The sequence below is a fragment of the Musa acuminata genome, chromosome BXJ2-9 (genome assembly GCF_036884655.1).
Source record: "Musa acuminata AAA Group cultivar baxijiao chromosome BXJ2-9, Cavendish_Baxijiao_AAA, whole genome shotgun sequence".
NCBI lineage: Eukaryota > Viridiplantae > Streptophyta > Magnoliopsida > Zingiberales > Musaceae > Musa > Musa acuminata.
The window spans coordinates 9,931,593-10,046,364 of record NC_088346.1 but is presented as its reverse complement, the minus strand read 5'-3'; the positions used below and the strand labels follow the sequence as shown (position 1 = coordinate 10,046,364).

General features: G+C 36.9%; 9 protein-coding genes, 1 long non-coding RNA gene, 6 other non-coding genes and 2 pseudogenes across 24 annotated transcripts; 11 read left to right on the top strand and 7 right to left on the bottom strand.

The window, feature by feature from the left end:
- Positions 1–6,696: 6,696 nt before the first annotated feature.
- LOC135622188 (transcription factor MYB93-like) lies at positions 6,697–7,793 on the top strand. The gene is made up of 3 exons (XM_065123830.1): positions 6,697–6,857; positions 6,926–7,055; positions 7,140–7,793. Exons 1-3 carry the CDS (start codon positions 6,725–6,727, stop codon positions 7,747–7,749), a joined length of 873 nt encoding a protein of 290 aa, XP_064979902.1. The 5' UTR covers positions 6,697–6,724; the 3' UTR covers positions 7,750–7,793.
- Positions 7,794–12,254: 4,461 nt separating this feature from the next.
- LOC108951225 (sugar transport protein MST1-like) lies at positions 12,255–14,719 on the bottom strand (annotated as a pseudogene).
- LOC135586663 (synaptonemal complex protein ZEP1-like) lies at positions 14,498–29,293 on the bottom strand. 2 transcript variants are annotated; one of them, XM_065126415.1, is made up of 19 exons: positions 28,931–29,293; positions 28,782–28,831; positions 27,123–27,330; positions 26,914–27,039; positions 25,599–25,697; positions 24,645–25,321; positions 24,317–24,565; positions 24,121–24,249; positions 23,985–24,053; positions 23,794–23,904; positions 19,157–19,264; positions 18,964–19,074; positions 18,809–18,895; positions 18,338–18,427; positions 18,153–18,251; positions 17,328–17,411; positions 17,162–17,233; positions 16,486–16,587; positions 14,498–14,745 (listed from the first exon to the last, which is right to left on the bottom strand). In XM_065126415.1, exons 1-18 carry the CDS (start codon positions 29,070–29,072, stop codon positions 16,489–16,491), a joined length of 2,610 nt encoding a protein of 869 aa, XP_064982487.1. In that variant the 5' UTR covers positions 29,073–29,293; the 3' UTR covers positions 14,498–14,745; positions 16,486–16,488. The 2 variants fall into 2 exon arrangements, with proteins under 2 accessions (XP_064982487.1, XP_064982488.1); XM_065126416.1 differs by lacking the exon at positions 18,338–18,427.
- Positions 29,294–30,623: 1,330 nt separating this feature from the next.
- LOC135623066 (UDP-N-acetylglucosamine transporter ROCK1-like) lies at positions 30,624–35,966 on the top strand. 5 transcript variants are annotated; one of them, XM_065125571.1, is made up of 7 exons: positions 30,624–30,867; positions 31,418–31,466; positions 31,582–31,808; positions 33,557–33,755; positions 33,838–33,981; positions 35,330–35,420; positions 35,513–35,966. In XM_065125571.1, exons 1-7 carry the CDS (start codon positions 30,731–30,733, stop codon positions 35,725–35,727), a joined length of 1,062 nt encoding a protein of 353 aa, XP_064981643.1. In that variant the 5' UTR covers positions 30,624–30,730; the 3' UTR covers positions 35,728–35,966. The 5 variants fall into 5 exon arrangements, with proteins under 5 accessions (XP_064981643.1, XP_064981644.1, XP_064981646.1 ...); XM_065125572.1 differs by having other exon boundaries at positions 30,626–30,867; positions 35,566–35,966; XM_065125574.1 differs by having other exon boundaries at positions 30,627–30,867; positions 35,346–35,420; positions 35,513–35,726.
- Positions 35,967–36,843: 877 nt separating this feature from the next.
- On the top strand, positions 36,844–39,018 carry LOC135623305 (annexin Gh1-like). 2 transcript variants are annotated; one of them, XM_065126116.1, is made up of 5 exons: positions 36,844–36,934; positions 37,050–37,195; positions 37,293–37,511; positions 38,291–38,503; positions 38,686–39,018. In XM_065126116.1, the coding sequence occupies exons 1-5, from the start codon at positions 36,859–36,861 to the stop codon at positions 38,977–38,979; spliced, it is 948 nt and encodes a 315-aa protein (XP_064982188.1). In that variant the 5' UTR covers positions 36,844–36,858; the 3' UTR covers positions 38,980–39,018. The 2 variants fall into 2 exon arrangements, with proteins under 2 accessions (XP_064982188.1, XP_064982189.1); XM_065126117.1 differs by having other exon boundaries at positions 38,849–38,934.
- Positions 39,019–40,739: 1,721 nt separating this feature from the next.
- LOC135624045 (uncharacterized) lies at positions 40,740–43,443 on the bottom strand (annotated as a pseudogene).
- A 2,646-nt stretch (positions 43,444–46,089) lies between these two features.
- Positions 46,090–47,970, top strand: LOC135621914 (uncharacterized). Its single transcript, XR_010490957.1, has 3 exons — positions 46,090–46,304; positions 46,387–46,530; positions 47,895–47,970. It is a non-coding gene; the product is annotated as an uncharacterized LOC135621914 (long non-coding RNA).
- Positions 47,971–49,556: 1,586 nt separating this feature from the next.
- Positions 49,557–49,629, top strand: TRNAR-ACG (transfer RNA arginine (anticodon ACG)). Its single transcript has one exon. It is a non-coding gene; the product is annotated as a tRNA-Arg (tRNA).
- A 250-nt stretch (positions 49,630–49,879) lies between these two features.
- LOC135623304 (annexin Gh1-like) lies at positions 49,880–52,909 on the top strand. The gene is made up of 5 exons (XM_065126115.1): positions 49,880–50,062; positions 50,177–50,322; positions 50,420–50,638; positions 51,447–51,659; positions 52,496–52,909. Exons 1-5 carry the CDS (start codon positions 49,921–49,923, stop codon positions 52,790–52,792), a joined length of 1,017 nt encoding a protein of 338 aa, XP_064982187.1. The 5' UTR covers positions 49,880–49,920; the 3' UTR covers positions 52,793–52,909.
- Positions 52,910–71,048: 18,139 nt separating this feature from the next.
- On the bottom strand, positions 71,049–78,516 carry LOC103997952 (uncharacterized). 3 transcript variants are annotated; one of them, XM_009419297.3, is made up of 5 exons: positions 78,335–78,516; positions 78,124–78,242; positions 75,274–76,302; positions 73,603–74,458; positions 71,049–71,547 (listed from the first exon to the last, which is right to left on the bottom strand). In XM_009419297.3, the coding sequence occupies exons 3-5, from the start codon at positions 76,240–76,242 to the stop codon at positions 71,501–71,503; spliced, it is 1,872 nt and encodes a 623-aa protein (XP_009417572.2). In that variant the 5' UTR covers positions 76,243–76,302; positions 78,124–78,242; positions 78,335–78,516; the 3' UTR covers positions 71,049–71,500. The 3 variants fall into 3 exon arrangements, with proteins under 3 accessions (XP_009417572.2, XP_009417571.2, XP_064981642.1); XM_009419296.3 differs by having other exon boundaries at positions 75,274–76,270; positions 78,335–78,513; XM_065125570.1 differs by lacking the exons at positions 78,124–78,242; positions 78,335–78,516 and adding an exon at positions 77,844–78,050 and having other exon boundaries at positions 75,274–76,270.
- A 1,047-nt stretch (positions 78,517–79,563) lies between these two features.
- On the top strand, positions 79,564–79,635 carry TRNAP-CGG (transfer RNA proline (anticodon CGG)). Its single transcript has one exon. It is a non-coding gene; the product is annotated as a tRNA-Pro (tRNA).
- A 2,492-nt stretch (positions 79,636–82,127) lies between these two features.
- On the bottom strand, positions 82,128–84,046 carry LOC135623064 (uncharacterized). The gene has a single exon (XM_065125569.1). It carries the CDS (start codon positions 83,845–83,847, stop codon positions 82,492–82,494), a length of 1,356 nt encoding a protein of 451 aa, XP_064981641.1. The 5' UTR covers positions 83,848–84,046; the 3' UTR covers positions 82,128–82,491.
- A 5,126-nt stretch (positions 84,047–89,172) lies between these two features.
- LOC135624089 (U11 spliceosomal RNA) lies at positions 89,173–89,303 on the bottom strand. Its single transcript, XR_010491591.1, has one exon. It is a non-coding gene; the product is annotated as a U11 spliceosomal RNA (small nuclear RNA).
- Positions 89,304–91,590: 2,287 nt separating this feature from the next.
- Positions 91,591–93,065, bottom strand: LOC135623063 (UDP-glycosyltransferase 89B2-like). Its single transcript, XM_065125568.1, has one exon. The coding sequence runs from the start codon at positions 93,017–93,019 to the stop codon at positions 91,670–91,672; it is 1,350 nt and encodes a 449-aa protein (XP_064981640.1). The 5' UTR covers positions 93,020–93,065; the 3' UTR covers positions 91,591–91,669.
- Positions 93,066–99,164: 6,099 nt separating this feature from the next.
- TRNAD-GUC (transfer RNA aspartic acid (anticodon GUC)) lies at positions 99,165–99,236 on the top strand. Its single transcript has one exon. It is a non-coding gene; the product is annotated as a tRNA-Asp (tRNA).
- A 3,095-nt stretch (positions 99,237–102,331) lies between these two features.
- On the top strand, positions 102,332–102,403 carry TRNAD-GUC (transfer RNA aspartic acid (anticodon GUC)). Its single transcript has one exon. It is a non-coding gene; the product is annotated as a tRNA-Asp (tRNA).
- A 1,898-nt stretch (positions 102,404–104,301) lies between these two features.
- On the top strand, positions 104,302–104,373 carry TRNAD-GUC (transfer RNA aspartic acid (anticodon GUC)). The gene has a single exon. It is a non-coding gene; the product is annotated as a tRNA-Asp (tRNA).
- A 7,760-nt stretch (positions 104,374–112,133) lies between these two features.
- LOC103997950 (E3 ubiquitin ligase BIG BROTHER-related) lies at positions 112,134–113,853 on the top strand. Its single transcript, XM_009419294.3, has one exon. It carries the CDS (start codon positions 112,221–112,223, stop codon positions 113,619–113,621), a length of 1,401 nt encoding a protein of 466 aa, XP_009417569.2. The 5' UTR covers positions 112,134–112,220; the 3' UTR covers positions 113,622–113,853.
- The last annotated feature ends 919 nt before the right edge of the window (positions 113,854–114,772 follow it).

Genomic DNA, 114,772 nt, shown 5'->3' with positions numbered 1-114,772 from the left:
TATAAGAATAATCAAATATGTATGTTGTTTGTTCGGAGAAATTTACATGTGGAGGATAGAAATGAGCTCAGATTTAACTTATATCTTAATAAATTATTAAAGAGTCGGATTATAAATATTAAGTATCATATATGAGTAAATAATTTCCATCTAATGGATTGTAAGAATGAGTTAAGAGTTAAAAGCAATTTTGAAAAAAAAACAAAAAAACACTGAATCAGGTGATTAATGTTGGATTAAATCAACTCGAATTATCGGAGTAAAGTGGATGAACAAAAATGATGAGATTAAATTATGATTTGATTAAACGAAGAAAATTAATATTTCGGGTTTATACGCTACAAAATGTATTCTCCCCTTTACAAAAACAAAAAATAAAAAACACATAAAATTTTCATTAATTAAAGAAGAAAATAATAATGTGTCAATTGAACTTACAACATTAACAACAATATGTATGAGAATAATATTCTCTCATTAATAAAAAAAATTAACACTATGTAAAATCAGGTATGTTTCATTTTGAATTCATTGAATTAGATTTAAACATTCGAACCTTCTTCATCACAATAAATCAAAACATGTAACTATGTGACTTTTTGGTCAAAATCATTTTCACTCGGATGGATATAAGAGCATAACATTACTACTAATATATGGTACTCACTGATTGCCTTAATCACGAACAAAGGCACCGCACCCCTTAGCGAGCACTATTTTGCAGAATCGGATTCAGATAAAACACAAATAGATAGAATTTTCTTATACTTTCAACATAAATTCTTCTTTGATCGAGTCATGACTTCATGACTGTGTTCTTTCGTGACATTATTTTCTCTCTCAAAAACCAAACGATAAAATAAAATAAAATTATTAGATGAATTTCATCATATTAGATTGACTACCAAACCATATTTAATCATAACCAAATAATGTGAAACAAAAAATAGAGAAAAACAGAGGGTGAGAAAAGATGTGAGATGTGAGAGGACAAAAAAAACTTTCTCCATCTAAAAAGATACTAAGAGCTGATAACTCAAAATATAAAAGCTTGATAGTGTTTTAAAAATTAGAATCCTCTTCAATATTCCTTCCTTCCCTTATTATATATGAGTCATAATTTACTAAAATTGAAATATAAATTATAATACATATTAAATTATGATGCATTTTACTTTAACGATTTTGAATTTTCATAATTATCTCATGATATGAATCATGTTCTTGAAATTTAATAGAGTTGGAGCTTTGATTTATTGTGTTACAACTTAGGAACATTCAATACTCACCATGAATTGTATCATCCTCTCAGAAAGAACTTATCCATAAATTATTATTATTACCATGGGAAAACTGGTTATCTTGAATATTAATCCCTTAAGGCTAGACCAATTTTCCTGTCCTTGAGTTTATTATAAATTTCTATTGGAAAATAATTTTTTTTAAACGATCCAAACAAGGTCCCCTTCTTCAAAGATCTTCGCATGACGATACTTATTGGTATTTTATTTATAAACTTAGTTGCTAGATTCATGCTTTTTCTTCTTCAAGAATTTTTATCATGGTAATAGAAAAATCTTCTCCCTTTCAACTTAATAAAACTGATTTAGGTATTTTAAGTAAGATTTAGAGTTATAAGCAAATTCAACATGAGATCTAATTCTTTTGGTCTTTTTACAGTAAAATATCGTAGTAGATTATTCAATATTCTATTAGCAATCTCAGTTTATCGATTTGGTTGATGATGATAAGCATTACTATACAATAGGTAGGTTGTATCTCTTTGAGTTTTTATTATATCAATCAAAAAATCTATACATCTTCCCGGTGGGCATTAGAAATTAGTAAAGGAGTTTATGCATCAAAATTTTGAGTTTACCCTTTACAGGTTTGGCATTTTCTACATCTTTTCACATAACGTGTAGTATTCCAATAGATTGTAAACTAAATATATTTTGCTTTGATGAGAATAACTATTTTTTCTCTTCTAAAATGACCTTATAATTCACGAGAGTTTGGTTCTAGGATAATATGCTTATAATATGCTTATTTATAAAATATTTAGGAATATAAGGTTGAATTCCACAAAAGAGAAGACCCATGTTTTTCACAAAATATTCATCATTATAGTAAATATTTCTTATTACATCAAATCTTTTTTGTTGGTCACATATAATATTAAGAAGCGCTAATTGTCAATTGAGTGCATCTATAACCTTATTACATATTTTATTCTTATGCTTTAAGATAAAAGTATACTCTTGTAAAAATATTACCTATTTTGAATATCGCCTATTGAGATTTGTTTAAGACTTTTTATCTTTAAGAGTTTTATGATCAAAATTTAAGATAAATTCTTTTTGAATTAAATAAGGTCTACAATGAACAATAGCTATAAAATTTAATATCATAAGTTGAATATTTTTTTTATGTATTATTAAGTTTTTCATTGAAGAATACAAATGAATGTCGTTCTTGGCGTCCTCCAATACCCACACAAGAGATACCATAATCAACTTCAAATAGTTTAGAAAAATCTAATAATATAATATTAGGACTAGTGGATAATTTCACCCTTAGTAGTTCAAAACTATTGTTTGCACCAAGTGTCCATTGAAACATTCTTTTCTTTATACAGAGAAGCTATAATAGTGTTGAAATTCTAAATAAATTGATAATAAAAGGATGAGAACTCCAAACATCTTGTAAGGATGTTGGTGTTGGCCAAGTCTAGGTAACTTCAATCTTCTTAGAATCAATTTGGATGATTGTAGGGGTTAAGATGAAGCCCAAGAAAGCTAAGCTAAATATTATGGAGTACTTGTTAAGATTTATATATAGCTTTTCTACCATAAATAGGATAGTTCTCAAATGTTTAATATGATAAGTTTGATGCAACTATAAATAAGAATATCACCAAAGTAATTAACAATAAACTTTCTAATATAAGGACATAGAATTTGATTCATTACTCATTTGAAATGTTTATAATATTTGAAAGTCCAATTATATAATTAGTTGTTCATATAAACATTTCCGAAAGTAGTCTTTTATTATCTCCTGATTTAGTATCGATTTGATGATAGTCATTTAGAAAAGAGTATCAACAAGTATATCAAACATACTCTCCACACGTAAAATAAAAAATCTGTACTTGATAAAAATATGATTTATATCTCGATTATCGACATATATTTATCAAGTTTCATCGAGTCAAAAGAGTTAAAATGATACCAGCTTAAACTTTTTCAAATATAATTCATGTACAGTAGATACGTAACATGTCTATTCACCTTTTTATGTTCTTTTGAACTCATCCTGAGATTTGTTTGATAAAATTACTCTTAGAATTAGATCGATTTAATGTTAAAAAAATTTTATAGGCCACATGCATTCTTTAGCAACTAATATAAATGCAACTTTAGTTTTTTTGTTTTCTCTTATAAACTTATTTAAAGTAAGTTCATTATTTTCTACTCTACATTGTATAACAAACTCTACATTGTATAGCAAAAACATAATTTTAGTTTCATTAAATTTAAATATATAGTTATTCTTTCTACTGTCATGGATAGTACATATCATATTATCATATCTTTCCAAAAGTATATAGCAAACATCCATTAATACTATATCACACCACATATCATCTTTATAATTTTTGTTCATCGGAAAAGAAACTAGTACTAATTAATAATATGCATCTCATTATCTTTTTAAACAATATAATTTGATATGATTTAGAATATGGTTTATCTTGAGCACTAATCGATAAGCATCAAATAGCCTCTTGCATCTCTACTTCATCTCGAATCATAACTCAAGCCACCGACATATCTTACAATAAATTATTTTTTTATTTCTTGAGTATTATTTTGGATCATGAACTTATAGAATTCTTTAGTATAGTTGATGATGATTTTAGTATCTTATTAAAGATCATTAAATTGTGCGAAAGCGAATTTGAATATAATCAAATGGAAGAAAATTCTTGCAAAGCTCATCTTTCCTTTGTGAATGTGCATCTCTTAGCATCTTATCCCACTGTATCGAAGCATAACCTCGAAGTCTTGTAGTAATTAATTTTATATCTCGATCTTCGAGCATCTCTTTATATTCAAAGAATTTCTCAATAACACTAAACCAATCAAGAAACTCTTCAACAAGTCAATCCTGATATTATTATTTGTACCAAAAAAATCTCTCCATGAATGAGTCTTCTACAAGCTTTTTGGATATAAAAGGATTCATGTCTTCAAAGATATCATTTGCATAATGATAATTTGAGCCACTAGATCCCTTTTACATTGAACCATTCAATCACCTAATTACTGAGTCATAATTTATTAAAAATTAATCATAAATTTATAATACATATTAAAATTATAATGTATTATACTTTGATGATTTTAATTTTTATAATTATCTCAAGATATGAAAAATCTTTCATAGGATCAAACTTCTAATTTATTATCTTAAAACATGAGAGCATTGGATACGCTGCATCACCAAATGCATCAGAACATGTCAAAAGCATTCCTTGCTCTCAATTTTTACTTCCCATCATTAGTTGTCTCTGATATTAATCCTTATTCCTGCCTTCTCTTTGTAACTGTTCTCATTACAATTACTACACTTATCTTACTATTCCTTCTAAGGTCATAATCCTTGTTGTCTTCATCATGATGCATTGGCAATTAGGAGCCAACTACTGACATGGACAGTGCTAGGCTCCAGTCATAACCACTTGGTTGCGAACGTTCAACTCCTCATGAAATCGAACTCAGGAGCTTTTGCCTGTTATTTTCATTGAAATGGAAAAGATATGATGAAGTTAGCATTAGATTTGCGGATCCCTGCATCTGCTCATCCCAAAGTTTAACTCGAATACCATTCACGGGTGTATAGGATATTAGCACGGATCCTTTTGGTATATGTAATATTTTAATACATACATATATATATATATATATATATATATATATATATATATAATTACATGTTATGTTAAAATTATAACATATATATTGTAGAAAAATAATAATACAGTGAAAGAAAATGACTGAGATAAAGCAAACATGTCGAATAAGAGAACAATGAACAAAACAAAATTTTCTTCCCTCTTATTTCTCATGTAAAAAAAAATTAAATATTTTTTATGATAAATAAAATAATTAAGGGTATTTGAGGCTTTCTAAAGTTCAATGGTCTAATTTGTAAACTGCTTGGCATTATTTGTGTTCTTAGTAAATCCTGTATCTGTCTCAGCTTTGCTTCATGTGTTGTGTTCAGAAACTGAGAGAGGCATTATTAAAGACCATTATGATCTAAAGGCAGATCAGCTGATTGATGTCTGTATCCCTCAATCACTATACAGGTGACTGAATGAATCCAGCTTAGATTCATAGATCAATGTTTTCTAGTATTTTGTTACCTCAGGATGGTTCCTTGCACAAGGAACCTTGATGGAGGAAGAAACCCTAGAAAATATCAGACACACAAGCTTAGCTGAATGAGAGAGTTAGTAGGCTTTAATTCCTCTGGTAATGGGTTTTTACATATTGCTGATTTGCTTGTTGTTGGCACCAAATGATGCGACAGAGAGGGAAGAGAGAGAGAGAGAGAGAGAGAGAGAGAGAGAGGACTGCATTTCTTCTCATGTCCTCTTGAATTTGTTCTTTGTAGCTATTGATGCTACCTCCGTTCGATGCATTCTTTACGTAGGTTTATAGGGACTTGCAGTGGAAATAGTCTACAAACTCTGACGACACAATTGGCCTTCAAGAAAGCATTAAATTGTTCTTCGGAATCTTCTACACAGGAGACTTTGCACGAGTCTCGATGGGTGCAGAAGATTGTCGGATGGGAGGAAGTGCGTCAGCCATGAAGACTGTCGTCTTCGATTGTTGAAGCTGAAGGAGATGGTGGAGATTTTGGGTGTTGGCTGCACCAACTCTTTGCTAACTCAACCACATCGTCAAAGGAAGTGGCATCATCCTCTTGTCCTCATCGATGTTTTCGCACAGTGAGTTAGCTTGATCTTACGTTATACACATCACCTTTCTCTCCTCTTTCTCTGCCCTCAGTCTTCCGTTTAGTCCTCACACCACTCCTATTGCATGCATGTACGTTCTGCAAGGATCCCATTCTCTGCCCAATCTTATAAATATTCATCTTGTTTTTTGGAGCAGCAGCAGTAGCACAACTATTTGGTATGGAAAAGATGATAGTTAGTGTTAGGACTGGTCAATAATTTTTATTTGATAAAATTTTAATTAAATTAAAACTCTGTAGTAAAAATAGAATTTTATTGATAACGAGAGGTGAAACATTTTGGATACTCTTGAGGGGGGTTTCCAAAGAGGATTAAGGAAAAAGCTTTTTCAGATTTATGTAAGAGGTATATAAGAAGAATTATATTTAAATAGAGATAACTTAGGAATTTTATAATAATCTCATATATTAATTAATAATGTACTCTTCGAATTACTTAAGATTACTATATGAGCAGGTGATGATGGCTTTTTGCTGTTGATGACTGAAACCCTCCATCTGATCTGATGATTACTGCCCATTCCGAGAAGAAAGAAAGGTAAAGAGGAAGGGCGTGTTAGTCTTTTTGGATGAAATGAACCAAAATTTAGTGTATATAAGGGAGAATCCATGCATCAGGTGTGGCATAGTGGAAGAAGCTTAGAGAGAAGGAAGGCAGTTGTAGTCTTCAATGGGGAGATCCCCCTGCTGTGATGAGAATGGCCTCAAGAAGGGTCCCTGGACTCCTGAGGAAGACCACAAGCTGGTCCGGTACATCCAGAAGCATGGCCGTGGCAGCTGGAGATCCCTCCCAAAGCTTGCTGGTTCTCTCTCTCTCTCTCTCTCTCTCTCTCTCTCTCTCTCTCATGTTCATGTGTGTGTTCTGGTGTAGGACTAAATAGATGTGGCAAGAGCTGCAGGCTAAGATGGACTAACTACTTGAGGCCAGATATCAAGCGAGGCAGGTTCTCCCCAGAGGAAGAGCAGACCATCCTCAACCTCCACTCCATCCTCGGCAACAAGTAATTAGCAAGCATTTCCGGCACTGGTTAACTGATAATAATCTTCGAGCTTCTGAGTGTGTAAGCTGCCTTCCAAAAATTTAGGTGGTCGTCGATTGCTTCCCACCTCCCGGGCCGGACTGACAACGAGATCAAGAACTTCTGGAACACCCACCTCAAGAAGAAGCTGATCCAGATGGGTTTCGACCCGATGACGCACCGCCCGAGGACCGACTTCTTCGCCACCCTTCAACAGCTCATCGCCGTCACTAACCTCCGCGAGCTTATCGACGGCCGCCCTTGGGACGACCACGCTGCGCGGCTCCAGGCCGAATCTGCCCAGGTTGCAAAGCTGCAGTACTTATATCACCTCCAACAGTTAGCCACCACCATGGAGACCCCTTCGGTCCCTTCTCCGACTCGTTATCGAGATATCGATGGCCAGAAACGGGATGACGACCCATTGCCAGAGCTTCAGGTACCGTGCTTCTTCTTCGATCAGCCTACAAGCAACGAGGCCAAGCAATCTTCCAATCTAATTGGACTCAGCCTGGGAGACACCTCACCGGGATCGCCATTCATGCCACCTCTTCCTCCTCTCGCTGATGTCTCGATCGGCAACCTGCAGGGGGGTGCTCGTAGTGGGAACCCTCCTCCCTCCTGGCCGGAGATATTGTTCGACGACCCATTCCTTGTAGCTTCTGTCAATCTTTGAGAGTGCTTAAAGCGATGCATATGCATCATATATGTATTCCTGTATGTACGCACACATAATGTCTATGTAGATCTATACTTCGATTAGGTTTTGGTGATCGTTCATTCATCTGCCTCCTCCTTCCTTGTTTGTTTTCTCTCTGTGATACAGTGGCTTTAACCATACGAAACACCATATCTGTCACATCTTGTTAACGAGAATAAGATCGAGTCTCTTAGGCACTACCATTTCCACACAGAAAAAGAAATCAATAGATAATGATAAGCGTAATTCATTGTCAATTATTTGCATTATTCTGTAGCATGTGCACCATGTTCAAAGCATCTTCTTGCGCTCAAGAACATAGTTGATGCATTAGTTAAGCTACAAACAGTACGTGTTGAGACCCACCTCCACCTGCAAAGAAAACAACGTCTGCAAATAAAGATGTGATGTTGCCACTGCCATATCCTTCCAGATAAAATTGAAGAGGGTGTTTCAGATAAGTTGAGAAGAAACATGGCATCTCAGGCAGTTGAGCGTTGACTTGGCTGTCAGGGCAACAAGATGTGACAGAACAATGGAGGATATGATAGGAAGATTACAAATTGCAGCTGAAAGGTAGAATCATGCAGCTCTCTCCTTTTCCAATTTCCTAACGATGATATTGACAAGTTAGAATTGTAACGATCAAAACTCATAAAATAGTTGAGTACAATGTTTTATTTATATATTTAGGAAGAGAGAATTTTTTTTAATTGTCTAGTGAGATTGAGCTTATATCAAAGATGTCAATTTTGGACTGACATAACGAAAATAGTTTACGGGTGAGAGGCTTCGTGAGTGAATTAGTTGATCAGCAGTATGTACATGAGAAACACATAATTGATGTCTGATATCTTGATCTCGCATGAAGTGAAAGTCGATGACAATATGTTTCATGCATAATTGGAAAATCGGATTGATACATAGGTAGTAGCTCCAATATTATTACAATATATTATAGGAGGAAAGGTAGAGTTGATGTTGAGTTCCTTGAGTAGATTTATGACCAAATTGATCTCACCAGTAGTAGTGGCGATGACACGGTATTCACCTTCAATTGTAGATCGTGTGACTGTCTTTTGGTTCTTAGAACTCAACTAATTGGATTAGCTCAAAGGAAAATAATATACCCCGATGTGGATATTTTATCATCAAAATTTTCTACCTAATCAAAATTAATAAAGGCATGGAGATGAAGCAAGGTGTGTTTGCGAAAAAAGAGGCCATGATTGAGGGTTCCCTTAAGATACTGTAAAATTCGTTTGATCACAGACCAATGCGTAGTAGATTGTTGATGTATGAATTGTGATAGTTTATTGACTGCAAATAAGATATCTAGACGGGTGAGAGCCAAGTACTATAAGGAGCCAAGTATTTGTCGGTATTGAGTAGAGTCTGTAGTAGGACTTCCATCACATAATTTAAGTGAGTCACTAATAGAGAGAGGAATTATAACCTCTTTTACATCTTTATTTTTAATAACAAGTCTTGAATATATTTTCTCTGTGATAGGAGGAGATATAAGGATGTGAATGTTACTTCTACTCCCAAAAAATAACTCAATGTGTCCAGATCTTTAAGGAAGAATCGATCAGCTAGTTGCTTTAGAAATGCCTGAATCTCCAAAGGATCATTGTCTATGACAATAATATCATCCACATATTTTAGAAGATATATTGTATTTTCATTTCGTTATTGTAGGAATAACGAGGTATCAGACTTGGAGTTGATGAAGCCTATTGATGTAAAAAACGAGCGAAGTTCAGTATATCAAGCTCTTAGAGCTTGATGAAGTCCATAAATAGCTTTTTACAATTTGCAGATATGCCTCGGATATTGTGGATGAACGAAAACAAGAGGTTACTGCATAAAGACATCTTTAGTTATAGTCCCATATAAAAAGACATTATTAACATCGTATGTGCTAGCCTTTTGAGGTGGTCAAACTCAGGATAAGTCAGATTATTGTGGGTTTAACAACGAGACTAAATGTCTTTGTAAAGTCAGTTGCTGAAACTCTTTGGCTACTAGACATGCTTTATATCTAGCAACGGATCCGTTTAGGTTCTGCTTAATTTGAAAGATTCATTTACACCCAATGATGTTTTGTGTGTGATGAAAAGATACTAGGGTCAATGTAGAGTTATGGAGAAGAGCATCATATTCTTCACACATGACTTTACGCCAATGAAGAGATTTTTAAGCTTGAGTAATTATGGTAGGTTCACTAGCCTTACGAGAAGAGTTCGCTATAGTATGTAGGTCAAGGACTTGACGTTGTTTAAAAATATCACTTTTGGAGCGTGTTGTCATTGGATGACTAAGGGCTATGGAAGTGGTAGGTTATGTATTTGGTATAGCTGGTGGTGAGTCATTGACACCGGCCGCAGCACTTCAATATCATGAGGTCTAGGAGAAGATGAAGCCAATAGCGATGTTGCCGAGGGTATTGCTTCATCAATAGGAGAAACCTATGAAGCAGGGAGTGAGGAGTTGTTGAACTAGATGAGTGTGTGGATCTTGAGGGTAAGGACTAGATGGTGATGTGAGAGGTTCGTGAGATGGGACCGGAGAGATATTCCAGTTATGTATGTTTGTCGGAGTAGCTTGCATGGTAGGATACTCATGATTTTGAAAAGAAAAATAAGATTCCACAAAAATAACATGACACGATATAAAGACTTTTTTAGTTTAGGACTCGTAGCAATGTAAAGCGTTATGTTCAAGAGAATATCCTATAAAAATGCAAGGCTTAGATCATGATGTTAGCTTATGTAAGGTGTAAGGACGTAGCTAATGAAATATTTTTTCAAATGGTGATTAGTAGTGGAGGACCGGAGTGAGCATACGATTAATGAGATAGATTGTAGTTTGAAAGACTACTGACCAAAAAGTTGATGGCATGAATACCTGATGTAGAAGTGTGAGACTGGTTTCAACTATATATCGATGCTTGCGTTCAGCAGAACCAACTAATTGGGGAGTACGAGGGGGGTGACTTGAGGTGTTGTATATCATAAGCTGTGAGACAAGATATGAGGGTTTGATATTCGTCTCCGCCATTAGAGTAGATTGTTTTAACGAAAGACAAAAAAATTTTTGACCAACTTTCTAAAGTTGGTAAAGATTATTAAAATTTTAGATTTATGAATAGTCGTCAAGCTTCACAAATAATCTAGCCCACTATTCACTCTTCAGTTATCACTCCAATTAACACGTGACATTGATATCTTGATCACCCCTCGTCCTTTATCCAACGATGGTGATCCCACTCAAGCAACAATAGGGAGGAGTTTTAAGACCACGTGACATACTCTCCTTCTTGAGGAGCAAACCCTAATAATGGTTTTAGATCGCTTAGTGAGCAGGTGGAGTCGATGCCTTCGAGTCCCACGCATGTACTTAAGGCTTCACTGAAAGCAGTCATGTCTTGCAGAAAGGAAGGTGGTTCATGGTGGCTGCATGCGGATGGCAGTCACGGAAGGGATCGATATCTTTCCACTACCTTATCCCGCCATACACGATGTGTGGGATGCCATATACGTCAGTAGATGGGGAAGAAGAAGAAGACTTATGTGGATTCTGTCTGATGCCTCATCAGATACTGCTCGAATCTTAGAAATGAAATGGGATCTGCCGGTAGGCAGGGACAGCAACATCAGAAAGAGATCCATGGTAGTTTAATTTCACTACTCCTTAAAAAGGATGATTCTCTAGTATGCAAGACAAGTCCAATAATACCATAAGAGGATCAAAAATAAAATTTTGGATTCAAAACCATGAGAGACTTCTATTTATAGAACAGTAGAAGAAAAATTCCTCAAACAAGAACTATTTATAAAAATATTCTATCATGTTGACGTAGTAATTTTGGTTTATTAGGGTCTCCTTATTGAGTTCTGATTGACCCAATCATGTGGCACAAGAAAAAAAAAGAAGCTTGTATTTCTTTACCCAAGAAATAAGTTTCTTTATTCTCTCCCTATTTCTTCCCCTTTTTCTAAAAACGATTTACAAGCTTTTTTTTGGGAAAAAAAAACCTCAAGGCTTAGTTTAATTTCGCCCTTGAAAGTAATTTAATTTTACTTTCTTTGGACAAAATAATAAATCCAAGCATGCATGGAAACAAAATACTTGCTTGTTTTTATTCAAATTATTTCATCCCAACACTGAAAAATTCTCTCTCACATCAATATCAACAAATATCATTCTCCTTCACATATATTAACTTTTTTTCTTGTCTCATTTTAAGCTACATATTTCTTTATTTTATTTTCCAATTCATTATCTTATAAATTTGTGATAAATGGATAAAATGACATATTTCCAAAAAAAAAACTTATTCTCATGCAAATTTTTTATATTTAAAATATTAACTTGATGATATTGTAGTTGACTCACTTATATTTTGTGTCAAAGATAAGAGTAAAAAGTTCTAATGAGTGGTCATAATCAATTAATTGGGAAAATACGGGACCTATATATAAATAAAGATAAAAAATTTCAGGCATCTCTTCACCAAGAAAAATAATTATTTTACTTCTCTTCTTATTTCTTTTCTGCCTAATATTTCTCCTACTGTACAAGCTTTTGTTTGGCGATTGGGAGGGAACGTAATACGAGACTCCCAAAGGCTGCGACACAACATGGAGCTCATGGTTGAGGTGGCTTCATATCTTGCTTGCTCCCGTCGACGAGGAACCGCCGCCAGTACCAGTGGCAACGCCAGAGGTCGTCTATCGACTCCAGGGGAACCCCTTTGGTCTCTGACAGGAAGACGACGATGAAGGCCGTCATGATGGCGACCCAGGCGGAGAAGTAGGCGAAGGTGCCGTGCTTGAAGCGGCACAGCATGGCGAGGAAGGACCGTCTCTGGACGAAGGTGACGCAGAGGTTGGCGGCCACGTCGATGCTCTGTCCCGCCGACCGGATCTCCACGGGCAAGACCTCCGTGGGGATGATCCAGTTCAGCGGCCCCCATGAGAAGCCTTAGGCAGCGGACAACAAGCACATCGGCATCAGGACCGCCACCGCGTAGCCCCTCGGCAAGGCCGCCTGTCCGTCGGAGCCTGTCTAGGTTCCCAGAATCCAGGCCATGGCCACCTCCAGTCACCAAGCAACAAGGGATACAACAGAGTAAGCAGCGAGAGAGAGAGAGAGAGAGAGAGAGAGAGAGAGGGTGACGCGTAGTATAGCTGACAGAGGATCATGAGGGCTCCGCCCACGATGAACAGGAGTTTACGGCCGCAGCGGTCGACCAGGAAGGTGGAGACGAGGACCGACGTGACGCTGACGACCCCAACGCGCCCTCCTCCTGGTTGGTGAAGCCGATGGCAACACCCAGCAGCAGACGGCCTACGATGAGAATCTCAACGTTCACGGCGGCGGCGGCGTCGACGGCTGCGCCGACGAGGAAAAAATCTCCATCAACAGCATGACCGCTCGGCGTCCGACGACCCTGGTGAGGCGGCCGGCGACAAGTGATGCGGCCAACCGGCAGACGTACAAGGACGAAGTGAAGGCCGTGAGGATTTGGCTGTCATATACGCAGTACTCGTCCCGCTTGGCGTCGGCCATCTTCCTCATTATGTCGGGGAAGAAGGGTTGAAGAAACGACTCCATAGCCGTAATGCCACCTTCATATAACAGCATAATTAGCAATTCGTGGCATCATGTGCCACGAAAAGCCTGCTTCCGTGCCCTGAATCAGTTGATGCAGAGGAAGTTGGATGAAACCCACCTGAAATCCCCAAGTCATAGCCAAAGATTACATCTCCAAATGCCGCCATAATGGATGTGATTATCACAGGTGCTCTCAACCTTGCACCGTGATCCTGTCTCGGGCTGTGGCAGATGAAACCTCCTCCGGCCATTGTCTTCTTCTCTCCTCAAGATTACAACTGACATGAACGAAGCAGACGACGCCGTAGGATCGAGTGATCGCTTCGGCTCTCACTTTGAAATACTACTACTGCGGCCGATGCGAAGCAAACAATCTATCTTCGAGACGGAGAGCGAAGAGAGACGGGGGCGATTGAGGGGCCAACGAGCCAGCTTTTCTCTCGGAACCCTAACCGCTTTCGTCGTCTGTCCCTCACTTCCTGCCGAATCTGTTAATGAATTCTGTGGGCATCCAATTCTTTCGGGAAGGTTCTTTGATCGGAGAGCAACGACTCGAATGATTTGACGTCGACTTGGGGTCCGGGCGCTGACTTGATTTCGATGGCTCGTATGGTTTTGTGTTTTTCTCTGTATTATTTATTGTTTCATTTCTTTTTACAAAAGTGACCCTGTACAAGCATTTTTGTAGTCAGTATAAAATATGTGAAAACATTTCCTATATATATATATACCATTCGCAGTCAGTATAAAAACTGACAAGCAACCTTTTTGTAGTCTTATCTGGCTAATGAAAATATGTGAGTATAACATAATTATAATATACTTTATTTATATTAAAAGATAAGCGGAAATTTCAATTTCAATTTTTCACAGACCCGAGTAACATGGGAAAGGTAATGTAATCGGAAAACTCAACATATAAACTCTTCCCTTTTCTGCTGCAGGTAACTTTTCTATGTTGTCTAAAGTGATCAAAGAAGGGTGATACACCATATCATCTTGTGGTGTTTGAGATGGTAATGGGCGCTTACTAGGTATTCCAGTTTAGTTCTGAGTGAAGGAGACAGTATTAAGCTCGAGGCTTAGCTACGATGGTAGCATGTGAATTCAGCTTGCAGTCATTTGGCATGTATAGAATTCTTGAGCAGAGAAGGTCTAAATGAAGAGACTGGTGAAGATCAAACGTACCGAATACAAGGAAGCAGTCGTAGGATGGAGCCAGCAATCTGTGTATTTGGTAGCACTCTTGTGAAGTGCATTGACATATTGTTAACACTTCATCCAAACCCCCAATTCAATGATTTTGGCATCATAAGCATCAGAGCAAGGTAAAAATGTCTTGGATGTGAACTGCAAAATCGGGACATAAATTTAGTACCAAGTAAGTTGACCGAAAAGGGTGGTCCAAAATATCAGATTGGGTAGGAATAATTGAGTTCTCATTTGTATAAACAACAGGATGATACATGTTTAAATTTCCCAAGCCATTAATCAGTAAATGTCTTTCCTGCCCTTGTTTGAAAGGAAAAACACATTAGAAGAAAGAAATATCTTTTCTGACAAGATAAACGTGGTCTCATACTAGAATGCAAATATCATAAAGCTTTTACATAATACCAGGCTACAAAACAAACTGTACTTTCAGAAAAAAAAGAAAGGTAAAGACAAAAGGGAGGAGGAGGTAACAAGAAGGAATATGAATCTGCCATGCAAGTCATTCAGTACCACCATCCAAATAACATTGATAGCATAAACTAGACTGTTTCATCATTCTTGTAAGGTCAAAATAACATTATTCTTATTTACTGTTATTTTTCCACTTTCTGCTATTTTAAAGGTTCCCCGTTTGTAATTACCATCATCATCAGCTATTGCTACTGTTGACCTATGTGATAGAGGCTGAACTAAGGATGTAGTCTAATATAGCCATTTATGAAGATGACATTAAACTTGTGATAGCCAATCTAACATGTTATATAGTCTGGCCAATACCAAACTAAGTTTAAGGAATTTGACCAAGATGCATAAAACCATCTGTCAATAACCAACAAAACAGTTACTCTTAGAGGGGAAGGAGAAGAGATTAAATGCAGCTTACAGCCAAAAAGTATTAAGAATATTTCAAAAAAAGAAATGAGATAGATAAAACAAAAAAAATCTACTGTAATTAATATAAGCATACTACTATAGTTTGCTCTTGCAATTATGTAATAAGTTTGATTCTAGGAGGATAGTGAAGCTCCATGTTAAAGTTTAATATTGACTAGAAAACATGACATTAGATTAATGCTCAATCTTTTTTCATTCAGCCTCATGCTGCCCTGACTTTGTTGGAGTTCAATTTCAAATGTTTTAGAAATAAGGCAACTCGAGCATGGTACCAGAAACTAAAATTCTTTGGAGTTAATTGAAGCTAGTTATTACTACTTGAGAAATTTGAAATATCTAAATTTACTATCCAAGATTATGCTATCTGAGAACCAATCTTAATGATGACATGACTAATTTTTCGGCCAGCACATAACACAAGGTCATTGCTAGAAATAAAGAATCAATTAAAAGTACACACTCCCTGTCTCATATACATCCACATTTTTTTAAAGAATGGAGATAGGTAGCTTGACAAGTTGTGATTAATGTCCTACTTATTCAACATCTACTTATATAGCTGTGCTCTTTTGGTTTATTTTTTTAAAATTTCTTGCCTCTATAGAATATTTGTTACTTATTATGTACTAGAATTACATCTTTATTATTTGTCTTTAGCATTAAAAAAAAAACTATTGCCAGCCTTGAAAATTTTCTTACATCCACACATTCTAGTCTTTTTCTTGAAGGTATGTGTCCTCCCGAGGGAAAAGGAAAGTCATAGCATTATCAGAAAATGTAGTACATATAAGTAGAGCTAACAACTGGTCCTACTGAAATTATGGTTCTTACCTCAATCATCTATTGCATTTATTAATTAAGATGATAAGAAATGTGCAGATGCAGTAACCTTTTACTCGGTAATAAATTTCAATGCAATATAAGAATTTCAAATAGCATTGATGCAGTGATAAATTAGAATCATCAATGGAACAGATATACCTTTTAGTCAAATGCATAAGGATCATCAGCGTAAGGATTCAAAGAACCCTCTGAGAACAAATCACCGATATTTGCTGGATGTGGATGGTTTCCTCCACTTACCTATGCAAGAAAAGATTACATTATCACCAGAGTAATACTGAACAGCAGCATTAGAAAGTGATAACATTTATGGCACCAAATTCATCAGCTTGCCATTATAGTGAGTATCAAGTTAAGGAAAAATCACGACTAAATAAGCCCTTCCTTGCTACTTGCAATATGCACCTAAGACCTAGCAGATAATTGGTATTTGAATGTTTGATTGCAACAAAAGGCATAGAACACAGGTACAAGCCGAGTTGTAAGAGCTCATAGACACTTCAAAACCTCAGACTGATCCACATGTCTACAGGATGATATCATTTACCATAATCAAAATTTAGAGGCAGCTAGAACTGCTAGATAATAGAACTTTGGATACATCACTCACATGAACTAATGCAGCATGAAAACAGAGGTGTTCCTTATAAAATGATAGAAATCAACATTCCAATGAGTAAAGAACTGTTCAATTATATATATGAGAGGTAATAGTAAATTTCATAATCTATTAGCCAATAGACCAGAAAAAACTAATTTATGTACATTTTTAGGAGGAGACAAATGGTCAAAGTTTTAGGAAGAGAAACAGTACCTTCCTGATATTTGTCACATCATTGCTGGTAATAGGGGTCTGGGTATGTAATGTTTTCTGAGTATTTGGCTCCTGAATGCAGCAGAAAAAAAGATGGATTTCTTTAGCATAATCCATTTAGACATTGTGATCTTCAAAATAAGTTGTCAGGTGAGTTTATATTTACACCAAACATGACAGTGCTCTTTGTCTTTCTGCGCTTTGTAATAGTTCCATTTGAAGTCTCAATTTCATATTCATGGCGTGTTACCTTCATAAGTAGACACATCTACCCGCAGTCAGCTCAATGCATGATTAACAAAACTAACAAGTAAAATGCCATAAAAATTTGTCTCAGGAAAAGCCAAAATTGAAGTGAAATGTTGTACTACTGACAACATCATTCTTTCAGATACTAATAAAAAAAGTAATTGGCAAGAATAATGTCTTAGAAAACTGAAGGTGGCAGATGGTGGAGAAGATGTTACCTACTGTTTAGGCGCCAAGCCACACAAGACTGCTTTTGCAGTACAGACTCAATTGCATGATAACAAAAGTAGAGAAAAGAAAGCATAGCAGGGAAAGGGAAAAAGAAGAAAAGATGGAAAGGGAAAGGTGAAAATGCCAACATTTACTTCTCTTTCCACCATCCACTCTTTTCACTTTTTCGAGAGGAAACTAGGGCTTGATTGCCTTGAGGTGAAGAGTGCAGATCATAAAACCAATATATTTGTCATAATATAACAGTGAATTTAGAAGAACATGCTAGACATTTTTGGCCAAACAGCCATATTAAACTGCTTGCCTTGGAGGTAGGTGCTGCCCAGCTGCTTAGGCATCTGCCTAGATGTTAAATGGCAGCCCCATCTAAAGCAGCCATACAAGTGGTCTATGTGGCAGTTTTTTTCAAGTGATGGACATGAGGACAAGGCCCCCTCAATGATTGTTGGAAGAACAAGTTCATCAAGAGAATGCTTAAGATTAGAGGCCTAGAATAGGAAAGATACACTACCTTCTTTCTGTGATTGGGAATATTTTGTGGACTTCCATCCTCTACTTTTTTCATTATGCTCACCATGGGTGTCCGCATAATTCCTGACAAACTCAAATTCTGCATAACATCCAAAAAAAAAAAAAAAATCAACATTAAGAAAGACCAACAACTCTTCGTCAAACAGCAACATCATGGTGGACTACCTTCCTTCTGCTTTCAGGACTCGTTAATGTAAGTTTGTGTTTTCTTCTACTATACGGTTCCCTCATCTTTATTGATGAAACAGAGAATTCCTGAAACAATTTTTCCAAATGCTACTATGGGAATATGAAGTACATATAATCATTAACCAATGGTAATTTGAGTCACATTTTAAAATATTAATATCATTTATTTCAGAAAGGCATGATCTAAGACACCTAAGGAAGCATGTAGAATGATATTCATACATAAGTAAAGAGATATCCTAGATAAAAAAGCTGTAGAATGAAACATAAATCTCACCTTATTTGGATGAATGCCTATGATTCTCAAAAAGAGAAAATCCATTGAAAGATAAACCAATAATAAAAGAAGAGTATGGACTAAGCAATTATGACTAATTTTCATAGCATAGAATAAACCGATATGACAAGCAATATGATTGCAAGCAAATCACTTCTGATATAGAAAACCTTCTTAGAGTTCACTTCTTGGTCAACTTGTTGATTTTCGCCCATTACTTTCCACTGCAATTGCAACAGAGCTTTCTGCTTTTCCTCCTGAATGAGATAAAAAAGTGAGATATTAGAACCAGTCATTGATTACCAAATTCTGGAATCCTTAATACCTTTGTCTTCTGCAGCTCCAATTCCTCCTGTAGTTTTCTACACTCATCTTCATGCTGAAGTGTCAATGATTTAACTTGAATTTCATGTTCTTTCCTCAATGAAGATGTTTTCTACATCAATTAAGATTTCAGGCTGTTACAATCTAGACATGGTTCTTTGATACCAAGTAAATTAAGCCTAACTTGTAAATACCTCTCTCATTTCATTTTCGGCCTGAAGCTGAACCCTTTTCAGCTCTTCCTTATGATGGAGCAAGAGACTTGATTCCTTCTCCTCGTAATTTTGCTTGATTTGTATAATCTGATAATGCATCCAAAGGCCGAACAAAATTAATTAACAGGAAAAGATGCAGTATTTTTGCAAAAATTAAAATCAGAAAAGATTTATGGAAGTTATAAAAATCATAGTGAAATACTTCAAAAAGCTTTATGTGCATTATTAAGTTTAATATGGATCAATGTGGTTAAACTTGTTGATGTATCTTATTTTAGATCATAAAAAACCACATATCTTGAGATGATTTAAATGGATTGTTGGAAAGCATAATATAAAGCAATAATAGGACGGCCAGTAACTTCCAACAGTTATAATATTAAGCAGTTAATGCGACCACATCTATGATAACATGTTAAAGATGCAGCAGGTAGTCCTAGGTTGTTAGCTAGCATATGCAGTTCATGCATCTTCTTGTATCATCTAATAATATCCATGAATTTTTTTATCTCTTCCACTTTATTTTACTACTTAAGTTATCACTATAACATTTTTAAATAACTACAGAATCAGTTCCTTACTGACAAACTATCAATTGAATATTTCTAAAATTATATACTATCTTAAACCAAATTTTTTATATTTCAAATGAAACCACAGTATGAGATGTTGCTGCATAGACAAATCACACATGCAATGTGACACCTTGCTGACTACTATTGGTCCCACTTGTTAAAATATTGCAAACATCTGCTAGAGCTGAACGGTAAAAATGCAACTTCCAAAGAGAATAAGAAAATAAACAACTCCATCTAAATTCATATCAAAATAGTCTTGAAAGTCCTCAGTGCTATTGATGACAAGAAGCCATTGGCTTCCTGACAGATGAGAGTTAAAACTACCCATTCCCGTTGAAAACCAAATAAGATTTCAGAAGCTACATCTAAAAAAAATGCACTAGTAGAAGCTTTGCTTGACAACAAAACTTAAAAAATCACCATCACAATCTTAACATTGCATGCTTGTGAAGATTAGTTAAGTAAATTAAAATGAACATTACATAGGTGAACTGACATTTTGTTGTATCTTTTGAACTGCCATTTTGTTATTTCTATTTTCATATCATTAATAGATTTCAGAATCCACATCTTTAGAACGATTACATTAATAGAAACTTTGCTTGGCAAAAGAATCTATTCAATCAGCATCACAATCTTAATGTTACAAGCTTGTGAAGTAAAAAATTAAAATTACAACATCAAAGAAGAATGAAAAAAAGAAACAACTATATCTATTTTCATATCAAAACAGTCTTCAAAGTCCTGAATGCTATAGATGATCAGAAGACACTAATTTCCTGACTGACGTAAATTAAGAACTATCTTTCCCACAGGTTTGAAGAAGATTTCAGAAACCATGTCTAGAACAACTACATCATCAGAAACTTTGCTTGACAACATAACTTGATTACTCAACATCAAAATCTTAACATTCCATACTCGTGAAGATTAAGCAAATTAAAAATGAACATGGGTGAACTGCCATTTTGTGTATTAAATATTCTTCTTCCTTGAGAAATAGCAACAAAATGTAAAAACAAAACTCAAGCAACTCAATTAAGGTACTAGGCTGACTTGACCAATGATAGTAAATTACATTCCAATTCCTTAAGGGGAGAGAGAGATGAGATAATAGATGTGGAGAGAAGGGACATTCTTGTGTCAGATCAAGTACTAAACATCTAATAAATAATGTGATTTACAGGGTTCTCCATACTGTAGTATACCACCTAGTACAGGCAGTACATACCGAACCAATAGGGGACCGGTACGTAGATCACCCTGTACCGGGTGGTATATACTAAAAGGCTCTGTATCGCTCAATACGAGCATGTACCGCTCAGTAACAATCAAAATTCGATTATTACCTATAGACGACTCAAATCTAACCCTTTCCAATGGTTAGATCCATTTGAAAGGGTTTTAAACCCTTTCCTCCCCCTCTTTTACACTCTTTTACTCTCTTAAACTCTTATACTCTTTCAATCTTGTTTTCACTCACTTCTTTCTCACATTCTCACATTTGCACTCTCTTAAAACTTCACAAAGCTACGATTTGTAAATTGGATCAAACTTGGGAGGCTAATTATGGAGGATTAACACCTAAATTAGAGGAATAACTTTGATCAATGGTATGTAGGCAACTTCTCAATTGCATTCAACAACCTGCTTAGTCTAAAGACATGATAGTGATGTGGACAACAAAACTTCAACCGACGATGGCAATGACGTCGAGGAGTCAATGGTCCCGTCTAAACGATTTAAGGGTGGTGCATGGATCGAGGAGTGGTATTTTACGCATGCCACCCAAGATTCATATCATGGAACTCGACGTGATAATTGGTCATTCTTCTCTGAGTAGCAGTATGGTGATCGATCTTATGATATATAACAGCAAATCAATGGCGAAAGTAGAAGTTCCAACATTCTCCATGCTTCACACTGATATATGCCACAATCGTACTTACCTCAGGAGCTACCTCGGACACGTGTGGTTCACGATGATCAAACTACAACGATCATCACATTGATGCATCGATGACATACAGTATATCAATATACTATGTCGCGAGATCAATTCAAGATTGGGTCTGATAAACATATCAAATTAACATACAGATACATAGAATCAAGAACCCTGATCCATCACCCATGAAGTCTCGTCGTTCGTTTTAGTGGTAGAACCAGGTACATCCATCGATCGATTACTTGATTCATTTGAATCTTAAAGTTTAAGTTATTTAACAAATAATCTAATAATTTAAATTATTTATTTATAGATAATTCAATATCAACGAAATAACATATGGAATGTACCACAAAGCTACTCCTCAAAGTCTGAAAAAGATGTGTCACTATTCTTTCCTAATTTAGATTTTTTTGTTAAAATTATACTAAATTATATTATTTCTAACTTAAAAACCCTAATCTAACTTTTTGTAATTCTTCAAAAAATTTTAGAATTATTTTCGATCATTTTTTTGTGCTGTCAATATGCCCCGCCTTACCGACACACAATATGTCGGTACATAGTGGTACATATCTTACCGTTGATTGGCCAAAATACTGGTTCGGACTGGTAAGACGAACCTTGGTAATTCATATCATAGCTCACTGAATTGACCATAACTAGCATGTTGATAACCATAGCAAAAGTGGTCATACAATCACAAGCATTCTTAAATAAGACAAACCAAGGAAATATAAGACATTAACAAACCATAGAGCAACAGTGCCTCCATGACAAGGATTTCCAATTAAGATCTCAAGAATATTGTTCTATCAATATTTGTCTCTTTAAGTTTCCCGAGGGTGCAAAATCAGAAGTATTGTATTGTTCTATCAATTTACAAGTTCTTCCAACAAGTTCTTCCAAAATCATAATGACCAAAGTGAAGCATATTCCAACCATTGACTTATCCTGTGAACCTCTCATAATTCCAATCACTATCTCCACTTAATTGGTGCTCTTTCTGCTTGACCCAGATTTCCAAAATACAATTAATAAACACCAAGATGCTTGGGATGATGCTCTGGATGCTAAATGTAATACATAGACTTAAATATTTGACATTGTCTTTCAAGAATCCTCAATAAGAATAACTATTTAAAGGCTACTACTCAGTTAACTAATTGCCTAAATCTTAACTTATATACAAAACTTCCATGAATTCTCAGCAGCACCAACCAATCATAATTCTGGGTTTAATTCTGTTTTCTCACTTTAAATTTTCATCTCCAATGACCTCCATTTGGTATGTTGTTTCAAGAATTCAGGTAATTTTTATTAATACTAAGTTTTGGTACACAATTAAAATACTAAAGAACCCCAAGGACTAATGTCCAAGATCAAGAAGGTTGTTGTTACCCTAATCCTAAATTTATTAATTATAGCTTAATTATGCAGATCATATTTATAATCCTGAAACATACAGCAATTTGTAAAGCTAGTAGGTTTTTTACTTATAAGTTCTCCTAAACACAAGACTAAGACCATAAATTTAAGCTTATTCATTGATCCAGCAGATGAGCTACATGTATGAGCTACAAATGACAAGAGACAAGGACTTCCGTGATTTATACTTCTGCTTAGCATATGACTACATTTTAATAATAAATGAGCTACATGTATAAGAAATTATGCATTAGAAAAGATCAACAAGCCATTGAACTTTTGCATATGGAGTTTATTCACAAGAAATGGCAATATCCAATAACCAAGACATATGCAAAATTTCTGGGAATTACGTCTGGAAGACGTTCAAAGTTCATCTGGATGAGACAATACAATGGCATTATCAAGGACTCAATTCTGCATGGCAAATAGCATCATTTTCTACAAGTTTTAATGTAAGAGTGAATTTGTTTTCAGCAGTCACTTGTTCATAACTCAGTGGTGTCACTTCTTTATGTATGTCAATCTTTCCAGATTGGCCTACCGAAGGAAGCATTATAGAAGAGGAAGTTTAAGATGATAGTTTCTCATATACATAATCTTATCAGCAATCCAAATTTTAAACAAAACCTACTGAAAGTTAATGATATGAAAAAACATACCATTTTACCATGTTCCTCCTTGACACGCATCAAGCATTGCTTGGCTTGTTCTTTGTTTTCTGCAATTTTTACATCACATCCTTTTTCTATTTCCTTTATAATTTTCTCTGTCTAAAATTTCAACAACCATATAGATGAATGATCTCCAAAAGTTAATTTCATATAGATATAGCAAAGAAAATAAAACATACCTTTTCTTTTTCAGTACTAACAATGTCCAACTTTTCCATCTCGTACTTCCTCTGGATATCATTAATTGCCTACGAAACTGACAGTTTAATGATAGTCTAGAGTCTAGACAACATGAAAGACCAGTAAAAAGCATACCTGGTCATTTTTCTGAGATAGTTCCTTCAGATGCTTTGATAGCTCCAGCTGTTTGCCTTCAAGCATCAAATCATACTGTCTTTTTGCTTCCCTGAGTTTGGCTTCAGCTGCAGCCAGCAATGCTTGAACCTGAACTGTGAATAGTCCATAAATATTCCTTAAACACTTATATAGTCTGGACAACAATCTTTAGTACCTCAGATTTTTCCTCTTCCAATTGCTTTTCTCTCTCCATAGAACTAGTAAGAAGCTGTTCCTTCTCATTTAGCGCATATTTAAGCTGGCTGAGTTGATTTTCAATTGACTGAATAGTCTGGTGATGCATAGAAATCTCATTCTGCAGGGCTTCTGCCTCCTTAGCTCCTTCCAGTGACACCAACTGCAGCTTATCCAGTAAGTTATGATTCTCACTCTCTAAACTGGAAATTTTATCTGACAGAGATTTCTGTAATGTTCAAAGACCCACATTAGGATAAGTTATACAACAGCCTACAATCACTACCACACGAAATGTCAAGTTTTACCACTTGAGCCTCAGATATGGCATGAGATTCTGATAGATCTTTAACTTTCCCCTCAAATTCTATAGTCAATTTGTCTGAATCATTCTTTTTAGAAAGAAGATCCTTGATTTCAGATTCCAAAATTCGAACTTTTTCTTCTGCCAATCGGCACTCATCTGCATGTTGTACCATAATGAATTCTTGGGCTTTCTGCAGCTCCAAGATTTTGTCCTTTTGCTCTTGTTTTTCCAACTTGATAGCATCATTCTCTATTGTGCAATGTTTAAATTGCTCATGGAGTTGATCATACTTGTGCTGAGCAGACCAACAGGTCAGCTCCTTCTGCTTCTGAACCATATCATAGTAAACCTCAAGTGAAGAAAAAAACATATAAATGTGTTTTTCAAGAGCTGCACTCTCATTATGTAGTTCAACCATCATAGCCGCTAAACCACTAAATGAATTTTCAAGCTCTTTAAGATGTTGACATGATTTTTCTATTTCCTGTGCAAAATTTCTATTGGATCTCTCGAGAGAACTGTTTTCATTTTCCAAGTTAATAATGCTTGCTCTTAAAGATTTGCAAGTATCTTCTTTTAGACTCAACTCATGCTGTCTCTCCTGCAGTTGAGAATCAAGAGACTGCAAGTTTGCCTTTTTGTCTTCAATAATCTCATTTAATTCTTTGATGACAGCATCTACAAGCAATGATGAAGAATAAATTCATTCATCTGACCATGCCTCAACAAGAAAAGGCAAGAATATTCAAGATACTAAGAGGGTAATTTTAAATTTATAACCCCACAAAGTATATTCAAGTATGTTTCGAGCACCAAAATTTAGATGACCTCAAATATCCAGTTAAGGATAAGTATTCTATTCTGTTGCAAATCAGAAAGCTGGGCATACTTAAATCAGCATACCACCATAGCCACATTAAAATTTTTAATTTGACAATATAATCCTGAAAAGTACCTTTTTCCTTCATTGCATTGTCTGTTGCATAACAGTGATTCCTGAAACATTTCTCTGCTTCTTCTTTCTCATGCCTAAGCTCCAAAATCTCTTGTTTATCTGTGAAAGAACACATATTAGAATTCACATGATGTAGTAGTAAATGGCAAATGATGATAAAGTTACAAGTCTCAGATATTCATGGATGGATATATATATATATATTCTAAAGGTGTTTCAAGAACCTTTCTAATGCTTGAAATTACGTACCTGCTTTATGACTACACGTACCTGAGGAAAAGAATGAAGTAGTTGTATTCTCTAGCATAGAAAAAAGTAAGACTACCTTATATTATACTTCCTTGCTCTATTACTCACTTATATTACTTATATGTAGTAGAAAGTAGAACATGCGGTCTAAATGACTACCTTATATTCCCTTCCTTCTTTCTGCTACAAGCCGAGTTCGAGTTTCAGTTGCAAGTACAGTTGCCTGTGTTTAAGTCTGAAGCTTTACCTGGAGATAGAGTTTTAGTTGCATGTGTGTGTGTGTATGTGTATGTGTGTGTGTGTGTGTGTGTGTGTGTATATATATATATATATGTGTGTGTGTGTGTGTGTGTGTGTGTGTGTGTGTGTGTGTGTGTACATATGTATGTATATGTATATGTATATATATGTATGTATCTATATGTATGTATATATATACATATATACATACATACATACATACATACATACATATATATATATACAGATATATAATATATATACATACATATACATATGTATATATCTATATATCTATATATATGTGTGTATATATATATTTATATATATATAAATATAAATAATATATATATATATATATATATATATATATGTATACATATATATATGTATACATATATATATATATATATGTATACATATATATACACATATATATATACATACACATATACATATATTTATATACATACACATATACATACATACATACATATATATACATATTTATTTATATATACATATGTATATATGTATATGTATGTATTTATGTATATATATGTATATATATACAAAAATATATGTATACATATATATATATGTATACATATATATATACACACACACTCTTGTACTGATATACACACACACACACACACACATGGCCTTTATTACTCTGTTCCAGTATGTAGAGAGTTATGCCCTTTTATAAATAGCACTAAAGGAACTAAATTGCAGAGGATGTGAAGAAATGGTTTGTAAAATGCTTAAAAATTACATTCAACATATCGTGACATTCATAACAAATTAATTTCACATGACTTACCATTGTTGATTGTATTGCTTGCATTCTCTAATTTTGTTGATAAATCATTAAAAAGAAGTTCAAATTGATCAAGAGCTTTCAAATTATTATCAAGCTTTTCTTCAAAGATTTTCTTGTCTTCTTCAGCTGTTAGAAGGAAAAGTCCAAGCAAATTAGATGGAAATACTAAGATAGATATGCGAATATAAGATCAGCAACCCAGTCAACACCTGCACAAGTCTGATCAGCCAGCTGCTGCAGAGTTTCTGTTAGCTGATCGCACATTGTCTTAGTTGAAGAGAGCTTTGAATCCAATCCCTTCCAGAGCTTTGTATCTTCTGTTTGCTTTACTTTAAGCTTAGCTTTTTCATTGACTGCTTGTTGTAATTTGGTCTCTAAGACTTGTATGTGCTCTGTTGCCTTTTTCAGCTTTGTTTGCTTGAAATATACATTACATGACTATGTAAGCCAAAATCAACAAAATTTTCAATGCAATATTTTCTAGCACAATTATATTCCTCAATAATTACACTAAGCCAGACTTTGTGTTATTTACACCATCTCATAGCAAACTACAAGCATGCATATATCACAAACGAAACACTAAACGCAAAAAAGGAAAAGGTGATACAAATTCAATCTCAAGTTAGCTTACCATTTGACCAAGATGAAATTACGAGCAATCTTATAATAAGCTTTATAAAACATTTCTAGTTTATGAATAAATAAAATAATGAGATATTGTATTACCTGAATCATCTCCGAGCAAAAAAAATGCAAACAGTGAAAAGTCTGGTAATTTTGATCCTCAATGTCGATTGCACTTCAAAAGGGATCAAGGCACCTTTTACAACATATTAGACATTGTATTTTACCAGAAGGTCATACATGATTAGAGGCCATGGCCCACAATGCCATTCAATAAGTACATCACATCACAAGTCATAATACTGCTTTATGAGAACTAACTCACCACAGTGTGGCAAATCTGACCCTTAATCAATCAAAAGACATGTACTAGAGATGAAAGAGTGAGACTGAGAGCAGGGACTGTTCTCAAGGAATTTAGTAGTGTAAAAATCTCAATTGTTTTTAACAAGCCTCTACTAGTTTTAAGAGAGAATAGATGTGAAATTATTATACTATGATTTATAATTTGATATCAATAAAACATAAACCCCGGATCAGGAAAAAAGGCCAAAAAGGACTTATGATGCAGCTGTGGCATCTCTAATTAAAATTTAAAGGAAAAGACAGTAATATAAGGGGAAAACAAAATGGCAAAAGCAGAGAATCAAAAGCGTAGTATTACAAATAACTTCGAAACCAATAACTTGTAATTATGGTTTCTTCGTTCTTAAAATTAAGTACTAAACAACTTGTAATTGCTGACACAATATTAGAGAATCAGTAAATTAAATTATATTCCTCAAGAGGTTGTGGCATCCACTTCCATATCCATCTAGCTAAGTGCCTAAACAATTTAAACTCACGAATACACTATGATATAATATATATTCTAATAGTGTGCAAAATAAAAATACATATTGGCTTGATGAAGTTTCTACCAGTCTATCCTTGCATTCAAATAATGCAACCCTTTGCCTGTTCCCATTTTCAGTAGTAAAATTATTAAAGTTTTAAATAAAGTTTTACCCATATGAAAAAAGGATTTGTTGATTTTATAAACATACCGAATTTGTACGATGAGTAAATCAATTGTACTGCTCTTATGGGGTTTCACGTGCATAAGCACACTATAAGAAGAACAAAGGGATTCTAATAGCAGCTAGAAAAAAGACTAGAATTACTAATTTAGTGGGAACGAGAATTAATCAACTACAAAGCAATAACAAATGGCAAATCAAAGAAAGCAGAGTGTGATGTACCGCCAATTCCAGATCAGTTTTCAAAGAAGCTTGTTCCTTGACCAACTTCTCTGAAATTAAAAACACATCGGCATAACAAGTCTCGGGAAGTAGTATCTTTCAGGAAAAATACCAACATGTAACAAGGATTTCGCAAGAAGAACACCAACCTGCAGTAAGCTTCAAATTCACAAAGCTACCGTAAGAGTTCGAATCCGAGGAAACCCTCGCAACGGGGAGCGATGCAACCCTCGGGGGTCCAGCAAGCGACCCACTCAAGGATTTCAGATGATCGAACAAATTCTTCTTCATCGGGAAACCGCAAGAAAATATCCCAGAGAAACCCTAAGATGTCAGGTCATCGCCGTCAATCGAGGACAGGGAACCCGGGATTTAGCCTCAAAGAATCGACGGAAGGGGATTGAGGAGGAACTCTAAAAGCGAGATGATCCGAGCTCGTCGTATGGGAATCGTCGACAAGCTCGATATGTTGAGCGTCCGAGGAAGAGCGATTAAGGGGAGAGGAAGAAGAGACACCGTTTTAAATTGGTTCGGCGCCAGGGGAGGGTGAAACACAATCTTGCGTATAAGTCCTGTTGCATTTACTTATTTCAATGACGTTCTTTAGTAGTAATTATTATTAACCCTTTCATTAGAACTAATTATATATTATTCTTTATAATTAGTTATTTTTTACATCTCAGTTTCTATACTTTCAAAAATTATATTATTTTTTTATATATTTATAAAAATAAAACATTAAGATTCCTATACAAGATTAAAAAAAAATTCATAATATTTAAAATTAAAAAGAAATTTTTTTGTTAAAACACGATATCAAATGTTTCATAAGTAGTACAATTTTAAAAATATAAATATCAAAATATTAAAATAACTAATTATATAATATAATCTATAATTAGCCCGAAGAATTAAGCTGACTTGATTAAAACTATAAGGCAAACTCTTCAAACTAAGTGATTTAGTGTTTGCCCCATAAATATAAATTTATATATATATACCCTCGTTAGCTAATCTTTGTTAATTTCAATTTGACATATTTAATGATCTATTATGATGAGAACTATAAACTTATTATGTATCTTTTATACTCAAATCAGCAATTGAAAACTGTGGTTGATTTTGAGATCTGCATATGATTAGTTGATTACATTATTGCCAATTTCGATCCAGTTTAAGATCCAAGTTTGACTCTCTTGAGTAAACTGATGTTTTAAATATACTCATTCGGTTTTCATTACATTATGCTGCAGTTCTTCTGATCATTGAACATATGCATAAAATTGATTAGTATTATAAATGACGATGAGTATTGATATAATCCGAAAATTGAGGTGTTTAATTACGGGTCACACAGTGCGACTCTTTCAAGCTTTTTTACACCCTCGCTGAAGAGACCCACTTTCTCACCCCGGTCGTTGGGGACCCAGCAGTCAGCGCCCGCGCGATCCTCCCAGCTCAGAAAAAAGTGGTCCCCACAGAATACCAGCAAATAGAAATAAGTAGAAACAGGATCCCGCCCATCTGGGTGAGCGAGCGACTTGGTAGTTCGACCTTTATTGACCCGTCCGGCTTCTCAAGATCGGCGGCCGCTGGCCGCCAAGCAAAGTGTTATCAGCCTCCCACAAGCTTTCTTGCACCCTCGCTTCCAAGGCCCACTTTCTCACCCCGGTCGTGACTAGTTGGGGCCGACGTGGGCTTTTGTCGGACCCACCAGTCAGCGCCCGTGCGGTCCTCCCGGCTCACGTCCCTGGATCACGGGTACCACGTGCTGAACCAGTGGACGCCACAGAAAATTAGCCAATAGAAATAAGTAGGAACAGGGTCCCGCTCACCTGGTTTTAGCTTATTGACCCGTCGGGCTTCCCAAGATCGGAAGCCCCGGCCGCCAAGCAAAGTACTATCGTCCTCCTCCCGCGGCCGAAGGGCTGCTTCCGGCGCCCCGCCCGATGGCGTCCGCCGCTGCCACGGCTCACCGCAAGGGCCCTTCAAGACAGGAAAGCCCGCGCGCGAAGGTGTGGCTCTATCTAACGCTCCTTACCTTGCAGTACGGCGCACAGCCGCTCATCTCCAAACGCTTCATCAGGTGCGAAATCGATCACCCCCCAGATCTCCTTCGATTCCCCCTGAGTTCGTGTATTTCCATTTTGTTGCTATCTAATTCCGTGTTACGGGCCCAAATCCCGTCAGTTTTGGTCACGAAGTCTTCTCTTTTTTACTTGGATAGTAAGCCTCTGATGAGGGGTTTAGGTTTGGGGTTGTAGCTAGTATTTAATCAATTTTGCGTGGAGTAGCTCTACTTTTTCTATGTATTTTAGCATGATGGTTCGTATCACAAATGTTTTTTGGTTTGCTATTCGGATTCATAAATTACGTTGATTTGGTTTTGAACTGATTAGAATGGTCATAACTAAATGTAGCCTTTACTGAGCGAGCTGTGGCTATCAATTTTTTTTTCCTACAAGAGATTTTTAGTCTTTGTGGATCTATGATTTTTTAGTGTATTAGCCAGTTTAGTTGCATTAGCATAATATACCTGTTGGGAAGCAAATCTTCGGTGACACAAGAGAGTTGGATCTTCTCAGCAATCATGTAAAGACCAAACATCATAACCTTGTTTTAATTTGTTCCTGCAGGCGAGATGTTATTGTGACTTCATCTGTTCTAGCGTGCGAGATGGCAAAGGTGATTTAAAGTTGCATACAAGTGTTTGCAGTAAAATAATTGTGTTTTCTATGTTTTCCATTTTAAAATGATATATCTTCACCTGTTTAATGTATCAAAGTCACTCTTCTTGTAGGTTATTTGTGCTCTATTTCTTTTAGCAAAAGAAGGTAGCTTCAAGAGGCTATGGAAAGAATGGACCTTGGTTGGGGCATTGACTGCATCTGGCCTTCCAGCAGCCATTTACGCATTGCAGAATAGTTTGTTACAGATATCGTACAAGAATCTAGATTCACTCACCTTTTCAATCCTTAACCAGACAAAGCTATTCTTCACTGCATTTTTTACATATCTTATTTTAGGGTATGTTCTGAAAGTTGTGTTTTATCTGTGTCCTTTTTCTTTTTTAGTTTAGTTTATCTCACATATACAACTGCTGTAAACATATCTGAATTAACTAAATATGATTGGAACAAAAAAAAATGTTAATTCAACTGATGTGTTTGGACAACCAACATTCTACATAAATTTGTACAAATGAAAAGGTTCTCTAATGATTGGGAAGTACTAAAAAAACTGGGGAAATTCATATGGCCTTTGATTTTTTTTCTTGATCAAAATTAATTCTGATTTGTTTTATACACTTCGCTGATCAAAAGATATTTTCGGTGCTCCGGGAACTGGAGCTTCTATGTTTCTGTTTCCTAGTTAGGGCCTTCTTTTATATGATTCTAGCAACTGCGTGCTAATTTGTTCTGCATTGTGATATCCTTAATCAGAGCAAGTCCTTTGCCTCATCAGGCAATAAGCATAATTGTTTCTAATCCCTGGCACTATCACCAAATGCCTGAACTAGTATTTTTATTTTGAAAAATTAATTTTGTTAGGTTAGACTCTTCTTTTGTAAAGTATCATAATTGTTGTAAACTCAACCTATCATTAGTGACACATCAAACCATGTTTCTTGCCCTGCATCTAGAAGAACTTTCTTCACTTCACTATTCTATTATAGGTTAATTACATTTGTCTATGTTCATTGCTTTACTGATAAGTATACTTCTTAATGCTATGCACAAGCAAACATTTTCTTTGACAAAAGTATTTCTACAACAATGACTGTTTCAAGATAATTAATGGAACTTCAACTTATCTTATTTTTAGTTGTAAGGTTTCTTTCTATTGCACAAGCAAGAAGATATACTCTATATTATCCTTTTTGGCACAATGCTAATTCTTTCACTTGGATAATTTTCATTTTTCTGATTTTTTTAATTGCTCTCTCTAATTTTTTATTATATATAAGATTGCAACTGCTACACCATATCTCTAGTGACCCTCTAATTAACATTGTTGATGGGGACTAATGTGTGATGAAATTTAAATTTAATATATTTTCAATATAAAGATTTAAAGAGATAAAATTTTTGCCTTAGAAACTTTGACATCTTCTTTACAAAAGCAAACTAGTGATTCAATTCCATAAAGAGATATATGGATGAAATTAAGATATAAGTGTTGCTATGCCTTTAGGTTGTTTATGATATATTTGATTGCTATAGGGCACCTAGGTAATTAAAACTAAGGTGACCATGATAACTGATAGCTAATGATGGAAGGAACATATTTGGTCTTAATTATCACAAATCTGCTGTCTATAAAAAAATCACAACATGGAAGCTACAAATATTTATCTAAGATACATAGCACTGATGTATTTTAAGATTATAGCTTTTGCATGATAGCATAGATTTATTTTTAGATTATAGTTTTTGCATGACTGTAATATGCATTAAAAAGTGTTAACATGGGAGGCAGGCGTTGGTTTGTACAAAAATAATTATAGTTTCTCCTAGTCTAATCGCTGGATCTAGGCTTATAATTTAGGATAATTAACGATGGTATGGTACGGTCTTTAGGTTAACAGACATACGGTACCAACACTTTCATCACTCTTATCAAGATTATCAAATAGTTAGGTTTTTTATATTAGAGAAACCATTAAATTCTTTTTCCGAAATCTTTTGTTGCTGTAATTTACAGGCAGTAGTAATCATTTTATAAGAGAACCCAATAAATTCTATAATCTAAATCTTTCTGGTTGCAACTTGCAGGCAGAAGCAATCACCTAAGCAAATTGGGGCTCTTACCTTATTGATCGTTGCTGCCATTCTTTTGAGTGTTGGTGAGAGTTCTGACAAAGCTTCCGCTAGCAGTAACTCTGATCAGGTTTTGCTATATGGAATTATTCCTGTTATGATTGCTTCTGTTCTTTCCGGTTTGGCTTCTTCTCTGTGCCAATGGGCCTCTCAGGTCAGTTATATAGCACTTAAGTTCCCAATCAAATAGTCTTCCTAACATTGTCCTTGAGCTTCCTAGTTTGCTTCTTTTGCAGGTGAAGAAGCACACATCATATATAATGACTGTAGAAATGTCATTTGTTGGTAGTTTATGTTTGCTGGCAAGTACTTACAAGTCACCTGATGGAGAGGCAATACGAAAATATGGATTCTTTCATGGTTGGACTGTGTGGACTCTGGTAAAATTCTACTTTTCTCACCATTCTTACTCATCTTTAAAATATACCTAGTAATGACAATATAGAGGCAAACTCTCTTATTCTTTTCTATGATGTTTGTAGCATTAAACTTAAATTGCTTTTCTGTGACAAAATGGACTCCACAAAATGAATTTTAAGAGCATTTTATTACATGGTAGCTTTGAATATTTATTTGATTTTCATTTACTGTATCTCTTTGTAGCCATAGATGGACTGGTGTACTTTCATGTGGCAATCTTAAACCAGTGTTGGCAGTCTGAAGATGTGGATATTTGGGTTTATCATAGCTTAGGATATTTTCTGCTAACATGCTAATGTGAAGCTGTTTGGACTTGTAACCAAATGATACAATTAGTTTTCTGGTTCTGGTTGTATCTGTCATTAGAGATTATGGAGCACATTGGGGTATTTTAAAATTTTGTGGATCAATTTGTTCATACATTTCTTCTAATCAAGTTCATACATTTCTTCAGAGGGTTATACTAAAGAACCAATTGATTGGAGTAAACAGGCACTGGACCTCAGTTGGGACTTGGGAATCAATGAACGACTAATTGTCACCTCTCTTTTTCATAATGCCACCTACATGTTTGCATATCTTCAGAGTTTCTCATTAAGTCTAACAAATTGAACAAAGAAATCTCTAATTCTGCAAAGTCAAGTAGTCAGGGGTGTTTGGTTGTCTTCCCGTGAGAAAATCTGATGAGTTCACTGTAAAAGGAATGAGTAGTAGTAGTATTGTGATCTTGATTTTCAAAGAAAGTAACCAAATTGTCTTGCTGCAGCAATAACACGAGTCTATTATTTCAAGTATCAACTCTTAGATGCATTGCCATGTAGTAATTTCCTATTATACAATCCATCTTTTCTATAAAGTGCTTCTGGGTATAGCTTTTGTTTTTGTCTAAAACTTCATTCTGTCATTGCTGCTCCTAAATGGCATTTAGTTTAGCGAAGAGCTGTGCTTCAAGGAGTCATTTATAGTTCTTGTTGGTCAGCAAATAGCAATGGTTTTGTAGGATAGTATAATGTCTTTGGGTGGTCAGCGTACTCTATCCGTTTTCCCTGGTAACCTTGCTACAGGGAATCCTGTTTAATCATACATCAATGTTTCTCTTTTGCTGAATTATGGGAGGATCTTTTTGTTTGCTACATGTTTTCAGATTGTACTGGATATTAGACAATCTAACATTACATTATATCAAATGCTTAACTGTCGTACTGGTAACTTGTATTGGCCTACTTATTACATTTATTTAAGGTGCATAGGCAATGCATGATATGGGAGCATAATCTTTTCTTTTTCCATCTAGCTTTATATTGGTAGTCGTGTTCTTCCACAGATACCAGTTGTAATGAATGCTGTCGGAGGGATTCTTGTCGGTCTTGTCACTGCTCATGCTGGAGGTGTCAGAAAGGCAAGTGGAGATTATAGATAAATGAACAAAAGCAATTTTGTTTTGTCCCCCCTACGGTGACAAGCGGTTTACAATCTCCCTGTATTTTGCAGGGGTTTGTTATAGTCTCTGCATTGCTCGTAACTGCAATGTCTTTCTTTTGCAGGGGTTTGTTATAGTCTCTGCATTGCTCGTAACTGCAATGTTGCAGTTTCTTTTCGATGGGAAACCACCCTCGGTGTATTGCCTTGCGGCACTACCTCTTGTCATCAGCAGTATTGTCATATACCAGAAATATCCATATGTTGCAAGAAAGAAGGAGGATTAAGCACAAAGTCATTCTGATTTCAGAGAGCAGGGTGTCGTTGCCATGCTCTCATTCTGCTAACAATATCTTGTACCAATGGACATTCTGATACAACCGAAACATGAAACTCAAGCAAAGACAATTGATCTGGTAATTGTATTCCATGTGTTCTATTACAGATTATACACCTTTGATTGTTTACTCTTTAATATTTTTTCTGTAATTTCTTTAAATATAAGTACTTATAGGATTATACATCAGTTATGGAACTTTATTTGTTATCTCAAGTGAACGCGAGTGAATCTGGTAATGAAACTCATGCAAAGACAATTGATCTGGTAATTGTATTCCATGTGTCCTATTACAGATTATACACATTTGATTGTTTACTCTTAATAATTTTTCTGCAATTTCTTTAAATATAAGTACTTAAGTTGCTATAGGATTATACATCAGTAATGGAACTTTTTTTTGTTAGTCTAAGTGAATGCTAGCGAGTCTGGTAATGAAACTCAAGTCTACAGTAGACTTGAGTTTGACTTGTATTCTGAGAATGAGCATGAAAAAATAATTTAAAATATATTAGGCCTCAAGGTCTAAAACACCTTAGGTGCTGGGCGTTCGCTTATGAGCTTCTCCGAGCGAAACGAGACGCATGCACTTGCACGACGCACCTTCCCCCCACCTGTTACGGACGAGAAGCTCAGTTGTCTAGAACGAGACGACGAACACGATTTCTATACCCTCGTCTTCCTGCCACGATGGGGGAGCTCCTCTGGAGACCACGTGTCAAGCATACGGCCTCTATCGTACAAAACAGGTAAGCTCGACCTCAATGCCCCACCAACTCTTAACGTTGCATGCGCTCGACGTCGACGTCTTATGTGCGTGACATGGGCTCCTCGCTTCCTTCCGATAGCAAGAGAGGTACGTGAGACGGATAACTGTCATATGTACAGACAGCCTTCCTTCTTCGCCAATCGGGACAGGCCACAACCAATGCAGAAATGCCACGTCTCTCGACCATGTTTACTTGCTCTTCTCCTGCCACGGAACTTACCCTTAAACCCGCACCTTCTCTTTCTTTAAATGCCTCCGTCGTTCTCGCATTTCTGCATTATCTCTCTCCGTCAGAAGCTCAACATCTCATCGATGGCGACCATCAAGGTTCCGGCCACCGTCCCTTCCCCCGCCGAGGACTGCGACCAGTTGCGGAAGGCATTCCAAGGTACCCCGGTTACATTAACTTTCTCCTCGTCATCGTCGCCTCCCCCCGTCTCTCGATTCCCAATGGGGAGCTCAATCCGATCCTCGCCGATTCTCTCGATCGCCATCTTGTGCAGGTTGGGGCACGAACGAGCGCCTGATCATCTCGATCTTGGCGCACCGCACGGCCGCCCAGCGCCGCGCCATCCGCGCCACCTACGCGGAGACCTACGGCGAGGAGCTTCTCAAGTCACTGGAAGATGAGATCTCCGGCGACTTCGAGGTCCCTCTTTTCTTCCCTTGGATCCAAACAGATCGCCCTCTTGATCTTATCTGTTTGAGATTTTATGTGCTTTTTTATTTATTTTGGGTCGAAACAGAGGGCGGTGCTGCTGTGGACGCTGGATCCGGCGGATCGGGACGCCCAGCTGGCAAACGAAGCGCTGCGGGGATGGAATCCGAGCAACCGCGTGCTGATCGAGATCGCATGCACGAGGAACTCCGGCGAACTCTTTGATGTGAGGCGAGCCTACCATCTGCGGTACAAGCGATCCCTCGAGGAGGATGTGGTCAAGCATACCACCGGAGATTTCCGTAAGGTATTGATTTATTGTTTGATGATAATATTTCTTCATGATATAGCCGATGTTTGCTTCGTGTTCTTTGCTTAATGGTGAAAGGATCGGATCTTGAATCTCTTTTTACTGATTTGTGTTACTCGTATATAGGTGTTGTTTCTGTGATTCCAACCCTTCATATTTTAATTTCTGATAATTAAGTTTAACTAAGGTTGTAAAAGTCCGATCCTACCAAAATGTGTCAGAAGTCTACGATGTGGCAAATGTGGCAAATGTGGCAAATGTCTATCTACAGGAATTAGCTTATTGACTCCATCACATATTTTTAGCTGTCTATTTGTAGATATTGTAATGCTTGCAACCGAGAAGTAGTTGTATCATTTTCTTTTCTTCAATTAGGGATTGACATACAAAGGAGTGTACTGTTGAGACGTGCCCCCTTGTCCATTTTCCATTACGGCTAATTGAGTCCTGCTAAAAGCACAAATAGCGCTGACCTTTAGACTAATCAACCCAACCCATCTTTAGAAATCACCCTTTCCATTTCCTTCTTCTTTCTTATAAAGAGGAAGTTTATGCCAACAAGGAGCAGCTGCTACCGAGCAGCTTGGAGATGGGATGATGTGGTTAGCCCTGGTCTGACGTTGGACGACCTCACTATTACGATCGTATCAGAGGACTAATGTTATGGAACTCAATGTTATAATCAACAAAAAAAAAAAAAAGACATGAAGAGAATGGGTATCTTCTTTTGCCTTCTGTACAAGTTGTTCTATTAATGACCATTTTGTGTATTTCAGCTTTTGGTGCCACTTGTAACCTCATACCGCTATGAGGGAATAGAGGTGAACAGAAAATTGGCAAAATCTGAGGCCAAGATGCTGCATGAAAAGATCACTGAGAAGGCTTACAGCCATGAAGAACTCATTTGGATTATCACTGCAAGGAGCAAAGCTCAGTTGATTGCAACAATAAGTCATTACAAAAATGAGTATGGTAAATCCATTATTAAGGTATAAGTTCCATCAAAGTAACAATTTTTATGACAACAACTTTATTAAGTGGATTTTAAGGTGTATTTTTAATAACTAAAATTAATTATTGTAACCTCGAAAATATAAAACTTTGGACTAAGATACATCAAGGTTTCATGTAATTATTTTTTAATATTTGATTAGATTTTACCTTCTCGTAGGATTTAAAATCTGATCGCAAAAACGAGTTCCTCGTTGCATTAAGGGCGATCATACGTTGTATATGTTATCCAGAGAAATACTTGGAGAAAGTAATTCGATTGGCTATAAAAGGTCTACGAATCGATGCAAATTCTCTTACTCGAATAGTTACTACCCGTGCAGAGGTTGATCTGAAGACGATAGAGGCGATCTACTACAAGAGAAATAGTATGTCACTCAAACAAGCAGTCAAGTATCACACTTCGGGAGATTACAAAACAATGCTCATTGCATTGCTAGGAAATAATGCTTGAGTTTTTCCATTGTTTATTTTTGAATGAAATATGATGTTGTTTTACTTTGATGAATCACTTTTTTCTAGAATTGTAAACCAAAATCTTGATATATCTAGAAAGATAAAATCTAGATCTTTGTTTTTTCTAGTGTCTGAGTATTTTGATGAAGTTCATCCTATCAATGTGTTTGATTGCATATATATGTGGCTAAGAAGTTAGATAACCTATGTTAAATATCTTGGTTGGATAACCAGGTCTAAACCTTTTAAGAAGTTAGATAACTTGGTTGGTGAAAAGATAAGACACAAGAAATGTAATAAGTTGGTGCCAATTGCATTTTGAAATACTAAGTAGAAATTTGGAGAGCAAAGATATTGCTGGTTCTCTAGACTTGAGAATATATATAATAAAAATCAAGTGGAAAATAATAAAGTAACCTTAAAAATACTCTTGAGATATTGACATCAAATTTGACATCCATGAAAGTTACAATCTATAATAAGGAAAAAACATTAATGGAGACGTCAACAGATTCTGCAAATTGGCAGAAAAATCACTCTTGTTAAAAAGGGAATATATGGTAATGGCTAGAATGGGCATGGTAACATTTGATGCCATCAGTTTGCACACTCAAGAATGTTAAAGTTATGAAGGCCAGTTATTTATATTCTCCATTGACCTTATTATATTATTATTCTCAACATTTCCACAACACCCGATACAACCAATTATTTGGCATCTAAAAACATATAATGTAAAAAAAACTGATACACCAGACAGAGTCGCTTTCCTTGTCCCTTGAGAAGCAGCCATATGGTTGCTCCTCTTGCTTACGTGTATATATTGCTATTATTGAATTCTAAGGAATATGTAGACCGGTGATAAGAGAAGAAACTAAAGAAATGAGAAGGAAAATGGCAGTTAAAGATAAGCATAACAAGAAGTACAAAGCTATAAACATTACACCGCAAGAAGGAAGCAGTAGTAAGAACAACAAATGAATTCCAATGACAACCTCTCAAAAGAACAGTTCAAGGGACTTCAAAAGAAAACAACTGGTATGGAGAAGAAGATAGCAGAACAAAGCATGTCCGCAAAGCATGATCCCACATGAAGATAAGTAAATGATTCTATCCTCATAAATACATATCAAAATTGAAACTAAATTTGGAACACATAATGCAACAGTCAGAAATATCTCATTTTCATTTTTATTACCAAGTTTCACAATTTAAATTGAATTTCGAAAGCTGTGAATTTTATATCTTTAACCACTATTATAACTATTGTGTGATATGTAATGGTGACCCATATACAAACACATACACAATTCCTAGAATGCTAAGTAACCAGTGTCCATGATTCTCTTGATTCTCTAAAATTTAATCCATAATGATCCTACCCAAAAAAGCATTTAACTATTATTGCCAATTGTGCTACTTTTAGTCTCTAGGAACAAAAAAGTAAGGATTCATAGATGTTATAATCTTCGATGAGAAGATCATAAACAGTAAGTACCACCAAGAAAAGAGTTCTCTACAGAATGCCAGACAAGGATACTTGAACCTTTTGTTTTCTGACTTGGACTGTTTAGTTAAGGTTTTACAATTAGCTGAACATTATACTAAATTGTCATATCGTATAGGGAGAATAAGTAATAAAATATATAAAAAAAGTGTCATTCAATATATTAAGAAAATTGCAAAGCTTGATATATTATTACATCAAGAAAATTTTGAACTTCTTCACAATATTTACACTAATCATAAACTTCCTTTTTCTTTTTGAAGAAAACTACAGTAATCTCAAACTTAAAGCAGTGAATTCCTTTTCCTCCAAATTCCTATCCAAAGATCAGTTTGATACCTTTTGCAGTTGACTTGTCATACATATCCTTCCGGATGTCATCATTCTCTTCATTGTCATCTGCTTCCTGTCCACCATTTTCTTCATCACTTTCACTAGCCGTTTCCCACTCAGAATCATCAGCTTCTGGGCCATAGACATCTCCAGATCCATCCTCGGTAGGAATGCCCCCATGCTTAATAGCTGCTTCTCTGAATAACCATGCAGCATGCATCTGCTTCTTCACTAACCTTTCAGCATAATCAGGAACTTTGTTGTGCCTTAAAGAAAGGTCAGGATCATTAGACTTAGAGCACTCATTAATGAAAAGAATGGCATTTAACAAGCTCTCCTTCACCAATCCAAGCAATATCATATGCTTGGGCTCTTCTCCATAAGCTTTTTGCATGACGATTAGGAGGGTTATGTAAGCACAACGCTCGTGTAGCATAACTTATGGCTGCCAGTGGCTGCTGCAAGAGAAGATAACACTGAGCCCTATTGCTGTACAATACAAGTCTTTCCTTTTTGGACTTCATTGGACACAGTGCCAAAGCTTCAGAGTATTTTGATGCAGCCCCTGAAATATCTCCTGAAGGGAATAAAGAGTTTCCTTCGAGCTTAACAACCAATGCTGCAGCTTGTTTTATTTGGAGATCCTCCTTTGGCATGTTCTTCTCCCATTTTATTCTCTGCCTGGAGCTCAAAGGCTCATCAATCTGTTCTTTTGTACGACTGCTGATATAGTTGCGTGCTGTCACTTGTTCCTGGCAGCGTTCTTGAAGGACATCAACAAAGGTGTTTCCTAATCTTCTATGATCACCAAGAGCAGAAATTTCTGCTAAATCTGTGAGTGCCGGAGCTGCCTTATCTATCACCTATTAAATGAAATGAATACACCCTCAAACAACTGTAATAGATTAATGTTGTAACCATTACACAGGCTTATACTCATTGAATAAAAAATACAACTGAAATCTGATTAATCATGCATGGACTATGTAGGAATTGGTAACAGTTTACTTGAGACCGCAAAGCCAGCAAACTTCATCTAGACCTCCCACAAATTATTCTCTTTCCAGACCATGCAATGCATCAAATGATTCATACATTTTCAAAAGGACTAAGCTGTTCTTAGTTTTGAACATAAAGAAACTAAGGCTATAAAGTTCATATGGTGAGTAAATATTAGCTATATAATAAATTTTATGACTAAGCTCAGTGACAACATGACTTGGATATAACTGCTTCAAGACTGCCTATTCTACGTTTTACAATTTCGTATGTCCCCTCTATAGCAGTCATCCTGTAAAATCAAGCCACATCTTGATGTTATATAGGTAAGGAATCATTTGCAGGAGAGTTGTATACATACCATATAAATTTGACCAAGATATTTTGAATGGTGTGCAACTCTGATTTACTGAATCTCAGATTAGAATGCCAACATAGCCAGATGCAACTGAAAGAAGTAACTTATGCATATTTGTCATAAGAAAGTTCAATTAGGAAGTTGAACAAGTAAAATAATGCAAAAAAAAAATCTCTTAGAAGCTAGGAGATGGAACAACCTATGCAGTGCACATTGAAGTGTACAAACTAGCCACTCACCAATCTATGCAATTTCTTTCATGACAAAGCAATAAACAGCCTAATATTTCATGGAATACAAGGAATCTATTATTGCCTTACCTTGTTTGAAGTGCTCTGGTCTTCGAGTAACCAAAGAAGACAGTCGATAGCCATATACTGCCAGTCATTTGATGATCGAGCAATGTTACATAGTGCTTCGATAACACCGGGACAGTTAGCAACAGGACCCCTGCCAAGCTTGTGTTGACAAATTGTGTGCAGTAAACATGTGGTAGGCAGTCGCTTGCCGTCCCCTTGGTACGAACGACATCATCACGGTACAATCGTCCCAAAAAGATCGAGGCGGTGCTGTGCGATGTCAATCCATGCAGGTCATTCGGCGCTCGCACAGAAGCTTAAGACGGCCACCCAAGGAGCTGACCGTAGTTAATTGACCCCATACAACCAACTCATCCTCGCAGGTATAAAATCTAACCCTCCTTGATTAGGAGGGGGAGGACTTTTCACACATTCAACTCACTCTTATTCCACTCAACGCTAACTTAAGCTTTGGATGGGTCGAGTCGGGAAATCCCTCTCCCGACCTCAACCTATGTGCAGGGGCTGGCAACGAAGAAGCAAGCAACAAGACTCATAGCTCAACCCGACCAGACGTGCACTTTCGCTTCTTAAATTTCCATGCGGGTGACCTTGCACATCCAAGATTAGACCGAGCCGTGCTAACTCTTCGGCCATAGCGTAGAGGTTCACTAACGTTTTGGTGCTAGAATGAGGGTCCGATATCACAAGAGCACCCCCAACCGAGCACCCCGGAGAAGAGCCACCCCTGACTCACCTGACCTTTAGGTTTGGAGGGCAACTCCCACTTTCTCCGAGCCTAGAAAGGAATACCTCGACCGCAACCTTGAGCTGCTATTAGCAACATTTCAATAATCCTGGGATATCACCTCCTGGGACCATCATGGGGCAGCCTACTATCTCAGCCGAGGCATTCCTCAACCTCACCCACCAGGTGTAAGCGTTAACTAGGATGATGCAGTCCATCGCACCCGTCGTACCCCAACTAGCTCAGCAGATAGTTCTTCCCCCATGATTGTCGCCTGTGATCCAACCTATGCTCATCCCTACACCTCACAATGCCACCCTAGTTGACCGGCCACCTCTGGCTCTAGATGCCCACCCCCCAACTAGGGAGCGATCGGGTCACCCAAGGCCAACGGCAAAGCACAACGTCCCTGTGCCCAGACGCGCTGCCTCGACCTTCCCCGAAGCCAACACCCTATCATCCAACTCATTCCGAGCCTAGTTGTGGTTGGTGAATCGGTGTCTGGACGAGGTTTAAAGGGAATTCCATAAATCCAAGGAGGAGCTTGGGGAAAGTACCTCGGTGGAGTTCCCTTTTGCCCAAGAAATTCAGGACAAGCCTATCACCCTCAACTTTCGCCTCCCGACGCTAGAGGCCAATGATGGTGACTCCAATCTAGCAGAACACATCACCACTTTCCAAGCCTATATGTCACTTTCGACGCTCTGATGTGTTGGCCATTTCTTACCACCCTCTGAGGCATAGCTCAGATGTGGTACAATCGAATGAGGCTGTCCTCGGTTTCGTCTTTTGATCAGCTTGCAAGAGAACTCGAGCTTCACTTCTTAGCCAGCGTGTGACTTAAACCGTCCACATGCTCCTCGGGCTAAGGCAGAAGGAGGATAAATCCCTCTTCGCTGCCTGCTTCGCTACTGAGATTCGAGGTGTCCCAGATGCCCACCCCTCTTTGATTATGTAAACGTTCTTGATGGGCCTATGACCTTCAAGGTTCTTTTGGTCGCTAGTCGAGAGACCACCAGTGACCGTTCCCTAGATGCCCCAGCAGGCCAAATAATATGTTGCTGCAAAGGCACTAGTGGCAGAAGTGCACGAGGAGTCGCACAAGACGCCTTGCCAGGAGCTATCCATGTGAGTAGATCAGGGAAAGAAGAAGGCTCGCCATGGCGAGGACGAAAGAAGATGAGCCCAAGGTGTGCAGATAAAAAAAAAAAAAGCTTGCTACAGCGGAGCATGTGCCCGAACATGCCGAATTGTGCACATCGGCCAAACAATGCTCGAGTTGTGCACCTCGACCAAACAACGCCTAAATGGTGCACCTCGGCCAAACAATGCTTGAGTTGTGCACTTCAGCCAAACAGTGCTTGAATGGTGCACCTCGGCCAAACAGTGCCTGAGTCATGCATCTCGACCAAATAGTGTCCAAGTGGTGCACCTCGGCCAAACAGTGTCCGAGAGGTGCACCTTGGCCAAATAGTGCCTAAGTTGTGCACCTCAACCAAACAATGCCCGAATGGTGCACCTCGACCAAATAGTGCTCGAATGGTGCTCCTCGGCCAAACAGTGCCCGAGTCATGCATCTCGGCAAAAGAGTATCCAAGTGGTGCACCTTGGCCAAACAGTGCCTGAATGATGCACCTCGGCCAAATAATGCTCAAGTTGTGCACCTAAGCCAAATAGTATCCGAGTGGTGCACCTCGGCTCAACAGTGCCCGAGTTGTGCACCTTAGTCAAATAGTGCCCGAGACATGCACCTTGGCCAAACAGTGCTCGAGCCATGCCTTGCAGCTAGTCCAATGCCCAAGCCACGCCTTGCAACTAATATAATGTTCAAGTTGCATCTCGGCCAGTCCAACACCCGAGCCATGCTTCGCGGCCAGTCCAATGCCCTAGCTATGCCTTGTGACCAATCTGATATTTGAGTCACATCTCAGCTAGTCTAACGCTCGAGCCATGCCTTGCGGCCATTCTAATGCCCGAGCCATGCCTCGCGGCTCGTCTAATGTTCGAGTCACATCTCGGCCAGTCCAATGTTCGAGCCATGCCTTGCAGCCAGTCTAATGCTCAAGCCATGCCTCGCGACCAGTCCAATGTCTGAGTCATGTCTCGACCAGTCCAATGCCCGAGCTATGCCTCATGGCCAGTCTAATGTCCGAGTCACGTCTCAGCCAATCAAATGCTCGAGCCATGCCTCGCGGCCAATCCAATATCTGAGACATGCCTCGGCTAGTCCAATGCTTGAGTGATGCCTCATGACCGGTCCATTGTCCGAGTCACGTCTTGACCAATCAAATGCCCGAGCCATGCCTCGAGGCTAGTCAAATGCCCGAGCCATGCCTCGCGGCCAGTCCAATGTCTGAGTCACTTCTCGACCAATCCAATACCCGAGCTAATCCTTGCGGCCAATCCAATGTCCGAGTCACGTCTCGGCCAATCAAATACCCGAGCCACGCCTCGTGGCCAATCCAATATCTGAGTCTTACCTCGGCCATTCCAATGCCCAAACAACGTCTTGCGACCCGTTTGATGCATGAGCCATGCCTCACGGCCAGTCCAATGTCCGAGTCATGTCTCGGCCAGTCTTGCGCCCAAGTAGTGTAGCTCGACCAGTCCAACGCCCAGTGTTGCTTAGCCAGCCCAGCCCCTGAGTTAGTCGCTCGACCAGTCCAGCTCCCGATCAACCAATGATCAAAAGATTTAGGACAAAGAATTTAATGGGTTCTCTAATATAAAAAACCAAATAGTCAGGTTTTTTATATTAGAGAACCCATTAAATTCTTTGTCCTAAATCTTTTGTTGCTGTAATTTACAGGCAGCAGTAGTCATTTGATAAGAGAACCCAATAAATTCTATAATCTAAATCTTTCTGGTTGCAACTTGCAGGCAGAAGCAATCACCTAAGCAAATTGGGGCTCTTACCTTATTGATCGTTGCTGCCATTCTTTTGAGTGTTGGTGAGAGTTCTGACAAAGCTTCCGCTAGCAGTAACTCTGATCAGGTTTTGCTATATGGAATTATTCCTGTTATGATTGCTTCTGTTCTTTCCGGTTTGGCTTCTTCTCTGTGCCAATGGGCCTCTCAGGTCAGTTATATAGCACTTAAGTTCCCAATCAAATAGTCTTCCTAACATTGTCCTTGAGCTTCCTAGTTTGCTTCTTTTGCAGGTGAAGAAGCACACATCATATATAATGACTGTAGAAATGTCATTTGTTGGTAGTTTATGTTTGCTGGCAAGTACTTACAAGTCACCTGATGGAGAGGCAATACGAAAATATGGATTCTTTCATGGTTGGACTGTGTGGACTCTGGTAAAATTCTACTTTTCTCACCATTCTTACTCATCTTTAAAATATACCTAGTAATGACAATATAGAGGCAAACTCTCTTATTCTTTTCTATGATGTTTGTAGCATTAAACTTAAATTGCTTTTCTGTGACAAAATGGACTCCACAAAATGAATTTTAAGAGCATTTTATTACATGGTAGCTTTGAATATTTATTTGATTTTCATTTACTGTATCTCTTTGTAGCCATAGATGGACTGGTGTACTTTCATGTGGCAATCTTAAACCAGTGTTGGCAGTCTGAAGATGTGGATATTTGGGTTTATCATAGCTTAGGATATTTTCTGCTAACATGCTAATGTGAAGCTGTTTGGACTTGTAACCAAATGATACAATTAGTTTTCTGGTTCTGGTTGTATCTGTCATTAGAGATTATGGAGCACATTGGGGTATTTTAAAATTTTGTGGATCAATTTGTTCATACATTTCTTCTAATCAAGTTCATACATTTCTTCAGAGGGTTATACTAAAGAACCAATTGATTGGAGTAAACAGGCACTGGACCTCAGTTGGGACTTGGGAATCAATGAACGACTAATTGTCACCTCTCTTTTTCATAATGCCACCTACATGTTTGCATATCTTCAGAGTTTCTCATTAAGTCTAACAAATTGAACAAAGAAATCTCTAATTCTGCAAAGTCAAGTAGTCAGGGGTGTTTGGTTGTCTTCCCGTGAGAAAATCTGATGAGTTCACTGTAAAAGGAATGAGTAGTAGTAGTATTGTGATCTTGATTTTCAAAGAAAGTAACCAAATTGTCTTGCTGCAGCAATAACACGAGTCTATTATTTCAAGTATCAACTCTTAGATGCATTGCCATGTAGTAATTTCCTATTATACAATCCATCTTTTCTATAAAGTGCTTCTGGGTATAGCTTTTGTTTTTGTCTAAAACTTCATTCTGTCATTGCTGCTCCTAAATGGCATTTAGTTTAGCGAAGAGCTGTGCTTCAAGGAGTCATTTATAGTTCTTGTTGGTCAGCAAATAGCAATGGTTTTGTAGGATAGTATAATGTCTTTGGGTGGTCAGCGTACTCTATCCGTTTTCCCTGGTAACCTTGCTACAGGGAATCCTGTTTAATCATACATCAATGTTTCTCTTTTGCTGAATTATGGGAGGATCTTTTTGTTTGCTACATGTTTTCAGATTGTACTGGATATTAGACAATCTAACATTACATTATATCAAATGCTTAACTGTCGTACTGGTAACTTGTATTGGCCTACTTATTACATTTATTTAAGGTGCATAGGCAATGCATGATATGGGAGCATAATCTTTTCTTTTTCCATCTAGCTTTATATTGGTAGTCGTGTTCTTCCACAGATACCAGTTGTAATGAATGCTGTCGGAGGGATTCTTGTCGGTCTTGTCACTGCTCATGCTGGAGGTGTCAGATAGGCAAGTGGAGATTATAGATAAATGAACAAAAGCAATTTTGTTTTGTTCCGTCTACGGCGACAAGCTCGTAAATGCAATGTTGCAGTTTCTTTTCGATGGGAAACCACCCTCGGTGTATTGCCTTGCGGCATTACCTCTTGTCATCAGCAGCATCGTCATATACCAGAAATATCCATATGTTGCAAGAAAGAAGGAGGTTTAAGCACAAAGTCATTCCGATTTCAGAGAGCAGGGTGTCGTTGCCATGCTCTCATTCTGCTAACAATATCTTGTACCAATGGACATTCTGATACAACCGAAACATGAAACTCAAGCAAAGACAATTGATCTGATAATTGTATTCCATGTGTTCTATTACAAGATTATACACCTTTGATTGTTTACTCTTTAATATTTTTTCTGTAATTTCTTTAAATATAAGTACTTATAGGATTATACATCAGTTATGGAACTTTATTTGTTATCTCAAGTGAATGTGAGTGAGTCTGGTAATGAAACTCATGCAAAGACAATTGATCTGGTAGTTGTATTCCATATGTCCTATTACAGATTATACACCTTTTGATTGTTTACACCTTTGAGTTTCATTCCAGTACTTAAGTTGCTATAGGATTATACATCAGTAATGGAACTTTTTTTTGTTAGTCTAAGTTAAATGGTAATGAAACTCAAGTCTACAGTAGACTTTTTTTTTTTATTTGTATTCTTAGAATGTGCATGCAAAAGTGATTTAAAAAATATTAGGCGTCAAGGTTGCTAGGTATTCGTCTATGCATTTGTATGAGTTAAACAAGATGTTCTGAAATATTAAAATATAAAAAATATAATTTAAATAAAAATATAATTATTTAAATAAAAATATAATATTTAATTTAAAATATATTGTTAATAATATATTATTTACTGTTAATAATAGTTAGAGGGAGAAAAAAGTACTGTTAAGAGGAGGATAAAAAGGTCACCGAGAATGAAAATTGATGAAAAATAATAGTACTTGTGATGAGAAGTTGGCAACGACACTAGTGGAGGATTAGTTTAAGATATCTATGATACTGTTGCGAACGATAGCAATGGTAGTGACGGAAGTTGCGGACAATAACAACGACAATAACGGAAGCTCCAAATTGTATTCATCGATGGCAAAAAAACCTATAGTCCTCTCCTTCGATAGTAGAAGAACTTACACACAGAGTGACGATTGAATGAAGCTACAGGTTTTTGTTAAGTCGTTGGACCCCTCTATCAGCGATAGAGGAAGGCTTAGTCCGTTACATCTACGACGTTGGTAGTTGTAGAAATTATCGACGACGATGGGAGGGTTGGCTCGAGACCATGCAGGGATAAGAAACCGTGTTATTGAACGTAACTAAACTTAAAAGTCTAATTCAATTAACTTATTTGAATTAGGTGCTCGCTCGAAGTACTAACGCTTAGGTTCAGGCAGCGCCCAAACGACGCAGCGTCCCACTTAGTTTACACACGAGATGTCTATTAGTAGTGATGGTCGTGTGGTTTCCAGCTGTCCTTGGTGTGGGAATAATGTAATAAATTGATAAATAAGATATTATTATAATTTTATCCAATAGTGACTCCATGGCCCAATGGATAAGGCGCTGGTCTACGGAACCAGAGATTCTGGGTTCGATCCCCAGTGGAGTCGAATGTATTTGCTGTTTTATTTTTTTTGGCTCTAACGTTGTTATTCTCCGATGTAAATTATCTGAAGCATATACATGGACCCACCAACTGGAACGTTGCATGCGTGCTTCTTCGCCAACCGATACAGGCCAAAGCCAATGCAGAAATGCCACATCTCTCGACCATGTTTACTTGCTCTTCTCCTGCAACGGAACTTACCCTTAAACCCGCAGCATCTCTTTCTTTAAATGCCTCCCTCGTTTTCGCATCTCTCCATTATCTCTCGCTCCGTCTGAAGCTCAACATCTCATCCATGGCAACCATCAAGGTTCCGGAAATCTCATCCATGGCGACCATCAAGGTTCCGGAAATCTCATCCATGGCGACAATCAAGGTTCCGGCCACCGTCCCTTCCCCCGCTGAGGACTGCGACCAGCTGCGGAAGGCATTCCAAGGTACCCCGGTTAAATTAACTTTCTCCTCGTCAGCGTCGCCTCCCCCGCCTTTCCATTCCCATTGGGGATCTCAATCCGATCCTCGCCGATTCTCTTGATCGCCATCTTGTGCAGGTTGGGGCACGAACGAGCGCCTGATCATCTCGATCTTGGCGCACCGTACGGCCGCCCAGCGCCGCGCCATCCGCGCCACCTACGCGGAGACCTACGGCGAGGAGCTTCTCAAGTCACTGGAAGATGAGATCTCCGGCGACTTCGAGGTCCCTCTGTTCTTCCCTTTGATCCAAACAGATCGCCCTCTTGATCTTATCTGTTTGAGAATTTATGTGCTTTTTTATTTATTTTGGGTCGAAACAGAGGGCGGTGCTACTGTGGACGCTGGATCCGGCGGATCGGGACGCCCAGCTGGCAAACGAAGCGCTGCGGGGATGGAATCCGAGCAACCGCGTGCTGATCGAGATCGCGTGCACGAGGAACTCCGGCGAACTCTTTGATGTGAGGCGAGCCTACCATCTGCGGTACAAGCGATCCCTCGAGGAGGATGTGGCCAAGCATACCACCGGAGATTTCCGTAAGGTATTGATTTATTGTTTGATGATAATATTTCTTCATGATATAGCCGATGTTTGCTTCGTGTTCTTTGCTTAATGGTGAAAGGATCGGATCTTGAATCTCTTTTTACTGATTTGTGTTACTCGTATATAGGTGTTGTTTCTGTGATTCCAACCCTTCATATTTTAATTTCTGATAATTAATTAAGTTTAACTAAGGTTGTAAAAGTCCGATCCTACCAAAATGTGTCAGAAGTCTACGATGTGGCAAATGTGGCAAATGTCTATCTACAGGAATTAGCTTATTGACTCCATCACATATTTTTAGCTGTCTATTTGTAGATATTGTAATGCTTGCAACCGAGAAGTGCTTGTATAATTTTCTTTTCTTCCTTCCTACCTCGCACTTGAGAGAGAGAGAGAGAGGCTGATTTGTGGCTTACTCCATGATCTACCTAACCTGACCTGATCTCGTTACAGTAAACAGCCAATTAGGGATTGAGATACAAAGGAGTGTACTGTTGAGACGTTCCCCCTTGTCCATTTTCCACTACTGCTAATTGAGTCCCGCTAAAAGCACAGCTGACCTTAAAGACTGATCAACCCAACCCATCTTTAGAAATCACCCTTTCCGTTTCCTTCTTCTTTCTTATAAAGAGGAAGTTTATGCCAACATGGAGCAGGTGCTACGGTCTGACATTGGGATCGTATTAGAGGACTAATGCTATGGAACTCAATGTTATAATCAACAAAAAATAAACATAAAGAGAATGGGTATTTTCTTTTGCCTTATGTGCAAGTTGTTTTACTAATATCCAATTTGTGTATTTCAGCTTTTGGTGCCACTTGTAAGCTCATACCGCTACGAGGGAATAGAGGTGAGTGGAAAATTGGTAAAATCAGAGGCTAAGATGCTGCATGAAAAGATCACTGAGAAGGCTTACAGCCATGAAGAACTCGTTAGGATTTTCACTACAAGAAGCAAAGCTCAGTTGATTGCAACAATAAACCATTACAAAAATGAGTATGGTAAACCAATTAACAAGGTATAAGCTTCATCATAGTAGTAATTTTTGTTACAGTAACTTTATTAGGTGTTTGAATTTCTTCTATATCGTTGATAACGTTTAATAGTTTCAGTTTTATGTAGTAGTTTGCTACATAATATCTTTGTTGACTTTGAATAATGATTTGTGAGAAGTTTGTATCATAGTAATGTTTTATTGTCTAAAAGGTTCAAGCCTTTGATTCATCGATTTTTTGTTGTATAATCTTATCACCATTTGCTTTTAAAATTTTTTAAAAAAATTTAATGTTAGTGTAATGGCCTTTCATCATGAATCATGATTTTTTCTACTAAATAACTTATTTGATATTTGGGTGTTTATATTTTTCATCATGGTGGAATTTTCTTCATGATTTCTACAGGTTCCAATACTTTGTTCTATATTTCTATATTACAAATTGATATTTTAAGAACTATAGTATGTAATCTTTAAGTTGTGTTGCATTTGAGCATCTCAGCTAAAATAGCTTTTTCAACATCTTATCCTCTATATAATATTTGATAATATATCATGGAGGAGGTTTTTTACTATCTTCCAATTATTTCTTATCAATTTGAACTTTAATTTATATTTTATCTATTTATGTGTTCAAACTAATACAACTTATATTCTAATAGTAGCGTAAATGACTTATCTTAATATGCATGATTGGTAAACAATATACTATGAATCTTCAATTTAATTTTAACGTGTACTTTTGATAAATAAAATTAATTATTTTAATCTTGAAAATATGGAACTTTAGACTAATATGCATTAAGGCTTCATGTCATCGATTGTTTCTTAATATTTGATTAGATTTAGTTTTCTTGCAGGATTTAAAATCTGATCATAAAAATGAGTTCCTCGCTGCATTAAGGGCGATCATACGTTGCACATTTTGTCCAGAGAGATACTTGGAGAAGGTAATCCGATTGGCTATAAAAGGTTTAGGAACCGATGAGAATTCTCTTACTCGAATAATTACTACTCGTGCGGAAGTTGATCTGAAGGCGATAGAGGCAACCTACTACAAAAGGAACAGTGTGCCACTTAAACAAGCAATCAAGGGTGACACTTCGGGAGACTACAAAGCAATGCTCACTGCGCTGCTAGGACATGATGATGCTTAAGTTTTTTCAGTGTTTCTATCTGGATGAAATATTGTTTCATTTTGCTGAATTTTTTCTTATTGGAATGGTAAACCAAAATATTAATATCACTAGAAAGATAAAACTGAATTATATTTATTCTTCCTAGTGTTAAGTATTTTGATAAACTATCATGTTTCTTTACTAATAAAAAGTGAGTTTTAACTTTGACTCTCAATGTGTGTGATTGTAACAATATATATATGTGACTTATGGAGTGAGAAATTAAATAAAAAAAGATTTTTTTAATATAGAGTTTCTATATTTTCTTAAATATATATTTTTTTACTAATTAATCATGAATTCTGTTTTTCAGATTCATCAAATTAAGCATTTATCATGTTATATAATAATCATAAACTTTAATTGCTAATTTCTCTAGCATAAAACATATGATCGAGAATGAGCAACAAAATCAAAACTTGTTATAACAAAAAATAGAGTCACAATGAAACAAAAAATAAATAGCCATAATGACTATTTAGCACTCTATTCAGCTGTTAGTGTTTATAACTATATAGGCATTGTTCATCATGACTTAAGGGAGATATAACAAAGGTTAAGATTAAAAAAAAACTTATAAAAGACACGAGCAAAAGAGACCATGTCTCCTTTATACATTTCAAAGTAGGAATTCAATTTTCGTTTCATAATTAAATCAATAGGAATGTCATCTATTTTTATAGATTCACCTAAAAAAATATTGTTTAAATAGCAAACCAAATCGAAGTCGAAGAAAGAGGAGAAGAGGAAGATAAGGACAGGCTAATAAATATTAATCTAGTCTAGTTTATTCCATTTGGATGGACTGGCTAATAAATATTGATTGAACACGTGAAATTAAAACCCTTGATATTTGGGTGTTTGTATCTTTCATCATGGTAGAATTTTCTTCGTAACTTCTCCCGATTCCAATGCTCTATTCTCTTTTTCTATATCGCAAATTAATATTTGAGGAACTAGAGTCTTTAATCTTTAGGTTGTATTACATTTAAACATCTCAACTAAAATAGCTTACCCAACATCTTATTCTCTATCAATAGACTTTTATCTTTGATCATATACTAAACTTTGGAGAAGGTTTTTACTGTCCTCCACAGCCAACCATTTCTTGTCTATCTGAACTTGAATTTATGTATCATCTATCTATCTGCTCAAACTAATATAGTCTATGTTCCAATAGTAGTGTAAGGGACTTATCTCAATGTGCATGGTTCGTAGACAATATGTTAATGTATCTTCGATTTGATTTTAAGGTGTACTCTTGATAAATAAAATCAATTGTTTTGACCTAGAAAATATAGAACTTTGGACTAAGATGCAACAAGGTTTCATGTTAAACTGTAACTATTTCTTGATTTTTGATTAAATTTTGCCTTCTTGCGAGATCTAAAACATGACCACAAAAATGAGTTCCTCGCTGCATTAAGGGTGATCATACGTTGCACATGTTGCCTAGAGAGATACTTGAGGAAAATAATCTGGTTGACTATCAATGGTCTACAAACCGATAAGAATTCTCTTACTCAAATAATTAATACTCGTGCAGATGATGATCTAAAGGTGATAGAGGCAGCCTACTATAAGAAGAACAGTATGCCACTCGAACAAGCAATCAAGGGTGACATTTCGAGAGATTAAAAAGCAATGCTCACTACGCTGGTAAGATATGATGATGCTTGAGCTTTTTCGGTGTTTCTTCTAGGATGAAATATGATGTTGTTTTCACTTTTTTGAATTCCTTCATCTTGGAATGGTAAACCAAAATACTAATATCACTAGAAAGATAAAATTGAACTATCTTTGTTCTTCTTAGTGTCAAGTATTTTGATAAACTATCATATTCTTTCACTAATAAAAAGTGGGTTCTCATCCTAACTCTTGATGTGTGTGATTGCAATAGCATATATATATATTTCCTACTAATTAATTCTAAATTCTGCTTTCCAAAGTTTATCACATTAGCCATTTATCATGCTATATAGTAATCATAAATATCAATTCATAATTTCTCTGGCCCAAAACATATGACCAAGAATGAGTGGTAGAATCAACACTTTTTATTAAAAAAATAGATAGCCAACATGACTATTTAGTACTCAATTCAGTTGTTAGTGTTGATAACTATTTAGGTGAACTTGCGTAAAGATATCATTGTCCAACAAGACTTGAGGAGAATAGTTTGGTATATTTGTCGCGTAGAGACAATGGGGATGATCTCGAGTACTCTTTGAATAAGATGTCAATTACTCCAAAGCCTACCTTCCAGCATCCCATAAATACCAACTTCCACCGGCCTGCACGAATGCCCGCAAGAATCAGACCATTTATTAGTCCCACTTGGTAGCCACCACCAGCTTTCTTTTTCACGGCAATTTATTCTCTTTTCTGAACAAGAGATTCATCTAAAGGGGAACTGAAAAGATTTAAGTTCAGCTAATACCGTCAGTCTTTTATTTATAGGTCACTGTTGTAATCATACTGAGATCATTTTGTCGACGTTCCCAATTCACCATAATCTGCTGTAAAATAGAATGATTATAATAATTGGTTTGTGCAATTTTGTTTGTGTATTCTTCGAGTTAATATAACTGGCATCTGTCTTGAGTTTGTGTGATGAGAGGGATTAGTGTAAAACTTTTAGTGGTCTGTTTTGAGCTGTAATGTGCCAGAGAGAATCTGGCACAAATTGTGTGTAAAATTTTCAGTAAAAACTCGAGAGGCAATGTGTAAAAATGTAGTTCAAAATCGTTGTGTGTTCACCGCGGTTCAAGTGCTATAATAGATGGAAGTGTCTGCAAAATTATCCATTCTTCGGACGTATTGTCACACGTGGTGGCCAGCTAAATTGCCTCCCAAAACATGTAAAAGCCAAGCGGTAAACCAACCCTCCGATCAATCACCGCAGAGACGGCGACGATCGGCAGTTGTCGCCTTGCTGCGCCATAGAAGGAAAGAAGATAAAAGAGCTCAAGTTCAAAATAATTCAGGGAAGATTGATCAGTGGATTTTGATTACGAAAGATAACAAGTGAAGATTCGAAACGGGTTTTATGAAAAACAATAATATAAGTTGAAGTGGCCAACTCGTTAATCCTGTAATAGAACCTATTTTTATGGGTTGGCCATTATGGATACATGAGAACTACTCCCACAGCAGAATCATAACGGAAACGGTTCTCCAAACTCGCCACATCTCGAGGTGCTCGATCCGTGTAGGCATCACTCGCAGTCGATATCTATGTTTTTTTGTGTAGGGTTTCCATATCCTTCCGTTATATATGTTTCCTACTAATTAATTCTAAATTTTGTTTTCCAAAGTTTATCACATTAGCCATTTATCATGCTATATAGTAATCATAAACATCAATTCATAATTTCTCTAGCCCAAAACATATGACCAAGAATGAGGGGCAGAATCAACACTTTTTATAACAAAAAATAGATAGCCAACATGACCATTTAGTACTCAATTCAGTTGTTAGTGTTGATAACTATTTAGGTGAACTTATTTAAAGATATCATTGTCCAACAGGACTTGAGGAGAACAGTTTGGTATGTTTGTCACGTAGATACTTTAGAGGTATAACTAAAAAATAGAAACATGGGATATAATAAAGGTCAAGATCAAAAAAATCTTTTAAAAGACACGAGCAGAAGACACCATGTCTCCTTTATCTGTTTTGAGTGTTGACGAGGGAGAGGGAAGGATGGAGAGGAGATTCACCTTAGAGAATAGAAAAAATAAAAGAATATTGTTTAAATGATAAATCAAATCGAACCCTTCGATCTCAAACTGATTGTCAAAGAAAGATGAGAAGACGAAGATAAGGAGATGTATTGAAATCGAAAGAAGAGAAAACTACACTGGATGATCTAGTCTAGTTTATTCCATCCGCTCTGACGGACAGGCTAATAAATATTGATTGAACACGTGAAATTAAAACTCTTGATATTTGGGTGTTTGTATCTTTATCATGGTAGAATTTTCTTCATAACTTCTCCTGATTCCAATGCTCTGTTCTATTTTTCTATATCACAAATTAATATTTGAGAAATTAGAGTCTGTAATCTTTAGGTTGTATTTATTACATTTGAGCATCTTAGCTAAAACAGCTTACCCAACATCTTATCCTCTATCAATAGACTTTTATCTTTGATCGTATATTAAACTTTGGAGAAGGTTTTTACTGTCCTCCATAGCTAACCATTTCATGTCTATCTGAACTTGAATATATGTATCATCTATCTATTTGCTCAAACTAATATAGCCTATGTTTCAATAGTAGTGTAAGAGACTTATCTCAATGTGCATGTTTCGCAGACAATATGCTAATTATCTTTGATTTGATTTTAAGGTGTACTCTTGATAAATAAAATCAATTGTTTTGACCTAAAAAATATGGAACTTTGGACTAAGATACATCAAGGTTTCATGTCAAACTATAACTATTTCTTGATTTTTTATTAGATTTTGCCTTCTCGTAGGATCTAAAACCTGATCACAAAAACGAGTTCCTCGCTACATTAAGGGTGATCATACGTTGCACATGTTGCCCAGAGAGATACTTTGGGAAGATAATCTTGTTGACTATCAATTGTCTACGAACTGATAAGAATTTTATTACTCGAATAATTACTTCTCGTGTGGAGGTTGATCTGAAGGCGATAGAGGCGACCTACTACAAGAGGAACAGTTTGCCACTCGAACATGTTGGTGCTTACGCTTTTCCAGTGTTTCTTCCTAGATGAAATATGTTGCTGTTTCAATTTGTTGAATTCCTTCTTATTGGAATAGTAAACCAAAATACTAATATCACTAGAAAGATAAAACGGAATGATCTTTATTCTTCCTAGCGTCGTATATTTTGATAAACTATCATTTTTTTTCATAAATAAAAAGTGGGTTCTCACCCTAACTTTCGATGTGTGTGATTACAATAGCATATATTTGTGATTTGTGGTGTGAGAAACTATAAAACGAAAAGGGTATGTTTTTTTATATAGGGTTCTTATATCCTTCCTAGATATATGTTTCTTACTAATTAATCATGAATTCTGCTTTTCAAATTTTATCACATTAGCCCTTTATCAAGCTATATAGTAATCATAAACCTCAATTCCTAATTTTTATAGCTCAAAACTTTCAACCAAAACAGTATCAACACTTGTTATAACAAAAAGTAGATAGCCAATAATACCATTTGGTACTCAATTCAGTTATTAGTGTTGATAATTATTTATGTGAACTAACACCAAGATATCATAGTCCAATAGGACTTTGGGAGAATTGTTTGGTATGTTTGTCATGTAAATACTTCGGAGATATAATTGAAAAATAGAAACAAGGGATATAACAAAGGTTAATATCAAAAAAATCCTTTAAAAGGCACGCGTAGGATAGACCTTGTCTCATTTAAACATTTCAGAGTAGCCAATAAGGAATTTAATTTTCATTTCATAGTCAAACCAATAGGAATCTCATTTATTTTTATTTATAATCAATTTCGAACCTTCATCGATCCATGGCTAAACCAAAAGGGATCTTATCTATTCCGAGTGTTGACGAGGGAGGGAGAAGGATGGATAGGAGATTTTCGTTGGAGAATAGAAAAATTAAAAAATATTATTTAAATATCAAACCAAATCGAACCATTCGATCTCAAACTGATTGTCGAAAAAAAAGGTGAAGAGGAAGATAAGGAGATTTACTGAAACTGAAAGGAGAGAAAACTAAACAGACAAGCTAATAAATACTGATTGAGCACGTGAAATTAAAACACTTGATATTTGGGTGTTTGTATATTTCATCATAGTAGAATTTTCTCTATGACTTCTACAGATTCCAACGCTCTGTTCTCTTTTTTATATCAAAAATTAATATTTGAGAAACTTGTGTCTATAATTTAGGTTATTGCATTTAAGAATCTCAGCTAAAATAGCTTACCTAACATATTATCTTCTATTCATGGACTTTTATCTTTCATCATATATTAAATATCATAGGAGGTTTTTACTGTCCTCCATAACCAACCATTTCGTGTATATCTAAACTTGAATTTATATTTCATGTATCTATTTGCTCAAACTAATATATCCTATGTTCCAATAGTAGTGTAAGGGACTTATCTCAATGTGCATAGTTGGTAGAGAATATGCTAATGCATCTTTGATTCGATTTTAAGTTGTATTCTTAATAAATAAAATCAATTATTTTGACCTTGAAAATATGAAACTTTGGATTAAGATGCATTAAGGCTTCATGTCAAACTGCAACTATCTTAATTTTTATTAGATTTGACCTTTTTGCGGGATCTAAAACCCGATCATCAAAATGAGTTCCTCACTATAGTAAGGGCGATCAAACATTCCACATGTTCCCTAGATTGATACTTGGGGAAGATAATGCGATTGACTATCAAAGGTCTAGGAATCAATAATAATTCTCTTACTCGAATAATTACTACTCATGCGAAGGATGATCTGAAAGCGATAGAGGCGGCCTACTACAAGAGAAATAGTGTGCCACTCGAACAAGCAATCAAGGGTACCACTTCGGGAGATTAAAAGGCAATGCTCACTGCGTTACCAAGATATGATGATGCTTGAGCTTTTTCAGTGTTTCTTCCTGGATGAAATATAATGTTGTTGAATTCCTTCTTGTTGGAATGGTAAACTAAAATCCTAATATCAATAGAAAGATAAAACTGAATGATCTTTGTCTTTCCTAGTATCGAGTATTTTGATAAACTATCATATATTTTAATAATTAAAAAGTGGTTTCTCATCGTGACTCAATGTGCGTGATTGCAATAACATATATCTGTGGCTTATAGAGTGAGAAACTACAAAAACAAAAAGGATATTTTTTATGTAGAGTTCTTATATCCTTCCTAGATATTTGATTCCTACTAACATCCTGAATTCTACTTTCCAAAGTTTATTACATTGGCTATTTATCATGCTATATAGTAATAATAAACATCAATTTCTAATTTCTCTAACCCAAAACTTATGACCAAGAATGAGTGGCAAAATCGACACTTGTTATAACAAAAAATAGAATCAACACTTAATAAAATCGGAGGCCAAGATGCTACATGAAAAGATCACTAAGAAGGATTAGAAGAACTCATTAGGATTATCACTACAAGAAGCAAAGCACAGTTGATTGCAACAATAAGCCATTAAAAAAATGAGTATGGTAAACCAATTAACAAGGTATAAGCTCCATCATATTAGCAACTTCTATTACAACAACTTTATTAGGTGTCTGAATTTCTTCTATCATGGATAACGTTTAATAGTTTCAATTTTATATAGTGGTTATGCTACACAATATCTTTGTTGACTTCGAATAATGATTAGTGAGATGTTTGTATCATAGTCATGTTCAATTGTCCAAAAGGTTCAAGCCTTTGATTCATCGGTTTTTGGTTGCATAATCTTACCACCATTTGCTTTTAAATTATTTTAAAAAAAAATTGATGTTAATGTAATGGCCTTTAATCATGAATCATGAATTTTTCTACTAAATAACTCATTTGATATTTGGGTGTTTGTATTTTTCATCATGGTGGAATTTTCTCTATGACTTCTCCAAGTTCCAATACTTTGTACTATTTTTCTATATTACAAATTGATATTTTACGAACTAGAGTCTATAATCTTCAGGTTGTATTACATTTAAGCATCTCAGCTAAAATAGCTTGTCCAATATTTTATCTTTGATAATATATCAAACTTTGGAGGTGGTTTTTACTATCTTCAATTATTTCTTATCCATCTGAACTTGAATTTATATTTCATCTATTTATGTGCTCAAGCTAATATAGTCAATGTTCTAATAGTAGCGTAAGTAACTTATCTTAAATTGCATGGTTGGTAGACAATATGCTGTGCATCTTTTATTTGATTTTAACGAGTACTCTTGATAAATAAAATCAATTGTTTTAACCTCAAAAATATGAAACTTTAGACTAAGATGTATCAAGGCTTCATGTCATACTACAACTGTTTCTTAATATTTGATTAGATTTTGTTTTCTCATAGGATTTAAAATTCCTCGCTACATTAAGGGCGATCATACGTTGCACATGTTGCCTAGAGAGAGGAGACTACAAGGTAGTGCTCACTACACTTCTAGAGCATGATGATGCTTGAGCTTTTCCATTGTTTCTTCTTGGATGAAATATGATGTTGTTTTCACGTTGTTGAATCCCTTCTTTTTTGAATGATAAACCAAAATACTAATATCACTAGAAACATAAAACTGAATGATTTTTGTTCTTTCTAGTGTCAAGTATTTTGATAAACTATTATATTTTTTCACCAATAAAAAGTAGATTCTCACCCTAACTCTCAATGTGTGTGATTGCAATAGCAAATATCTATGACTTGTGGTGTGAGAAACTTAAAGATAAAAAGAGTATGTCTTTTTAAGTATGGTTCCTATATACTTCCTAGATATATGTTTCCTACTAACTAATCCTGAATTCTATTTTTCAAAGTTTATCACATTGGCCCTTTATCATACTATATAGTAATCATAAAAATCAATTCTTAATTTCTCTAACCCAAAACATACAACCAAGAGAGTGATAGAATCAACACTTGTTATAACAAAAAATAGATAGCAGCATTACCATTTGGTACTTCATTCAGTTATTAGTGTTATAACTATTTAAGGGAACTCACACCAAGATATCATTGTCCAACAAGACTTGACGAGAACGGCTTGGTATGTTTGTCACGTAGATACATTGGAGGTATAAGTGAAATATAGAAATAAGGGGATATAACAATGGTCAAGATCAAAAAAAATATTTTAAAAGACATGAGCAGAAGATACCATGTCCCCTTTAAACATTTCAGAGTAGCTAATTAAGGAATTCAATTTTCATTTCATAATCAAACCAATAGGAATCTCATTTATTTCTATTTATAATCAATATCGAGCGTGCATCGATCCATGTCCAAACTAAAATGGATCTTATCTGTTCTGAGTGTTGATGAGAGAGAGGGAAAGATGGAGTGCAGATTCTCCTTGGAGAATAGAAAAAAAAATATATATATATTATTCGTAAGGGTGATCATACGTTGCACATGTTGCCCAGGGAGATACTTTGGGAAGATAATCCGATAGACTATCAATTGTCTACGAACCGATAAGAATTCTCTTACTCGAATAATTACTACTCATGCGGAGGATGATCTGAAGGCGATAGAGGCGGCCTATTACAAGAGGAACAGTGAACCACTCGAACAACAAATCAAGGGTGTGACACTTTGAGAGACTAAAAGGCAATGCTCACTATGCTACTAGGACATGATGATGCTTGAGTTTTTCCATTGTTTCTTCTTAGATGAAATATGATGTTGTTTTCATTTTGTTGAATTACTTCTTGTTTGAATGGTAAAGTATTTTGATAAATTATCATATTTTGTCACTAATAAAAATTGGGTTCTCACCCTAACTCCCAATGTGTGTGATTGCAATAGCAAATATCTGTGACTTGTGGTGTGAGAAACTTAAAAAAGGAAAAAAGGTATGTTTTGATATATATTTCCTACTAACTAATCCTGAATTCTGCTTTTCAAAATTTATCACATTGGCCCTTTATCATGCTATATAGCAAATATCTGCCCAAAACATATGATAAAGAATGAGTGGTAGAATCAACACTTGTTATAACAAAAAATAGATAGCAACATTACCATTTGGTACTCTATTCAGTTATTAGTATTGATAACTATTTAGGTGAACTCACACAAAGATATCATTGTCTAATAAGACTTGAGGAGAACTGCATGACATGTTTGTCATGTAGATACTTCAACGATATAATTGAAAATTAGAAATAGGAGATATAACAAAGGTCATGATCAAAGAAATCCTTTAAAAGACATGCGCAGGATAGATCATGTCTCTTTTAAATATTTCATAGTAGCCAATCAAGGAATTCAATTTTCGTTTCATAGTCAAACCAATAGGAATCTCATCAATTTTTATCTATAATCAATTCCTATAATCAATAGGAATCTCATCAATCCATGGCCAAATCAAAAGGGATCTTATCTGTTTTGAGTGTTGATAAGGGAGGGAGAAGGTCGGAGAGGAGAATCTCATTAGAGAATAGAAAAAAATAGAAAATATTGTTTATAAGGGTGATCATACGTTGCACATGTTGCCCAGAGAGATACTTGGGGATGATAATCCGGTTGACTATCAATTGTCTACGAACCAATAAGAATTCTATTACTCGAATAATTGTTATTCGTGTGGAGGATGATCTGAATGTGATAGAGGTGGCCTACTATAAGAGGAACAGTGTACCACTCGAACAAGAAATCCAGGGTGACACTTCGAGTGACTAAAAGGCAATTGTCGCTGCGTTGCTAGGACACGATGATGCTTGAGCTTTTCTAGTGTTTCTTCTTTGATGAAATATGATATTGTTTTCACTTTGTTGAATTCCTTCTTATTTGAATGGTAAACCAAAATACTAATATCACGAGAAAGATAAAACTGAATGATTTTTGTTCTTTCTAGAGTCAAGTATTTTGATAAACTTGCATATTTTTCACCAATAAAAAGTGGGTTCTCACCCTAACTCTCAATGTGAGTGATTGCAATAGCAAATATCTGTGACTTGTGGTGTGAGAAATGCTCTGTGATTGTAATAGCTAATACTTGATTCCAACATTCTGTTCTCTTTTTCCGTATCAAAAATTAATATTTAAGGAACTTGTATCTATAATCTTTAGGTTGTATTGCATTTGAGAATCTCAACTAAAATAGCTTACAAAACATCTTATCCTCTATCCATTGACTTTTATCTTTGATCATATATTAAATATCACAGGAGGTTTTTACTGTCCTCCGCAGCCAACCATTTATTGTATATGTGAACTTGAATTTATATTTCATGTATCTATTTGCTCAAACTAATACATCCTATGTTCCAATAGTAGTGTAAGGGACTTATCTCAATGTGTATAGTTGGTAGAGAATATGCTAATACATCTTCGATTCGATTTTAAGTTGTACTATTAATAAAAAAAATCAATTGTTTTGACCTTGAAAATATGAAACTTTGGACTAAGATGCATTAAGGCTTCATGTCAAACTACAACTATCTTGATTTTTTATTAAATTTTGCCTTTTTGCGGGATCTAAAACCCAATCACCAAACCAAGTTCCTCACTGTATTAAGGATGATCATACGTTCCACATGTTCCCCAGAGTGATACTTGGTGAAGATAATGCAGTTGATTATCAATGGTTTAGGCACCAATAAGAATTCTCTTACTCGAATAATTACTACTTATGCGAAGGATGTTCTGAAGGCGATAGAGGCGGCCTACTACAAGAGGAACAATGTGCCACTCGAACAAGCAATCAAGGGTACCACTTCCGGAGATTAAAAGGCAATGCTCACTACATTACTAAGATATGATGATGCCTGAGCTTTTCCTGTGTTTCTTCCTAGATGAAATATGATGTTGTTGAATTCCTTTTTGTTGGAATGGTAAACGAAAATCCTAATATCAATAGAAAGATAAAACTGAATGATCTTTGTTCTTCCTAGTGTTTAGTATTTTGATAAACTATCATGTTTTTTCACCATTAAAAAGTGAGTTCTCACCCTAACTCTTAATGTGTGTGATTGTAATAGCATATATTTGTGGCTTGTAGAGTGAGAAACTACAAAAAAAAAAGGTATGTTTTTTTTATTTAGGGTTCTTATATCTTTCCTAGATATTTATTTCCTACTAACTAATCCTGAATTTTGCTTTCCAAAGTTTATTACATTGGCCCTTTATCATACTATATAATACTATATAGTAATAATAAACATCAATTCCTAATTTCTCATGCCCAAAACATACGACCAAGAATGAGTGACAGAATCAACACTTGTTATAACAAAAAATAGATAGCCAACATAACCATTTAGTACTCTATTCAGTTATTTCGTGTTGATAACTATTTAGATGAACTCACACCAAGATATCATTGTCCAACAAGACTTGGGGAGAAAAACTTGGTATATAAGTACAAAATAGAAACAAGGAAATATAACAAAGATCAAGATCAAAAAAATCCTTTAAAAGACACAAGCAAAAAAGATCATATCTCCTTTAAACACTTTAGAGCAGCTAATCAAGAAATTTAATTTTCGTTTTATAGTCAAACCAATAGAAATCTCATCTATTTCTAACTATAATCAATTTTGAGGTTGCATCGATCTATGGCCAAATCAAAAGAGATCTTATCTATTCCAAATGTTGATGAGGGAGGGAGAAGGATGGAGAGGAGATTCTCCTTGGGGAATAGAAAAAAATAGAAAATATTGTTTAAATGATAAACCAAATCAAAGAAGAGAAAATTAAACTAGATAGTCCAGTCTAGTTTATTCCATCTGCTCTGACAGGCAAGCTAATAAATATTGATCGAACACGTGAAATTAAAAGCCCTTGATATTTTGGTGTTTTTATCTTTCATCATGGTGGAATTTTCTTCATCACTTCTCCATGTTCCAATACTCTATTCTCTTTTTCTATATTGCAAATTGATATTTATGAAACTAGAGTCTATAATCTTCATATTATGTTGCATTTGAGTATCTCAGCTAAAATAGCTTACCCAACATCTTCTCCTTTATACATGGACTTTTGTCTTTGATCATATATCAAACTTGGAAGGAGATTATTATTGCCCTCCATAACCAACCATTTCTTACCCATCGAAACTTAAATTTATATTTCATTTATCTATTTTCTCAAACTAATACAGCTTATGTTCTAATAGTAGTGTAAGTGACTTATCTTAATGTTCATGCTTAGCAGATAATATGCTAATGCATCTTTGATTCCATTTCAAGGTTGACTCTTGATAAATAAAATCAATTGTTTTAACCTTGAAAATATGAAACTTTGGACTAAGATGCATCAAGGCTTCATGTCATACTATAACTGTTTCTTGATATTTGATTAGATTTTGCCTTCTTGCGAGATCTAAAATCTGATCACAAAAACGAGTTCCTCGCTACATTAAGGGTGATCATACGTTGTACATGTTGCCCAGAGAGATACTTAGAGAAGTTAATCCGATTAGCTATCAAAAATTTAGGTACCGATAAGAATTTTCTTACTCGAATAATTATTACTCGTGTGAATGTTGATTTGAAGACGATAGAGGCAGCTACTACAAGAGGAACAGTGCGCCACTCGAAAAAGCAATCATGGGCAACACTTTAAGAGATTACAAGACAATGCTCATTGCGCTGCTAGGACATGATGATACTTAAGCTTTTCTAGTGTTTCTTCTTGAATGAAATATGATGTTGTTTCACTTTGCTGAATCCTTTCTTGCTAGAATGAAAAACCAAAATCTTGATATCTCTAGAATGAATGATCTTTGTTCTTCCTAGTATTAGGTATTTTGATAAACTATCATATTTTCTTACTGATAAAAAGTGGGTTTTTACCGTGACTCTCAATGTATTTGATTGCAATAGTATATATTTGTGGCTTTTGGCATGCGAAATTAACAGAAAAAAAAAAGCTATGTTTTTTTATGTAGGGTTCTTATATCATTCCTAGATATATATTTCCTACATAAATTATTCTTTTCAAAGTTCATATTATTGAGCATTTATCATGCTATATAGTAATCATAAACCTCAATCCCTAATTTCTTTAGGCCAAAACATACTACCAAGAATGAGCAACAGAATCAACATTTGTTATAACAAGAAATAGATAACCATAATGACCATTTATTACTTCATTCAGTTGTTAGTGTTGATAACTATTTAGGCGACTTTACACTAAGATATCATTGTCCATCATGACTTAGTGAACAGCTTGGTTTGTTTGTCATGTAGATACTTCAGAGGTATATGTGAAACAAACATACAAGCAAGAGGACATAACAAAGGTCAATGTCCAAAAATCCTCTAAGACATGAGTAGAAAAGATCACATCTCTTTTAAACACTTGAGAATAGCTAATCAATAAATTCAATTTTTGTTCAATGGTTAGACCAATAGAAATCTTATCTATTTCCATCTATATTAAATTTTGAAGCTACATCGATGCATGGCAAAACCAAAATTGATCTTATCTATTCCGAGTGTTGATGAGGGAGGGAGAAGGAGATGCACCGAAACAAAGGCTAGAGAGGAGATTCTCCTTGGAAAATAAAATAAAAAAATAAAACATATTATTTAAATGATAAATCAAATCAAACCATTCAATCCCAAATCGATCATCAGAGAAGAGGAAGATAAGGAGATGTACTGAAACTAGAAGAAGAAAAAAAATAATTGGATAGTCTATTCGAATTTATTCCATGTGCTAGACGAGTAGGCTAATAAATACTGTTCGAACACATGAAATTAAAATCCTTGATATTTTAGTTTTTTTATCTTTCATCATGGTGGAATTTTCTCCATCACTTCTCTATGTTCCAATACTTTGTTAGTTTTTTTCTATATTACAAATTGATATTTGTGGAACTAGAGTATGTAATCTTCATGTTACATTACATTTGAGCATCTCAGCTGAAATAGCTTACCCAACATCTTCTTCTCTATCCATGGACTTTTGTCTTTGATTGTATATCAAACTTCAAGGACATTTTTATTGTCCTCCATAACCAACCATTTCTTACCCATCTGAACTTAAATTTATGTTTTATTTATCTATCTGCTCGAATTAATACAGCTTATGTTATAATAGTAGCGAAAGTGACTTATCTCAATGTCCAAGGCTTGATAAATAAAATCAATTGTTTTGACCTCGAAAATATGAAACTTTGGACTAAGATGCATCAATGCTTCATGTCATACTATAATAGTTTCTTGATATTTGATTAGATTTTACCTTTTTGTAGGATCTTAAATATGATCACAAAATCGAGTTCCTCGCTTAATTAAGGGTGATCATATGTTGCACATACTGCCTGGAGAGATACTTTGGGAAGTTAATCTGATTGGCTATCAAAGATCTAGGAATTGATAAGAATTCTCTTACTCTTGTGAAGGTTGATGAAGTCGATAAAGGCAGCTACTACAAGAGGAACAATGTGCCACTCGAAAAAGTAATCAAGGTCAATACTTTGTGAGATTACAAGGCAATGTTCATTACACTGCTAGGACATGATGATGCTTGAGCTTTTCCAATATTTCTTCTTGGATGAAATATAATGTTATTTCACTTTACTAAATCCCTCTTGCTAGAATGGTATACCAAAATCCTGATATCTCTAGAAAGATAAAACCGAATGATTTTTTTTCTTCCGAGTAATTTGATAAACTATCATATTTCTTCACTAATAAAAAGTTTGTTCTCACCCTAACTCTCAATGTGTATGATTGCAGCAGCATATATATGTGGCTTGTAGAGTGAAAAACTAAAAGAAGAAAGGGGTATGTTTTTTTATATAAGATTCATGTATCATTCCTAGATACATGTTTTCTACTAACTAATCTTAAATTCGACATTCCAAAGTTCATCACATTGAGCCTTTATCATGCTATATAGCAATCATTAACCTCAATCCCTAATTTCTTGGGCCAAAACATACGACCAAGAATGAACGGCAACATAATTAACACTTGTTATAACAAGAAATAGATAACCACCATGATTATTTAGTACTTCATTCAGTTGTTAGTGTTGATAACTATTTAGGCAAACTCACGTCCAAGATATCATTGTCTATTATGATTTGAGAATAACTTGGTATGTTTGTCACGTAGATACTTTAGATATATATGTGAAACATAGAAGTAGGAGGACATAACAAAGGTCAAGGTCAAAAAAATCTTCTAAAAGAAACGAGCAGAAGAGACCACGTATCTTTTAAACACTTCAGAGAAGCCAATCAAGGAATTTAATTTTCGTTGCATGGTCTGACCAATAGGAATCTCATCGATTTCCATCTATAATCAATTTTGAAGCTACATGATCCATGGCTAGACCAAAAGGAATCTTATCTGTTCCGAGTGTTGATGAAGGACGGAGAAAGAATAGGAAAAAAAAGAAAATATTATTTAAATTACAAACCAAATCAGACCATTCGATTTCAAACCTATTGTCAGAGGAAGAGAATGAGATGTACTGAAACCGGAAGAAGAGAAAACTAAATCGGATGGTTCGATCTAGTTTATGTCCTCTGCTCCGATGGATAGGCCAATAAATACTAATTGAACACATAAAATTAAAACCCTTGATATTAGGGTGTTTGCATCTTTTATCATAGTGGAATTTTCTTCATGACTTCTCTCGGTTTCAATACTCTGTTCTCTTTTTCTATATTGCAAATTGATATTTAAGAAACTAAAATTTGTAATCTTCATGTTGTGTTGCATTTGAGCATCTTAGCTTAAATAGCTTGCCAATCATCTTATCCTTTGTACATGAACTTTTGTCTTTGATAGTATATCAAACTTCCAAGGAGATTTTTATGGTCCTCCATAGCTAATCATTTTTTTGTCCATCTGAACTTGAATTTATATTTCATCTATCTATATGTTGAAACTAATACGGCCTATATTCCAAAAGTAGTATAAGGGACTTATCTCATTGTGCATGATTGGGAAGCAATATGATAATGCATCTTCAATTCGATTTTAAGGTATACTCTTGATAAATAAAATCAATTGTTTTTACCTTGAAAATATGAAACTTGGGACTAAGATGCATCAAGACTTCATGTCATACAACAATTGTTTCTTGATATTTGATTAGATTTTGCCTTCTTGCGGGATCTAAAATCTTATTGCAAAAACGAGTGATCATATGTTACTCATGCTGTCCAGAGATATGCTTAGAGAAGAAAATCTGGTTGGCTATTAAAGGTCTAGGAACCAATAAGAATTCTCTTACTCAAATAATTACTACTCATGCAGAGGTTGATTTGAAGGTGATAGAAGCGACCTACTATAAAAAAGCAATCAATGGCAACACTTTGAGAGATTACAAGGCAATGCTCACTGTGCTACTAGGACATTATGATACTTGAGTTTTTCCGATGTTTCTTCCTAGGTGAAATATAATGTTGTTTCACTTTGTTGAATCTCTTCGTGTTCACTGGTAAAATCTTGATATCTCTAGAAAGATAAAACCAAGTGATCTTTATTCTTCCTAGTGTTGAGTGTTTTGATGAACTATCATGTTTTTTCACCAATAAAAAGTGGGTTCTCACCCTAACTCTCAATGTGTGTAATTATAATAGTATATATTTGTGGCTTATGAAGTGAGAGACTACAATCAGAAAAGGATATGTTTTTTTACGTAGGGTTCCTATATCCTTCTTAGATATATGTTTCCTACTAACATATCATTCTACTTTCCAAAGTTCATCACATTAAGTCTTTATTATGCTATATAGCAATCATAAACCTCAATCCCTAATTTCTCTGGGCCAAAATATACCACTAACAACGAGCTATAGAGTCATCACTTGTTGTAACAGAAATAGATAACCACCATGACCATTTAGTACTCCATTGAGCTGCATAAAAATAAGAGAACATAACAAAGATCCAGGTCAAAAAAAATAAAAAAACCCATCTCATTAAAACACTTCAAAGAAACAAATCAAGGAATTCAATTTTCGTTCCATTGTCATACCAATAGAAATCTCATCTATTTCCATCCATAATTAATTTCAAAGTTATACGGCGGAAAAGAACATATCAAGGAATTCATTTTCGTAGAAATCTCATCTATTTCCATCCATAATTAATTTCAAAGTTATACCGATCCATGACCATTTCAAAAGGGATCTTATTTGTTCCTAGTGTTGATGAGGGAGGAAGGGATCTTATCTGTTCTGTTGATGAGGGAGGGAGAAGGAGATGCACCAAAATAGAGGCAGAAAATAACATTCTCTCTAGAGCATAGAAAAAAATATTAAAAAATATATTATTTAAATAACAAATCATATCGGACCATTCCATCTCAAATCGATTGTCGAAAAAAGAGAAGTAAAGAGAAAAAGATGTACTGAAACAGGAAGAAGAAAAAACCTAAACCAGATGATCCGATCCAGTTTATGTCATCCACTCCGACGAGGAAATCAATAAATACTAATAGAACCCCGTGAAATTAAAGACCTTGAATTAGATAATTCAACTAGGCCAATGCAGGGATATGCTTCAAATACTGTATACAGCCAACATATAGCCATCGAGTCTTCTATAGCTTGCAAAGGCAATAAAGTATGAAACAACTAACAAATAAGAGGCCAAACTGTTGGATTGTGTTTCACAAGGATTATGGAATCCCAAATAAAGATCATTGGAAGAAACAATTGTTAAAGAATCTAAAAAAGGTAGAATTAACACCAGTGCAGCACCAACATAAAAGGTGATGTTACTCACATAAGATCAACAAAGGGGATCCATCAACAAATAGCTTCTCATTCACTCTAATATGCATATAGCATGCAACAGGCTGCAAAACTCAGTTGATTCACTTAGGTGTAAAGACATTGGATCCATTCTGAAGCAACTGAGCACATTGGATTCATCCAAAAATAAGGATCCCGGTTGCAGTTCATTAGTCAATTCAACATTCACACAAGGCTTGAGTTCCTCAAAACTCACACCCATAAAACTAATACTTTCGGGGTCTGAACAAGAAGCTAAACCCACTGATGAAATTTCACAGAGAGTTATGTTGCATCTTCCGTAAGCAGGATGTTGTATCCACGAACCAAATCTGTTTCAAAGGTCCAAAATAAGATTAGAAGTGATGCAAAAGGAAAACACAAATAAGCATCCAGGATGTGTTAGCTGACTTTTACCTCTTCTGTCACAGGCCATATTTTAGATTCAACTAGTGCCAATACATAAAGCATGATAATGTGCAATGCCACCAGAGAAAAAGCAACATGATCATGGAAGATAAATAAGACTGCTGTTTCGGAACATGAGCTCAGTGAGAAGAAACTTGGAAATGAGCTAAGTCATATTTTAGAAACATGACCTCAGGATTCCCTCACAGATGAGATATACAAATCACAGAAATAAAAGATCTTCTGGCATTATTAGCCATGATTCAGAAAACAGGTTCAGTTTCTTCAGGCAAAAATGACCTATTTAGTTTTAAAAAACACAGGTAAAATATTTGGTTATCCTCTGCCCAACCTTTAAGAAGTTAGATAACCTGGTTGGTCAAAAGATAAGACACAAGAAATGCAACAAGTTGGGTGCCAAATGCATTTTGCTGTGGGTCAGCTCTTGTTAATGGTGGAAATACTAAGTAGAAATTTGGAGAGCAAAGATATCGCTGGTTCTCCAGACTTGAATATATGTAATAAAAATCAAGTGGAAAATAATAAAGTAACCTTAAAAATACTCTTGAGGTATTGACATCAAATTTGACCTCCATGGAAGTAACATTCTATAATAAAGGAAAAATGTTATGTTCCTTCAATGGGGATGTCAACAGATTCCGCAAATTGGCAGAAAAATCACTCTTGTTAAAAAGGGAATCTATGGTAATGACTATAATGGGCATGGTAACATTTGATACCATCAGTTTGCACACTCAAGAATGTTCAGTTATGAAGGCCAGTTATTTATATTCTCCATTGACCATATTATAGTATCATTCCCAATATTTCCACAACACCCAATACAACCAATTATTTGGAATCTAAAAAAATATATTGTAAAAAATCCTGATACACCAGACATAATCGCTTTCCTTGTCCCTTGAGAAGCAGCCATATGGTTGCTCCTCTTGCTTTCGTGTATATATTGCTGGTATTGAATTCTAAGGAATATGTAGACCGGTGATAAGAGAAGAAACTAAAGAAATTAGGAGAAGGAAAATGGCAGTTAAAGATAAACATAACAAGAAGTACAAAGCTATAAACATTACACCACAAGAAGGACGCAGTAGTAAGAACAACAAATGAATTCCAATGACAACCTCTCAAAAGAACAGTCCAAGGGACTTCCAAAGAAAACAACTGGTATGGAGAAGAAGATAGCAAAGCAAAGCATGTCCGCAAAGCATGATCCCACATGAAGATAAGTAAATGATTCTATCCTCATAAATACATCACAAAATTGGAACTAAATTTAGAACACATAATGCAACAGTCAGAAATATCTCATTTTCATTTTAATTACCAAGTTTCACAACTAAAATTGAATTTCAAAAGCTGTGAATTTTATATCTTTAACCACTATTATAACTATTGTGTGATATGGAATGGTGACCCATATACAAACACATACACAGTTCCTAGAATGCAAAGTAACCAGTGTCCATGATTCTCTAAAATTTAATCCATAATGATCCTACCCAAGAAAGCATATAACTGTTATTGCCAAATGAGCTACTTTTAGTCTCTAGGAACAAAAAAGTAAGGATTCACAGATGTTATAATCTTCGATGAGAAGATCATAAACAGTAAGTACCACCAAGAAAAGAGTTCTCTACAGAATCCCAGACAAGCATACTTAAACCTTTGTTTTCTGACTTCGACTGTTTAGTTAAGGTTTTACAATTAGCTGAACATTATACTAAATTGTCTTATCGTATAGGGAGAATAAGTAATAATATAAAAAAAGTGTCAATCAATATATTAAGAAACTTGCAAAGCTTGATATATTATTACATCAAGAAAAATTTGAACTTCTTCACAATACTTACACTAATCATAAACTTCCTTTTTCTTTTTGAAGAAAACTACACTAATCTCAAACTTAAAGCAGTGAATTCCTTTTCCTCCAAGTTCCTATCCAAAGATCAGTTTGATACCTTTTGTAGTTGACTTGTCATACATATCCTTCCGGATGTCATCATTCTCTTCATTGTCATCTGCTTCCTGTCCACCATTTTCTACATCACTTTCACTAGCCGTTTCCCACTCAGAATCATCAGCTTCTGGGCCATAGACATCTCCAGATCCATCCTCGGTAGGAATGCCCCCATGCTTAATAGCTGCTTCTCTGAATAACCATGCAGCATGCATCTGCTTCTTCACTAACCTTTCAGCATAATCAGGAACTTTGTTGTGCCTTAAAGAAAGGTCAGGATCATTAGACTGAGAGCACTCATTAATGAAAAGAATGGCATCTAACAAGCTCTCCTTCACCAATCCAAGCATATCATATGCTTGGGCTCTTCTCCATAAGCTTTTTGCATGACGATTAGGAGGGTTATGTAAGCACAACGCTCGTGTAGCATCACTTATGGCTGCCAGTGGCTGCTGCAAGAGAAGATAACACTGAGCCCTATTGCTGTACAATACAAGTCTTTCCTTTTTGGACTTCATTGGACACAGTGCCAAAGCTTCAGAGTATTTTGATGCAGCCCCTGAAATATCTCCTGAAGAGAATAAAGAGTTTCCTTCAAGCTTAACAACCAATGCTGCAGCTTGTTTTATTTGGAGATCCTCCTTTGGCATGTTCTTCTCCCATTTTATTCTCTGCCTCGAGCTCAAAAGCTCATCAATCTGTTCTTTTGTACGACTGCTGATATAGTTGCGTGCTGTCCCTTGTGCCTGGCAGCGTTCTTGAAGGACATTAACAATGATGTCTCCTAATCTTTTATGATCACCAAGAGCAGAAATTTCTGCTAAATCTGTGAGTGCCGGAGCCGCCTTGTCTATCACCTATTAAATGTAATGAATAGACACTCAAACAACTGTAATAGATTAATGTTGTAACTATTACGCAGGCTTATACTCATTGAATAAAAAATACAACTGAAATCTGATTCATCATGCATGGGCTATGAAGGAATTGATAACAGTTTACTTGAGACCACAAAGCCAACAAACTTCATCTAGACCTCCCACAAATTATTCTCTTTCCAGACCATGCAATGCATCACATGATTCATACATTTTCAAAAGGACTAAGCTGTTCTTAGATTTGAACATAAAGACACTAAGACTATAAAGTTGATATGGTGAGTAAATATTAGCTATAAAATAAATTTTATGACTAAGCTCAGTGACAACATGACTTGGATATAACTGCTTCAAGACTGCCTATTCTACGTTTTACAATTTCGTATGTCCCCTCTATAGCAGCCATCCTGTAAAATCAAGCCACATCTTGATGTTATATAGGTAAGGAATCATTTGCAGGAGAGTTTTATACATACCATATAAATTTGACCAAGATATTTTGAATGGTGTGCAACTCTGATTTACTGAATCTCAGATTAGAATGCCAACATAGCCAGATGCAACTGAAAGAAGTAACTTATGCATATTTGTCATAAGAAAGTTCAATTAGGAAGTTGAACAAGTAAAATAATGCAAAAAAAAAAATCTCTTAGAAGCTAGGAGATGGAACAACCTATGCAGTGCACATTGAAGTGTACAAACTAGCCACTCACCAATCTATGCAATTTCTTTCATGACAAAGCAATAAACAGCCTAATATTTCATGGAATACAAGGAATCTATTATTGCCTTACCTTGTTTGAAGTGCTCTGGTCTTCAAGTAACCAAAGAAGACAGTCGATAGCCATATACTGCCAGTCATCTGATGATCGAGCAATGTTACATAGTGCTTCGATAACACCTGGACAGTTAGCAACAGGACCCCTGCCAAGCTTGTGTTGACAAATTGTGTGCAGCAAACCAATACCTGCTGGTGAGTTCTCATTAACAAGTCCACCCCACATGGCTGGTAATTTGACCAAAAATTCTGGCTTGCATATGTCAAAGAGATACTCTGGCTTAAAAGCAAAGCAATTGATAAGCTGAAGAGACCAGCATTGCAGCTGGCTGGCCCATTCCTCTGCCTTCCTGGATTCCATTTCCATGCCTCCCATACCACGAGTAAGCAGATCACAATGGTAGCTTATTCTCCTATCCACAAACTGGTAAAAGTGAGAATAGACAATCTCTAGAGAACTTGATGCGAGCTGAATGGCAAGCTCGAGGACTTCCCCATGACTTGCAACTGCTGGAAATGTACTAGAATAAGTTGCCAAGTGCCCCAGTGCCCTGACTGCTACCCTCTGCTCCACCCAGGTAAGTCTACCTCTTAAAAGCTCAACCAAGGGAGGAATGACTCCAGCATGAACCGCTCTTTCAGCAAATTCTTCCACATTCATTGAGTAGGAACCTATTATATGAGCTGCATAGTATGGAATATATATGTTCTGGTCATGTGAAAGCCAAAGCCTGTTTTTTAAGCCCTTCCATATTAATGCAGTCATGCATTCAAATATTCCCAAATTAATGAACTCAGGATCATTTGGATGAGCCATGGCAGTGTTCCAAAGGCCACTAACAGGGAGAACTTGGCCATCATCATCCTGTGCCGGAAGCTCTCTGAAGAACTTCAGAATACTTGTTCTACGCTTGCTGGGATTGCCTTCCTTCATGACACAGAAGAAGCAACCTGGATAGGGGCAATCTGATGGAATCTTATCCATGACAAAAGGAACCAGCTATAGACTCAACCTGAGATATATGTTTACAAACTTCAGAAAGACCTGATCCGCATAAACATCACAACTAAATACATCAAGATTAAGTTCTGAAAAAAATTATATCAGATAGAATAGGATCATCAAATGAAATAATAGATCTTTGAACTACAAAACAAGAATACGCTAGATATTTTGTATCTATAAATTGAAAAGAAACACACACATGCATACACATACCAAGAAACTGCTTTAGTTATATCTTTCACCATCAATATCGACAGGAATCAACTGGAGAAGAAGAAAATGAGAGAGGAAAAAGAAACTAATAAAGGGAGTGGACAAAAGGAAGAGAGAAGGGAGGAGGAGGAGGAAGGGAAAACCCTAACCTTATTCACAGGCATCCGCACCCCCAACTCACAGATTCAAGTCACCACTTCTGCAGGGTCTCACAGATAATGATGGAGTGGAAAAGAGCAAGATTTATTGGAATTTATATGTACTGTACACAAGGAAGCACATGAGATCCCAAAGGTTCCCATGAATCGTATGGCATGACAAACAAGTTGTTTGGTAAGGAAGTGTAAACAAACACCAGCCGTAAACATTATCAACTTTTTTTTCAAATAGGTACCTAAAAATTATTAGGAATATGCATATCTAGTGCTTTTCACATTTCATATTTTAGTTTGTGTATTTTCGTCCAGCGCCAACAGATCATGGATCTCATCCAGTGATGCAAATTCATGCAAACCTTGCAGAGTACACATGTTGTGGATCCTTAAATTTTTCATTGTAGAAGGATTAATCAATCAAAATCATATTCAAAAATCAAACAAATTTGCCACAAATGAACTTCAATGTAGAATACTGGGTTTTACCACCTGTTTCCCCAAAAGCCTATTCATATGCAGTACGATCATGAGGTCTCACAGATTGGGCATGAGTTTACAACTAGTCCCATCCAAAATTTTGAGATTTGGGTCTTGGTATAATGAAACAGCAGACCCTCCCCCATTAAAACTAATCCTTTCCTATAATGTATTGGATAAAGCATTATATTACTATATAATTTTTTTATCTTTTTGATAAATTTGCTAAAATATATTTGAATTTGTATTTCTAGTGAAGCCTTTTTATTGAACTTTTGTAGTATATCAAAATCCTTTTATGACTCTACTATTTATTGTTTTTCATGGTGCCTTTCTTTTTTGTTTCTTGTTTTCCGATTTTGATATTCTTTTGCCAATTCCGTTTCGCTCACGGGAATATTATTTATTTGACCTTTTTTTTAACAAATTATTTTTTGTTAGATGGGGTTTTCTTTTAAGGTTTAGTTAATTATACCTCACAAATTGTATCAGTTATTTTATTGTGATGTAATGTCATCATTTGAACATATTCTAAACCTATGCTCAACCCTGACACCCAACCAAATCCAATCTCTTGCGACCAACCCAATCTCCAACAAAGTACCCATTAACACGAAACAAAAATAAAAATCAAGAAAGAAGAAAAGGAATCAGCAATGCGAAGTATATATCTAGAATCAAGAAATAACTCTAAAGATTTACAGATAATTAACTCAAGAAGAGAACGAGATCGACCTTTCCATTCTTTACGTTGTCACAATTTAGCAAGAGAATGAACGAGCATTTGTAATCATTTCGACTATAGATACTAAAAGAAGCCATTTTTTACTATTCAAAATATGGGGCGGGGAAAACAACACCCGAATTGCAAATCTAGTGAATCAATTTAAAAGGAGCATCTTTTCTGAAAGATAGGGTGGGGGAGAAAACAAAAGCCTTGTGCAGCTTCAGAACACCGAGCGATCCATGCCTACGATGTTATTGCAGGAAAAAAAAGGAGTGTCGGTTCAAATACCTCGGAAAGAGCTGTTATCCGAGGAATCACCGTCAAGCCAACGGGACCGATATCAGCCTAGACGCAGTCGAAAGAGGCAGATCAACGGAAAGCAGCGGGGAAATAAGTCTCAGGTTTCACTGGAGCGTGGAGGCAGCGAGCATTAGAAACGGCGTGAGGAACGGAGAGGCGGATGGGAGAATCTAACAACAGATGGCCCCATGAGTCTTACCTTTCAGCGCCCCCTTCCTCTTTCTTTCCCTCATTGGTTCTTCTTTCCCATCAGAATACAAGACGCTCACAGATCGGAGTGCATCGCCTCTCTCTCTCTCTCTCTCTGAGATTTTTTAGGGCAATTTCCAAAACAGCATCTGCACATCGCTACATTACCGGCCGAATCACCGGTGCGTTCGAAAACCGCAGTCTTTAATGGATCCAATGCCACATAATAGGCAGGACGCCGCATGTGTCCCTGGATCTGACAGGTCCAAACCCTTTTGGGACACGGGGCCCGCAACAGCCAACCAATGAAAGATCAAGAGTTCCCTGGTGGTGCCTCAACGAGGACAGGCGAACCAGATCTCCTGATACAGAGGCAAGATCGAATGGCCCATCCATAGGCATGGCTCCATGTCTTAAGGATGTCCGCTATCGATGCCATCTACCCATAGGCACGAATGAACATTCCACTCATTCCGGCCTCCAATATCGATTCATCATCATCCAAACATCGCCTATCCGCCTAATATTGAGAGCCCTTCGAACCTCATGTAATGTTCTTAAGAGATCTAAGTGACTCTCTAATGTGAAATTATGGTAAGTGTTTCAGCTTAGAAATTATATCCCAAAGGCTCCAATTTAAATAGAGTGGCCAAGGAAATATTTCTTGATTTAATATTATTTCAAAGAATATTATCTATGGAGCCGATGCTAATATGCATACCCGATCGATCGATCGACCCTATCTGCGTGACTAGGCTCGAGTCTGGGTCGATCGATCGAATATATCAATCATATCTTAACATAATTAAAATCTTAAAATAATATTAAAGAAGATTATGAGTTGGGATCATATATTTGCCCCCTCTCTACTAAAGTTTAATAAATGCATTAGGCTGTCTCCTAATAGGAACTACACACATCTGCGTATCTATGTGCAGATACAGGATCAGCTTCTCTCTGCCAACCAAAGAGGCCACTCCATTCATTAGCTCAAGCCACAGCCCAAGCATCTCAAGCCCATTTTGAGACTTAAGGGTTGATTATATATTAACGTTGCAATTAGTTATCTTTAGTATTTTAATATTTATATATCTAAAATTTATATTAGGATCACTATGAAAATAAAAATATTTAATTTTATTTCTTTTCACGATATAATTATATTGATGGAAATACTACATTAACTTTTAAAAATATACTAATCGAAATATTATATGTAATTAATCTAGAGTTTGCTTCGGGTGTTTGGTCTAGTGGTATGATTCTCGCTTCGGGTGCGAGAGGTCGCGAGTTCGATTCTCGCAACACCCCCTTGAACTTTGTTTTTGTACTTACCAAAACAAAAATTAGTCCAAAACTCGATAAACCTTAAGAAAAATTTATATTATAAAAGGTAATAAAGAAAATTGAGGATTGTTATTTGAGTTATTGATGCAAAAATCATAAGTAAATGATCTATTTAAGTACACAATCTTTTTTCCAAATTAATCATTTGTTGATGACAAATATGACATTCATATTAAACTCAAATATAACACCTATTATCATGCAAGTCTCACCAAACATAGTGTATAAACAATTTTAAATGGTAAAAAAATTAACATATTTTTTTCTCCTTATATATATATATATATATATATATTGTCGGTGAGCAGCTTCGCGGGGTGACGGTGGCATGAAACGCGGTTGGAGGTGGGCCCACATTAAAAGCGCGCGTATTCTCCGGCATTAAAGTCAATCCATCTTCATCAAATTACTTATTTTTATTCATTTTTCGAACCTCATATATTTTTAGTCCGTTCGACATCTATTCATAAGTTCGTTCGAATCGTTATGATCAGAAGTGTTGACTAGTTTGGTACTGACAAAGTTGTCGGATTGGATCCCGTTTTAATCGATTTGAATGAAAGAAAAATTGATTTTTTTTTCTTAGAAATTTGTCCTCATAGTAGTTTTTTTTTCTAAAGGTGATGGTTTTTAGTGTTGATGGGGACTTCGTTGTCCTGAGATTTAATTTCGACTTCAACAATTCGAATAGAAAGGAAAATCGACACTCCTTTTTAAATTGGTTTAAGTAGGAGTTTTGTAAGATCGATTATAATGTGGGAATAATTGATTTCGTCTTATTTGACGTGTGTAATACGTGGAATAAGAGGGAAAAGAAGGCAATCTGCACATTGATTTAGCTGGTTTTGACCTAACTATGTGATGTAACCTTTGCCGGCCACTCTTAACGCAATTCTCCAATCCCTTCTTTTCAAAGTGTTGTTGGTAATCAAAGATGGTGTCGTTCTACTATGCGTTTTGAGCTTCCACGCCCAATTCTTTCCAAACATGTTGACCTCTCAGGTCAAATGAAGTTCGGCGGTAGTCAATCATTTCAACGATGTGACCAAACGTGTTGACCTCGATGGTCAAAAAATGTTCGGCAGCGGTCAGTTATTTTTCAACATGATGGTGGGTAAGTGGATATAAATTTATGATAAAAAATATATATCTAATCATGGGTCACATCAGATATATGGGAGGAGGATCCAAAAAAATGTTCGACAACCATTTCTTTTTTTTTTTTTTCAGTTTAGAGTTATGATAACGATAAATCTTTGCAATAAAACTATGGGCCCTCGTACGAAAATTACTTATGATAAACCCTTACATAAAACAATAATAATAGCTCTCGCACCTCTTACTTTTCTATTATAGGGTTATAAGTAAAAGGTATAAGAGCTAGATTATCGGAGTCAACGAAGGCGATGATAGATCCAATGGATCCAAAAAATTATTTGATATGCTTTTTTTTTTTTTTTTTCCTATTACGTTCGATGATAACGATAAATTTTTATAAGAAAACTGTAAGCCAAATTGCTTATGATAAACCCTTGCATAAAATTTTTACTGAGGTCAACTATGGTAATGATATGTTCAATAAAGATAAAAATAAAATGATTTTTTCACACAGAGATGCTTTACAAAAAAATTTAAAATTTAAACGCTTTACAAAAATTAGTCAAAGTGAGAGGTTTTTTTTTTTTTTTTTTTTGAGAATTCATCATAAATATAACAAGACAATTAATCTTTCAAAGTTAAGACACCGTGCAAAAAAAAATTTAAAAGTTAAAATTTTTTTATGAGAATTTACCCAAAATATATCATTACAATTAATCTTTGTAAGTTTATCAGTAACCTAATGACGTTGAAACTAGAAAACATGGGAGTCAAATAGTTGATGAAATTAATAAAAAATATTATAGATATTTTTATTTTTAACAACGAGCTTATTGGATGAAATGCTAACATGGACGACATTTATAATTAATAGGAAACTTTAAAACTTGAGAAATTTCAAAATAATTAAAATATAATAAAATTTTTAAAGAAATAATATAATCAACACAAATACCACATGATGAAGGATGAATAATACGACTTTTTAAAAAATTTAATAAAATATTTTTAATTATTATTATTATTATTATTATTATTATTTTAAAAATATTAACTATTTTGGTTGATAAATATTTTGACATTTCATCGTAGGATCCAATCATCTCTTTAATATAGTCAGAATTTAAGTTTTTGCGTGATAGTTAATTGGCATTTAGGCTAAATTGGCCACTAAATTAAAGGATTAGTGGCGTTTGTTACCCTATTTCTTCTATCTTTCAATCCATCCGTGAATGATCACTCTACTCCCACCAACTCCATCTTCTTTCTTCTGAGAAAAGGTTGGTGATGCTAATGTACAAACACAAAAATGCAAGAACAAAATGAACACTCGATGCTTCAAACAAAGATGTCAAACATGGAATAATTAAAGACGTCATTTATCATGTTATGCGAATCGAATGAGGCCAGACACCATCAAACAACTGAAGCAAGTTTTGTCTTGTTCAGTGCATCATCACTTTAATTTCCCATCTCCTCTCTCTCTCTCTCTCTCTCTCTCTCTCTCTCTCTCTCTCTCTCTCGTGTTCTTATCCCCAATCCACACCTTATTACATTTTTTATGGTTACGTAGCTAGAAGTAATAAATAACATGGAAAGTAAAATGGTGATGAGAAATATTAGGAGACCGTAATGCTCTTCCCAAATTACACCCGCAATCGGTATCTTGCACTCTTCCCGTTATACCCCTGTGATACGCTTCCGATAATGCCCCCGAAAGTTTTAACTCTTCTTCCCGTCTTCTCCCCCTTCGTAGTACGCCTTCTTCCTCCTCTCCGCGCGCGCGCACGTGCAAATCACGAGGAAGCACGCGGCGTAGACGCCGTGCACGCGCCAGTTGGCCCGCGGTGCCTCGCCGCTCACCGCGCGGTGGAACACGGCCGCGTAGTAGTGCACCCCCACCGCCAGGCCGATCACCATCTGCGCCAGGGCGAGCGCCCGCGCCGACGCACCGCCACCGCCGGCGTTCTTGCCGCCGGAGAACACCGCGACCAGGTCGGCCAGCTGCAGTACCAGGTACATTAGGTAGCCGGTCGTCTGCGCCGCCTGCGTCCAGGTGTAGGAACCCGGCGAGGTGGCGTAGAAGAACCGCAGGGGCTCCAGCCCCGTCGCCAGGGCGGTCAGCGCGAGGGTGGCGAAGTAGATGGCGAGATAGGCCTGGATGAAGAGGAGCAGACGGTGGAGGGAGAGGTAGGTACGGAGGCGGCGGAAGAGGAGGGTGAAGAGGAGCAGGGGGAGCGCGAGGAAGAGGGAGGAGAGCACGGGGGCAACCTTGGGGGCGAAGCTCTTGCCCACGTAAGGCTTGACGCCTTCGGCGATGCCGCGGTTGGCCGCGGAGATGTAGGCCTTGGAGGTGGTGGAGAGGCGCTCGAGGTCGGGGAGCAGGCGGGAGGGGAGCTCCCGAAAGTCGGAGATGAGATCCGTGTGGTCCATGTCGTCCATTGTCTCCATCCAGGGCGTCGATTCCTCTGGCTTCGCCTTGGGCATGGACGGCTTCGTCGCCAGGGGAGGCTTGCTGGGTTGCTGCGGTTTGGGAGCTTTGGGGGCGGATGTGGTCTTGATCTTGGCAATGGGCGGATCAAAAGCCGATTTTTTGGAAGATTTGGTGGAATTGGAGGTGGAATTGAGAGATTTGAGCTGATCTTTGGAGGATTTTGTCAGATTGGACTTGATAAGCTTGATGGTTTTGAGAAGCTTGGTGGAATTTGAGGCTTTCAAGGTGGCGTCAAGGATTTTACCGAACTTATTCTTGGTGGTTTTGTTGGATTTGGAATCCATGGCGATGGCGGCGGCTGCGGCAGCTGTGGCGGTGGAGTTGGTCTTTTTGGGCTTTAAGAGTTTGGTCTGGTTTTTAGTCCCCAAGAATGGTTTCTTCTTGACGAGTGTGGGATTCTGAATCTTTTCACCTTCCTCTCCTGCTTCAATCATGGATCTTTTGCTTGAAAGTTGTGGCTTTTGTGACTTCGAAGCAGGGGAAGTGGTGGTGGTGGTGGAAGAGGAGGAGGAAATGGTGAGGCTAACATGGAGGAAGAGAAGCAGCAGAAGAACAATAATGGTTGAAGAGGAGAGGGAGGCCATTTGAAGGCCTGATAGATCTAGAGTTTGAAATTTGGGAAGGAAGAGGGTGAGGAGAAGAGATCAGGGGATGCAGTGAGACTCGTCTAATATATATGGAACGCCAGAGGGAGGAAGGGGAGGAAGAACAGGTGGGAGGGTGTGGGGATTTCAAGTGGGAGCCGAACCACCGCATCTTCTTGACATGGCAGGAAGGGAAGAATGGCCACAAGGTCACATGGTGGCCGTGTGTGGCGACAAAGTGGGGGAGTGAGAGAGGCAATGGAGTCAGCTGGTCTAGTGATTAGAATAGAGTGGCAGAGACCACTGTAGGGGAATGGAAAGTACAAGAAATATCATCCTGGTTGTTAGGGTATATGTAAATCAATTCCTCCCTCCCCAGTAGATGCAGCCTTCCTGTGGCTCTTCTGTCATCCACAGTGCCCAGAGGAGTGAGATCTTCGGATCATCCTCGATGACTTCTGGTTATGGGATTCACCTAAAGAGTTCTCCTGGAACTTGTCTTGGCTAAAGTCAATGTTTATATGATGTTTAGAAGTGAGATTTATTATTGTTTCTTGCAAAAGTCAGAGTAGGCGCAAATTCTCCCAATTTGTGACCTACCATAAGATCTATTATATTGATTGGTAAATGTTCCAATCTATTATAGATCGCAATTGTATGACCAATCATTGTGGTAAAGAAAGAAGTTTGTGGTGTTCATCAAAGTCAGCATCATTGATCTTGCTAGGGGCGTAGACAATTTGCGTCTGCGGCTGTGTTCTATATGTCATACCGAACTCAGGTGATCTCTATCTTTTCTCTTCCTTTTATGCTTGTCTAAGCTTTTGATACACCATACTCTAGCATCCAAGGAACACCATGATTTATCAGTTTAATTATGTTTGCAGAAACAAAATATTTGTTTATTTGCTTTATACTGCATTTATGTTTGATACTTGACATGTAAATTAGTTAAGCTGGCAATGCAAGCAGCTATTTAGCTGAATTTTTAGCATAAACACCAGCATGATTAGGGACACTTTGCTCATAATATCAAAGTGAGAATGACTTTAAAGTCTTCAACAACTTGTGCTGCAAATTAGGTCTTCTGATGATTACTTGATTGATTAATTCTGATACATGGCCAATTTATTTATAAACATACACTGAAGCCAAGAATGTACTATTTGTAGTACCTCAAACCTCTTCAAGATCAGGTGGGGAACCAACAATCTAGCAAGGACTGGTTGATCAGACATTATATGGACAACTGTAATGGCTTTACAGAAAAAAATGGGAGTGTGGTGGAATTGTAAGACAGCTGACAAGTAGACCACACTCCCCAAAGAAAAATGGACCATCACAAAAGTAAATTTTATCCCACAGAAGCAGACTCTCTCTTCTAGTAGTTTGGGTTTTCTTTCTTTTTGGTTGATGGTTGTTGTATGATTTCTTTGTTTCTATGAAGTATCTTCCAACAGGGAGAAAGGTGAAAACATTGAGTTATAAATCCCATAGGATCACCTTAAGAACAAAATTGTAAAAGCTCAGACACTGCATGTTGTAGAATTGATGTTGTCTCCCTGATTTCTGTGTAAACAGTATGGCAAGCAGAGATTAAAGTATCAGCTGGGACTTGGAAGACACCACTCGTGTTTTTGGATCCAAAAGGGTACGATGAAGTGTTTACCATGTATTACCCTTGACATCTTTAGGAATTCGGATGCTATATAACATGATAGGCTGTTCTTTTGGTACTCATCAAGAGATGCAAGGAAACTGCTCTAGAAAGTTGAAACAGGCTTGTTGAATAAAAACCTTTCTGGTTTTCGATCATGAAAAACTAAAACCTCATTTATATGATGCCAAGCATTAAATTAAAATACACCTAATAATTTAAGTTTCCTTTCTTGATAAGGTCTGGATTATAATATCCGACAAACTGATCCTGGATGTAATAGGTATCAATCAGCATGTCTTAATATTTCATTTCACTAATGTTCAACAAACAGAGAGAATTTTTTGAGGGGCTTCATTGTAAAAATTTTAAAAAAGGTTGGTTGGATTGTGCCTAATAAGTCCATAATTCAATCTCAAACAGTCCATTTGAGACAATTTAGGACCATTACAAGTTCCTGTGATCTGTGGCTATCACTGTGCTTCATTTTGCCAACATTTTTCTTCTATGCTCCTTCTGTAGTTAACCCCTAAAACATGCATGACATTTCTTGCTTCTTTTACGATTCTCAAATCCACTCTCGAGTGTGATTTGCATCAAAGCTCCATCCTAAAGTTTCTTGGTGCAATCATATTAGCAAAATCTACATTTTGTTTCAAAGAGTGATAGTTAAGATGTAAAATTCATAAGTAATTTCTATCTTTTTTTTTTTTCTTTGGATTTGTTGAAGAAGTGCCCCACTTTGGTCAATAATCCACATCTTTCTTGTAACAGGGGGCCTGGAGTAGTCAATGCAAAGGATTTTAATGTACATTGTGATGTCAGGTGCTATCAGACATACACAAACATCTAAAAGTCAGTTTCATCTTTAAGATCATCTTGTGGATCATTGATATGAAAAGTAGTGCCATGAAGATTTTTTAAGGGCCCTTATTTCTTTCTACTTATTCCTCATGGCCATCTAAACCATGCAGAGAGAAATGAATTTTCTTTTCCTCTCATATCCTAAATCTTTTGTCTTGTTTATTTATCAGGTGCCTCAACATGTTTAGCACAACGGTCTAGGCACATTAAATCTTTTCATCTGATTACTTAAGCTGGCTGGTGATGCTTCAGTGATCATCCATGAAGACAGGTATCTCCAAACAGATTCTCTCTAGTAAGCTCAAACATCTAGTTGAATGAGCTTGGTCTTAGAGAATGTAACTAGACTAGTGTAATACTATGATTTCCAATCTTTCGTATTTACAGGGAGATTCTTGATTTTGAAATTCGAACCTCCACGTAAATAGCCTATGTGCTAAATAATCTGCAAATTTGCTGCAAGTACAGATATAGTCAAGTCAAGTAAGATCAAATTGCAGGGAAAACTTAGTCTAGGTTAAGATATTATTGGCCTCTAGTCTTAAAGTTGGTGAAAAGGAAAGGTCAACCAACTCCATTATAACTTCATTTCATATCCTCTTCTTTTTTCTTCTTCGATGTGCATTACATAGAATCAGTCGAATCCTGCCCGAGGCCAAATGATGGTGGATCCACTAGGTTGTTAGAATGATGCCATCATTTGACAATTAGGTTCTTCAGGTCCCACTGGTGCCATACTGTGTCATGCATGTATTATTATCCCTCGTTAGGCTTGTCGACACACAACTCATGAACTATTGAAAGGAAGTTGAGCAGATGGCACAGCTGGCCAAACAGCAACAATTTTCAGGCTAAATGGTTCATGACTTGGTGCCAAAATGAATAAAATTTACACCTTGCAAGACAAAAGACTCGTTTCATGACCGAATGCGTCTGTTTGATGTTGTATGTCTCTGAAAAAGCATTACATATTGATCTGCATTTGCTTTGACACACTTTGTTCCATATATATCAAACCACTGTCTTCTTAATCTTGTTTCAGTTACAGCAGAGCGACATGTCTATGATTGTTTTGCAGGGCACTTCGATTTGTCTTCTATCATCTGATGTCAGAAAGCTTCCCCCCGAGGTTTCAAACATTCAATGAACTAATGCTTCACCAAGTAGCCACATCAAGAGGGCAAGAACTCAGGAGAGACATATTAAACTCGCTATCTGCTTAATCTTATTTCAGTTGGAGCAGAGCAACATGACTATGATTGTTTTGCGGGGCACTTCTATCTCGTCTTGGACGACCCAATGTCAGAAAGCTTCCCCCAACTTACCTACACTCAGTGAACTATGCTTCATCAAGTAGCCACATCTTAATTGAACTTTGGGCCAGTGACATATCTTTACTTGAAAGCTGTGTGAAAAGAAGACCAAGATGAAGAAAAGGTGGGAGAATCCTTCAGAAGCTTTTCTAGGGTTCTAGCTTGTGCTGAAACCAGGAGTTTAACGCGGAGAAGTGAGGGTCCTCAGCCACATGAAGTGTGTCAGAGCATGTGAGGCTTTTGGTGTTGAACTCTCTAAAGCAAAGAGAACAAGTGCTCTCAGGACATTCATCAATAACTCTTCTAACCACCACAAGATATTAAACCTGCAGTAGTTTTTAGCTTGTTTCATACAGAGAAGATGAACTTTGACTTTTTCATCTTCCAGCCATCTGCCACAAGAAGACAATGGCAAAAGCTCTCAGTCAGCCAATGGATGGCATTGACTTGTAGATTATGGTGCACTACTCGGAGTTTTGAGTCTATAATAATATTATTATTGGGATGCTGATGACAAGATGGTGAAGTGTTACAAGTATACAGCACTGCAGGAAACTATGGATGGAAAATTTTTACCGTCTGCAGAACAAGAACTGGAAGAACTGTTTTCCTTTTATAGTAAGGAAATAATAAAGGGAGAAAGTTTGAAAAAAAATGGGTTCTCTCTTTTCTCAAAGAGAATCTCATGTATTAAACTGAACTTAATTCATAATAAGAATAAAATAATTTACTTTTTAAATAAAAGAAAATTGATGAAGATGGGATTTAAGTCTAAAACTTTGCAATATACTATCAAGGTGTAATAAGTCAAACTTTGCAATAAGGTTTTGAATTTTTGGTAAGAAGATCTGGTACATCATCATTAGACCAATATTTAGGGTGTAATTAGATTTTTATTATGAAAAATAAAAAAATAATTTATATCATTATTTTCAGATAATATTTAAGTATATTAATTAAAAATAAATTTAAAAATTCTGCTAAATTAATGAGAATAAAATAAATATTGGACGAGTTGATGTAAATAGATATATGAAAAAAGAAACTAATAGTTGTAATATCTGAAAACAAAAAAGAATTGTTAGACTGAGTTGATGCTGGAATTATTTATTAGCTATATACACCAATATAAAATTCAACTTGCAAAACCCTTCTTTTTTCTTTTTTTTTTGGTAGGCTCCAAATAAGCCACAGGCCCATGACTGGCCCACAAAGCCCACCGATGGCGCACAACTTCACAAGGATATCATTTATAATATAAACAATTAATAAGTTGATGATTATCTCTATACAGATTATAAAATAATTTTCTCAAATTAAAAATAAAAAATTTGGAAAAATAAAATATTTCATTTTAAAAAATATTTAAGAACCAAAATACTAAAGCTATAATTATAAAAATAAAATATATAGTTAATAAATAATTACCAATAATCAAATAAAAACTAAAGCTTAATATATAATATTTTAATGCAATATTTAGCGTTGGCTTGGAGGGTCGGCGGAGCGAGCCAACCCTATAGATAGTTCCACAAATTATGTCGGCCATATGTCTTGATAGCCATACAGCACCCACCGACATAAGGGGTGGGCATGGCATACATAGCCAACCGACCCTTTTAATCTTCAACTTAACCCCCTCCCGTTCCTCATATAGCCCACCCGCACCAGGCCTGGCTTCCTATCTCCCGATGTGGGACTATCGTCCTCCACCCGCTTCTCTCATCCTCGATCTCGCGCGAGCTTCCTCGGCCGGGAGCACACCCATGCCCAGCTAATCATCGGCGCGAGCAAGGGTTTCTTTGCGTCAGGGTTCACCTTGTGGGGGAAAAAGATCGCATCTTGCTTGGGAATCGGAGGTAAAGATCGCATCCTGGATTTCTTCCGCCGGCATCTCTTTTCTAAATTGGATGATTATATGATAGGTTTAGTTCCTCTTCCTTCAAAAGAAAAACACAGGTTTAGACTTGATTTAGTGAGGTCCAATCAATATTGTGGACCAGTGCTTTAGACATCAGTGTGACCTGGGAGATTCAAAAGCTTCCTCAGCCACAGCAATTGCTGCCATTCAAATCGGATAATAATAATTTATTGCTCCTTCTAACGCGAGAAACAAAATAACACTTTGAAGTTTTAGGCACACTAATATAGAAGATTAGCGCACTGTAAAGTGAAAAGGATTCATGTTTTACACACCCAACGAAGCTTCTTCCTTTCCAAACTGCTGCCTGATGCTTGGAAAGACTGAAGTTTACAATGAGCTCTGCAACTGTAGAGTTGCTATATTTATTTCTTTAGAGGAGAAACACTTTTGAAGCAGTAGTATATACAAGTATTTACATCTTTTTGATGGGACAATTTCTGGCCTCGACACCATCCCATCAATTTCCCAAAGAACTGAGGATGAAGATATGACCCAATCTTTTGTGAAGATTAAGGATATTTGTTTGAGACAATTTGAGTTCAATAACTTCTTCTAGTTGTAGTTCATGTCTCTAAATGCTACAAGATCTGTTTAAGTGACCCAAATAATCGAAAATTATCTAAAATTTGTTTTATTGGATTATTCTCCAACTCAAACATTTGATAATACATAAGAGAGACATTCATAAGAAGATTTGGTATAGAGCCACACAAAAGCATCATCATTAGAAGACCAGTTTCAACAGCTTAATCACCCACTGGCATAAGTATTTGATTTTGATGTGATCATTGGATATCTTTGATATGAAAAAAAATTATAAACCAGTTTTACATTTTATATCCATACTCAACAAAACCTTGAAAAACAAAAAAACAAAAAAATATGAAATACTCATACTCGAAATCCATCCACTCGAATCAAGATTTAACTCTAACATTTCTCTCACATAAAAAAAAAAAAATTAGAAAAAAATTATATAATCAAATCGAGACTACACAATTTTTCTTATCTTATTGGGGATTACAAGAATTTTTTGCTGCATTAGTAAGAGAATGTGCAACATTATTTCAATCTCTATTGATGTGTAAACTTACCAAACACATTAATTTTCTTGGCTAGCAGTGATACATCTTTACAAAGACTTATTAAAAGTCAAGAAGTCAGAGTGAGTATGATAAAAAATAAGTTTCAGTTTAAATGAATCACTATTTGACGAAGAAATTTTGAAGTTCCTTATGTTTGACTTTCTTGAGTCCATCCCAAATCGGTCAGCATTCAGTCTCTTGGGGATTGGTGCCAAGATATCTTTTGCACCTTGAAATAGAAATAGAAACTCATATAGAAATATGAACCATCACAAGGTAGAATCGACAGTCTTTACAGTCCTTACTAGCAGAATTGGCTTAAGTTTGCAACAGTAATCGGCGGATGACATCCTTCAGAAATAAGATTACAGAACAGCACATTAAGGCTGTCAGCGTCAACAACGAGTGTAGAAAACAAAGAAAAATGCTCACATACACAAAAAGCATTTGCGAGTGCAGTCTTGTCATCCTTTACGAGGCTACCGCCGGCGTAGAAGCCGAGTTGCTTATGCACAGAACAACAAGATGTTGGAGAAGCCAAAGCCACCTCCGCCGACCATCCTTTGCCTTGTGGATAGAATTCAAAGCAGAAGGTGCCGATAAAATCGATGATTGCCAATATAAATTATTTGTTTGCGTGAGGCATTCTTCCCGTATTAATTCTTAGATGTGGCTGAGCTGATACAATTCGAAACCTGGCTCTTTGTCTTCAAGCTTCTTTGCTAACTTCTCTTTGAGTTGGTCTACGAGGCTGACAAATGCAGTGCGAAATAATGCAGGAAAAATAAGATATTTTACGAGAATATTTTTTTCCACTGAGACTAAGATATTCTTAAACGTTTAATTGTTTCAAAAACTTTATACCTGAAGCTTTATATTTAATGATGACTAATGTTGAAATCAACAGAATCGGCAGAAATAACTATTTCAATTTAGAATGGCAAATATGCTGTTTTTAAGGGAAAATTTGACAATAAGCTCATCGGCTATGTTTTATTTGCTTGGCGGCTGCCACCTCCGACAACTCCGCCGCCACCTCCGACAAGTCCATGTAAGAGCTCCCGCCCACCTCCACCGCCGCCGCAGCCCTCCTCGCCAGCTCCCGCGCCTTCTCCCTCCGCGCCCTCCCCTCCTCGCCTACCGACTCGGCCACGACGCGCGCCAGCTCGTCTGGGTCCGGCACCGAGTCGCCGCCCTTGCATGCTTTCACCCCCGTCCCGACCTCCTCCTCCAGCAGCCTGGCGTTCGAGAACTGGTCCGCCCCCATCGGCCACGTCAGCAACGCCACCCCCGCAGTCACCGCCTCCAGCACCGAGTTCCACCCGCAGTGGGTCACGAATGATCCCACCGCCGGGTGGTTCAGTATCGCCACCTGCGGCGCCCACCCCTGGATCACTAGCCCTCGCCCCGCCACCCGCTCCTCGAACCCCTCCGGCAGCGGCACCACGCCCCTGGTCGCCCACACGAACCGCGCGCCGCTTTGCTCCAGCCCCGCCGCGAGCGCCGCCGCCTGCGCGGGCGACAGCTCTGCGAGGCTTCCGAAGGCCACGTACACCACCGAGCCCTCCGCGCAGTTGCCAAGCCAAGCGGCCACCTCCTCGGCACCGACCAAGCTCGGCCCGCCACGCTCACCGCCGCCTCCGGGAGGCGCCAGGGGCCCCACGCCCCAGACGCGCGCGTGGCCGAGGTCGTCCCGCAGGTGTTCCAGATATGGCTTCTCGATCTCGGCGAAGGTGTTGAATACGAAACCCCAGCTGCCGATGTTGGCCAGAAATGACGCCTTTATGAACTCCGACAAGGGGTCGCCCTCCTCGTACCTCCGGTAGATGCCCGAGAGGTGGTGCCAGGGGTAAAGGGGGGATCTTGGGAGGGAGGGGAAGGGGACGAGCTCGTCGGGGTCGTCAGGATCCGATATGTTTGGCATCCGGCGCCACAGCGAGTGGACAAGGGCGAGGCAGAGCGCGCCGGAGGGGCTGAAGACGAGGTGGGGGATTCCCAGCTCGGTCGCGAGGCCGTTCGTCCAGCCGCAGAAGAAGTCAGAGAGGACCGCGGTGGGGGGATCAGTCCAGGAGCGGGCCCAGCGGAGGAGCGGGTCGTGGAGGCCGCTCAGCTCGCGCATCAGGAGGCGGACGTCGTAAAGCGGCCCAGCGTTCTCCACCCCGGGGGGAAGGTTGGTGTTGTCGGGGAAGGGGAGAACGAGGGGGGCGACGGCGGGGCAGCGAGCGAGGAGCGGGGAGAGGTGGGGAAGGTTCTTTGGGGTGACGACGAAAGTGACGGCGAAGCCGTAGCGAGCGGAAAGGAGGTGGGCGAGGTCGAGGAGGGGCAGCATGTGTCCCGACGCCGGGAACGGGACAGCCAGGACGTGGACCCGCCGCTGCAGGTTCGCCATGAGCCGGCGCTCTCCGCACTCCTCTTCCGTCTTATCTCTTTCGAGGACTGCCGTCAACATGCGCGTGATGTCAGCGCTGACGCACACACGAATGACAGTAGCGTGGAACCGCAAAGCGACCACTCGGTTTACAACTCGATGATGTGGCGGCGTCATTGACCTAAGCCGGAGGAACGAGGTTGGCGTAGTTGCGAAGATTGTGGCCCACCGAGCACGTGTCTCGGAGCATCGATTTTGTGACACGTCGATGGTGCGTATGTCAGCCGTGTGGTACATCACGATCGGCCACATACATATTCATGAAATACAAAAAGACAAAAGACCAAATACAAAGGCCGAAGGAATGCGTTGACGGTGTCGATATATCCTATATATTCATGAAATAAATAATTGATGTGGTTTGAGCCGTCGGTTCTGGTCTTCCTGACCATATAAAGAAAGACGGGTTCCCAAGACGCCTATTTTTGGGAACGTCAATGATGGCCTGTTTCGGTATGAAAAACTTTGGGAGTCCCAAGTTATCTTACTCTTCCGACATGCAGTATTAGTAGTGGATCTTAAGATTTTTTTTAATTATCATTAAAAAAATATTTATTTGAGGATCAAAAGAATCACATCAAAAACTTCACCCGATCTTAATTTTCATTTCAATTAATTGAGAAGCATACATGTGGTAACAGACTTCTCGTGAAGTGGCTTAGAATCGAATTGTACTAATTCAAACGTTACCAATATTTTTTCCGATGAATTATGATTATATTTTTTATTTAAAATAATTTTATGATGATTGGTCAACCAAATTCACCATTCATATCAAATATCATATTCTTTTATTCTACATATTATAATCCAAAATTGCTATAATACTTTACCGGGGATCTCTTATCGATTGAAGCGTTTCCCTTGCACTGCACTTCTGAGGTAGAAATCCAACAGCTCCATCTCGGTCGGATGAAACCTGAAACCTCGTAGATCAAGCTCCGATCCTTTTCTGTCCATTTAGCCAGTACACAGTATTCCTCACCTGGTGCCTGATTTGTGTCGCTTGAGGAGGAACGGAAGGTTCATAAAGTGCTTATATAGGCACCTCCAAAAGCCACAGTGAAGTCCGAGGAAATGGATGGAAAGACACCAATTCCGATTGGGAACCCCCGCACTCAAACACAAACACAAAGCCAGTCAGAAAGAGCAGTCATTGTTCATTTACCGCTTTATGGACTTGACTCGTTCCAACTCAAAGTGAAAGGGATGAAGGTCCATAAAGCAGTTCCAGCGTTTAAACCCAGGCGGTTGTCAGGTACGGATGTGTCGTACTATGGATTGTTCCTCCATTAATGACAAGGGTGTGTTGCTTCCGAAACAGTATCGATGAGTTTTGTTAATCGAAGAAAACTACGTTTTGGCTGTTATAATGATTATTTCTTGTTTTTGTTGGAAAGGAAGAAATAATTCGACAATCTTTCTTCTTATAAATCAATCGATAAAAAAAATCACCACTAAGATATTTAATAAAACCAATTTTAAGAAGTAATTCAAAGCATCACTGAAACTTTATGGTGGCATTGCTTTCCTTCCATTTTGCCTTTAGACTTGCTCATTACAAGGAGAGTGTTTTCTAGAGGAAATGCACAGGTTCCTCGGAGAAGAAGAAGAGGAAGAAAAATGAAGTGCGTCAAGAATTCTCGACCACTGTAGAGGAACCAGGAAACATCCCTTCCATCACTTTTACTGGGTCCAAGTCCAGCACTTGGAATGCAACAGGTCAAGACGTCCAATCTGCCATAAAACTTAGACCCCACTGGTTGACCTTAAACAAACCACCATTGCCTCCTTCCTAAGTTCCAAACCACAATCCACCCAACACTCCCTTCGGATTCCTCCAACACTAGGGATATTTTCTTCACCAGGCGGAAGTGGGAGGAACATCTCATCCTCTAGAAGCGGCGCACTAGTTGTGGACTAAAAGTTGAACTCCTTGTAACTTTCCAATACATCTTGGATATATATATATATATATATATATATATATATATATATATATATATATATATATATATATATATATATATATATATATATATATATATATATATATATATATATCGTCTCATGATGGCAGCTGGCCATCACCATCTATCAACGAGCACCAGCCATGACTTCCGAGTCTTCCAAACCTCGGTGCTCGTCGTCATCGTCGTCCATGGAGGAAGAACAGATGGTAGCACTGAAAGAAAATTATGATCGCCTTCTGCGCTACTAGGCAGGTCAAACGGTCTACGGTCTTCTTGGCCTTAGATCATTGTTTCTAGTCTTAGAGGTTACTAATCCACTTAAATGTCAATAATTCATCATAGGTTTTACCAATCATTTGATAAGACTAATTTAAATAATTAAAATTAGATAAAATAAAAGATAAGAATTTAGATTAAGATAAATAGATAAGGGTGATGAGATTTGTTGGACTACGGTGAATTTTTTTATTATTTAAAAAATTATATTTTATTTTTTGACTAATATAAATACTTATTTTGGGATGAATCCAAAACATTGAAAATACTATTCATTTTTTTATTTTTTTCTGAAGTTTTTTTTTATAAAATCAATAAGTGTGATATGATATGAAGAAGACAAATAAAAGTAAGTCGATTAAAAAACTCAATAAATCAATTTAAAAAAATGGTTGGCATTAGAGTAAATATCTCTTACCAGCTTCTTTCTATCTTCAAAAGTGAAAATTATCAAATTTGATAAAAAATGATTTTGTTAAGTATGATATATAGGATCCTAATATTACTAAAGATTAAAAAAAATCAAATGAATAAAAATATACTAAAAAATATAAGAGCTCTCTACATGCTACAATTAGAAATAGATAAGTCCCTATTTTCTTGAATCATGTTAGCATCAATATCAACAAAAATCTTAAAAATATTAAAAAGTGTGTTTGAAGGCACAAACAAGGTAAAAACTCTAAAGCTTCAAATTCTTCAACTTGAATTCAAAACTCTCGTGACGAAAGATTCTAAATTCATCACTTGTTTTTTCTTAAAAGTTTTTTCTATTGCGAACTAAATAAGATCTTATAATAAAAACCTAAAAAATCAAATAATAGTAAAAAAGGGTTTATTAAGTTTATCTCTAATATTTGATATAATTTTTATTATTATAGAAGAAGCTAAAGATATAAGTATATTATTTGTTGATGAATTAATGAGCTCGTTTTTAGTTCATGAATAAAAAAATAAATAGATCTCCAAATAAAATTTTAAAATATACTTTTCAAATGAAGATAGATCAAAAAGACTAAAAGAAAATTTATAAACTAAATCTCAAGGAAGATATCAAAATGGTAGAGCCTTTGTATGATCTAGCGCAGGAGGTAGTGGACAAGGCCAATCATATGAGGATAACAGGAACTCCGATAAATGTAACAAAGATCCTATCAATGTTTTTATTATAAAAACTTAGACATACTAAAAAAGATTATTGATATAAAAATAAAAATCCAAATATTTCTATTTGCTTTTAGAGTAAAAAATATGATTATCTTGAAAAAATTATTAAAATAAAAATTAAGTAAATTATCATGAAGAAAATAATAGTGAAAAAAAGGATGAAGAAAATATTTTTCGATATCTAATGAAGAATATTATAGATTTGCTTGGTTTTTCAATAGTGGATATAGTAATCATATGATAACGGATAAAAGCTTATTTCAAAAACTTGATAATTCAATTAGATCTTCAAGAAATGATGGTAATGTTTAGGTGGAAGAAAAGGAATATTTTTTGTGAACACTAAATTTGATAAAAAAAATATATATTTATGATGTGATATTTATTCTTGATTTAAAATAAAAATCTCATTAATATAGGGTAATTAATAGGAAAATATATTATGCTATTTTTATGATAAAAATATTTAATTAATAATAACAAATTAAAAATTAATAGCAATTATGAGGATTATAAAAAAAAAAATTATTTTCCTTATTATTTTCAGATTTCTAGTTGCATACACTCACAGCTACTACTATTGATAAATTGATATTATAGCATAAAAGATATGGTCATTTGAATTATGATGAACTATAATTATTAAATCAGAAGAATATGATAATTGATTAAATATTTTTATTATTTATAGATGATTGCATAAGATGATGTAGGTATATTTTCTAAAAGAAAAAATTAAAGTCTTCCTTGTTTTCTAAAATTTAAAACATATATAAAAAAATAAAGTGGTTGTTTTATTAAAACTCTACATACTAATAGAGGTGTTGAATTTATTTCTAAATATTTTTTTATTTTTTATAGGAATGCAAGTATTCATTGGGAACTAACTACAAGTTACATCCCAACAAAATAAAATAGCAGAGCAAAAGGACCGAGAAGTGGTCAAAACTGTCATATGTTTTCTTAAAGAAAAAGCAATACTAAAGTAGTTTTGGATAGAGATTATGAGTACAGTTGTATATTTATTAAATCATTTTTCTACTATAAGGAAAAATATCTTATGGAACATGGTTGAATAGAAAACAAGATATAATTCATTTAAAGGTATTTAGTTGTATTGCTTATTTTTATATTCCTATGGAAAAAAGAAGTAAACTTGATGATAAAAATATTAAATACATATTTTTGGGGTATAGTAATAAGATTAAAAAAAAAGATTTTATAGAAGAAGAAATCAATTACGCACATGATACATTGATTATTGTTAATATTTCACTAGAAATTTTTCATATTTTGAATGATTAACTTTTAGTTTCTCCTATTATGTTCTTCTCATTATCCCTAAAGTTATACATAAAGCCAAGATTGTCCACATCGCATCTGTATTATTCTATGTTTGGAGATGCTTTTATAGGTCGAGAATTAATTAAATGGTGTTATCCCTCATATTTCTACCCAATTATATAGTTCTGATTGTTTATTCTCTCGTTCACTGATTTAAGTATTGGAGGGACAATGTTGGGCAACCTCGGCACTAGCCTCACATGCAAGTTCATTGACGAACAAGAGGCGACTCTACTGTCAAGATGCAGTCACGCAACTATGAGACAAATCATCTCTAAAGGACACTCGGACAATTTAGCCTAAAGAGGGAATCTTACTACTAGAAAGATCCCATACTACCTACCCCGTTATCTTGAATTGGGTCCCCATCGACAAGATCGCTTTCGACCGAATCACCTATGCAGTCTCACCTCACCAAGTCTCTCACGTCAGCTAAGAAGAGACTGGGGTGATCTCACTTCATTAAGTCTCTCACGTTAGTCAGGAAAAGACATCCGAATGAGTTTGCACCTTCGATAGTGAACCAACCATCGACGATATTCATGACATCATCAAATGAAATTTTCAAACGATATAATAGGATTAAAACTGATGATCAATCAAAACCTGATACATGAAATATAGTTAAGTCTAGCCAACATGAAATCATCAAAGCATGCTATGCGACAATAATATGAACCAAGTTTAGACCTATAAAAGAGGATATCAAAGTATTGGATCAATCCCTTATAACTCTTTGAATTAAACCCATCCGTTTGAGCTCTTCACTAAAATCTGATCCAATACAACTCTAATTAAGAGTACTATGCTAACTCAAAATGTGATCCAACACAATCTCTAATCAAGTCTTAGTAATTTTCTACGCTAGACAACATATGAAGCTTAACCAATCGACCCAATTGACCATATGAAAGAGGCCTTGTTCTTAATTTATTGATTTAAAGATATTAATATTCCATGGTAGCACGGATAGAGCAAGATGTTCACCCTCTGCCATGCTACAATATAATCTACGATCTTTTTATCTTCTAATATATGTTTAGAAAAATTTTGGTCCGATGGAGGATGAACATATGTGGTTTCGATTACTAAGTAAAATGTCATTCCCTCACCATTTCATAATTTTCTTACAGTTTGATAATATGATATTATTATGTGCATCAACGGACAAATTTCTATAGGTAATTCACAATCAGGAGAGCAAATAAAGACCTAAATCAGTGATTAAATTTCTCATTTAAAAATTATATAATATATATTATATTTGATGCAAGCTAAACAACGAAGTCGTTGTAGTATAGTGGTGAGTATTCCCGCCTGTCACGCGGGTGACCCGGGTTCGATCCCCGGCAACGGCGTTTTTTGTGGTTATTATTAGTGCTATGTAGGCGTCCTTGGAGAGGCCGGCCTACCTGTCGGCGGTAAACTTCGTGTTCACCGGCAGGATAGAGCGGGGCATCGTCGGGGGCACAGGCAAGTTCCGGATGGCCGAGCTCGTCATGGAGGACGATGCAACATCTTGAGCTGCTTTTTGTTGCAATTAATGCGGCTCTGCTTGCAGCTTGTTCTACATTAGTACATTGTTCTTTAGAGTAAGGAAGCTGCCAATGGTTCGTCTCCTCTATCTTCTCGTGGTACCGAGTGTTATGTTTGAGGTGGTAGTGAAGCGAACTTGCATGTGATAGTTGAACGAAGAACACCGTTGTACGTCTACTACTTTGTCTACAAAAGCCCACAAGACCCTCATGCCTCTCCACCCAATCCCCCATCTACCTGTTCACTTCCTGCAGAAGGTTCTCCATGGCCTCCTCGCAATCTCCGTCCTTCCCTCTCCTCCTCCTCCTCCCCCTCTTCCTCTTTGCCACTGTTTCCATTGCGAGAAGCAGCCATGAACACAGAGAGAAGATAACCCATCTCCGCTTCTACTTTTACGACTACTACGGTGGCTCGAACGCGACGACCGTCGGCATCGTCAGCCCTCCCGGCAACAACACCTTCGGGAGTATCGGGGTGGGCGAAAACATACTGAGGGAAGGGCCCCAGTCGAGTTCCAAGCTCATCGGGAAAGCGCAGGAGCTTACTGTGCAGGCATCCTTGGAGAGTCCGGCCTACCTCTCGGCGCTAAACTTCGTGTTCACCGCCGGAAAGTACAACGGGAGCAGCTTCTCCATCTTAGGCAGGGCATTTATGACGGAGAGGATGGAGCGGGGCATCGTCGGGGTCACCAGCAAGTTCCGAATGGCCCGAGGCTACACCATCAACAAAATATGGGTAAAAGAAATATCCAAAAAAAAGAAAATGTTCATCGTCCACAAAAGTAGATACTCCCCTTTGTTATTGACCTACTTATGTTGATATGGAAATGGTCACATATTTTTTTTTCTTTCTTGATGGAATTGATTTATGGTATTTATCAGTGGCTATGGACGAAAAATCCCTAAGGGTTACATACGATGAAAGGAGCATGTAAGTCCATAGTAAGAAGAAGGCTATATGGCCAGGCTGGAAGGTTATGTGGCACTTGGGTTGACCTCTAAAGTCAAACCCTTCCTTTGGAAGCTGACTTGGAATAGATTATTTACATCTAACTAGTGGTCTAAGCTTTTCCACTCTTAGCTTGATCCTTGTTTTATTTGTCATCTCTGTCAAGACTCACTCAAGCATATCTTCTTCGAGTGTTGACTTGCTGTGTTTGGATAGTGGAGATTTCAGATTTGTGCTGTTCATTTTGAGTGATGAAGTCAAAAAAGGTTTCTTTTTTTCCTGTTTCAAAAACAAAAGTTGACTCGACGCCCAAAGTGAGAGGCGTAGGCTTCACGCACAAGCCTTTTCTTGGCCGTCCGCAAGTGAACGGCTTTCTTCTTACTAATCATTTATACTGGGTCAAGAATTCTCCGCCATTGGAGGGGAACCAGGAAACATCCCTTCCATCGTTTTTACTGGGTCCAAGTCCAGCACTTGGAATGCAACAGGTCAAGAGGTCCGATCTGCCATAGAACTTTGACCCCAGTGCTTGACCTTCTTCAAGAAATCACCACTGCCTCCTTCCTGACTTCCAAACCGCAGTCCACCCAATACTCCCTTCGGATTCCCAAGGCCGAAGTGGGAGGAACATCTTATCCTCTAGAAGCGGCGCACTAGTTGTGGACGAAACGTTGAACTCCTTTGGACTTTCCAAGTCTTCCAAATCTCAGTGCTGGTGGTCGTCGTCGTCCATCGAGGATGAACAGATGGTAGCACTGACAGCGAATTATGATCGCCTTCTGCCATGCTACTCGGTATGTCATATGGGTTACGGTTTTCTTCGCCTTCGAGAACTGTTTCTAGTCCTACAACTTGGCTACTAATCAACTTCAACATTTGGTATTAGCAGTAGTCTTCTTGCTTGACGTTTAATATTGATGCTGTCATTAAACCCAAAAGAACAGTCTTTCTCTTATTATGAGGGAATAAAAGAAGTGGCTTATCAATTCAAGATTCATCATGCTATAGATAATTCATACTACCACAAAAGGACTGGTTGTTTTTTGTTGCTACAAAAATAATAGTAGAGTGATTACATTTATCATTTTGATTGATCGAACTTACTATATCACGTTAATACAGGGATGTAATTCTATAAAAAATTTAATCAGATGAAAAAATTTAAATGATATAATAGGATTAAAATCGATGATCAATCGAAACCCGAATATAGTTATAACGGTGACATGATACTTCTGTAATATCCGACAGATGGAGCTTAAACATCCGACCCAATTGGCGTGGCCATATAAAAGAGGTCTTTTGTTAATTTATTAAATTAAAGATATTAATATTTAATGGTTAATTTATCTTTTATATATATATATATATATATATATATATATATATATATATATAAAATAAAAAGTGATACAAAATCTATATTCTTCTTCCTATTTCTACCATAAAAATAGAAGGATCTCTGCCCGCCGCTCAGCACAACACCGTCTCCTCGCGGATCCGCGTCCGCCTCTGGGCTTCTCCATTGACGACAGTCGCTGAGCGCAGCCTCCTCTCGTGGATCGCCCTCCGCCTCCGGCCTTCACCATCGACGATAGCCTCGCCAGAGGTCGCCGCCCTCGTCGATGTCCTCGACCAGTGGCCGAAGCCGGACGCCTCCCCGCTACCAAATCAGAAGGGATCTCTCTTCCCTTTCTCCTCCCCTCCATCGCTCTTCCCTGTGGCCACGGATTTCCCCGCCTCCGCTTGTTTCCTTTATGCAAAAGGCTGATCTTCTTTGAGCATAGCCGAGTCCTCCTTCCTCCGGGATCTCGTCGCCGTCAAGCTGCTGGCCGCTTTATCAACGCTCATCTCATGCCGTCGCGCTGCTGCTTGTTCACAGTCTCTGCCTTACGGAGCTAATCGAGTTTCTCTTTTAGGTCAGTCTTTTTTACCTCTCATAAATATCTATATCTAATTAAATAATAAAGTCGTTGTAGTATAGTGGTGAGTATTCCCGCCTGTCACGCGGGTGACCCGGGTTCGATCCCCGGCAACGGCGTTTTTTTTGGCTTATTATATATTATACTATGGCAAGTTTATGATACCATCTATCTTGTTGACCACATGTAAGCCTTTCTTTCTTTCGCTCTTCTAAGGATGTTTTTTCCGGAAATAATAAGGTCCTTATTATATTATACTATGGCAAGTTTATGATACCAAGTTTCTTGTTGACCACAACACATGTAAGCTTTTCTTTCTTTCGCTCTTCTAAGGATGCTTTTTCCGGGAAAATGAGGTCAAGCTCGTTAACCCAAAATTCATCATCCATTTCTTTATTAATAATTTTCTTAAAAATATATATAAATGACTCTAATTTTTTTATTTTTACAAAGATGTGATAACATGAGCCCAAAATATAATTACTTTAAAGGGATGATCGTCTGAAGGATACAACTGACTAAAATAAGTAAGAGTGTTTATTGTTAGACTTCAGAATAGATCTGTCATTACACATATATTACCCGTAGACAACCTAGTTGTAGACAACTTAGCATCACAAGATTATTGAGGTTTAATTTATGAAATTTGTTCATTGCTATTTGATATCTACTAATGTCTTATTTGACTTACATGAGGATTCTGTTTAGAGTAGATAAGAAAATATCATTTTGGATTCTGTTGAAACCATGATGTTTAAAGCCATTGATAGAGTAACTTTTTCTCCGTTTGACTCTTTCTTAAGATGTATTTTTCCATAAAGGTCAAGCTTATCAACCCATCAAATTCATTATACATTTCTTCGTAATAACTCTTTTTTTAAAATATATAAATAACTCTCATTTTCTTATTTTTTACATAAGTTTAATAACATGAGCCTAATCTATTAAGCTCCGGATTTTATTAACATAATAATCTGAAAGGATATGATCATTTTAAAGATATATCCGACTTAAATGATATAATAATTTAACGTTACAACTAACTTAAAAAATATAATTTTTTTAGGGCCCAATCTACTAAGGTCCAGATTGGATCAACATGATCATTTTATTGCTATAGTTAAATAAAAAAATATAGTTATTTTAGAGAGGTGGTCATCTCGAGGGCACGATCAACTTCAAGAAGTGGTTGACCTATCATGGTCCAGACATTGTCAACTTGAGTGAGTTGGGGTGTGTGGGATAGATTTATTCTTATGCATATATTAACATTTAACTACTTGTGATACATGTTCAGGCATGCTAGCATATATTAGGTTTAACACTGGAATAATTAAATCTAAATTTTAAATTAATCATTTTAAATTCTATATGGTAAATTAAAATTCCATAACCAATGCCCAACTTTAATATCATTTTATACTTTCTAATATTTTTTTGCTCTCATAAAGAATATATCTCAGCAATATATATATATATATATATATATATATATATATATATATATATATATATATATATATATATATATATATATATATACTACTTTTAAACACTCTAATAAAAAAAATATATTATTAATTAAAAGTAAACTTAAATGAAAAGTAAACATATATGCTCACTCATCCCCTATATAAACCGAGTTGCACTCCTTCCTTTTCATCTCAATCTTGATCGGGAAGAGGTTCCATCTCGATAAAGGATCTATGGAGGTCATCGTTCATGGAAAAAATGTCGATTCTATCGCTTTCAGAATGACTTGCCTTCCATAGACCTCTCTTATCATTTGCTTTGTATAATAAAAAATAATCTCACTATGATTCTTATCAATATTTATATTCTCGCTATTCCTATCATAAAAATATTAGGATCCTTCTACCCACCACTAAGCACAACACTCTCTCCCTGTGGATCCTCTTCACCATCGACAACGGTCTCTATAAAAGTTGGCATCGCTATTAATTATAATGCTATTTTATTGCCTCTCATAAGTTTCTATATATAATTAAATATCAAAGTCGTTGTAGTATAGTGGTGAGTATTCCCGCCTGTCACGCGGGTGACCCGGGTTCGATCCCCGGCAACGGCGTTTCTTTATACTATGGCAAGTTTATGATACCAACGTTACAATATAATGTTTGGCAATTATATATTACTAACAGTGTTATTGGCGCCTCTACTAAACTCGTGTTGACCAGTCAAACTTTACCCGTCCGTCTTCTCCATCACTCTTGTAAGGATGCTTTTTCCAGGAATAATGAGGTCAAGCTCATCATCCCATCAAATTCATCATCCATTTTTCTATTAACAATTTTCTTATAAATATATGTAAATGACTCTCATTTTTTTGTTTTTGGAAAGGTGTGATAACATGAGCTCAAAATATAATTACTTTAAAAGGATAGTCATCTTGAGGACATAACTGATTTGAAGAAATGATTGATCCATCAAAGTTGAGATATTATCGACTCAAATGAGCAAGAGTGTTTATCGTTAGACTTCGGATTAGATATATCCTTAGGCATATATTGCCTATCGATAACTTGACATCACGAGATGATTGAGGTTCAATTCGTGAAATTTGTTCATCTTTATTTCACATCTACCGATGTTTTATTTCACTTACATGAGAATTTATGTTTAGAGTAGATAAGAAAATATCATTTTGGGTTTATGGGTTATCAATCATTGGAACCATAATGTTTAAAGCCACTGATGCATTTGTCACAAAGAGGTCAAGCTTATGAACCCATCAAATTCATTATCCACTTCTTAGTAATAACTCTTTTTTAAAAATATATAAATGACTCTCATTTTCTTGTTTTTTACATGCGTAACATAAGCACAATCTACTAAGCTCCGAATTGGATTAACATAATCATCTAAAAGGATATGATCATTTTTAGGATATATTTGACTTAAATGATATAATGATTTTAACGCTACAATTAACTTGAAAAATATAATTATTTTAGGGTCTAATCTATTAAGGTTCAGATTGGATCAATATGATCATTTAGAAGGATATGATCATTTTTAGGATATGTTCGACTTAAAGAATACAATGATTTTAACGCTATAGTTAACTTAAAAATATATAGTTGTTTTAGAGGTGTGGTCATCTTGAGGGGAGCGTGTAAGTCGAGTTAGCCTTGACTAAAGTCAAGTCTGGTTTGCCTAATCCATTGGTCTGATCAAAGGTAACTTTGATCTCAACTAGACCTGAGCTTTTGTCTGATTGAACTGAACCTAATAGACACCCCGCACAATTAAATCTAAATTTTAAATTAATCATCTTAAAGTCTATTTGGTAAATTAAAATTCCATAACCAACGGCCGACTTTAATATCATTTTGTACGTTCTAATCTTTTATGCCGAGTAAATCTCAACAATAAATAAATATATATACTTTTGAACACTCTAATAAAGAATAATATATTTATTATTAATTAAAAGTAAAATTAAATAAAAAGAAACCAGCATACCTTATTAGATATGCTCCCTCATCCCCTATATAAACCGAGTTGCACTCCTCTCTTTTCATCTTAATCTTGGTCGGGAAGGACTTCCACCTCGATGAAGGATCCATGGAGGTCATCGTCCGCGGGAAAGCGTCGGTTCCGCCGCTTCCTGAATGGCTTGCCTTCCGAAGGTCTCTCACACCATTTCCTTTGTTGGCCTTCTTCCACATGCAATCTCCAATGTCATGAATCTCAAACTATAGACATCCAACTCATTGTTGGCTCTGCTAGCTATGGCTAAGGTAGACAGTATTCTGGAGCCATGTACCCCTCATCCGTGCCGAATCTGCCATAAGCAAGTCCTGATCCATGAGCCTGGCAAGGTCCACAACGCCTAACTTGGCTTTGAATGCCAAATCCTGCAAGATAAACAATTTGATGGTGCTGTAGGGAGGTAGGAGTTGGCTTGATGTTGGCTATCAAGACAACAACAAGGCATTAATTGTTGGCTTGATGTTGCAATGCACCACACACTTCCCATAGTTCTGTGCCTCACACGTTACTCAAAGTGCTTCATGGTGCGATAGAGGCAGGAGTCGACGCTTCCGCTGGGCATGAACCGGTAGCACCAATCGATGAACTGCACAAGGTTCCGATCACCCGATCGACTAATCGTCTGTCTTATCTTTTGATCCCTTAGAGATGATCCTTTCGATGGTCACATCAAACCTCAGCTCCTTCAACCAACCTTTGTAGACTGACCCAAGTCCTCCTTTTCTCTCCTCGATGAAGTCTCTTGTTCCGGTGATCAACTCTCCACGGGGGAACCTCTTTGGCCTTCTCGCGCTCTCGAACTCGTGGTTGGTGGTTTCGTCGTGTTCCATGTCTTTCAGATCCAACACTTTTCTCTACTACGGTCCTGCTTCTTAGATGTTACTGAGTTCTTGCTCGTCTACGAGTTCATGGCCATGCCCAATGGACACCTTGATTCCTACCTCCATAGCACCAAGAAGCACTCTGAGTGGCTCGCGAGGCACAAGATTCCCCTACCTCCATAAAGAGTGGGAGCAATATGTTTGGTGCACCGCAACCTGAGCGTTTTCGGCCTTGCAAGACTCGTGGACCATGAACATGACATGCAGACGACGGCTTTGGCAGGGACGAGGGGTTACATGGCCCTGAATACTTCCTCACCGGCAAGACCAACAAAGAGTTGGATGTCTACAGCTTCAGAATCGTAATATTGGGAGATTGCGTGCAGAAGGAGGACGATAGAGCCTGTCAGGGAAAAATGACATTAGAATTCAGGTAAATCTGGCTACATGTGTGGAGAAACGATGAGACGTCATCGAGGTGATGATGTAGGCCTTGCAGAAGTCAGTGTTGGTGCACTCAGGTGAAGTTAATCCCTAGGTTAGGTAAAACGAGATGAAAATGAAAAAAAGTTAACTAACATAGACAAAAAAAAAAAAAAAAAAGGCAAAATACAATTGTTGCTTTGGACTTATGTACATGTGGACAAATCAAAAGACCGGTCTTATTTTCTCACGATCATTGCACATAGGTCATGTGTCAAATGATAATTGATCGATAATATTTTCTCTATCAGAATTGCTGAAGCTCTTGAACAATGTGATACTTAACTTAGTGGGTCCGAGCTCGAGCTCTACCGAAAGATTAACGATATAGAGAGAAAGCTATGGCATCGACAAAAAACTTGATGGTGGTCAAGACCGGCACTCAGTTGCCCTCCTTGATGTATCTCTGCAGGCGCAAGAGTGACTTGGACCAAATGTGCTAATTGGAAATCTTGTATCGACTTGGTTACTCATTGTAGATATTTTCCTGACATTATTATTGCACCTGTAAGAGAAAATAGGGATTATTGGTAGATATTAGATAGCATCTCCGACAAGATAAACTTGATAACTATTGTTCTTTGACTGTTAATGAGTTTGTTTCGATTTGATTTTTGAAAAGCTAATAATTTTATAGGCAAAACAGATTGCCGACAAGCTCACAAATATGATATTACTAAATTATTTGAACCAAGAGCAAGAAATAAATAAAACTAGCACTTGGTATGAAATTTTATTTTTGTAAATAAATAAGATTTTTAAGACAGTACAGGAGTTCAAAGTCTTTTGTAATGATCAAACTCAAGATAAATTAGATTGTTATAAGTTTAACAATCAGACTAAATATCTCTGTGAAGGCAATATCTTATCGTTGGTGAAATCTTTTGGCCACTAGATGTGTTTTGTATTTGACAACGGATCCAATTGGGTTCTGCTTAATTCGAAAGATCTATTTATATCCTAATTTATGTAAAAAAAATTTATATATATATATATATATATGTGTATATATATGTGTATATATATATATATGTATATATATATATACATATATATATATATATGTATATATATATATGTGTATATATATATATATATGTATATATATATATATGTGTATATATATATATATATGTGTGTATATATGTATATATATATATATATATATGTGTGTGTGTATATGTATATATATATATATATATATATATATATATATATATATATATATATATATATATATATATATATATATATATATATATATTCCACCACCACCTTTCCCATCATAGAACGCCCATGTCCGCATGACGCGTGTCCAAGACTACACATCCTTGATGTCGTGGTACACGTGGCAGTGGTGCCATCATCTTATCTAAGCACGACGCATGTCCAACAATACTCGTCCCCACTATGGTGCTATCCAAAGGTTTGGCTCAACCGCATTAAGGCGGGAGACTGAATTTGTTTAGGGTTGGACTCAGCCGCGTTGAAGGTGGTTTTTGCCATTGTGAGGCATTTCACTTGGGATATTATGTACTACTACCTTATCCTGATTACTTACACTCTTTTTAGTTGAATCCTCCTCCGTGGGCTTGATATGCTTGGGGATCCGAGCCCCCCCATCTTCTAATGCTTATGCAGTTGCATAGGGGTAGGCGATACGATCTTCGCCATCATTGTTTGCATAGTCCTTAGGCATGTCATTATGTCAAATTAATGCCTATTAGGCAGGGAGTTGTCTTTATACAATATTCTCCTACTCTTTTTCCTCCATCGCTACTCTTGCTGTTGGCTATTGAACACTTTAGCGCAGACCAAGATGTTTTCCTCCTCCAACGAAACTCCATCTTCTCCTCCAGGGTCATCCTTATGATGATCTTCTGTTCACCTTCCATTCTCTTTCTCAGGGCTAGGGGGAGAGCGTTGAAAAGTCGATTGTCTCCTCTTAGAAGGTGGTTGAGGTGAGCTCTCTGTCTGCGAGGAGAGAGCCTTTTGAGACTCCCACTGTCCCACGAGACATAGTAAAAGTGAGGGAGGCCCACGACTATAGTTCTATGGTAATCTCGCGATAGTTGGATAGGTGCTGCGTAATCGTTTTCGGGTTCCATCGAAGTTTGTTATGTTCGTCCCTGGGGATAAGGTTCATCCCTTCCATTATCTCCCCAAGGGGTTCTGTCTCTCCATCGACGATGTGTAGGTGGGGTTACGCCTTCCTCTTCCTTCGGTGGTGGCTTCTTGTCTGGGATATTGGTGGATCTTACCTTCCCAAATGGCACTACATTCTAAGTATTTCTTAAGGGTTTTCCTTAGGGTATGTGATGACGTGAGGGTGGTGCCATTGTTGAATCCTAGATTTTGATGATAAAATCAATTGATGAGTTTATAAACTAATGAGCGCTTAAGATAAGTGACGTAGGACTAACTTTGATCATTAAAAGACAAATCGATCGAAGTAGGAGAATTGGACGTTAGGCCAAAGTGGATCATGTCAAAGATTAGGCATCAAGCTAGAAGGATTGAGCATTGCGCCAAGATCAGATGTTGCGGAAGGTCAACATGTCGATAGATTGGGCAATACATCGAAGAAAACGATGACACACCAGAAGTTTGAACAAAGTGTCAAATGAACTAATGGTATGCCGAACAATATAGGATTCATGATAGTAATCGTTTGTGTCTTGATCGAAGTAGCTTAGAGTTTAATTGAGTTAATTTTGGTATAACTATGTAAACTTAATTAAGGTCTCATTGGACTTGAATTAGGATTGAATTGGGCCTATTGGAAAGCCAATTAAGTGATCTGAAGTTCAGACAAGTAGTGGCATCGTTAGGCCAAGCGATGGAACCACTTGTGAGTTAGAAAGTATGAAATGTACTTTTTCAAAAAACCCGATAGTAGTATTGTCAAGGTTAACGGTGGAACTGTCTAGTGTCAAGTGATGGTATTACAAGAACACAGTCTCCGAAACTGTATCAGGCGATAGTACCACTAGTGCTCAGTGTGACATACAGTGGTATCATCAGTACCCGAAAAATTATGGATTTAAAATTTTGACTCAATTTCTTAAGCCATTTGGGGTTTATAAATACTCATCTCATACTAGTCTCATGTTAGTTGAGAAACAATAAAATCAATGGTTTATAAGTCTTTAGCATCATTCTTATTTTGTGAGGTGTCTTTTGGGGCTCACCCCGAAAGGAGTAATTCATACGAGTCTACCTAAAATGGATAATTCCTTATGAATCTTCATACTTATACCAATAATAATAAAATATAAACTAATAGTCATAAGCCCTCGACTATCAGAGGGCCTTGATAAAGCTAGATAATTTCTTACGAGCCTTTGTTTCAAGCTCATTAATATCTAAATCCAAATTTAATCTAAATTTAAAATTTATTTTTATTTATGTATCTAAATTCGATCTAGAATTTTCTTTTCTCAAATTTGAGACAAATTTGATTAAAGGATATTTTAATCCATTTTAAGCGGATTGCATAAACCCGACCATAAAAACCCCTGACCCCTCGAACCTTCCCTACCGTCATTCCATTGGTGGGTCCCGCGTGCTCTCTAGAACATTTTCCTAAATCGTCTCATTTACATTGCGACAGGTAAGTATTAGCGAGCCCGATATCCTTCCAATTTCAAAAACACGAATCGCTGTTGCATAGACCGGTTGGATCAGCCCCTACTACTAGCATAGGCAACGAGCATCCTTATGGCTTCTAATCGAGCCACATGAGCGAAGGTTTCTTCGTAATCAATACCTTCTTCTTGGTTGAAACCTTTGGCTACTAATCTAGTCTTATTTCTAACTACGATACCAAATTCATTTTGCTTGTTTCTAAAGACCTATTTAGTACCAATAACTAAATGGTCATTTGGCCTAGAAATAAGCTTTCGCACCTCATTTCTCTCAAACTGATTTAACTTATCTTGTATTGTGATAATCCATGAATCATCTTTCATTGCTTCGTCAATACATTTAGGTTCAATTTGGGAGAGAAAAGTGGTGTTGGCACAAAAATTTTTAAGAGAAGAACACGTTTGAACCCCATTAGATGTGTCTCATATAATTAGCTCCTTAAGATAAGCATATATATACTTCTAATCTTTGGGTAAGGATGTTTCGGAAGTGGATGCATCCAAGTTGCTACTTGGAGAAGGAGTTTTATTTAAATTCAAAGTATCAAAATTAACATCATCATCATCAAAATTATTTTTCTTAATTTTAAAAATCTCATTAAAAATAATGGGACCCACTCTTCGAAATCAAGATTCTTTTATTAAAGATACGAAATGCTTTAAAAATCGAAGGATAGCAAAAAAAAAAAATATTTCTTCATCGGATTTAACATTAAATTTTCCTAAGACGTCTTTTAAAATATTTACGCCCAAAAATTTAAAATATAAGCATCTTACTACAAAAATTTCTAGTATAATCAAGATTCTTTTATTAAAGATACGAAATGCTTTAAAAATCGAAGGATAGCAAAAAAAAAAAAAAAATTCTTCATCGAATTTAACATTAAATTTTCCTAAGACATCTTTTAAAACATTTACGTCCAAAAACTTTAAAATATAAGCATCTTACTACAACCCTAAAAGTATCACGGTCGAGGTCACGTCCCATAAACTACCAATTGATTGGGACCCACTCTTCGGGTCCTTGAGGAAGCGACATCAGCCGTGAAGTTTGCTGCTCACTCGGTCCTGCTGGGTTGACGTTCATCGACGGCGTTCCTTCGGTCCCGTTTTCTTTACCCATCCACTGTTGTGCGACCCGCTGCCGTTTGCTGCCCAATCAGCTTCTGATCAGTTTCCTAGTTAAGTTCAAGAACCCGTTTTCCGCTGAGCGGTCCACCACGCCTCGCGCGCCGAGCACGTGCCGACCCGCTTCTTTCGTCGCCTGGAGAACCGCTGCTTCGCGTCGCGACAAGATGACGTGGCGGAATTGAGGGCCCGAAGCGGCGGGCGCGGCTCTTGATGTGCGCCAGCAATGTCTGTCGTGACTCATGTCGTCTCAATCGTTGGGACGTGAGGCGACGACTTATTTGCCCCAACGCCTCGCGCGGGGAGACAAGTCTTCTTTGTGGCAATCTCATTGCCATTTAATGGCGGACGGTCGCCATCTCTTCTTCGTCACCGACGATCTATCGACCCACTTGTCCGCTCCGGCCTCCTCCTGGTCCTCTCCCTCCGCTTCCCGTACCCCCACTGCTGTCCCGGACTCCTTCGTCCCCGCCTTCTCGTCCGGCCCCTCGTTCCGAGACCCAGACTCCGACTCTAGCTCCGGCCATTCCGACTACTCTGACGACGACCATTCCATCCTCTCCCTTGACCTCTTCCGCCGCCGCCGCCTTCGCCACCAGAAACCGTCCTTCGTCTCCGGCACTGCCATGGACCACCACTTCCCGGAGCCCTTCGGTTCCCCCGTCTTTAGGGTTTCTGAGGGACCCGAGGAGATCGGCACCCCTGCCTGCCTCGGCGTTGGGCTTAGGCCACGGTTCGACAGGGAGGAAGATGACGACAACGCTCCGGAGGATGCAGACAGGGAGGTGGTTGTTCCGGATTGGGCAACGGACGACTTCTTCGTCGGGAGGAGGAGCTCCCCTTCCGATTCGATCGAGTTCTCGAGGGCTCGGCCAATGGATTCCTGGGATCTTAGGGTTGCCGGATTCGACTCTGATTCAGATTCGGATGAGCAGATCGTGACGATGGGCAATGAACAGATTGTTGCGATCGGCATGAATTCCGATGACGGCGAGGAACGGTACAGGATCTCCGACGATTTAGGTCTCCCTTTCTGTTGGGAAGGCCTCCAACTGGGTGACGACCGGAGGGATGACAACGAGGGGTTCGAGTGGGAGGAGATCGATCGTCAGGACGAAGAAAGGGATGTTCTTGGTATTATGGTTCTTGGCAATGAGGGGAGATCTGATGAGATTATACGATACAGTGATGATCAAGTTGAGCATGAGCATGAAGGATTGGTCAGAAACGTTGATTGGGAGGTCCTTTTGGCCGTGAACAATTTGGGAAGGATCCCTTTGGATCCTGATGATGTCGAACCCTATTTTGAGGATCAAGACGGCCTTGTCTATACATCTGATTACGAGTCCTTCGAGGTCTTGTTCACGCAATTCAGCGAGCAGGATAGCAATCCCAAGGGTAGCCCTCCAGCGGCGAAGTCCGTGGTCGAGAACCTCCCATCTGTTGTCTTGATGAAAGAAGACACTGCTGATGTTGATGCAGTTTGTGCGGTTTGTAAGGATGGGATTCTGAATGAGGAAAGAGTTAAGAGGCTGCCGTGTTTCCACCATTATCACGAGGAATGCATCTTGCCATGGCTGGGGATCCGCAACACCTGCCCCCTCTGTAGATTCGAGTTGCCGACAGACGATCCTGAATACGAGAAGCAGAAGGCAAGGAGGGAAGATGCGAGTGTTATCCTGCATAATGAAGCTCGGCTCAGGTATGATTTTGAAATGTTACCTGAAGCTGACAACCTCTAGGCAAAGCAGTTCTATCTTATATACACGCTAGGTTATGGTTGACTTCTATTCTGATGTTGTTGTGTTGATCTATAACATATTTTTTTGGGTTATAGAACAGCCCTCATATTGACGAGGTTTTGTTAGAGTTCTGTCAGCTGTTCATTTGGGAATTGGTTCATGGTGCTACTGTATATTGACAACAATCTGAAGAAATATGGCTTGCATAAGTACAATCTTTCACAGTTTATAATTTGTTGATTTTGATGCAATATATGTTTTTTTGTTCCAGGTTTTGTAATTGTTGGAATTAAAGCTGCTCTTGGTTGATTATTTATCCTGTTGTTTTACATTGCTAAATTAAATTGGTTTAATTGATGAGATCAAAACCTTCTTGCATTATATCATGCTTGACTACACAAAAGCATATGATCCTATCAGTTAAGGATCCTGGATTGGAGTCAGTTGGTTTCATCAGCCGCTCTCGTTCATTCAATTCATGGAGTTCTAAGATAATGTGGTGCACAAAGTTGTCTTTTTTTTTTTGAACTGTGCAAATGGGAATCTGTAGATTTTACTCATCTTGTTATATCTTATCTGTACACAGAACTAATGTTTTTTTATACTCCATGATATCTACAAAGAATTCTTTATGCTGATTGCTGAAATATCTCTAGTGGTTTATGGAAATGAAGAGTTCTAAAATTTTCATTGTGTCTAGTATCTTTCTTCTTTTTCATTCTTTCTTAGATAGTATCTGTATGCTTCTTATTATAGTCTTGAGTGTGTGTGTATTTGCTGCTCATGGGTCTGATAACAAGTAGGTCACATCAACTTTCACTGAATCTTCTTCTCTCTAGCTGAGTTAGTTTGTTGATGATGACTTCATATGGAGTTTCATATTGATTTTAACATTGTTTCTCATCAGACAGTAATTGTATTGGTTTCATTCTGTTCTGGGTATGATCTTGACATACTCTTAAATCAACAGCTGGATCATTGTTGTTCTGTTTAGTTTCGCGCAAGCAAAACATACATACTGCTTGGGAGTCGCTTAGTTCCAGCCTTTCCTCCTTATCAACATCATGTTTAGATTCTTTATTTATTTTATATCCAATTACCACTTTCACTGAACATTACCTAATGTCTCGATCTCTTATTCGACATCACTT

Coding starts and splice junctions, on each gene's coding strand:
- LOC135622188 (XM_065123830.1), top strand. CDS start 6,725: ATGGGGAGATCCCCCTGCTGTGATGAGAATGGCCTCAAGAAGGGTCCC. Junction 6,858..6,925: donor ATCCCTCCCAAAGCTTGCTG/GTTCTCTCTCTC, acceptor GTTCTGGTGTAG/GACTAAATAGATGTGGCAAG. Junction 7,056..7,139: donor CACTCCATCCTCGGCAACAA/GTAATTAGCAAG, acceptor CCAAAAATTTAG/GTGGTCGTCGATTGCTTCCC.
- LOC135586663 (XM_065126415.1), bottom strand. CDS start 29,072: ATGAAGAAGAATTTGTTCGATCATCTGAAATCCTTGAGTGGGTCGCTT. Junction 27,040..27,122: donor GGCTGATCAGACTTGTGCAG/GTGTTGACTGGG, acceptor TCCTTCTAACAG/CTGAAGAAGACAAGAAAATC. Junction 24,054..24,120: donor TATCTCAGAAAAATGACCAG/GTATGCTTTTTA, acceptor TCAGTTTCGTAG/GCAATTAATGATATCCAGAG.
- LOC135623066 (XM_065125571.1), top strand. CDS start 30,731: ATGGCGTCCGCCGCTGCCACGGCTCACCGCAAGGGCCCTTCAAGACAG. Junction 31,809..33,556: donor TTTACATATCTTATTTTAGG/GTATGTTCTGAA, acceptor TGCAACTTGCAG/GCAGAAGCAATCACCTAAGC. Junction 35,421..35,512: donor ATGCTGGAGGTGTCAGAAAG/GCAAGTGGAGAT, acceptor TGTATTTTGCAG/GGGTTTGTTATAGTCTCTGC.
- LOC135623305 (XM_065126116.1), top strand. CDS start 36,859: ATGGCGACCATCAAGGTTCCGGCCACCGTCCCTTCCCCCGCCGAGGAC. Junction 36,935..37,049: donor GTTGCGGAAGGCATTCCAAG/GTACCCCGGTTA, acceptor CATCTTGTGCAG/GTTGGGGCACGAACGAGCGC. Junction 37,196..37,292: donor AGATCTCCGGCGACTTCGAG/GTCCCTCTTTTC, acceptor GGGTCGAAACAG/AGGGCGGTGCTGCTGTGGAC.
- LOC135623304 (XM_065126115.1), top strand. CDS start 49,921: ATGGCAACCATCAAGGTTCCGGAAATCTCATCCATGGCGACCATCAAG. Junction 50,639..51,446: donor CCACCGGAGATTTCCGTAAG/GTATTGATTTAT, acceptor TGTGTATTTCAG/CTTTTGGTGCCACTTGTAAG. Junction 51,660..52,495: donor ATGGTAAACCAATTAACAAG/GTATAAGCTTCA, acceptor GTTTTCTTGCAG/GATTTAAAATCTGATCATAA.
- LOC103997952 (XM_009419297.3), bottom strand. CDS start 76,242: ATGGATAAGATTCCATCAGATTGCCCCTATCCAGGTTGCTTCTTCTGT. Junction 74,459..75,273: donor ACCAGAGCACTTCAAACAAG/GTAAGGCAATAA, acceptor TACATTTAATAG/GTGATAGACAAGGCGGCTCC. Junction 71,548..73,602: donor TGACAAGTCAACTACAAAAG/GTATCAAACTGA, acceptor CCTTTGAAACAG/ATTTGGTTCGTGGATACAAC.
- LOC135623064 (XM_065125569.1), bottom strand. CDS start 83,847: ATGGCCTCCCTCTCCTCTTCAACCATTATTGTTCTTCTGCTGCTTCTC.
- LOC135623063 (XM_065125568.1), bottom strand. CDS start 93,019: ATGCTGCCCCTCCTCGACCTCGCCCACCTCCTTTCCGCTCGCTACGGC.
- LOC103997950 (XM_009419294.3), top strand. CDS start 112,221: ATGGCGGACGGTCGCCATCTCTTCTTCGTCACCGACGATCTATCGACC.